The following is a 144,179-nucleotide window of genomic DNA, read 5'->3' on the forward strand; positions in this document are numbered from 1 at the left end:
ACTCAAAATTGCAATTATGCACATGATTTTGATTTAATATTCTTGCACTACTACGTTTGAAAAAATGTCTAATTGTGTTCTTTTTGTAACAATAAGAGTTTTTAAAAGATATAACCTATTGGATTAGATGGGAGTTTTGAGAAACCAATTACATCTAGATGTATCCTAGAGACCTAAATTCCAGTCCAGGCCTCCAGCTCACAAACCGTCCAAATCTCATCTATATGTCTCAGGAACAGTCTGAACCTGTCAACACCCCGTACCTCTTTACTTCTATGGAAAGAAATCTGGGCATGTGTCACAAACTGGAATAGTTTTCAAGAGGTACCCCTTTAGAACACTGAGACTCCACTGTCCCTGCACACGCTTTGTATAGTCAAGCAAACAAATACAAAGGTAACCTTAAAGTACAGGTCAGTGAAAATGACAAAGCATGTGAGAGAAATCAAGAAGATAAAAGTTTACTCCTCTTGGCTAGTTCCAGCTGGAGAAACTATGTTAGGCAATACTTGAAGACATTTTTAAGTTTACTTTTGCCTTCTTTTTTTAATGTTTTTCAGAAAGGCTGAAGCAGTGCGTAAAACAATGCATTGAACAAAAGAAGCTATTGAACAAAACATTTAAGAGCTTGCCAAATGCAGCTATTCAGTCTATTCTCAGAAATACATTGAGGCTGTATGCAGACATCACATCAGTTACTGGGTTTTGAATTGTTTTTTGTACATGAACTTTCTCCATTCCCTCCAAGGACTGTTAGGACTCAGGTTAGGGTTTAACCATAGCCTTCAGTTTCAGGGAAGGCATTTTTTGACAAGCAGAGTGGTGAAAGAGAGTGTTACACTATGTCTTTTCTAGAAAAATCTCCTCAGAGAGGAATAAATGCAGCTTAATGCTAGTGTGGATTATGATCTTAGATGTACAAATGGGCAGAGGTATGCTGGATGCAGAGAGTGCCTCTGACTGTGTCTGATTTTTTTGGCATATTCTTTTCCTTTATTGCAACAGTGAAAAGCCAGAATGACTACTGCTTCAGAGTCCACAGCGAGAAGCTGAAAGGAGAGGAAAGAGGGTTAAAGCAAGGAATTGGAACTGGTAGATCATGTGGTGACAGAGAAAATTCTGTGAGGAACGGTGAACAGATCAATCAAACCTCAGAAATTATGGATAGAACCTTTCAACAAAGAAAGGAAGACAGTGTCAGCTGCAACCTAGAAAAATAATGTCCTGACTGAAATAGAGACGAGAAGTAAGATGTGCCTGCAATGATGCAGTCAACAGGGGCAGACATTTTATAATGTTTTTTATAGTCTTACATAGTGATTTCAACAATTCTTTATTTAAAAAATAACGCCGTCTAGTGTTGAAGATTCAGCTTAAGTAGTATAGGCAGGTGATACAGTGAGTTGTCAAGGTTACTGAATTGTTGCTAGGAGGAGTTTGGTGTTAGAGCTGGGTTTTCCATCCTCTTAAGTCCTGGAGCTATTTCTGTGTTTCTCTTTCCAGCCATTTGCCTTCATGGTAGCCCTCCCCCTGGCACATGAAACAAAGGGCTATTCTTTTGTCCTGCAGGGAAGTCCTTGGTCTGTCAGCCTGTTGTCACAGGCAGCAGTCATAGAGCTGCAGATAAAAAAATACAGCCAGTACTCATTTGACCACTAGACAAAGATTACAGATTGTGAACTTATAATAGCAAAAATTGTATCTGCTAGGTTATACATTGGAGGAAAAGTTACTTTCAAATTACTCTTAATTAGGAGCACAATCACCTGCATGACAGATGCCTGCATGATCAACTGATAGAGGCTGAACATCTTTTCCATGGATCAAAAGTTATCAGGGGAAAAAAAACCACATGGGAGAGAAATTATTCATCCTTGTAATCTGCCTTCAGCAACTCAACTGGAGTGGTAAATGTTTACACTAGGATAACACTGACAAATTGAAACCTGGTTTTTTTTGAATTCTGATGTGTTCCCAGAGACTCTCTAAATTATACTCTTGTTAGTAGAATTCAGCTTTTACAAAGTTGGTTTTTTTTTTCGAAGAAGACTTGTTTTTTCCTCCTTTTTTTTTCTTAATTATTTTTCTTTCTTTCTTTCCACTTTCTCCCCCTTTGCCCCCCAAGTCTTCTTTGAACTTAAACATAAAATGAAATTGAGTAAAGGAACTCAGTGCAAAGCCTTTCTTGAATCTCTTTGCAGCTGTTACAACCCGTTACAAGTTTAAAGTGAAAAGTTCAAATCTATGGTGAAAGGCAGGGAAATAAATTCTTATGGTTACAGGTTACATCAAAATCTGGCACTCACTGATTCCCACCATCATCATCAATTTGCATTCCTTAATATCTGATCTCTGGTATTCACAAGGCTTTCATTACGCGCAAGTTTTGGAGAATGAACAAAGTCAACAGTTATTCTTCACACATATTCCTCAAAGTTTGTTGACACTAATTGAAAGGATGTGTATGCAAAGTACATCCCAAAAACAAACAAACAAGACAAACCTCCTATTTAAAGCTCTGTGAAATTTTGGAAAGGAGGCTAGCTGATCATGTGGGTAATTTGCCTGTAAGAATTATCTACCTGAATTAGTTTCTATGGGTCCTGCTCTGTCTGTACAGAGCCACCCACAACCTGCCATTGCACCAGTGGGTGCTCTCCATAGGCTGCAGAGGGGAATAATTTCAAGGGAATCAAGGAATGCCAAGCATAGCAGATTGTATTGGGTTTGTGTGGCCAGGTTTTGGGGGGGGGGCTACAGGACTAGCTTCTGTGATAAGCTGCCAGAAGCTTCCCTGATGTCCGATAGAGTCAATGCCAGCCAGCTCCAGGATGGACCCACCCCTGGCCAAGGCCAAGACAATCAGGAATGACTAACACCTCTGTTAACACTTATGATAACATATTTAAGAAGGAAAAACATTATTGGGCAGATGTAATTGCAGACAGAGAAGAGTAGAGTGAGAATATGTGAGAGGAACAACTCTGCAGACACCAAAGTCCTTGGAGAGGGAGGAGAAGGAGATACTTTAGGTGCCGGAGCTGAGATTACCCTGCACCCTGTAGTGAAAACCATAGTGAAGCAGCCCATGGAGGTCAATGGGAGGGCAGAGATACACCTGCAGCCTGTGGAGGAGACCCATGCCAGAGCAGGTGGATGCCCAAAGGAGGCTGTGGACTTGTGGGAAGCCCGTACTGGAGAAGGATCCTGTCAGGGACCTGTTGACCTGGGGACAGAGGACCCCATGCTGAAGTATGTTTCATGGTAGAACTTGTGACTCTGTGGGGGACCCACAACAGAGCAACTTGTTCATGAAGAACTGCACCCCAAGGAAAATTGACCCATGTTGGAGCAGTTCCTGGAGAACTGCTGACTGTGACATGGACTCACATTGCAGAAATTCATCAAGAACTGTCTCTGATGGGAGAGACCCTACACTATAGTTAGGGAAGGACTCTTCTCCCTGAACAGCAGCAGGAACAACACGTGATGAACTGACCATTTCCTGTCTCCCTTTGCTGCTGTAGGGGAGGAGGTAGAGCCTGGGAAGGAGGGAGGGATGGGAGCAAGGTGTTTTTAAGATTCATTTTAGTTCCCATTATCCTTCTCTGATTTTGATTAGTAGTAAATTCATTTAATTTCCCCAAATCAGATCTGTTTTGCCCGTTATGGTATTTGGTGAGTGATCTCTCCTGGTCCTTATCTCAACTCATGAACCTTTGTTATATTTTCTCTCTGTCCAGCTGAGAAGATGAGTGATAGAGTGGCTTTGTTGGGTACCTGGCATCCAGCCAGGGTCAACCCACTACACAGATATACTGAAGGGATGACAGATTTGGGATTTACTACTGGCTAACAGGAATTGCTTTTCTGAAGAGTGATTGCCTTTTCTACTTGTAGGTGTGCATGGCATCAAAGGATGCTTCAGTTGTTTCAGTTGTTAGAAGCAGTAAAACGATGTACATTGGAAGGGGTATATGGAGGTGTCCAACTCCACAAGAACAACTATGAAGTTAGTTCCAGCTTCAGAATTAGATCAAGTTGCTCACTATGCTGTCCACTTGAGTTTTGAATGGATGCAAGTGGGGGTGGAGCTTCCACAACTTTTGTGCAACTTTTTCCAATACTTGGCTACCTATCCTCATTTAAAAAATAATATATATCATAATATTTGACTGCAGTTTCTCTTTCTGGAACTCGTATCTGTTGGGTTTTGGTTTTTGCTGTACATATTTCCCATTAGGGGCCTCTGGTGGTCTAGTGGTTAGGGTGCAGGACTCTCACCGCTGCGACCTGGGTTCGATTCCCGGCCCCCCGGGCAGATGGAGCTCGTCAGCCCTGTGTGGCAATCCATCTAAGAGAAGGTCACTCTAAACAAACCTACGTTCTGAGACCCTCACTGCCACTGTCCAAGCTTGCTCGGCCCCGGCAGATGAACCTCAGGATTAAAGGGTGAGCTCAGTTCAGCGCACGCTGTGTCTCACCTAAAAAATCCACTGCACAGGCTCGAAGGGTCAATGACCTTTCCCAAATCTTCGCTCGCGAAGACTGGCCATTAAAAATTTCCCATTAGATATCTGTAGGCAGCAGGAAGATCCCACTGTAATCTTCTCCTCTTAAGACTGAACAAATCCATTTGTCTCAGCTTCTCACTATGGATGATAAGCTGCAGGTCTCTAAAGATATGAACCACTTTCCATTGTACTTCCTCTAGTTTGCTGATACCTTTCCTGTATAGGCTAGACCCGAACTGGACACAGTACTCCATATGGGGTCTCAAAAGTGCTACGTAGATGGGAACAACCACTTCACTCATTCTGCTGTCTGTGTTCTTGCTAATAAAGCCCATTATGCAATTGGCCTTTGCTGCACATCCATCCTTCTGTTCAACTAATTGTCCAACAGGACCCCAACGCTATTTTCTGCAGAATGGCTTCTCGTGCAGCTGACACCTGGGCTGTACTATTGCATAGGTTTATTTCATTAACCCTGGGGGCACTGCAAGTGACTGACTACTAGTTATACTTCAAACCATTGACCTTTGAGCCCAGGACATTCAGTGAATTTTCCACACAGTTTACAGTTTTGCACTGTCTTACAGCACTTCCCTGCTGTTGCTAGCTGAACAATTCATCGTTGCTAAGGAATGCGCACTTCTCTGTGGGAAAGCACATAATCACTTTGCTTTATTTGCTTTCATTACAGCACCCTACTTGGTCATGCTGTTTTTCTCTTGACATCTTCTGAGCTGTACTTGTCCTTGCCTGCCTACCTTTGACTACAGGAATTGAGACTTCATAAGAAAGAAGATGTGGCTATTTTTCTGTCTCATCTTTTGACATTATATAGATGAATAACCTTTTTTTCATAAAATTGAACATTACCATCTCTAGTTCGTCACTGTGCAGGACAAAGTTGGTGATCAGAGGTTCTGTTGCATACTGAGTTCAATGATATGGGTTGTTCTTTAAAGTGAAAAAGAGAAACAGGAATATTAGCCAGAGCTACTGCCCTAGACATAAGGTCAATTGTGGCTGAAGATATTTTAATGCAATGAGCAAGTCGGGTTTCTGATTGCAGCAATGTTTGTGCAATCCTGTAGCTCCAACCTTGGGCAGAAAGAGGTGGATCAAGGAAAAGGAGTGACACTTTTGACACATTTTGAACAGCCTTACTGTTGGGTGATACTTTATGAGTGTCACTCCAAATAAGTTAAATCATTTCTTCATTTAAATCCAGGAGAGTCCAGTGAATCTGTCTTGATATTGAAAGTGTATGAGGATTATTTTTACAAGTTAAAAAAATCTTTGCAGGATCAACTCCCAGTCTGCCAGGAATGCAATCAGCTATTTTTGATGCATGTTTCATTTATCTAAAATTCACCAAATGCATTTTTGATTCTCATTCAAGAATTTGTTCTAGGTCCTTGTTTATTTGCAGTTTCCATGGGGTTTTTATGCTGCTGGAGAGAAATCAAAACAGAATTTGCACATAGCATAGAACTATCCAAGGTTCCTATTATGAGATATTTTGGAAGAGAGTATTCCCAGGCTTAGAACGACTTGTTCATTTTATGAGATCTAGCCATGGCCTCAAGGTGGACGTATTAGGATGAACCATCCTCTTGAGTTCTGAAAAAAATTCCAAGTAAGGCATATGATACAGCCCAGAAATGATCCCAAGAGAGAAGAGTTCTCTGAGACATGAATTGCTTGGATGCGGTGTGCCCAAAGCCATGATATCAGACTTCATCATAGAGGCTTAAGAAATGCTTACATCTAGGCAGATGACATCTGTCATGACAGGGGGATGATGCAACTACCACATTGCATGAACCCATTTTCAAAGTGTAAGATTTAACTATACTCTCAGAGAAAAAGAAAAAGAAACCAGGCAGCAGTGAGATCTCAAAAATCTTCCTTGTTTGTTTATAACACTATTTGGTCCATCTGTCTTTGAATTCTTTCAAAGTGGGGAAATAGAAGAGGTTCCAGTTTCCTTCTTTCACTAGAATCTAGGCATTGTTCTTGAAGTCCCCGTAATGGAAAGGATTAAAATTCATTTTACAAATCTCATCTGCTCTGTCATGGAAACCCTGTAGTACTCTGGAACTATATCCTTGACAGACTAAAAAGCTGGTAAACTTCCTTGCTGTATGGACAGGACATCCTCCTGCCTCTAGCTTTCATCAGGATCTAGGTAACATGCAGATCCCTTTCTTGCCCATGCTGAAATTTACAGTCAGAAATGTTGAGGTAGGTTATAAAACTAATATTTGTGGCCTATAAGGAATAGTGACTTTCCCTGACAAGGCAGTTCCATTGTATTTGCCCTGTTCCAGTTAAATTCACAATGGGCACTTCCATAAACCTGAGTCAGGATGGATGGCATAGATGTGTTCTAAAGCAGGTCTGGCTCTGATTCCAGGCTAGAGTCTAGACATCACTAACTAGCGGGTTTTCATTCCAGGTACTGGCTGATGAGCCAGTGCTAAAAGGTTTAATACCATAATGCATTGCAAGAAAGTGCTGTGTCCCAAATCTGTATCTAAAGAAAGGTAGCAACCATCCCCAGAAACACTCTGTAGCACTGAGTTTGAAGAGTAGTGTGAGTAGGAAGCATTTGTGAAAAACACTAGCCAGCTAAATTTTAGCATAGGCACAAAAAAATGGAACCAATATAAACAGACAATATATACTCATAAAAACTCTCTTTTCCTAGAAGGAGGATGAATTTTCCTGAGATTGAGTGATGACACAGTTAAGAGCAATTGATTGCTACTGTTTCTCTTTTCTACTTGCTTAACTGTGTTGTGTATCGTAGTTCAAAGAATTCCATTAGGATTTCAGTAGTTTTATGAGCCTTCTTGGATTCTGCTATTAATTATAAAATGAAAGGGAGTTTGGAGGTGAGACACCCAACTACCAAAAGGCATAAGGAGAAGTTATGGTGTCAATTTTATACTCATGCTGGTACTATATGAAAAAAAAGAAACAAACAACCCCCCCCCACATGAACAAACAAACAAACCAACAAACCCAACAAACTAATAATGGTGAGAATGAGAGGAAATGTAACAAAACGGGGACATAAGTGTGAAGATGGAAACAGTCAAATCAGAAGCTTTCATGTGCTAATTATTCAGAAATCATTCAGTTGACCCCAAAAAAGCATACTTTGAACAAACAGAAGAAAAATCTGGTCTGCATTTGGTGGTGGCCATATTTTGAGTAGGAAGATGGACTAGGTAGCACTTTCCAGTCTGAATGATTCTGCAACTCTGTGACTTGTGTAATTTGTATATATTCAAACAAAAGATGATGTCCCAGTTACATGGGAAATCATTAACCTGAAAGATTCAGAAATATCATAAGCAGAAAATATTTCAGAGCAAAAAGGCAAATGACAGCAGGGTAGAATAAGAAATATGTGATTTCATAATTTTTTGCCTTTGGGAAAGAGCTGTATTTTACCAGCATCTACCTTCTGATATTACCAAAAAGCTCATTGCATTCCAGCAATGATGTAAGACCATGACTATCTGCTTAGTCAAATGGATAATGCAGCTCAAACATCAAGTTACACTGTTGAAAAGGGAGGCATAAAATCCATCATAATAAAAATGTAGAAGATAAAAAATGCACATTGCTTTAACATTGGCACTGTCAACAGATGGTATAAAATTACCACCTTATGTGTTCTTGATACATAAAACAACGCCAAAGGAACAGCTGCCTACTGGAATAGTTGTCAAGTGTCAAACACTGGATGAATATCTACAAATTTACTGAAGGATTACCTGAATGTCATTTGGAGTAGGAGATGTGTGTTGCTAAGAGGAAAGCTTGTCCTAGAAGCATTCAAAGAGTATCTCTTGTCAGCAGTGAAGAATACTATTAGAGAAAGGAACAGTGATCCTGTGACACTAGGAGAAAAGATGCTACAACTACAAATCATTTATACATTAGACCAGTCTTTATAATCAAAATGGATTCTGGCATCAGATTCTGCTTTAATCCCTTCAAGGGAAATGAGGGAGCCTTGTGCCATACAGTTTTGTCATTGGATTAGAAGGAAGAGATTAGAAAAAGTTGTAGCAAAGGAGGTTAACAAATGCTATTTTTCAACTCCAATATATGGAACTAAAGATGATTTTTATGAATTGAAAGAAGAAATAGAGAATGATGAAGACATTGGAACTGAGAAAAACCGTTGAAGATGACAAAGATAATGACAGTACAGGACAAAAGGAAGAGATGTGGCAAGTAAAAACTTACCAATAGTAATAAATATATTTATATTTATTATTTATAAATATATTTATATTTATATTTTAAATATATGTTATTTATATTTATAAATATAAATAAATAATAGGGCAATAGTAATAAAATATGAGAGAAGAAAATAGACTGACTTCCTGGCCAGTCATTAATGAAAAGTTGTTTTCATAGAATCATAGAATGAACTGGATTGGAAAAGACCTCTGAGATCATCAAGTCCAACCCTTGGTCCACTACCACCGTGGTTACTAGACCATGGCACTAAGCGCCACATCCAGTCTCATCTTCAAAAACTCCAGGGATGGAGAATCCACCCCTTCCCTGGGGAGCCTATTCCAATGCCTGATTACCCTCTCTGTAAAATTTTTTTCCTAATATTCAACCCAAACCTCCCCGACAGGGCTTAAGACCTTGCCCTCTTGTCTTACTGATAGCTGCCTGGGAGAAGAGACCAAGCCCCACCTGGCTACAACCTCCTGTCAGGGAGTTGTAGAGAGTGATGAGGTCTCCCCTGAGCTTCCTCTTCTCCAGGCTAAACAACCCCAGCTCCCTCAGCCTCTCCTCATAGAACTTGTGCTCAGGTCCCTTCACCAGCCTTGTTGTTCTTCTCTGAACCTGCTCCAGCACCTCAGTATCCTTCCTGAACTGAGGGGCCCAGAACTGGACACAGTACTCGAGATGTGGCCTCACCAGCGCTGAGTACAGGGGAAGAATCACTTCCCTGGACCTGTTGGCCACACTGTTCCTGATACAGGCCTGGATGCCATTGGCCTTCTTGGCCACCTGGGCACACTGCTGACTCATGTTCAGCTTCCTGTCAATCCAAACTCCCAGGTCCCTTTCTGTCTGGCTGCTGTCCAGCCACTCTGTGCCCAGCCTGTAGCGCTGCCTGGGGTTGTTGTGGCCAAAGTGGAGGGCCTGGCACTTGATCTTGTTGAACCTCATTCTGTTGGAATCAGACCATCTCTCCAGCTTGTCCAGGTCTCTCTGAAGAGCCCTCCTGCCTTCCAGCACATCAACATGCCCCCCCAACTTGGTGTCATCTGCAAATTTGCTAATGGTACACTCAATCCCCTCATCCAGATCATCAATAAAGATATTAATTAATTAAGGGTGACAGATATCCCTTTGTAAGCTTTTTGTATATCACGACTTTTTTTTCAGGAGTTGATAAAGCTAGCACAGTACATTTTATGTAGCATTACACCATATCAGTGTTTTGTGCCATTAGAAGGCAATGTGACAAATTCAATACTAGTATTTCTAGAACCAGCTTCATTATCTCATAACATGAGGGTTCCACATCATGAAAGGTGTATACTCTCCAACAGTTAACCTTTGATTTTTTTAAATGTCTTAGGAATAATTTACATAATTTACATAAGCTTGTCTAATAAAATTAATTTTTTTCTCCTAACTCCATGTTATTTAATGTTTGGCAGGTAACTTTGTTTCCATTTAAATTAATGTACAACCCAAACCAATGGAGTCCTGACCAAAGATTAGAGTTCTTTGATACTAACATAAAACAGATAAGTGCACTGTAAAATATAAACTGAGTCGTACTGTAGAAATAAGTTGTTCAAATAACTCTTCAATTTTTTAACTTCTTTTCTTTTTTTTTTTTTTTTGCAGTCTCTTGTATTCTTATCATATGATCAGACTCCAGTGTGCCTCAGTAATGACAGTTCAAAGTCTTCTGAGTCTGGAAAAAGATATTCATAGAATAATGTAATCATAAAATGGCTTGGGTTGGAAGAGACCTTAAAGATTGTCTAATTCCAATATCCCTGCTATGAACAGGAACATCTTCTGCTAGTCCAGGTTTCTCAGACCATCCAACCTTGTCTGGAACACTCCCACGGTCAGAGCATCCACAACTTCTTTAGGAAACCTCTTCCAGTGCCTCACCACCCTCATACTAAAGAATTTCTTCCTAATATCTGATCTAAACCTACTCTCTTTCAACTTAAGGCTATTCCCCCTTGTCCTATCAATATGTGCCCTTGTAAAAAAGTCCCTTCTAGTTTTCTTGTAAGCTCCCTTTAGGTACTGGAAGGCTGCTAGAAGGTATCCCTGAAGTCTTGTCTTCTCCAGGGTGAACAGCCCCAACTCTCCCAGCCTGGCTGTGTAGGAGAGGTGTTCCAATCTTCTGACCACCTTTGTCACCGTCCTCTGGACTCTTCCAATAGGTACACATCCTTCTTATATTGGGGGCCTCAGAGATTGATATAATCCAGGTGGGTTATCATGAGAGCAGAGTAGAGGAAGAGCATTGCTTCCCTAAAATTCAAATCACCTCTCCGAAAGCAAAATTTAATTTTTTACTTTACACTGTAATTATGATCTAATTGAATGACAGTCTTGATTTAACTGTTAGCTATTTGTAGCATATCAGGATTTGTATTATTTGTTCTAGAAATAGTTTTCTCAAGTCCCTTTCATGTGAATTTTTCCAGTGCTAGTTTTGAGACTTTGTATACCCTTCTTTCTCTCATCTTCTAAATTAAATGTTTATTTGAGATACTTTATTTAAACTGTTTTGACTTTCTCCTTATTCTCAGTTGTTTCAGTTAAAAAATTAATCATGTGGTCATAACTAGGATGTCTTCTCTGGCAGCACTGTTCTCATTTGTGCTCGAGTGTGGTGAGGGAGGGTAGATTAATTTAAAATGAAAAAGATAAACAAACAAATTGAATCTTTCCAGAACCATGGTGTCAAAATGAGTGAAAAACAGAAAGAGAGCTTAGGAGAAACCTTAGGCTGTACCTATTATGTCTATAGGAAATTTTGCTCTGACAAGGCGGAGAATAACATTCATTGGAATGAGAAAACCTTGTTTTTAGTAGAGGTGATGTGGGTATTTCATCTGCAGTTGCTATTCAAATAATATATATACTTCGCAAAAAAAGGAAAAGAGAGTTTTGTCAAAAGAGAAAATTGTTTTGATAATGAAGACTTGCTACTTCTGCTATAATGGTTATGGTTAGAGTTGAATGTGATCTAAACAGCCTGAGCAACTCTGGCTTCCTCACATTCATTTAATGTGGTTTTATTTGTGGTTATTTTTTTATTTTGTTGTTTGGGTTTTTGTTGTTTTTGCTGTTGTTTTGATTTTTTCATGCTGCATTAGAAACCATGGGAGAAGGAAAAAAAATTAGTTTAGAGAGCAGCTTTTGAATTGGATTAATTTGTCAGCCGTCATATTTTTCTCCTATGCTCATCTCCTCTTGTTCTAACAGCCAATCTTCTTTACCTGATTAAAAAGAGCATCCCTCCAGCTATATTTTCATTTTGTTTTGTATCCTTCCCTGTATTTATGCAAAACAGCTTTTGTTTTACTTTATTTAAATAAGAACCTGATTATTTTCTGAGAGATGTGGGACTGTGTTATTCTATATTGATTGACCTGTCTGTAAGACAAGAACCTAGTAATGCTAGCAGACACATTATCACTCCTTTGATTCAGATGGAGAAGGATATATTAAAACTATTAGCTCATATACTCAGAGGCATCCATGACAACACTGGCCAGCATTTACATAAGCTCAGTTCTATTTCTACTGTGTATTATTTCACAGACTCAAGTCAGGCATGGGATATGGTGACAGTTGGTATTTGGATATAGATACTGGTATTTGGAATAGATATTTGGACAGACACTTTTCCTCTGTAGGTGGCAAATGTTCTTCAAGGTAGCAAAACAGATGGATTAATTTTGAGATTTCTGAATTTTGTTTCATTCTTAACTTAAAATTATTGCAGTTATTTTACCTTAACTACCGTAAAGTTACTTCCTTGGCAGGTTGACTTAAATATTGTCTTCTAGAGCCACACTGGTTCTATGGATTGTTGGAATGTCAGAATGTCCAGTCTATTCCTTCTGGGTATTTTCTCCCTAATTTTAGCATTTTAAGTCCCCACAACTGAAAAGAAAAAAGTAAGGCATATGTATTGTTGGATCAACAATAGATATTAAGTTCTGCACCAAATATCAACAATCATGTACAAGACTGCTTGAGAGGGGCCATATGCATCCCTGATGATGTATGTGATATGACACAATATGATATGAATTCCTTCTTCAAATGATAGAGGACCCAACAAGGAGAGGTGTTATGCAAGACCTTGGTCTCACCAACAAAGAGAGGCTGATGAGGAATGTGCAGCCTTGGTTGCAGTGACCACGAAATGATGGAGTTCAAGAACCTTAGGGCAGGAAGGAGGGCACAAAGAAGGTCATTATCCTGGTTTCAGAAAAGAAGTCTTTGTCCTCTTCAGGGATCTACTTGGAATAGTACCATGTGATAAAGCCCTGGAGGGAAGGGGGGGGCCCAGAAAAGCTGGTTTCAAGGGTTCGAGGATCACCTCCTCAAAGTCCAGGAGCGATGCAAGACAAAGTTGGGCAAAAATACCAGGATGCCTGCATGGATGAACAAGGAGCTCCTTGACAAGCTCAAACACTAAAGGGAAGCCTACAGAGGGCAGAAGCAGGGAGGAGTAGAGAGAAATTGTCTGAGCAACCAGGGATCAGGATAGGAAAGCTAAAGCCCTGATAGAATTCAATTTGGGCAAGGGTGTCAAGGGCAAAAAGAAAAGCTTCTGTAAATATGTTGGTGATAAAAGAAAGACTGGGGAAAATGTGGGGGCTCTCCAGAAGAAAACAGGAGGCCTGGTTACCTGGGATATAGGTAAGTCTGAAGTACTCAATGAGTTTTTTGGCTCAGTCATCACCTGCAAGAGCTCCAGCCACACCATCTGAGTTGCAGAAGGCAAAGGCAGGGACTGGAAGAATTATGAACTACCCATTGTAGAAGAAGACCAAGTTTGAGACCATCTAAGGGACCTGAAGTTGCACAAGTCCATAGGACCTATTAAGATACATCTGTGGGTCCTAAGGAAACTGGCAGAGGATGTGACTAAGCCACTATACATCATATTTGAGAAGTCATGGCCATCCAGTCAAGTACCCACTGAATGAAAAATGGGAAACATAAGCCCAGTTTTTAAAAGGGGAAATAAGGAAGACTGAGGGAACTATCGACTGTTCTCACCTCTGTGCCTGGCAAGACTGTGAAGCAGATCCTCCTGGAAGGTGTACTAAGACACAAGGAAAATTAGGAGTGACAGCCAACATGGCTTCATTAAGAGCAAATCATGCCTGACAAATATGGTAGCCTTCCATGACAATGATGTAGCGTTGGTGGGTGAGGGAAGAGCAACTGATGTCACCTACCCAGACTTGTGCAAAGCATTTGACACTGTCCCACATGACATCCTTGTCTCTTAACTGTAGATTTGGCAGATGGACCACTTGGGGGCAAGGAATTGGCTGGATGGTCACACTGAAAGGGTTGTGGTCAATGGCTTGATGTTCAAGTGGAGAGAAGTGATGTTCCTTGGGGGTTGGTATTGGGACCAGAACTGTTTAACATATTTGTCTGCAACAAGGAGAACGTGCTAAACTACACCCTCGGCAAGTTTGCTGATGGCACCAAACTGTGTGGTGCAGTCACCACGCTGGAGGGAAGGGATGCCTTCCAACCTTGACAGGCTTAAGGGATGGGCCTGTGCAAACCTCACGAGGTTCAACAAGGCCAAGGGAAAGGTCCTGCACCTGGGGCGCCTGCACATCGAGACGATCCCAAGCACAAATACAATCTAGTGGAGAAGAGATTGAGAGCAACCCTGAGGAGAGGGACTTGGATGTGTTGGTGGATGAGAAGCTCAAAATGACCCAGCAACGTGTGCTTGAATCCCAGAAAGTCAACTGTATCTTGGGCTGGATCAAAAGAAATGTTGTCAGCAGATGGAGGGAGGTGATGCTTCTCCTCTACTCTGTTCTCATGATATCTCATCTGGAGTACTGAGTTCAGCTCTGGGGCCCCCAGCTTAAGAAGGATGTGGACCTTCTGGACCAAGTCCAGAGGAGGGCCATGAAGATGATCACAGAGCTGGAGCACCTCTCCTCTGAAGAGAGAGAGCTGGGGTTGTTCACCTTGGAGAAGACAACACTCCAACAAGACCTTCTAGAAAGGTACCTAAACAGAACTTACAGGAAAGCTGGAGAGAGACTTTTTACAGAGCATGTAGTGATAGGACAAAGGGAAATGTCTTTAAACTGGAATAGGGTAGGGTTAGGCTAGATAAAAGAGAGAAATTCTTTACTGTAAGGGTAATGAGGCACTGGAACAAGTTTCCCAGAGAAGTGCTGACTGTCCCATCCCTTAAAGTGTTCCAGACCAGGTTTGGAGCTCCTTAATGATCATCATTCCTTATGTTCAGGAGGACTAATTTCATCTGGAGTGTTACCTAAAAAAAAGGATATATGTTCTTGCCCTTTTCCCCAAGAACAACACAGATTTGAAGTGACCATGCTGAAGTGCTTTTCCACTGCTGAATGCTTTCCTTAAAGTTAGAGAGACAGATGGTAGTTTTCCCAGGACAAGAAAACCTTAATTTACTGTGATCTAATAAGGGAGTAGGTCGTGATTCAAACATTAGTGCATAAGCGTTATCCATAAGCTGCCCTTGTTTGCTTGTACTCCAAGAAGATTTCTGTATCAAGGAATGGTTCCAATGTAGAGATTGTGAGATAAGTCCTTCATGAAATCAACAATTTCATAAATGTAGAGATTGTGAGATAAGTCCTTTATGAAATCAACAATTTCATAAATGTAGAGATTGTGAGATAAGTCCTTTATGAAATCAACAATTTCATAAAGGACTAACTATACCTTCTAATCCAGTAATATTCCTTAACCTGCAGGGAATATTATGGATATTATTGCAATATAAATCTCAGTGTGCATGAATATTCAAAATCTGAATGTTGCTAAAACAATATATAATTTTATTTACTATATATATTTCTTTTCTTGAAGACTGATGGTCTAAGTCTGCTACAAATATTGGCCATACTCATAGAGAGAATATTGAAACTAGTGTTGTTCCAACTTTTCTACGAAATTTTCTAAAGTGTGTCACCTGAATGGTGCTTCAAATGTTTTTTCTCCTTGCTCTTTTTTATATTGTCTTAAAATTTTCAGCAGCTTAAGTTCAAGAGGGACAAATATTTTACTGCAATTTTCTGTTATTTAAACATGATTTATTAGGTGTTTGTATTATCACCTTCAAATAACATCTTTGACCCTACTACATGACTCAACATTTATCATTTGTCAGCAGAACTACAGCTGTGTACATCACTGCATTTTTTGTCCTTAATATTGAAACGTATTATTGTTCATATTTTACTACTAAAATGCAGTAATAAACAAAAAATATTGGCATACATACTATTTTTAATTTCAACAGATAAAATGCTAATTTCAAGATTGATGCATCCAAACTAAGAGAAGTTCTACTTCTTGCTGATTGGTTTATGATGACACACCGGTCACTGACACCAAATTAAATATAGAATAAATGAAATTCAATATAATTTCTAATTGTCTGAGGGACCTGGACAGACTGGAGAGTTGGGCTGATTCCAACGGGATGAGGTTCAACAAGATCAAGTGCCAGGTCCTCCACTTTGGCCACAACAACCCCAGGCAGCGCTACAGGTTGGGCACAGAGTGGCTGGAGAACAGCCAGACAGAAAGGGACCTGGGAGTTTGGATTGACAGGAAGCTGAACATGAGCCAGCAGTGTGCCCAGGTGGTCAAGAAGGCCAATGGCATTCTGGCTTGCATCAGGAACAGTGTGGTCAACAGGACCAGGGAAGTGATTCTTCCCCTGTACTCAGCGCTGGTGAGGCCACACTTTGAGTACTGTGTCCAGTTCTGGGTCCCTCAGTTCAGGAAGGATATTGAGGTGCTGGAGCAGGTCCAGGGAAGAACAACAAGGCTGGTGAAGGGACTTGAGCACAAGTTCTATGAGGAGAGGCTGAGGGAGCTGGGGTTGTTCAGCCTGGAGAAGAGAAGGCTCAGGGCAGACCCCATCACTCTCTACAACTCTCTGAAAGGAGGTTGTAGCCAGGTGGGGCTTGGTCTCTTCTCCCCGGTAGCTATCAATAAGACAAGAGGCCATCATCTTAAGCTCTGCCAGGGGAGGTTTAGGTTAGATATTAGGAAGAAATTCTTTACAGAGAGGGTAATCAGGCATTGGAATAGGCTCCCCAGGGAAGTGGCGGATTCTCCATCCCTGGAGTTTTTTAAGATGAGACTGGATGTGGCGCTTAGGGCCATGGTCTAGTAACCACGGTGGTAGTGGAGCAAGGACTGGACTTGATAATCTCAGAGGTTCCTTCTAACCTGGCTGATTCTATGATTCTATGATTCTATGAATTGATGTTGGTTTCCACCATCACTGTAAGTATTCATAGAAAACTCAGTATCTGGAAAAGGCTATTGTATGTTTTTATAAAAATATTTCAAGTGCATATGTTATCATTTTTACAGACAACAAACAAGACAAAGAGTGTGTACTAGAACTTTAAAATGACCATATTACTACTGTGAAACTTGCAAAGTTTGTTTTTTTAAATAAGAATAAATAAGTAAATAAATAAGAAAACAAGTAAATAAATGTGACACGTAAGCCTTTTAAGATGAGATTATATTTTTACATTTTAAAACAGTTTAATTTTCAAACTGTTTGTTCAGCATTCTTTTACAAAACAAGACTATGAAAACTTACTATGCGTAGCTATTCCTTTATCCTTGGGATAAATAGCTCTTCAGCTACATCTTTACATCTCTCAGCCACACATAAAACATTTTTTTTAGTCTATGTTTTATTTCAGCAAAATTATCCGAAAATTCAAACAACTTCATGCTACTTTATTCCTATTTACAAGATTGGATTCTAAACCATGAATCTGTAGGGAAAAAAGAACAGAATAAAGTTGTTCAGACTTCAAGTTCAGTAGTAATAACCACGAGTCATTCGGATTTGCAGCAGAAATAACAAATACTCAAATAACTTTGCCAACTTCCTCACACATCCTTATGTTGTGGTAAACCTGTTAATTCAGGATACCTTTTCAAACATTTCTGAAATACATCATAGTTCATATCATTTAATATTTCATTTTTTTTCCTGCAGTTTCAATAGCAGAAAGCCCTAAATCCTCAACTGAAATAAAAGCTTTATTTTTTTAAAGTGTTTCTTCCATGTTTCTGTAAATGACATAATTTTATGTCTCTAATCCATATTACATGGTACAGGTTCAAAACCTTCAGGACAGAACAAAATTATAAAGTACCAGTATTTTTAATAAATTGAATAAATTAAAGACAGAACTTTACATAATATGTAGGAAGGTATCAAAGTTTTGTATAAGAACTGAACAAAATCCATATCTTTCCTAAGAAAAAATACATGCATGAATTGATACTTTGTGCACTAAAGTGCAAAAATTACTTTTTTTAGGTGTCTGCTGTAAACAAGTAAGACTAAATATATGTGTGAATCACCATAATACTTCAAAATTTCATGTATAACAAAACCTTCAAAATTGTTTCCAAATACTAGTTAAAACTTTCCACTCCAGTCAGTTTCTCTTTCAGTACACACTTATATTAATGTCCCACACTGAACTTTGAATGTAAACATTACAATATTACAGCTTGGCTTAAAGTTATCAGAACTTTTTTAAGAAATTTTTTTATTTGAAAGTGTTTAGGATGCTTTCAGATGAAAAGACATTTAACTGCTATAATGAAATTAATTAGGATGATATCTTGTAATGTCTGTGCTTTTTTATCTCACTTGAGAAGTACAAGGACAGGTCTGAAAAAAATTCCAATCTACTGTATGTATCAAATACAATAAGTTTTCAAATAAATATGTGTTTTGTAAAACTTTTTCTTTTCCATCTGTCAGAATATATAAACCTGCCTACTTCTTAATTATACCAACTGAATGTCATACTGGGAGCTAGATATTAGACTGAAATATTTTAAAATATGTCACAGGCTTTGTTTATCTTAAGGCTCATTTCTATTGTTGATATTACTTCCTAAACCTTAAGTGTACTAGAAATCCATAAAATCTTCAATCTACTTAACATTCTGATTAAGTTTATTTACAAGAACATTGCAATTTCTAGAACTTTCACCTTGTTTATAAATCATGTAATGTAAACAAAAATTCATAATTTATATGTGAAAATAGTACAAAATTTTCTGGATATATAAATAATATTTGGTAACTTCCAGTCAACAAAGTGTTAGTTATAGTATGAGATACTGAAAGTTCTGCAATACTAATATGAAGAATTAGCTTCTGGAATAGGTAAAAAAATAATATTTGTAACATGATGACTTTGAATAAATATAAATTGTAAGACTACAAGGTCCCAAAAGCTCTTATATGTAGCTTCCACAGTGAACACATATCAATGAATTTAGCTGAGTTTCAGGGAGACTAATTTCTGGGGTAAATGTTGGTACCTGATTTTATTTTATTTATTTTGCCAGATAGCAACCAATAAATAAGGTACAATTTTCTGACCTGACATTTTCTAACAAAACTAACTTACAGAAAACAAGCAAAGAATCAAAAACAAACTAACAAAACCAACCTTTTTTTGAGTGTATCTCTTTTCTTTACAAAAAACGGAGCAACCTCAAATTTCACCTATTCCACATGTCTGTACATGTTTTAAGATACACAGGGTGGGATCTTTCTTGAGGTAAAAGACTTGAGTTTTGTTGCTACTAAGAGTAGTAGCCACACCCAAAAACAGAGGTATATTCTCTTTCACACTATTTTTAAGGGGAAAAAAGAAGAGAAAAACAGCTGAAATAGTCAATCCTATACTGCTGAAGAATTTCCTTGAGGAAAATCACTTTGCACATATAATGCACTAATAATTCTCCTTAATTTAATTTGCCAGCAATTCTACCCTTTCTCTAAATTTTTGGTAAAAAATTTTATTTAACTTTAAGGGACCAAGCAATCCATATGAAGGAAGTTTAACGACAAACAGTAAGTATCGTATGTCCCTGTATAACACATGCTTCAACTAGTACTGCCACACCATAACTAGAAACAACCATAGGCAGTTTGAATAGATCTTGATAAAAGTGATATAGTTACTATGAGAAAAAATGTTATGGAGGATGATCTGTTGTGATGGAGAAGATGCTCAGGGAAGGATATTCATCTGGAAACCCATCACGTCTGTTCCCGGCTGGCTGATGGGGAAAGTTTTCCTTTTCTCCCTCTCTCTTTCCCTTACTCCCTCTCCCCCTCTGCCTACAGCTCTATCTTTTGTTTTCAAAATTCCCACAATTACCACTAGAGAGGATATATGACATCAGTTATCAAACACTCTAATCTGTCTTTTGTGGACTACTCCTAACATAATTTGAGAAATATTTGTCCTTCATGCCAATAGAAGTATAAAATATCCTGAATTGGAAGGGACCCACAAGGATAACTGAGGCCAGCTTCTGGTTCTGCACAGAACAACCCCAAAAATCATACCATGTGCCTAAGACCATTGTCCAGAGCTTCTTGAACTCTGTCAGTCTTGGTGTCATGTCCACTTTCCTGGGGAGCCTGTTCCAGTACCTGATCACCCTCTGGGTGAAAAATCTTTTCCTAATATCCAACCTAAACCTCCCCTGACACAACTTCAGGCCATTCCCTCAGGTCCTGTCACTGGTCAACACAGAGAAGAGATCATTGCCTACCCCTTTTCTTCCCCTCATGAGGAAGGTGTAGACCTTGACGAGGTCCCGTGTCAGTCTCCTCTTCAGGCTGAACAGGTCAAGTGAGCTCAGACGCTCCTCATGGGACTTCCCCTCTAGGCTGTTCACCATCTTTGTTGCCCCCCTTTGAACACTCTCTAAGAGCTTAACGTATTTCTCTTATTGTGATGCCAAAACTGCACACAGTATTCAAGGTGAGGCTGCGCTAGTGCAGAGCAGAACGGGACAATCCTCTCCCTCAGCTGGCTGGTGACACTTTGCCTGATGCCCTCCAGGACACGGTTGGCCCTCCTGGCTGCCAGGGCACTCCTGACTCATACTCAACTTGCTGTTAACCACGACCTCCGGCTTTCTTTCCACAGGGCTGCTCCCCAGCATCTTGTTCTCCAGTCCATACATACATCCAGGGCTGCCTCATTTCAGGTGCAGAAGCCAGAACTTGTCCTTGCTAAACTTCACACAGATGATGATTGCCCGGCTCTCTAATTTGTCGAGGTCTCTCTGCAGGGCCTTCCTGCCTTCGAGAGAGTCAACAGCTCCTTCCAATTTAGTATTGTCAGCAAATTTAGTATTCCTTTAAGTCCTGCGTCCAAGTCATTTATAAAGATGTTGAAGAGAACTGGACCTAAAGTGGAGCCCTGCAGAACCCAACTAGAGACTGGTGGTCAGTCTGATGTTACCCCATTTACTACAACCCTTTACGCTTGACCTGTGAGCCAATTGCTTGCCCACCCCACCATGTGTTTATACATCTGTGCTGGATGTTTTGTCCAGAAGGATACTGCAAAATGCAGTATCAAAGTCTTCACTGAAATCCCAACAGATTACATCAACTGGCTTCCCTTGATCAAACAGGCGTGTTACTTTGTCGTTAAAAGAAATTAGGTTTATCAAGTAGGACTTTCCTCTCATGAAACTTTGCTAGTTGTGAACAACCTAAAGAAAGATAAATCCTGTTGTATCTTCAAAATATACCTTTACCTCAATGTGTGTGTGGATAAAAGGTACAGATATACAGAGAGATAGGGAGAGAACCCTGGTACATACAGTGAGTATTACAAATTAGTTTCTTTAGGTTATAATTTTAAATAGAAAACCCTAATTTTGTCTGTGTGAGGAATCAGATAATTCATGGGATTCTGGAAATTTTTCTATCAGTGAATCAACTGTGGGTTTTAATGACTTTTCATTAAAAGACTGCAGACCACAATTCTCAAAATATTTTAACTTTCAGATGAGAGATGTGACAAGATGTGTTAAGATGAATGTATATTTGCAGAGAAAGTAGCTTAGATGAAGATGGATCTCAGTATCCCATTTCTGTCAGACTGCAGAAATTGATTTGGAATGTTTCAGTCTTACAAAAGTTATTTTCTACCAATACGTCTACCTGTCATGTATGTATGGCCAGTCTTCGCGAGCGAAGATTTGGGAAAGGTCTTTACCCTTCGAGTCTGCGCAATGGATTTTTTAGGTGAGACCCAGTGCACATCTACCTATACACATTGATATTCAGACTCATTATATTAGTAGTGGTGTTAAAGCCAAGTTTCTTTTATGTCCACATCCTTGTGGCCACAGTGAATGCTAAAAAAGGACACTGAAATAATCTAGGGGAAATACTTACAGCATTTATCCTGTGTTCCTCCTCTGGCAGCCTAGTTGACTTCATAACTAAGAGTGCTGGAAGCTCTCACAAGTTAGAGGCAACACAGATACCCAGCATATAGCTCAAAAAGGTCTATAGCAGAAAATGCAACAATTTATCACTATGTGTGGTCAGATGTCTTCACTCCCCCACTGTTTCTTCAAAAACATCATAGCATAGGAACAAGACTGAGCCATTTCATTGACCTGGCTGTTCAGACTGATGGGACAACATTATGTTGTCTGACAGAAAGTATATCCCACATGTCAAATATCCAATAAACCAGTCAACTCTCAGAGCCCGAATCTATTTATTCCTACAGTAATGAGCTAAAGTTTACCTTAACTGGACCATTCCACATACATCTTCATATCACAATGTCTCTTCAGACGTGAAGATTGGTTCTTTACAGTCCTCAACAATACGCTTTGGACTTGCTATGACTTTCATGTTTTATCTATACAACAAACTAATCCAGCTGCACTCTAACTTGATTTATTTGGGTGCCACGGTTCATGCAGAGTGCACTTCCTAGGTGGGACTGAAAGAATAGGCTACACTCTTTTACAGTGCAGCCTATTTGAGAACCACTATTTCAGTTGAAGGAGTGGTAGGAAAAAAGGGGCAGCTCCCTGTATCACTCCAAGACATCTAAGAGTTGGAGAAACTGAGATAATAGTGTCATGCATAAATTCCCAGGCTTACAGTTATCATGAGTTGTCATAATATTTAAAAAAGTAAGCTAAAAAACAACCATGCTTCATTCCCCCAGGAAATTCAGAAGAGGTTTTGTTGGGATTTTTAACAATTCATATCTAAACTAGTTCTTTAAAAGGCCAGCTACCAAGGAGGCATGATATCAATCTAAAAGTGTTAATAGTTATTTCCTGTGACCAAATACAGTTTTTTGCATACCTCTGTCTTTTAAAAACTGAGAAATGAGAAGATTCCTGCACACAGTTCATGGAGATCAGCTGCACTTGACCATAAAGAAGGTAACTTCCCATCTCTGTGTGCAGTGGTTAAGTAGGTATAGATAAAAGCCAAAACAAAGAAAAAGGTTGGGAATTTACACATCATAATAGGAAAAACTGATGTACAGTAAGCTCAGTACAATCAAAACTCTCATGCAGCAGTTACTGATGTTAAGAAAGATTTATCATTCTTGAGTTTCACTTAGAAACAAAATATATAATATTAAATTAAAAAAGTGTCCTCGAGTCTAAAAAAAAATAAATTCATCAATTACTTTAAATGAGATGTCTGACACTAGCAACCACCAGAAATACAGTATTGCAAGTTATCACACTTGTCCTGTCTTACTGAAAATAAACAGGGAAACTCAAGTTAGAGATTTCAAAATTTCTTAGCACTTCATAATAAATATGAGAATTTGAAAATAGGAGTTCTAGTGGCTTGTTCCATGCAAAGGACAAAAGTGTGTTAGATAGAAAATAGTATTCACTGTCATAGATTATCCAGACCTCTAGCTGAGGGGAAAATAATGACTTTCTCTTTTTACAGAGCCATTCAATAAAAATAAATTACATAGAGAAGTCAATTCCTGGCTCTAAATACAATGTCTTGAAAGAAAAATTTGTCATGAATAGAGTATGTACATTAGTGTGATAATGGAAAAGAGGAAATGGCACAATTTTGTTTGAATAAAATTTAACAGTAATTTTGTAAATGTAGGACATTTATGCAAATTTTAAACAATGATTCTTTGCAGATTCACAGTACCATTTACAAAACAGTGAACAAGATAATTCTATGTTTCCCTAGTTATAGCATGTCAGTTGTGGTTAGAGTACAATTAATACACTCTTTCAAACTTGATGCATTTAATTTAATTTGCTTTAATTAAAAAAAAAAAACAAAACAAAAAACCCAAACAAAACCAAAACCAAACCCAAGACAAACCCAAAACGGCACAAACAAATAAAAAATGAACAATCCCCCCAAACCTAGGCTTCTTTCCAGGATGCTGTGACAGATCAGAACTATCATTAAACATACTATTAGTAACCTGGAAAAAAATCACAAGCAAGCAAGCAAGCAAGCAAGCAAGCAAACAAAACAGTTTAATTTGTGGGTTCTTTCCAGGGAAAATGAGCAAGAAAATACCATGTCAAGCACAAAAATTGTCTGAACATTGTAGTGTTATGCTTAATTTAATCTTTTGTCACAGCATTTGCACAAATATCAATTCAGCATTTGTTGTTTCACCAAGCTGATATATAAGTTTATTTCACTCTTTCCCTGTCAATACTTCTGGCTATATAGCTGCGATAAAGTGTTAAAAAATCTTACAGAAAGGTTCCTAAATAAATAGATTAGACTTTAAGAGATAATTTTATCTATACATACCTTCTCATCTTTTGTGAAATTTCCCTGTTTTGTTTGCTGTTATCATGATGCCTATGACCTGTATTTTGGATAGAGTCATATGACCATAGCATAATTCAACTGGGAAAGGATCTCATGAAGTCTCTAGTCCATCTTGCTGCAAGGGAAGTGCTGAAGTTAGACCTGGTTGTTCCAATCTACTCAGCTCTGCTCATGCTACATCCAGTCAGGTCTTAAAAATCACCATTGTTTTAGAATCTTTTGGGGCAACTTGTTTCACCACTTTGCTATCCTGTTGGTAATATTCTTTTCATCATACCCAACCTTTCCCAACATACGTCCATTGTCTCTCTCCTCTCACCACATACAGTTATGAAAAGCCTGGTTCCAGTTCCTTGCTGGCACTGGGAATCTGAAGTTCAGTTCCCTGCTACAGCCATCTCTCCTCCAGGCTGAACAATCTCTGTTTCCTCAACCTCTTCAGACAAGAAAAGGGATCCAGCCCACTGCAAACCCAGTGGTATCACCTAACAATCAGTGCCCATTGAGCCCAAACACTAACTAGCTGTTTTACTCCTCTCTAATTCTACATTCATCCAGAATATAATGTCTTCATTTGGATAATGTTTGAATGTGACTAAAAACTTGAGACCTGCCTGAAATATTAGGAAAATGTGTTTACAATTAGTTCAGACCTTCTTTTTTTTTCCCTAAATAAATATTCTATATTAATCATTCCATGGAAGCTTTTATAGTGCTGCTTTCAGAATTGAACCTGTATCATTGGGAAGGAACTAACAGGGTAAAATAAAATGCAAATTACACAGAATTCCAAAGTTTGTCTTATCCTAGAGAAGAAAGGGTATTTGTCTATATGCTATCAATCTTGGTTACATTTTAAAGAGTGACATCAAGCTGACATTCTCTTTTATGAAGTCAATTTAAGTTCCCCAACTACTAAATCCAAGATTATTCTCAAATTTAATGGACTATTAATTAAAAATATAGTAGAGGAAATACATATGGAGGAAATCAATTAAATTACCTAGTGTTCCAGTCAACAGTGAGGATACTGTAGTTCTAGCTATTCTCTGTCATGACTATATCAGAAGCCAAAATTTTAAACTTTTTATGATGTCAGAAATAATTTATCTCTTTTTAAAAGATCCACTTTTTAAAAAACTAAGAAAGAACAGGAAATCTCCCTTTTTTTTTTTTTTTAATTAATGTGTCTGTTCACCTTTGTGGTTTTTGTTCCTGAGATGGTTATTTATTTACATAAATATCAAATGTCAAAATATTTTTGTAAGAAATTGCATCTATTCTGAAACACTGAGTTATCACAACCAAAAAGATCTGATCCTGTATAAAGCCTGACTTTGCTCTTAAACTTTTAATGAGCTAGTTCTCTTAATATTTTATTTTGTACTGTACTAAACTATTGAAATTTGCGATATATAATTATTTCCTTTTTTCTGTAAAGTAAAAGCACTTTCCCTTAGTAATAATTACACAAAATGGATTTCTAATATGTGATGTTAATGGCAATTCACTTATGGAAAGCATTAAACATTGAAATAATGAAGTTAAGACAAACTGCAAGTATTTTTAAGTGCATTTTAATATTTGAAAACACTATAGGCAATACCTATTTTATTTCATTTTTATTTTCTTTTAGTGAAATTTGATATTAGAAAGAGAAGAAAAAGCTCAATAAAAACACTGTGAAATAAATGAAGCAAATATTTTTAACAGCATTAAACTAATCACTTTCTGGACCTTGTTTAATACTGGAATTATTAGAAAATATTTGAAGAATTTAAATGGTTGTTATTTTTAGCAATAGTATCAAATAAAAAAAATAAATAGAGGAATTTTACTTTAATTAATAACAATGGACACATAATAGCTACTTGTTGCACATGATTTTTTCAATCAAAGTCTTAAAATACAGTGCGATAGGAATACAGTGTAAATAAGTTGACAGCAGCATTCAAAAGGTTTGTTTTTCATCATACCCAAATATGAGTATCATTTATAAAGGCTATAAAAGACTACTGTACACAAAATCACTATTCACTACGGAATGACCAATTTTTAAAAATAAATAAACTATAAAGTTATGCACTGGAAATTGTATACACACAGTTGTTCCAGACACATCACAATAAATTTTATTATTATTTATTTATTAATGAAAAATGTTTGTCCCATCATAAACATGACCTCAAACTTCTATGTTGCCAAAATGAGTTAAAATCTGCTGAAGCCCTGAAGAGGAATATCAAATATTACTTAGATCAGAGAGATTGAAACATGTTTAAATTGAAGAAAGTCCACTCTTTGAGTTTTGGATTTATTAAAAAACAAACTCAATCAAGACTAGAAGACATTAGTTGGATAAATGAGAAGGTGACAGATTTTTACAAATATAAAAGGTAGTTTTTATTTGCAATTTTCCAATGTATCTTACACTTTTGCAAAAGAACCCAGCTTATTTTGTGTGCATTACACACAGAGAAATTTCTTCCTTTTCATAAAACAGTAATTTTTGTACAGGACAACGATGCTGTTTAAATGTACATAGCCCCGAACGAGAGACTGAACTCATAATTCAATCTTTGGAGTTTGAAAGCTTGTTTGCAAGATAGAATGCAATATGGAAATAGTTGAGGTTAACTTTTCCATCATGAAAAATCACTGAAACTTTAAAGATTTTTATTACTCTGGAAGTTATTCATTACTCTGCATTGAAATGCCACACCTCTAAGTTGGCAGTTCTTCCACTCCCTCTTCCGTAATGGAGGGGTACTTCTATATTAAGAAATTAGCTCACCAAAGCTAATGTTTGCATATTTAGGGATTTCCTTGAAAGGTGTCTCATCCTGACAATAATTACCTTGTTAAATCTGACAAATGCACAGACAAATACTCTGACTCCAGTTATATTACTGCCATTGAAGATGACTCACAGTTTTATGCAAGGAAACCATTAATCAGTAAATCCTGACAGGCCTTTTTTCTAAAATAAAAGGTAATGCTTTCTATCTCTGCTGCAATCATAGGATGAACAGCAACTAATGTTGATGTCTAGTTCTGAACAAAATGATTCTTCTTCCAGTAATCTGCCATCTGATGAATCACTTCTTACTTTCTGACTGTTGGATAGGCAGATCTCCTACAAGAAGGAAATGTTTCTCATACCAAGGTCAATAATATTGATATTTCAAACCTACTGAGCAGGTATATTGTCAGTTACTGTGAATCAGCTTCTGTTCTCAGTACACCTCTGTTCCCTCTTAAGGACTGTTCTTGTGACAGAAAGCAGTGGTATGGCTTTGCCATATTTAAAGTTGTGAATATCACAAAATTAGACTAATTTGCTGTCATTAGTTTTACCTATTATGGCACTATCAACCAAGAAAGCATTGCTAATTTCGTGATGCCAAGGCTTAAAGTCAATGCTAGCCTACATGGCCTCTGTATGTTTTTAATCCAAGGAGAGATCATATTTGATAAACAAAAAAATTGTGAAATTACCATTAATTAGTCAAAACTGATATATTGAACATTAATTCTAACTGCATGATTCAATTGGGTATCTACTGATTACAGTTGTCTAGAAAGTGTAATTTATATTAGAAGGAAAGAACTGAATAGAGCTACTTTAACTGAATATCATCTATACCTTCAAATCTCCTAAAACATACATAAATCAAACATAGCACCATTAAGTTAATGAGCAAGAGTCTGAACAATAACCAAAAGGAAGCAAGCAGAGATGTGAATCCAGATGATAACCAGAAATGTCAGCTAAATCCTTAGTTTTGCATAGAATATATAACTTGTGTGTCCTATCCCAGATTCACAGTATCTAACATCAAGTATATAACAGCATTTAAAATACAAATTACCTATTCACCCACTGTGTACTGACGTAAATTTCTGAAGGATAAAAGAAGGAAGCTGGGTTTTCTCTTTTGTATGTGTTTTGCTTCTCTGCTGTCACTTTCCTCTTCTTTCTTTTTAATTTGGGTTTAATAACGCTCCAACTCAGCTAATGAGAGTATTCTCTGACAAACTGCTGAGAACCGCTGAGAGGAGAACCAGCTAAAAACAATGTTTTACACAGCTTGATCCTTCTACAAGTTTGCTTGGTCTTTGCTAGGCTGATAGGAGAGAGACTGTGTGTATGTGTGTGTGTGTGTGCATGTGTGCATCTGTGGGTCTATGTAGTTCTCTAATAAAAAAGTTAAATGTCATCACCACCATGAAGTACTACAGTTTAGGCTTCGTACACCTTTTCTTTCCTTATCATCTTTTCTTGTTTTTTAATTTCTGGTCTGCAATTAACAATAGCGATGATGGCTCCAAGCTGTCTTGCCTGCCTTCTTTTTCTTTTTTTTCAAAAATAGTATTTTTAGGCATTTTAATATATTTTAAAATAAAAACAGGCAATATATCATACTTTATATCTAAAGATTATGTAGAGTATACAGTTGAAGGAAAAAAAGCTATACTGTTAATATTTAAGCCATATTTAACATTCAATGTTGTTACCTTATGCTTTCTTTCTTTTCTTTTTTATAGTTCTAGTAGCAGTTTTTGAAGTCATCATCATCTTGGCTAGGCTTCACGAACAAAGATTTGGGAAGGGCTCTACCCACGATTGTTACAAGTGCATTGGTGGCTAAGAAGGCCAATACAAGATAGGCACGTCTGCAAAAGGTACAGCAGAAAGGCTCCTTAAGTGGTATATTCTGCAAGGTATGAATCTTTCTGCGTTGTCTTTTCTCCTTGAGAGTGATCCTGCGTGCTTTCTCAAAAGCATCAGCAGCGTTATAGATGGTGTGTCTCCAGGCCTCCCAATTGGAGGCCAGAGTAGACCAGTTATGGTGGACAATATGGTCAAAGCTGAGATGTTGTTTCAGAGTGTCCTTGTATCTTCTCTTCGGGGCTCCTGTCTTGCAGCATCCAGTGGCAAGTTCACCATTAAGCAGGATCTTGGGGAGGCGGTGGTCCTTCATCCTTGAGATGTGCCCTGCCCAGCGCAGTTGTGTTCTGAGCAACATGGCCTCAGTTCTTGTGACTGCTGCTTGTTCTAGAACAGAGGTATTGGTCACATAATCTGACCAGTGGATGTTTAGGATTGTACGGAGGCAGTGTTGATGGAAGCGTTCTAGGAGACGCAGGTGGTGGTGGTAGATGATTCATGATTCAGATCCATATAAGAGAGTAGACAGCACTATGGCTCTGTAAACACTGATCTTTGTACTTGTCTTCAAATGTTTATTTCGCCAAACTCTTTTATGAAACTTTCCGAAGGCACTGTATGCCTTTGCTAACCTGTTGTCTATCTCTCCGTCAATCTTACCCTCCAAGGAGATGAGGTTACCCAGGAAATTAAACTGCTGGACTGATTTGAGCTCTGATTGGCCAATGGTGATATGGGGATGATGGAAGATTTCCTGAGGTGCCGGTTGATAGAAACCAGGTGAAGCAGTAGCACATAGCTATGTCAAAACCATGAATATATACAAAGGGAATTTTGTCCAGTAACATAACATGGCATAAGTACACGTTGAGGTTCTATGATGTTTTTCAGATACTCTATTAATCTGGGTACAAAGCTGTACTGAGACTATGAGTAGGATTCATCTCACGAATTAGACATCTTACTAGAGGTGTTTGCTTGAATATCAAGATGAATTTCTTTTTTCTTTTGGCATTTTTCCAGGTTTAACAAATGAAATGTCTCTGACAAAGAAATGGCACTTGACAAAAAAAGATCAGGTTTGTGGTTTTGGGTTTTTTTTTTGTGAGTTTTGTTTGTTTTTTTTTTTTTTAATGTAGATAATCAGGGTATGACAAATGAACTTTAGGCTTTTGTAGATAAAAAGCTGCTCTGAAGTTTCTTCCTCAACCCACCATCTGTAAAAAGAAGATAGTGCTGTTATTTACCTTGCATAAAAGTAGTTGCATTGTTATCTGGTGTTCTTAACTGCAAAAATACAGAATTATGTCTATAAGCAAACATGGTTTATTAAATTTATTTTATTAAAAAAAGCAAAGTCACATACACATAAGCTTAGTCTTGGTCAATAAATCTAGTCTGTTTTTTCTTCTGTATTATGCTTGTAAGGATCAACTTTTACAAAACTGCATATATTTTTAAAGCACTGTCAGTAAATTTGCAAAAGAAGTAGTCAATATACACAATGCTACTAAGTGTTGCTGTCACCAAAAATCGTTACATAATATCAGGACTTTATATTTCAAGATCTCTTCAGTAACTGATACTGAGGAAATGAAGGATTACTGGGCTTTTGTTTCGTTATCATTTGCTGTTGGAAAAATTTGATCTTAGTAATTTTTTTCTAGTAATAATACCACAGAATTGCTCTAGCACAATCTCACATTTTTGTATTTTAAAGCTAAATATTTTAACTGTTTGAATTAGTTTTTTCTTTTGATTTTGTTTGGTTCTTTTATTTCTTTCTTTCTTTTAATTTATCTTTGAATGAGGAGCTACTACTCCTTGAATTGCATGTCTTACATCAAGAAATTACTCTCTCTAGCAAGTTTTTTTCATCTACTAACTCAATGTGATGGCCTTGCTGTAGTGAGAGACTGCAGGGAAAATTACATTTAAACATCCCAATACGTTGTTTGTTATTTTCCAGCTTTTCTGAACTGTTAAATTACAAAACTATCCTATCCCTACCATAATATTAAAAATTTGAATGCCTTACACAATAGTAAAAATAAGAAAAAAAATCTATGCCCTAGAACCTTAAAAATGTTACCTTTTTTTTGTTTTGTGTTGTTTTCTTCCCTGAAAGATTCTATAAAGGCAGGACCATTGAAACTGCAAAGGGAAATAGAAAATAAGTCTGATGCCATGTTTTCTCTTCCTCTTTGTTTTCTTCATTTTTCACCATTTCAATATCAATTTGGATATGTAACAAGGCCCTGATGACAGGAAGTGTCTGAAATTATGCCCATCCTTTAAAAGCAGGTAGAATGACCAGGACTTGTAGGCCGATCAGTTTTAGCTCAGTTCCTGGATATATAAATAAACATGCACCTGGAATCTATTTTCAAGTTCATAAAGAGGATAATCAGAATATCAGTTCATTGTACCAAAGGTAAATCATCCTTAAATGTATGATTGCCATCATCAGTGCAATGACTGGCTATGTGAACAAGGGGATGGTGGTGTTTCTTGATATCAAAAATGTTTCTGACCCTTTATCCCACAGTATGAAAAATGAATATGTGGACGGAGATAAATTTTAAATTGCTTGGACATCTGGGCTGAAAACAGGTTGAAAAATGGCTGGACACCCAGCCATCAGTGATAGGCTTCACATTGTACACTATCTTCATCAGTGACCTGGATGATGACAAAGAGTATACCTTCAGCTGACTCAGAAATAGCATAATATCAGAGAGAATGGCTGACAAAATAAATGACAGACCTTGGCAGTTGTCAAGAGTGCGTTGTAAGCTTCTTGAGAAAACTCACTAGTTTCAGTAAGGAGAAACATGGCCTTGATACAGTTTAAAGAATTAGTGCCTGAATAGGACCCGGAGGCACAGTGGACAACAAGCTGAGTATAAGCCAACAGATCACTCGTTGCAAATGGGATGAACTGCTTACAGTGCAAGTACATTCTATGGTGCTTGAATAGGAATATGGTTAGCAGACAGGCGGAAGGCTCTTCTGCTCAGGAGGGCTGAAAGATGAGGCCTGGAAAACTGGAGAGTCCAGCAGAGAGATATCAAAATGATCAGACCCAAACCATAAGGTTCAGGATGAGAAACTGAGAGTACTAGACTTTTTTGTTCAGGGGAAGAGGAGGCTGAGAGATCTCTTAGCATCGGAGTCAATTGCTTGAAAGTTAGTTCCAAAGATGGTAGAACCAAGCTTTTTTTCAGTACCGCCAGGTTATATAACAGTGGAAAATGGTCACAAATCAGATATTGGGAAAAAATGATATTAGAAACATTTGGTTTTAGGAGGATAGTCCAAGACTCATAAGGAAAAATAAAAAAAAAATAATTTTGGAGTATCATTCTTTGACATAAACACCTATATTTTACGTATAGAAACTTAAGGGAATACATGGACTTTGACATTCTTAATCTTGATGGAAGAGCTTCCAAGTACCCTTTCTTTTCAGAAAGGAGGTCTGATTCTCCAGGCATGTCATTTGTGCCTGTGCAAAGTTGATACATTTCTATAATAGTAAAAGCATTCCTTTTACATTTAGTCTGGATAGACAGATATAAATGATACAATTGGTCAAGGCAGTTGTGGCTCAGGGCTTTAAAAAGAACTCAGTACTCAATGTACCATGCAAGACTCAGTCAACCATGGATAGAGCATGTAATATATCTCTGGTTTAGGTTAAATTCAAGGTCTGTATTTATAAACCAGCAGTTGTTTTCATTGTAACTACCTTCAAATTCCAAAATATTTAGTCAAAACTAACATGAAAAACTACAAAGGGCTAGGATTCTTACAGTCAAAGAGATATTGTAGTGAAGAAGAGGTGATATGTGGTGCCTGCATGTCCCATTTACTCTGCATTAAAAATTGCAGTATTTAGTGATCTTAATAGCAATAAAATCCTTGACTTAGGTATGGCTAATATTTCACTATGTGATTTTAAGTGGTAGCCTCTGTAATCTTCTGCATTTTAAGAAATATCTGCACAAATTGCTATGTTTCTATAGATCATGAGTTTATGTGTTCCTTTGCTAAAGACTCTCTGAGGCATGATTATACTAGCAGGTGGTATATTTGAACAAGGAACTTGAATGTCACATTTGAACACAAGATAAGGTCGAACTTAAATTATACTTTTTAGTACTTTTTTTCTCTATCTTTGTAGATTGTGTATATCATGGCTGGGATCACCAGAGCCCCTGTTACCACCCAGTAAAATGGGAGCATTTTTATTTTCTTTTTTTTTTTCTGGTTAAAAGAGCACACAATTCCCTTGTTGAGGAAAGGATTTTATCCAGAATTACTAATGAGAACATGTGAATTTCTTGCAAGCAAACCCGCAAGAGTCAACAGGAGCAGAAATCATCACTATTCAGGGCTGAAAAAAACTGCCAATCATCTGATTAATGGCATCTTACGTGCATGAAATATTTCTACTTGTAGCAAGATCTGGTCTCTGTAAGCAGCAAAAGCTGTGTCTAAACTGAGCTTGTCAATCACAGAGCCTGAGTCTCTCAACTGTCCAGCCAAACTATTTATTTAATTTTTGTAATCTGTAATACAATGCTACAAAACAGAAATGAGAGAGTATTATTATGTGCTTAGGTGTTAATTTTAAAAAGAGTTAGGGTGAGTGAGCCAAGAGGAATGAGATCCTGGGATTCTTTGAGAGTTCTTAGGAGTCCTCAGCCTCCTTTGACACCAGAATTTACTGGGAGATGTGATCCACAACGTTCTGCACAGTGCTATGATTGATACCTTCCTCTAACACTGATTTCACAGCTCAATGGCAGCCCAAAGCCCCCACCTTTCAGTGTGGGAAGATTTTCCTTGTTCAAATGATGTTACTTTAGGGAAACTCTTACACATATGAAAAGCTGTCATAAATCTTCCCTCTTTTACTGCTTCTCATAAGGATTCTTGTCTCACATAAAGCAGATTATGTGACAGCAGGAAAGCAGCTGTCACTTGCTCCCAGATGATGCTGAGCTCTCTACCACCTGATCTCCTGTTGAGCTTGGACCTATATCTTACCTTTTGCCACAACATTGCACACTGAAAATGCCCAGACATGTTGTGTTTGCCCATCTTACTCAACTTACTTCACTCTTACTTAGCTGATGAGCATTCAGGTCTGGGAGGAATGTGAAAAAATACGTCTTACAGAAACAAGTATTATAATTGAATTTATTATTTTGATTTAGCGTTTTCTCCCACCTGCATTATTTCATATTCATATAGTATATGACCAGATAATAAAAATGTCACATTGTACCAGGGTCCTATACAGTATAAGAATAATACAAATAGTAACCCCCACAGTGAACCTGCAGCTTAATTCAGTCTTTACTTTCTGGAGGGTCAAGTACAAAAGTAGCAGGGAAATGCTGTAAGAAAGGGTATTTTCTCACAAAGTAGAACTTCCACAGACTAATACTTAATAAACACAATATTCAATTTGAAAGACTGTGAGGTTTCACTAGTGTTGTTTAGGAATAAGACAAATAAGCTGTTTTATAATATTTACTTGAGTAATATTCCCCTAATAATACAAAGCACTTATTTTGGGCCAAGTTCTATAACGAACTTCAATTTTTTTTCGTGCTATTGTAATATAATTTGCATTTGCTAAACCAGACCAATATTTGTCCCATTCTAGGAAGTGACAGATAGAGGAAAATGTCATCCTTTCACATTTCTAGTACAGGCAACTATGGTGCATGATGAATGCTTACTTCCCTGTATCAATCAATCCTTGCAAACCAATTTGCTTACATTCTGAAGTGAGCTGCATTTACAAGGAGGGATCAATTCTTAAGAGGATTATGTCAAAACAAGATGTAGTCTAGTAACAAACAGCTTTGGAGGAGCAGCTCAGGATAACAAGTAACTGAGCAGTCTACTGTATCACTGGTTTTTGCGTACCACTCTCTTCCTCTCTCTTTTCTACTTAACAATTTGATAAAATTAATCATAGTAGCCTACACTTTACACAATTGTATATGAAGTTCTTTGCTGAAGAGATTTTTTTTCACAACACAAGAGTTTACAGATTCTAAGTACTTTTACTTTTTGGCAGTAAATATGTTTGCATTTACAATTATTCTGCAAATTTTTCAAACACATTAAACAACTAAACCAATGCAAGGAGGCCATATGATATTGTATAATAAGAAATTACACTATTCAAATAAAGTATAACTACTATATTCAGGACAGAGTAACAGATTATGTCCACTTATTAAGCCCACCCTCATTTCCATTGGGCAGTCAGTGGGAATTTTGCTACTGAGTGCCAAAGAAATTCGATCAGTCCTATAATGAATAAAGAACAAAGATATCTGAGAAAACATCATTACATATTTTCTGACATATTTTATGGTTTCGTTTCTTTTAAAAATAAACTTTAATACCAGCAAACATTATAAAAGAAAAAACTATGGCTTAGCCAGTGGTCTGTATGTAGAACCAAAAACTTGGATTCATAAAAGGTTTTACCATATGTAAATTTTGAAGATCTGGTTTTATGTGATCCACTCTGATACTCAGCATGCAGCACTCATGTCAGACATTTAAAAGGATATTTTATTTTTGGGAGGTATAAAATTGCCTGTAGAAAGCTCATTACATAACCATAACCTAAATTTTGTTCTGAAATTCACCTTTATATTTTATCTTAATTATAGTAATTATAAAATATAATGATTTCTCATGAAAGCCCTTTATTTTCTTATTGTTTAGCCTATTCTACTTCTATATTTAAGTTTCTTTTCTAGATCTACCAGTTAATGTTTTTTTCTGAATATTGATCTGAATTTCTGAATTGTTAGTCTCACATATTTTGATAATATTTCTGAAAACCCTTTCTTACCTTTCCGATTAGAATTTTTATCTTCATATACTTGATAATGCACTCCTCGATTGTTTATTTGTAAAGCTTAAGAAGACATCATCTAAGATAAAAATGAGACTAATAAATATAATTAAGCCAAGGAAAACTACTTTTCAAAATTTAGCCAAGATCTATGTTAAAGTAATATAGTAGTAGTTCAAAGCAATACTAAATTTTATAAACTAACAATATAAAAATATCTGGCCCTCTAATTTGCATTATAGAAATATCAGGATGCAATGATTAAAGGTTAGATTCAGCTGATGAACTGTAAAGATTTGCACCTAAGATAGACAACATAGAATCATTTGAAGAAACAGGCATCTTTAGAACACCCAAATACAAAGTAAAATGCCTCAAATTTCAGATAAGTGCTTAATTCTGTCCATTGTGCATATAATCTAATCATTTGCTAATACATAAACATTTGCATGATCAATATCTAAAATCAAAATGAAATTATTAGCACATAATTATCTGATTATATATATTACAGAAAACAAAGAACAAGATGGTTGCTTATGAATGCAAAAAAATCCTTCAAATTTTAGTTTATTTTTCTGTAGTGATTCTGATATTAATGTCTTAGCTTTTTAACTCTCTTACTAATCATGGAACATAATAATTCTCTATACATCTCTGCCCAATGGAATATTTTTTTGTGGGGGCTGACACCTTCTAGGACAGCCCTGGAGGGCAGTACACATGTTGTTGTCCAGCTGTTCTGGCTCCCTGGAGAACTGATAAGTAGAAGGATGACGGTAGATGATGATGCATGCTAAGACCTTCCTCTGCTGATGGGCTTGCTGCTTCAACTGTCCGCTTGGCAAGTCTTTTTAAATTACCATCAATTAACTGAAAACAAGTAGGGGTTGAGTTATTTAGAAACTAATAAAGGAAAACATAGTGTCACTCCTTTGAGAGCAATCAATTGATGTGTGCTCCCTTTTTCATAGCACCACCCTTTTTCATAGAAGCCTGTGCATGGTATAGCTAGTTTCTCTAAGGACCAGCTTAGAAATGTCATAAAACTTGGGATTTATTTCTAGTTAAATTAAGAAAAACGCAACTGAAAGTCATTTTTGTGTATCAGTGACTTATTTCATCATGTTTATAATTAAGATATCAACTCTTCAGAAAAAAAAAATCCCTCTAAAGGTTTCATCAGAGTAATATTCCATTCCAGAGAGAAATCAGCAATTAGACTCTCAGAAATAAGAAGAGAATTCATGTTAATTAGCATTAAACAAAAATTAGGCCTGACTTAAAGGAGAAATCCGTCAACTCTAGGGCAGAAGTGCACTATAATATCAGCAGAAATGGCAACTTCAGCAAGACGCTATCTCTGTCCTTAAGTATTATGGCCTACGTACCCATGTAAGGACACTTGCTATCACCACCAGAGATCACCAGACGTTTGTGCTGAATCTCAGTGATTTTTGCAAGACACCATGAAAATAAAGACAATGCCATCATTTGTCAGAATGCCCATGACTAAATTAAGTGTTTTTTCTATATGAGGGATGTTATGAGGACATTACGATACAGGAAAGTAGTTCATGAAGTTTCATCTAGTGAGCTGAATTGTGGACAATTCCAAAATTCAAGGCATAAAGTACAAGGTAACTTTCAGTACTTTGAAAGTAAAAGAAGCTACCCCAGTGAACTCAGATTGTACGCACTTGGGAAAGGAATCCAGAAAATTTAGCAGCATATTAGCATCCTGGCTTATTAAGCATTTTTCATTTTGCTAGTCCATGAATGATTGAGATTCAATGAATTCAGTCAGTGGCTGAATCATCAGTTTAGCCACCAAAAGCTGATGAAGATTTTGATCTTGATGAGAGAATTGATGTATTAATTCTTAGTTTCTCTGGAAACAGAAGATCTAAAAGTGACCTCCTTTAGCAGTGAGGTAGTTGGCTGTGCTGTCACTAAGCCAGTCACAGATATGACAATATATTTTATTGATGCAAAGGAGGAAAAATTAATGAGTCAAATACATCTGTGTTAAAAACCCTGTGCTGCCTTAATAGTTAGAGAATAAATGAGATGGTATATTTCCAGGACATAATTAATCCTGGCTAAACGTAGACGTTTAAAATATTTCAGATTAATTTTGCTTGATAAGTGTCCATTTCTCCCTTCTTAATCTGGAATAAAATTAGGAAGTCTAACTTGTGTACAACACTGGTGTCTAAGGATACGTAACTGATCTCTAACATGATGAATAATTTATTTAATAATTTTTAAATAAAAATCTTACAATTTCAAATTGTTTTGTTTCTATCCCCTTAAAATAACAATAGAGCACATTAATCACACTCGGTTTTTTTTGTTTACTTGACTTGGAACGTGATCATGTAGCATTTCAACAAAATAATTAATCCAGAACAGATTTAAAACTGGCATTCCTGCTAAACACTTACAGAAGGTTTGATTATTTTATTGTATTTAAACCTATTTTCTGCCTTAAACGCCTCAACAAAAATTTTAATTAAAAATTCATTAATAGTCTCAAAAAATATTCTTATAAATCCATACTTGATTTTATTGGACTAGAGTCTATTTACTGTAACAAATTTCATGCTATTCAACTCCCACAGTATAGTTACCTATATGTAGTTACACACGTTCCTGTATCCTGGACTTAGATTATATGAGGTTCCATTTTCATTTAGAGCTGGATGACATCAAAATATCTCCAGCACAAGAGCTCCAACATTTAACTTCAGTTTTGCCCTACATCATAAAAAGCTATGTCTTTTGTTTCCACATTCCCAACTGAGAAATTTGAGCATCGACAGATCTCAATGCATTTTAACATATTAATTTTAAATGGTCTTGTTTAGTACTAAAGGGTACTGGAAAACGTCTAGAGTTTCTTGCAGAAATTTGGTTAATATTCTTTGAATTAATATCACATATCCTTAGGCATTTGCATTCTAGATATTTCTAAGCTTAGTATATGGTCTCTTTAAAATCAGTGGTAAGAAATAAATACTTCAGCTGATAGCATTACATGCATTTTAAACTTCTACTTAAGATGATATGAATCATACCTTAGACTTTCCTGTTTATCTCCACTGACTGTAGAAGGAATATATGTAAATATATGTAAATGGGTGTGACAGAGATGTTTACACTGTTGACATTTGCATTCAGACAGGTAGACCAGAATCACTTTGTCTCTCTGGACTTGACGAGATTCTGTTTTGCACTTTTTCTCATGGTATGCCATACTTCTATGACCCTGAGAATGCACTCAGGTTACTCAGAGAAAAAGGAGATCAAGGAATCACAGGACATATAGTAAACATACCTTATCCCTGGAAATTTAGAAAGCTCCCTTCGTGATACTTTTTTCACTCCTTTCCAGGCAATTTCAAATGAAGGATGAAAAGGATCATCCCAATGACACAACTCTGATTAATCTCCCAGGAACCAGTTGGGTGAAGAGTTTTTCACAGTCCTGTGTAAAAAACTGCAAGGTTTTAATCCACAGCATTAAAAATACTATGGTAAAGCACTGTAATTGGGAGACAGCAGCTGTAAACTTTCCCGCTCCAGAAAGTTTGATCAGTCAGTTGTCACTCTCTGTTCTTTGCAAACAACTAGAATTTTTTCTCCTAAGGCTTATATACTCATAGAACTGATCTCAAATACCAAATAAATTAAAAAGTACTGTAAATGCAATACTAAAGATCACAGTTTTAATGTATTCATTTTTATGTAGATTCTCTGGAGATATGCTACACACAATTAAGGAATTATGCACAGAACCTTTTGCTTCCATCTTTTATATCCCCGGGCCTATTTTTCTGTACATGGTGAAATTTCTTTTAATATTTTTATTACACACAAGCATAACACACATTATATTGCAGAAACATTTTACTTTAAACTCAGATGAATGAATAACAAACATCTCCCTCACAGTGTTTCTACATCTCCCAGCAAATCAGGGGAGGATACAGTTCAAGCATGACTGCCAGTACATCTAATTCTTACCATGCAGATGAGCATTCTGATGCTATAATGTCTGTGTGATCATTTACAAATTATCTTCACAAGTTTAAAAGTTCCAAATACCAACTTTAAATCATTAGCTTAAAGCAGGCAAATCTACCAATAAATAAACACTTCTTCTTTGAAGTATATAATTTATCCGTACATAATGTCATGCTGGTTTTAGACATAAAACTATAATCTTCAATAGCACATTAGTAAGAAATTAAACCATCCCTCTCTCAAGAAGTCAAACTAAGGTCTGTGACACTGTAAAGACTTCAACTAGAAAATTCTAACATTATTTTTTCATGTGATTTTTTTTAAACAATAATTTGGTGTAATCTAATTGGTGTATTTTAAAAATCTGCTAAATGAGTTTCCATATTCTTGTTATCTGTAATTCTGATGCAGCAGAGTAACTGAGGATATCTAAGTTAGAAGAAACATAGCTTTCCATCTCCAAAACAGTTTGCAAAGTTCATTGCTCCAGGGAGAGAAGTGGGGACCCTCACTGCATGATGTTCTATTTGACAGGAGGTCAAGAGATTCTTTGAAGAAACTGTCTCAAAGCTGAGTTAACCTTCCAGATAAGCTGCAGAACAGTGGTTTGTAGATTTCACCAAAACTGAGGAATTTTGCAAAGCATTTTACTTTGAGAAAATTAAGTTGTTGTTTTTTTTTTTTTCCTAGTGTTATAAAACATCATAATGAAACTTCTAAACAATCCTGAGATGATTAGGTGGTATTTTAAGACACTCTGGGCATACCAGTAGTATGAAAACTTTCCCCTGGTCTAACTTATTTATTAGCACAGTTCCCATTCCCCATTAGGCATGTAGAAAACACCTCTAGCTAATTATGCTTCTCTTTTATACATGTATTTTGTAAATAACCAGTGAACACATAGATGCAACTAGGGACTCATGATTAGGTGAATAGATACCAAACAATTAATTGTTAAACTCCTGTAAATATACAGCACAGGTGAAGAGATGGAAGTAACACAGTAAACTCAGTTTATGAAAAGAATAATAAATTTTTTATCAGTATTTTGTAAATTGTCATCTGGATATGGATTTTTTTTTCTTTGGGTAACCCTGAATGTTGAAAACAAGGGTGCTATACCTGAGAACTTACATATGATGTTCACTGAAAGTATAACGTGGCCTCCTTTATTTCTTTTTTTCTGACTAAACCCAGACACTTTTATTAGTTCAATTTTATATTAGAATACACTGGAAGGGGCTCACTTAGTTTGTTGTTTGTTTTTGCTTTTATTTTCCCTGTAACGTTCTCCTGTTTAAGAAGACTTGTACCATAAGCATTTTTAGTCATGAGCATACTTAAGGTGTATTCGGTTATAACTGACTTTCACCTTGCGTTGGATCTCGTAACATTTTTACTCAAATCTCAGTGTAGAATATTAAAATCAAAGTGGTCTGGGAAAATTGTACACAGAGAGGAAATAGCTTCTTTTGTGTAGAAAACAAATAATATATTAACATTCACTATAATATGTTCCATTTTTTTATACATATACTTTGGCAAATATGTTTATTTTTTAAAAAATGCAATCTACCACCTTGAAAGAAAGTTTTAATGTAAATGCTGCATCAAGCAATTTTTTCATATACATATAGCAGTTATTTTAGAGGTTTGGTTTTTTTTCTCCGATGACAAGGACATTTATTTGATATCTTAGTGTTTCAGTGAACTCAAAGATACAGAACCTTTAAAAATAAATTTTGCAAAACCTGTCTTTGCATGCAATGTATTTTAAACTCATGCAATATTTAGAGTTTTTTTTGCTTTGGGTTTCTTTTTTTTTTTCTCTTTCTATCCAGGCATATATAACTTCATTATTTTCTAGAGCAATTTCTTCTTGAACGTAAACTTCTCATTTCCCCCTGTACAAAAAGACATTTCACAGTAGTTATATGAAATTATAATACAATTTTACAGGCCTTTGGAATAATTTGATTTGTTTGGGTTTTTTCCCTTTCTTGAGAGATTTGCATTTAACCCAACAGTTTATGACACATGAAAAAACAAAGCCTTGAAGACCTCCTGAGATGTGAAAAAACTGTTTGTAATTCTGTGGGTATATTGTTGAGTCATGTGCATCCATCAGTGCACCATTATGCTTGTAATTCCATAACACAACATATCATGTACTTTGGGTTCACTTGTTCGTTCGTGGAGCTAAGTGCTGCACCCTTTGTTTTTTTATCTATTATTTTGTATCCTTCCTTTTTCTTTCCCTTTCCATTTTTCTTTCCTCTTCTCTTATTTGAAATCTTGACCTATTTAGATTTTTTAATTCCTCCAGATACTACTATTAAATATTTTCCTATATCATAAAGTATCATGAACAGTTACAAAGTAATTTTCTTCAATTTTACCATTTCAAACACCCTTGAAAAGGCTTCAGTGTTCCCCATTTTTATGGCATTTAAGTTATGACTGAGGTGTTAGTACTCTCTCCATTCCCAAAGGAAGGCTCCAGGTTTTCCTTTTAACTCTGACACTCTATTTAAGTGACTACGCTGTTTGCTCTCTTTCTTTATGCTTTATGTTTTCTTCCTGCAGTATGAGAATAATGATGCAGATTTTATCTAGAAATTGCTCATTGCCCTTCAATGGTCACACAGTCACATACATGTGAGCATTATAAGTAGACTTCAAGCCTACACAGTTATTTCCTTGTTTTCTTTGCCAATCAATACTGCATATTAATGTAATTACCTTCATCCTGGCCTACCTTAATAACTGTTATTATTCAACAATGTTAGATGTCATGACCATTTACATCTTTCTTGAATTTAATAAATGAAAATCTGTTCTATCATGCTGTCTTGTGTTTGAGCGTTTAATGATTTTACTTTTTTATTTTTGCAAGCTTTTACCACTAATGTAGAGCTGTAACCATGGACAATTCTAGATTCCAAATGACTACAGATTTTATATTTACTATAAATGTCATGCTTTGTACATTAATATTTCCTAATGGGTGGATAACAGCTCCATCCATTCATGCTGAAATGTCAGAGAGAATTACATTATTCAGAATTTTGTTTCCTTTATTTTAGGGGGGGGAGAACAATCCCAGTTTTTATTTAATTAAAGAGAAGCTCTACCGCCACTGACAAGACTGGCAGTTTTGTTGTATCCTTTAGAAGTTATAATACCCAAATAAACATGACCATGGGGGTTTTGTTTTCATGATGTACGTTAAGGGAAAAAAAAGAGATCTCAAAAGAAGGAGGAGAGATAGAACAAGATATATGGCAATGGCCATTAGGGTAAATTGTCTGATAAGACAAGATACAAAACTACAGAGAACATACTTGTTTTTATTGCAAAAATTCTCCTTGTCTTCATATGATAGACAAAATAGATATCTTACTGGTGAAAATCCCCATATTAAAAAAAAAAATCCCATCTGTTCTGTAACTAGCATAGTAAATGCAGTGGTTGCACTATGCTACAAATACAAATTGGTTGAAAATGCATTTTTAATTTTAAAATTTTATAAAAAATGAAGTATATGAAGGAAAATTTCTTAGAGAACAACTACTTTACCTGTGACTGATTCAACACAGGGGATAAAAGATATGAAGGGTCTGAGCCTGTCTCAACTCTTTTGAGCTCCTGGGTCCAATTCTACTGGTGCTTCAGAACTTTGGTAGGGTTTTTATATCACTAGAGAAAGAGTATAGAAAGACTGTACCACCAACTTTCTTACTCTTGAGATATGTCTTTTCACACTGAAGAGATAAAACTATACTGCCTGGGAATGATATATATATGTCAGAAGAGAATTCACCGAAGACAGGAAATCCTCTGCCAGCAATTTTCAACTGGGTTATTGTTCATTTGTAGCAGCTGAGTGGCACAATGGGATCATAGCTGTATTTCAGATTCTGGCACAATAGTTCCCTGAGGTGTTTCCCTTACTGAAATAGCTGAACTACTATACATTTTATATATTTCATGATCCATTATAGCCCAAGAAAACAAAACAAAAATATACAGAATGATATTTTGTCTATAGACATTATTTATATTTCCTGTACATATAAATTGGTTTTACAAAATTCTCTGATACTTCTTTGCTGCATTTTTTATGCAAACTATGCTTTCTATAAATAGCTCTTTGAATTCATACCATCTAGCTATAAATGTTCAAGTTTTTGAAGTCACAGTCCTAATATATAGATAAGAGACATGCTCTGGCATTATACCAATTATATTTCTGGAAAGATTAGATTCCTACTACCTTCATCCTACCAGACTTAAGGACTAATAGATATTTATGCTAGTGATCAACAAGATTGTAATGCTGTTCTTTCTTATTTTGAATATAGATTTATAGTGCTGGTTTGTCACTTCAACACACCAGCATGTGTCATAGAAACTCTCTACAGTGCACATTTTTCTTGGATTATTAATATTGACTCTCACAAACTAACACAGAGGTAAAAAAAGGAAAACCAAACAATGTTCAAAACCAGAAAAATTATGTGAAAGAACCTTTCATTTTTATTTCTTCCTAAGGCTGATTGCTACAGTTCTGCAGTGTATATCTCAGAAAAGTACATCTAGCTGTTTACAGATTAGCAGGCTTAACCAAAAGCTTTCTGACATTTAATTAAAACCAAACCAAAACCAAACCAAAAATAACCAACCAATCAACCAAACCAAAAAACTCCACATTTTTTCCCATTCATTACAGTGGTATGATAATGATTAAAACATTGTAAGATTACCTGGATATAATATATTCCTATTTTTAAGACTATCTGAATGTATTCATATTCCTTGAGGTACACATAAAACAGCTGCAAAGATGTGAAAACTTGTTTTACAGCAACTTAAAGCATCTTATGAAATACTTTGGCTATTAAAAAGTGCAGCAATCATGATATTACTTTTACTTATTCCTATTCACAGATTTCTGTTTACATTTCTAACAGCTATCTTCCTTAAAGTAGAGATTTGGGTTTAGTTGTGATTTATAGCAGCATAAGGGAAAAAACTGCCAGAAGTGATTTTAATCCATTAAAAGAAGCTTTAAAAAATGATGAAATCACAAATTACAGATGCCTTCTGCCAAGTATAACTTTTTTCTTATAATTAAATCCTAACATACAGTTGTCCTTCTGTTATTTACTAACAAGTCTAACTTTTATTTGTTTACTTTGCAGAATGGTTTTGCTAATTACTATTTAAAGCTGTTAGGAGATATCAAATTAAGGCAATAAGTATCTTATGAGTAACATGCCATTCTAAAAAAGAAAACAAAAAGAGAGGAACTTTTTTAGAATGTAGTTCTAATCTGCTGTAAGTTGCCAACCTCCTTCTGAGTCTTGCTAAGCACCCTCAGCTGCACCTGAAGTCAAGGGGAGCTGTAAGTGCTCATGACCTTTTCAGCATCCTAGCCCTGAGCACCTGGTACTTTTATGCATCGTATTTGTCTAGGGCTTAAAGGAAGCATCTGGAAGCTGTTTAGAAGAAAGGCACTGGGAATTTAATCCGCTGAGGTACCTTTCTGTGTGTATCCTGCTTGCCACCAGCTGATTCTGTGATGCTTCTATTAAAGCCAAAGGGAAACTGATAACAAGTTCAGAGGCAAATGACTCCACTAGCAGGATTTTCCCATGAGGCAGGTAAGACAGTTAATGTCAGAGATATGAAAGAGGTCTCACCTTACTGCTCAAGAGCTACCCAAAGCAATTCACTGAGAACTACTCATGCTCATCCTTTCACCTTGAGAGATGACTGTTGGCAAGGTTCACTTCCAGTGTGGTGACAACCACTAGGAGAAGGCTTTCCTGTTATATGGTAAACATATACCCAGTGACTTATTGGGGAACAGAAGAAAAATTAGGAAAAGCCTAGAGGCTGTCTGCTAATAGTAAAACAATTAAGTAATGGTCTGCAGCTTACTTTCTCTCACTTTTCTGAGGACTATACCAGAAAATAACTATACCAGGAAATAATTATACCAGAGCATCCTATACTACTTTGTCAACAGAAGCTTATTTAAAACTATTCCTCTACAAGAAAAAAAAAATTATTTCCAAGCACACACTTACCTGTTAGTCTGAGGGAAATGCATTAACCCTACTGCCTTCAGGGAGACCTTAGATGAAACTAAACTAAGTAGCAAATTCTGCCACACAAAATTTCTGGAGCTGTCAGTTTGCTTACCAGTGTCACTTGGCTATAGCTCTTTAGTCAAAGTCACTATCCATTTTTTTAGAACTTTGTTCTAAGGTTTACTTGTATTTACTAACACAAGAATAGAAAACGAGTCCAATCATTAGAAGAGAGAATAAAAAAGAATGGACCAATCATGGAGAATTCTCATTTTGTATTTTCTGTTTTCAATCCTTAAAATTGCCTTAAAAAGCAATACCTTTTCTTATTAATGCTAATCAGAAAAGTACTTGTTTCAATAGAACATAGGGAGAAATTTTCCAGGCAGTTTTCTTAAGAGAAACCCATGTTTTCACTGTTTCTTTCATTGATGGAGGAGAAAAACCAGAAAGCTGTTATCTTACTAAAACAAGTGATTTCAATTAAAAAGGTCTGATGCATTTTTGAAGGACTAGAACCCAATAAAAATTCCTTTCCTGTGTCTCTGGCTTATGGACATGGTCTGGGAAAATGAGAAGTGAAATGATATTGCATCCGAGATACCTTACTGAGAAGAAATCTATTCTTTCATCTGGAAAAATTGCACTGTCACCGGAGAAATCAGTTCTCCATTTTTGTTTGTCATTAGACCCAATGAGAAAAAAAGCCCAGGTAAGAATTATGACATTCGTGACAATAAATTGTGCCTCACAAGAAAAAAATGAGCTACAGATTTTGTTCTCTATGACTTTTCTATAAACAGACAGTTTTATATGATGTTAGCCAGTATTTCCTTGTGATTACTGAGAAATAGTTCCTTCTTTAAATATTGGATAGATGCAGTTTTTATGTGATATTTGTAATTGTTATTAAAATTATAAATTTATTTTACTGCTCTATTCAATTCCCTTATACATCCACCAAGTTTCATAATTTTATCTAGATCTTGTAATATTCTCAGTTTCAGAAAACTGAAAGGTGTGGCGAAATTTAACTTTTTCTAATTTTCTTTTGAATAACTTAATTACTGCTTGACATAATGTAGTAGTTTTGAAATTTTGTGAATCTTCACTGAGCCTTCCTGTTCTCCACACAGATATTTTGATGAGCTTTTGCTATCCTTTTCACTCATATGCAATGTGTTTTGTTCTTTTGAATTTATTGTCAGATTGGAAAATTATACTCATTTAATTGGTGACATCAGTGGTATTAAGTCATGTTGCAGTCGTGTTAAGTCGGGAATTTTACTAATTCTTCTTATCATTATATTTATTTTATATCATGTTTAGGGAAGCAAGCAAACAACAAAGTATGTGAAAAGGTGAATTATCATGAGATCACAGAGGCTGTACCTCAAAGAGGTAAAAAGTCTGTGCTGACTCTGAAATTTACTAAACATATCACTAGAGCAGTTAATTAGGATGAGTTCCAAAACAGTAGAAGTATTTTCTCAAATAACAATAATGCAACAGTGGGTGTGTCTTAGAAAATGTTACACTGACAGAAACAAAACTGGTGTTGATTTCCATGGGAAAATAGATTAAAAATATGTAACAACTAATAAACTCATTATTGTACTTTTTAATTATTTTTTTTCCTTAGCTTCTAATGCCAGTGGTTAAAAGAGTTTTATCAAACATAATATCCTTGCTCTATGTTGGCACAGAGTTGGCCTTAAAGTATTTCACTGATTGAAATAGTCACAATAGAAAGTATTTGTTTATTATATTTAATTTCTTTCATAGTTCTTTTGCTTTAACATTATATTAAGTTTTTAATTAATTCTAAAGTTGATTAATTCAAGTCCCAGTACACAATAAGTGTTCCTTAAATTTTATAGCAGATTTTAATGGTTGGTGCTTTGTTCTGTAGGAACTTTTAGGTACCTGAACTTATATACTTGAAAGCACTGAGGGTTAATCATAATGGTATTCCTGTTCTTGTCTTTAAGTAGCTCTTGATTAATTTAGAATACTCTGCAACACTGGGGTATAATGACTGAAAATGACATCCAAAAAGCACAGCACCACACAAGCTCATAAGGCTTTCATAAATAGCATAAGCAACTACTGCAGACTTATTTAATTAATGGGCTGCATATGCCTGGAATGACTAGCCTTTCACATTTTCTTTCTGTTAATTTTCTAATATGACATAAGAGATGAAAATATATTACACATCTTATTACGACTGTTTTGCCTTTAGGGATAAAAAGAAATTGAATGCATTTCAATCAAATTTATCAAGTAGAAATGAAAGACACTTCTGCGTAGCAAGAAAACTTTATTCCAAAACTAAGCAAGCATTACAATTTCATGTATTTGCTGTGTTTCTTGTCTTTAAGAGCAACCACTAGTAGCAAAAAAATTGTCCTTCATTCATTTTAAGTCAGCAAAAGACAGAGTATTCTAGTAGCTTAATCTATAACTTGCTGAGCAGATAATCTAGTTTAATTATTTGCTGTGCTATGGATTCTGTTATCTGGTGTAAATTGACTAGACATTTAAGAGTAAATGCCTAACAATGCAGATTTTAGCTGTTGATAACTGCTTTGGGAATAAGATGCATGACAATTATCTAGTCTGTTCAGTGACACAGTTTCCTCAAGTTTTGGACATAAAAGGATGTTGCTCAGCTCAACCCCTTTCCCAGCCTTGCTGTGTGGGAATGCACTCTGCAAAGTCTGTGTAATCCCCCACAGGCAATAAAAGCCTGTTCTGCCTTCACTCAGAGACAACTAGAAGTGCTGCTAATTTTTGTATGCATAGTGTTTAGAGTCCACGACAAGGCAGGATTTGCTAGCATCAGCTAAGTACTGCAGCAATTACTCTTAAGTAGTTGCTGGAGAGATTGGTGCATATGGCTGTCTTATGTCTGCCCTCAAAAAGCATCCCATCAAATGTATGAGTCACAGTACCTCACAGTTTCACAGCCTAAAAGTTTTTTTTTTCTTTATCAATCTATACACATACTGGTGTGTGTATATATATAAGTCTGTGTCTATATGTGTGACAAAATTCCAAAGCCTAAAACCCACCTGCAAACTTTACTGAAAGTGCGCTGTTGACATAAATTCGAATCCCTTCTTTCTTAGGATTAAAGTTGTTCACTGAAACACAGTACTATTGTTGTAAGTTCATTCATTCAGCAGCAACTTATAATTATTACCTGGCACATTCTCAGGCAAAGTATTTCCAGAATTTCTATCTCTTTTGCTAGCAAAGGAATTATCTTCTAATCTGAAATTTATGTTCATTGCAGAGGAAAGTAGACTGGGAAAAGGATAACTATGTGACAGCGATTAGATTGGCAATTTCATTTGACATCAGTGTTATGTCATCTACACAGCTGTCTGTGATCACTGATATATAGAAAAAAGTACTTATGACTGTTCTGCAGTGCTTAATTGGTTTGTTTCACCAGCTGGTTTATATCAGTCCTATTATGCTTTGGAGTATCACACATTCTTTCAGCCTTTTTGTTTGCTATTACAAGCAGGCTACTGCATTTGTAAAATCCAGCAATTTAATAACTCAGTATGAATCAGACTATGACTCCATAGTATCTTTTCAAAAGCTGTTGTAACACTTTCACTATTTTCTCAGGGGAGGTGGATGCTTTGGATTGTAATAATAGGATCAGAAATGATGAGCAGCTCAGTTTAAACCTGTATAAGTAGGCATTTGAGATCAGAATGAGTTTAATTTGATTTTTTTAATAGGTGCTTATATGAGAATAAGATTAATCTTTCTCAGGAAATACTTATCTCCTAAGAAAGAGATGTTTAATCAGTTTGTAAATGAGTAAATTATTACACTTATGCATCAACTTCACCTGGTATGTCTCAATTGAAACTGAATTACAAATTTCTTGTACTCCTGTTCCCCAGATTGAACTTTATTAAACATTAGTATGGTACTAGAGGTGTAGCAACCTTTCAAAAACTGATTTGATGTGCATCACCATCTACCTAGATGTAATATTTTCTTCTAAAAACATCTCACTGAAGGGAATATTCTTGGTTAGAATAAGTAAATAAGAATCAAAAATTTTCCTCTTTTCTGTGTAATCATCAAGGCTTCCCTTGCCCTGACTGCTCAACTATTCTATCAGATACCAGATATATTGACTAATTCTTAATCTTGAGGCTTATGTTCATATTTAGTATTTGCTTAAGATTTTAAATATCTCAAAGGCTTTTCTGTTGTTTCTCCCCTCCCCTCTTTCCTAATAGGTGTAGTTTTTCTCCTACAACCCTGCAATAAACTTTTGGAAATTACTCAGGATAGATATATTTTGGTAATTACCTTAAAATTTTTTGTCTAATTTTATTTTCTCATGAAAAAACATAAAGTAGATACTGAAAAAGGATTTTAAATCAAGTAGCTTAATTACATATATCCATTCTATAAGTACCTTTGATAGACAAATTGCATCAGGACTTAGATTTAGAGTTGCTTTGTATTAGTATAGCTTTTGTGATGTTAGATGGTTTTGAATATTAGAAATATTATGTTTCTAAAAAGTAAGAATATTGATTTTTCAAAGCCAGAGTATCTAACGATAATTGGAATCAATAAAAATAAATTCACTTTAATGAATTTTTGATGAAATTAAATTCTTTGACATCTTTCATTGCTTTGGTATTACAATTCTGGATTCTTGTGATAGAAGTGAAGGTTGATCTATGATACATCTTATTGAGTTCAAAGTACTCTCCATGACTTATTTAACAAAATAAATACCAGTATAATTTTGTTAACATGAGGTTAATTCAAAAAATGATGGTCTAGGGGAGCAAAACCAATGACATTTATGCTTTCCTAAAAATTAGTTTTAGATATATACTTGATATTGTTTATTGGTTATCACTCTTAACCAATTCTGCTCAAAATTTTCATTTACACTTTCTCACAAACATTAATCTGACCTTTAAGTTTCTGAAGATACTTTATTTGCCTGTATGTATTTCCAATAACACATAAAAATACTTTTTTCCCAACAGTATAGAATCTAAGGTTTCTATTTGATAGAGATTTAGGCAAATTGAAATTAAACAGATTATGTGGGCTATTTTATTTTGCTCTTGATTAGTTGGTTGGTTTTTCTTCCTTTTTTTTTTCTTTTTATTTTAAAATCACTAAAGATTGGCTTCCTCATGAAGAGAAATATATCTGGAAATTATTTTCTAAAGGTACTTTCCATTACCTGGTAAGTTTAATAGCCAGATTTCCTTGTATTGTATGATAATAGGTCGTGTCTAATAACAGTTTTGATAGATATATGCCCAAGGAACCAAGTTAGTTAGAACTGATCTACCATCTTTAATGTCTTAACTTTTTGAAATATCCCAAGAAAATGATCTCATGCCCTTCAAAGGCTTAGTTTCCAGGAGGAGGCATGTGCTTTTTTATCAGATTGAAATGCTAGAATTTGAACTGTTTTATTTTTAAAACTGAATTGAATTAGCAGAATAATGTACTTGTGCAATATCTAACAAATTTCCTTAAGTTTAAAACCAAGACAAATATATACCTATGCAGAAAAAAAAATTATTATGTGATATATTCTGAAAATAACCTCTGTATGGTACATAGAGTGGACCTACAAGAAGGCTGCAGTGGGACTTTTTACAAGGATATGTAGTAATAGGACAAGGGAGAGCGTTTACAAACTGAAAGAGGGCAGATTTAGCTACAAGGAAGAAATTCTTCACTATGAGAAAGCTGAGGCACTGGAACTGGTTTCCCAGACAAGTTGTGGATGCCCCATCCCTGGAAGTATTCAAGGCCAGGTGGGATGGGGCTTTGAGCGATCTGCTCTACTGGGTGGCATCCCTGTCCATGGTAAGGATATTGGATCTAGATGATCTTTATAGCCCCTTTCAACCTTAACCCATTCTATAATTCTATAAATTAAAATAAGATAAATCAATATTTTTTACTCTTTAGTTTCATAGAACCACTCAAAGAAACTTATGTCACTGGTTAAAACAACTGAGGTGATGGGGGAGTGTGTGCAGAGGGACAAGTGGAAGGAATAGAAGATAAAACAAGAAAACCTCAGTAACCAGTTAGTGGAGATCTCTGAATTTATAGCAAGAGTCCTGAGCCTAATTTCCTCCACTGGTGAAGAATCTCAAAATACAGGCTTTAGTCAATGTCATTCTGAAGGACAGTACCTCATAACCATCCTAGAAATTAAGTTCCAAAATGTGATCAAACTGTATTTTCCTTGTCAACTCCAACTCATTCAAATGACTATTCACTTTTCAGGTCATATTGCTATTTACATAATTGGCTGAAGCTAATATATACTAGTCAGAAATATTTTGATACCCTGCATTTTCTTCCTTTATGACTCACACGGTTCATGCCTTGATATTTATCACAGATTCAGCTGCACACTCCAACTGTTGAGTTTGTGCCTATTTTACTGATTAAACTGAATATTTTAGTAACAGAATTTACATATACACTGATTGCCCCGTGCACTTGCATTTTTTTTTATGAGGGGGAAAAATGTAAGGAGTGTTACTTTCATGTCTTTCTGTAATGTATGCTCTGTCTCCCTGATTTGCATGTGGTTAAAGCTTGTTCAAATTATTTACAGACTTTCTCATTTTTAAGGACTCAGATACAGTGTATACCATTCAAAATTTCAGATCCTTCAGGAAAGTGCAGAAATTAAAATAGTTCTCTTAAATGTAAACAGTTAAATTCCTACTATGACGAGAGAAAAGTCGTGTTTGAAAACCTGTCCAAGCAAACACAACATGTACAGAGCCAGAAATCATATACTCTGTAATTTGGGAAGACTAAAGACAATACTGTGGATGTAATAGCAGTGTGGTTTTGGTAAAAGCAAGCATCACATTCCTCAGTTGTAAATCTATACTTTGATGTTCATTCCTGATTTCACAGTGAAAACTATGAAAGCGGGTCACTGTTTGGAATGTAAAACTATTTTTTATTTTTTTTGTAACTTTGAATTAATTTCTGTTTTCACTTACACTCTTTATGTTCTCCTGTGTGTCTGTGAACATGCACATGGTTTTGATCTTATTTATGCCATCATAGCAGAAATACTCAAATTAGGATTTTTTTCTTGCTTGGCTGTATTTATAACCGTATGGTAATGCAAATGAGCTATGAAAGATAGCCTTGCATCCTTGTCTGGATATACTCAGTGTGCTGAGTAGTCCTAGGGCACAAGGCAGAGTAACTTTTGGGGATGTAAGAGTTGGAATCCCTTAGAGTTGAGAATTCTCCCAAACTGCAACTTTTTTGCTGGGATATGACATGTTATCACTCCCACGGGAAGTCCCTGGTCCTGTTTCTTATTTCATAGAAGAGGCATAACCTCAGTGGACTCATAGATGAAATTGTCAAACCTAAAACAAACATGGCCCTAAGTGTAAGTGCTTACATGTTACATTTAGCCAAGATGGTAGTATTACCAGGCATTTTTTTAACATGACTTAAGTAATTTGGTAAAAGTGCGTTTGGTCTATAGTAAAACTATTCTCTATGTTTTATCTATCTTAGTTTAAAACAAAGAAACCAAATAGAAGACATGGGAGTAATCTTTCTCATTCAGTCCCAGTCTTTGGGGACAAGTTTTCCTGCCCGGAACAGAGCATTCAGTTCAATGTCAGCATTCTCTAGCTTGAAAACACTTGGAATATATGGACTGTATGCATGACTGCAGAACTGCTTTACAACTCCTCCTTCTATATGGATTCCAGGTATCGTGTGTAGACAAAAATGTTAACATTCAAGCACTGAGATGAAGTTGATTATTTTCTTAGCAGAAATGGAGAAATAAGCTTTCAAATCTTCTCTTTTGTATGAATGTGATCAGAAGACAATACATTAGGATCAATATATTAAAAATCAGGCAAACAGGGAATGCATCAGGACTACAGTATTAGTCTGATGCAGGAAGTTATGAACTAGAAATGCCAATAAGCAAGCTAATATTAGCAGTGATGTATTTAAAACCTCAGTAGCTACCCTTTGATGGAATATCAAAGTGCACAGTAAGCAAACTGAGAAGTATGACATGGATTGAAAACTATCTGAATGGTTTTGCAAGGGTCAACAGCAGCAACACAAAATCTATTTGGAGGCCAGTGCTAGTGGTTAACCCCAGAGTGAATCACTAATACTGAGTCCAGTCCTGTTTAACCTGTTTATTAGTGATCTGGATTAAGAGGTAGAAAGTTTGCAGACCAAACTGAGTGGAGTAGCTGATACACCAAGGGGTTATGCTTCCATCCACAGGGACCCCAGCAGGCTGGAGAAGTGGGCTGATAGGAATCTTACAAAGTTCAACAAGCAGAAGCTCAAAGTCCTGCACGTGGGGAGGGATAGTTTCATGCACTAAAACATGATGAAGGCCATCTAGCTGGAAGCTTGGCAGAAAATGACCTGAAAGTCCCAGTGGATAATGAACCAGCAACATGCCCCTGTTGCAAAAGAGGCCTAGTGGTATCCTCAGCTATATTAAGCAAAGTATTGCTGGCAGGTTGAGGGAGATGATCTTCCTCAGTACTTAGCGCTGCTGAGGCTACACATGGAGATCTGGGCTCCACTGAGGGATATGGACATACTGAAGAGAGCCCAGTAAAGGGCCATGAAGACGATAAAGGCAATGGAGCACCTTCTGCATGAGGAAAGGCTGAGAGAGCTGCTGTTTTCCAGCATGGAGAAAAGAAGGCACTATGAATGTAAATAAATACTTGAAGGGAGGGTGCAAAGAAGTTGGAGCCAGGTTCTTTCAGTAGTTCCCAGTGACAGAGCCAGAGGCAATGGGAACAAATGGAGATACAGGAGTATTTTTTTTTAATGGTTTATTCATTATGTATTTATTTAGTTAGTTTATTTATTTATTTTGTTTGTTTATTTTATTTTTACTGGAGGGTGACCAAGGCCTGCAATAGGTTTTCCAGGGTTGTAGTGGAGGCCCAATACTAGGAGATAGTGTCTAGATGTTTGGGTTTTTTTTCTATCCTGGACAACTTGCTCTTAGTGGCCCTGTTTGAGCAAGGGGGCTGGACCAGACGACCTGTAGCGATTCCTTGCTAACTTCAACCATTCTGGGATGCTGTCAAACTCACTCACTAATACAATCGTGTTCCAATTTTTACTATTGACATTATAAAAGGCTAAACTGACAGCAAGCTAGATTAACAAAAAGAAATCACATGTACTTTGGATAGACATTCATGATAACTCATTACTTTATAATCATTTAACTTCATATTTAGGTGAAAGGCACTAGCTAAATTACATTCTTATTGAAGTTTAATTTCTTAAGAAATAAAGATTATCTTTTTTTTACAAAGAGGAGGGATTAAACAGTAAAGGAGGAAGAAGAATTTAGCTTTGGTAGCCTTGTGAATTCATTATGACTATGGTATTTGTATGGGTTTTAAAACATTATACTTGTCATACTACAGGATGGTCCTCAAAAGACCCTAAAGGAAATCACTTGTACTGAAGTAATTTCTTAAGTGTTTGATCAGACTAACTTCTAAGTCATACAGCAGCACATCTCAAGACTGTACCCAACTTATCTTTTCATGCTGAAGGTCCTAATTGAGAGATTAAGTTTTCTATCAGTAGGAAAAATCACAGGAGGAGAAGGCAGTTTAGGGAAGACAAAATACACAGAGAAAAGACTTTTTTGGGAGTTCCCAATCCACCTGGAGTTTGAAGATATTGAAACACAAGCCTAGATTTGAAAGACTCAAAGATCTTGCAAAGTCCTGCTTTCGACAGATAGTGGCAGATGTTCAATCAACAGGGCTTTCGGTTGTTATTTGAACATGCTGTGCACATAGTGCTGTGACAAATCAGTGAGATATAGGCAGTGCAGAGGGTATTAAGAGGTTCTGCATTATTTTCATTAAGAGCTAAGTCGATCTCATTTTTCTATATCTGATTTTTAAATTATATTTTATTGTTATTTTTCACGGCTAAGGGGATAATTCCATGCCTCAAAAAAAGGACTGACATTATGCAAATGAACCTGTCTGTATTGGCACAAAAGAACTACAAAAATATTAACGGTGGATCGGAGTTGCTTTAACAGTACAATGAAAGATGAATAACTATATATCAAGTTTTAATGAATACCTGACTGAGGAAGCATATGAAAACAGCGTGAACAGAATTTAGAACAAAGAATTGTCTCAATAGGATATTAGTGATAAAAACTTGGCTGCTCAGAAATGAGACAGAGATGAAGCCTCATATTCAACAGAAGACAGTATTGCCAATGTGGACATCAAATCTTTTGTTTTTCAATTCCAACCCATCAAACTTAACATTCCAGTTGAGTAATAAAACCAGACTTGTTTTGAAAAGCTGTCCTATGTCTTATCATAAATCTGTTGCTTATATAGGTCCCAAAGTAGCAAAGTTTGTAATAAAAGTTTTAAGTACTTTTAGAATTGCTATTGCAACCATAATGAGAAACACTGATGTACAGAAGAAAGCTCACTCTGAACAATGGAGATGGGTTTATTTCCATTGTGCAGACATAGAGTTAAGTTTAATTAACTTGAGGCAGAGTTTTACCCCAAAAATATTGAATTGTCTGCTTAGCAGTGTGGAGATCATAGTCATTTTAGTCAGAACATTGGCTATTTCTATGCTTTCAGGAAAATTATTTAGTTGTGTTCTTGGTCCAACTAATGTGAAATTACCTATGCTCCAGATTTTAAATTACTCAAGCCCATGCAGTTAGGGCTGATATTTGCCAACTGGAAATAGGTGATGGATTATGCCAAGTTTTGGGCCAAGACCAGAATTTGTTTTGGAAAGTGTTAAATGGCACATGACCTTTTTACCTAAGTAATTATTCTAATATTTTAACCACATAAATGAACAGTGCCAGTGACAATCTCAATGTGAACATACCATATTACTTTAAACTAATTAATGCAGAGGTAGACCCTGCGTAAGTACATACATGAAGTATCAGAGATCTGGAAACATATATGAAATGGCAGAGGTCAGACACAATGAACAGTGTCAATCTACTCTGCTCTGGTGCAGCCTCACCTTGAGTACTGTGTGCAATTTCAGGCACCACGAAACAAAAAAGACTTTAAGCTATTAGCATCCAAAGGAGGACCACAAGGATGATGAGGGGTCTGGAGGGGAATCTGTACGAGGAGTGGGTGAAGTCACTTGGCTTGTTCAGCCTGGAGAAGAAGAGGCTGAGGGCAGACCTTATTGTGGTCTTCAACATCCTCCCAAGGAAGCGAAGAGCCAGGTATTGATCTCTTCACTCTTGTGACCAGTGACAGGACTTGAGGAAATGGCATGAAACTGAGTCAGGGGAGATTTAGGTTAGGTATCAGGAAATAGGGTGATTGGGCACTGGAACAGGCTCCCGTCTGAGTTCAGGAAGTATTTGGACAATACTCTCAGGCACATGGTGTGACTCTTGGGGATGGTCCTGTGCAGGGCTGAGTTAGACTCGATGATCCTTGGGGGTCCCTTCCAACTCAGCATATGCTGATTCTATGAATCATCTGAAAGGAAATTCATGTAATAGATTCACTCTAGATGACTTTCTCAGACTCAGTCTAGAATAAAAGACAGAGAGCTGAATAGCTGTTCAACTCATAATACAAGTTAATATTTTGGCTTTACCTACAAAGGAAAACCCTTCATAGAATATTTAATGCACCACCATGGATTTACACACTTAGACGTGGAGTTAAATAAGTTATAAGCTAGTGTGAAGTGGATCTGATCTTGCTACTTCCAGTAGAGACAGATTTGATAAGAGAGGATAGAATCTGCATCACTCCTGTGAAGATTATACTGTTCATCAAGCACAGTGATTCTGCTGTAGGCTTCAGCTTCCCTTTCCACCAGACACTGATGAGATTACTTAGATACTATTCCAAAGCCTGGATTGCATTTTTTTCTAGCAGAGAAGACATTAAATATCAATTTACAGTTATATTCTGTAATTATTATAAACAAACTGAAAATGCTCATCTGCACCGAGAATGTACTGTTCAACAGTAAGAGACTTGATCTTACAGATGGCATGCTATGGTTATGCTATAGATACTGAGACATCAGTTCTGAATGAAGGAGAGAGGGGAATCTGTGTGGTAAATATTATGCTTATAAAATTTCTGAATTAAAAAAAAAACACAATAATAACAAAGAGAAGAATTCTGCTTGAGAAATCACAGGGCTTTTGCTCTCCATATCTTTTGAACTTCTCCACAATACCCAAGATGTTATTTATGTTGTCTGTATCGTGTTTAATTTCATAGTAAACAGTGTGATGGACTTTACTTGAAAGTTTTCCTGAAGATCCATAAAAGTAAAACAAAAATCTGGTTTATCCTTCAGCAAGGACTTAAGCTAAAATGCATCATGAAAGACAGTGCTATTGTTTAATGTAATATCGTCTCAGCATCTTTCTTTCCTGCTACGTCCCTTGCACCTGTTTCTCCTGTGTATTCATAAATCTGCTGCTCCAGCAGAATACTGTTTATCCTTTAAAAATCTGTTGAGATTGCTGGTTTGGCAAGCTGAGAAAATAATAATAGAATAATATAATAGAATAATATAATAATAATAACCTGTACCTCAGGTTGATTTTTTATGTGAGAGTAGAGTAGGATAGAAATGCACAGATTCTTTTTTTTCCTCGTAATCCTCATTCATAGATAAGTTGCAGTTGAAACTGTCTTCATCCTCAGAACTACCCATTAGTGTCCCCTGAAGAATATCCAGTCCCCAAGGACTGAAGGACCCTTGGGTCCTAAAGGCCCTTTGTCCTGAAGTCCCCATAGAGGGAAACTCTGGAGGCATAAAGCTTCCTAAAGATGTGAAGAGAGGGCAGGATGATTCTGTAATCTGAGCAGTGCAGTGTAGTGCTTGATCAGCCTTTCACGCTGGGACAAGCTGGGAGCAAGTGCTTCAGGGTCTCAGATCTGCAAAAGCCAGATTTGTTAAAACCTCATTTGCTGAATCTGTCTTTTCTATCATAAGATTAATTGTTTCAACTAAACAGAGAGAAACAGTGCACCATGCATCATGAACCACGTTACAGCTTGTTTGAAAGTTAATATGTGCAGATTTTAAACTAAACAGAATAGTTATGCTGATAATTCATTTATATATTTCCAGTGTCAGTAAAATGAAGAAACAGAGACTATCTTTTTCACACTGAAAATCAGAGTGAAAGCATTTAATTCCTACTTTGCATCCCTGTGAGATATAGTACAAAGTATAGAATAGCACAAGTTTGTCCCAAGTCCATATATCCTCTTTGTCCCATGAGACTTTATCAGACTTTTTACTTTCATCTCTCTATCCTCTCTGCTATAATGAGCATGGTATATTGTTATCAAGTTATTTTGCTCCTGTGAACAAAAGCAGCATTCCCTTTCCCCCACCTCTTTTGTTGACTACAGAGCAGTTAAAGATCGCTAGTGAAACCTAGGTAGGGATTCAGTTTCAGATTAAGCTGTCTAAATGTCAGTGGCTGCATACTAGTCACATGGACCCTGAATCTTGGCCACATTGTAGTCAAAATACAATACAGCAGAGGAGCCTATGGAATAATTATGGTGACAAGCACAAGGTGTATGACTCAGCAACTTAAATATACTGCAGTGGGTTAAGGTGTCCAAGATATCTGTATGGTGCTGGCAGGCACAACACAAGATGCAGGGAGAACTTGCATACTTTTGGAGCGTCAGCTCGATGTCAGGCAGGATCAGAGAACAACTTCAACAGCACCAGATGACAGTGTTCACACAGCTGAACTGAGCCCCACTGAATACGATACCAATGAGAAAAACTGTTCTCACATAGGCATCATTGCGTGAGAACCCTACTTGTCAGTGTCTTGATCTAAGCCTTTGTAGGCTGTGTGATAAAACTTCATCTCCACAACCACAGAGGAGCATAGACAGACAATGGCAGATGGAGGAACCCAAATAATTGATTACTATATCAATCAACAATCAACTCTTAAAGTTCCATCTCCACAGGACCTGAAAAGCACAAGTGCACCATGACAGGCAGGAAGACAAATTAAGAGCTCAGAGGAAAGGACATCATCAAAGGAAGAAACAAAGGCAGGAAAAGGGATGAATTTAGCTGATTTAGGGAGAAACAACCATGGGAGAACAGAAGGTATAAAAAGTTCTAGCCACATGTAAATAACTATTGATCTGTGCACTTTTTTTGGCCATATTCTGTGACTGATTAGCACAGTCCATCCTATCTTCTTACTAAATTCCTAACTCTTTTCCTGTGTAAGGGACACACACACACTGTGTGTGCACAAATGTATGGGGATCTAAGTGCAAGCAACTGGAGTCAGACCATGCGTTGGAGACCTCACATGTCTGTGGTGCAAGCAACAAAAAGGAGTGTAGATCTGGGTGCCAGCAGCTGGGCTGGAACTCTTGGCTAATGGGACCTTATGCCTGGGTGACAGAGACTGGAGTGACCAAAGTGAAATCAAGTGCCAGGCACTAGAGTTGGACATGAAGTCAGGGGCCCATGCATCCATGGTGCCAGCACAAGGAGAGGGTGTGGGTGAGGGATTGTCTGTTTTCATTAGCAAAAAATAATCCAAACTGTCCTATAAGTAGATGTTGTGCTCTGGGAGCCAAGAGTGTCTAAAAGCAGGACCATGGGCTGTTTCCTTCAGGGGACCAGGGAAGTTCCAGAGGGTTCTGGATGCATGTGTGTACATAAACATGTATTCTTACCAGTGGACATCTATCCATCTCAGTGAGAAGGGAGTAGAATGACCCAGTTGGTGCTGTTTGTTCTTGTGAGTGCTCTGAGTGTCTGTCTGTGATCTGTGTGGCTGGCCATGTATATATCTATATTTATGGTGTATATGCATTCTCTGTGTGCCTGTGTCTACAGGGTCTACATCTTCAGCCTTGCTACTGGATGAATCTGGAGGCATGGAGATGCAGCAGTCTCACCTCTTCTGGTATGTCAAATCCCATAGCATGTGGGTTAGATTCTCATTATTTGTACTGTGAGGGTTTTTGTTTATTTTGTGGTGGGGTTTTTCGGGGTGCTTTTTGTTTGGGGTTTTTTACTGTTTGTTTTGTTTTGTTTTGTTTTCCCACTAGGCTTGTAGTCTGTCTCGCAGGCATATGCATTAGTAGGTTGTAGGCAGCTGGATGAATGTAGAGCAAGAGCACCACTATCTCTCCTCAAAAAAGTATAGGTAAGTATCCCCCACTCACAGGAAGAGGGATGTGCATCCACGTGCCCTGTGGACCGCGTGTGTGTACACGAAACTGTAGATATATGTGGGAAGTAGAATGCTTTGGTATTAGTTATAAAAAAGTGCTTAGAAATGTATAGGAGTATACTGACATTTCTTAAGTGCCCAGTACCTAGTTTATGGCTGACATTGATTTTGAATGTATGGTTTACTGTTCAACAGTTGAGTGTCATTAATAAATCAATAAACTATTTTAATGCCTGATTTGATTTAAACCATGTGCAACAAACGGTTTTCCCCTGTGACACATTCCAGCAAGCTCTTTATGGATCACCAAAACTCTTGACCAAGTCAGAACAGTGCCACAATTTGCCAGATACTACTAAGAGCAGGTCACATTGGCAAATTTTTCATGAAAGAACTTCAGGTTATCCCAAAGCAATATCAGCAGCTTGCAGAGGTTAAATTACTGCAATAGGAACACAGAGGTTTCTTTTGCAACTGTCTGAAAAGCAGTCTTCCATAAAACAACTCTACCACAAATATAGATGGCACCCTATGGCAGGTCTAAAAAGTCCACCTCAGTTTCTATCTGACTCTTAAATCAATAGTGAGAGACCTCATTGCAACCTTTCAATATTAAAGGGGCCTATAAGAAAGATGGAGACAGACTTCTTAACAGGGCCTGTTACCATAAGATAAAGGGTAATTGTTTTAATCTGAAATAGAGTAGATTTAGACTAGATATAAGGAAGAAATACTTTATGATGAGAGTGATGAAACACTGAAACAGGTTGCCCAGAGAAGTTGTGAATGCACTATCCCTGGAAACTTTCAAGGTCAGGTTGGACGAGGCTCTGAGCAAACCTGATTGAGTTGAGGATGTCCCTGCTTACTGCAAGGGAGTTAGACTAGATGGACCGTAAAAGTCCCTTCCAACCCAAACCATTCTCTAATTTTCTGATTCTATGATACAGTATTCCCTCTCTTCCCTCCCCTCCCCTCCCCCTCCTCTTTCCTCCCCTAACTTCCCCTAGTTTTCAGTGCTATGTTTATTATTTCAACAGAGCTATTAGTATAAATTCTTGCATAAGACTCTCTCCCTTTTGTCCAAAATACAAGTAGTGAAGTAGTTTAACAATCTGGCTTTAACTCAAATACAAAACAGGATTTGACTCCTACAAAGGCTAAGAACTACAAAGGATGAACTATTTGACTTTTGAGTGAAGGTATTTAGCAATATATTATAGTATGTTGAAAAGAAGAATCAGAAAGCTAAAAGGTCTACTTCAAAAAACAATTACTATTGTTTTAAAGTCAAAGGTAATACAATTTCTGTGTATTAAAGTGTTTTCTTTTTAGTGAACATATTCTTTTATTAAAGAATTTTAAAAATTAGAAGATGAAAACAAACTTTTTTTTAATTAAAGTGACAGAGTTTCACAAAAGAGTACACACCTCACAAAATGTATTCAAACAAAAGATGTTACATTTGAGAAAAATAATGGTAACTCTCTCCATCTCTTTCAACAACACTTGAACATTATGTTTCCTTTCAGAAATGTCCATCTATAATTTTGTAGGGGCTATGTCTCATAATATGATGTGCCTTCCAAATAAGAATGACCCTCTGCACAAAAAGCTCACATTATGTATTGATGCCACATTAGGAGGCCCTATTGACAAGCTGTTGGGAAAACTAATAAAATAGCTAATACAGTACACTTTCAGAAATATTGTCTTTGAGTACAAATGTTAAGGAATCTTCAGCTCAGTAAGGAAAGGAATTAGCCTTTTTTTTAATCCTTTTCTGTTGTTAAAATAAGAAATCCAAGGAAGTAATAGTCTTATTAAAGCAGATTAGAGGAGAAAAAATATTTATCCTGGAGTAAACTACAACAGAGTTCTTTGCATTCAAAGTTAAATTCAACAAATTTAACTAGTTAAAAGTTTTATAACTTAAACAAATATTTTAAACTGTCAACAACTTTAATAACATTACAGAATAGCAAAAAGTCCCATACTTGTGATGCACTAAGTAACTTCATTTCTCACTGATGGTAGAGGAGGTAATGACACTCAAAAAATTTACAAATTCCTCTTCTAATACAAAGGTAGCACCATGAACCCCTAAAAAAAGATTATTTTTATGCCCATAATCACAGAAGTTTCATACAAGTTCTACACAATTTTGTCTTACAGTTTGAATGAGTGTTTGTATATCTTAATTTTAATTTGCTCATTTGGATCTAATTCTAGTTAAAAACCTGCTTTCTTTAATTCTGGATTAAAGCTCAACTCTGCAATAATCATTCTAAGTCAGTCAATAACATTAATTCTTGGATCAGATTCATTGATACTCCACAGCAAATTTGTAATGGTTCAGTGCAAAGAAGTCATAAAGCTGATTCATTAAGTTCCTAAGGATTCCCTATAGAGCTACTGTAATGGTGTATGTTTTGGGTTTATGCCCAGAGAAGGTTCCTTCATAAAATGGGGTTAGTCAAAGATCTCTTGCTGCCAGAATAAGCCCAAAGGCTGTGAGTAAAAGCATAAATAGAAATAACCTTAAGGTAGGTGACATTATATTTATGGCTGGACTGAACTACGGCCAAATCTCACTTCTGAGAAAATGAGATAGACATCCAGTTACCCCTCAGGCTCAACAAAACAAGGTTAACAGATCTTGTCACGTAAAGAGATATGATCATTTCAGTATTCTTTTAAATTATGTGGGAACTTAACAGAACTGAAATGGGTAAAACATTCTTGCCACAATGAATCTAAGGCCTAATTTTTAAAATCTTAGTAAGACATCCAAAATGCTTATAACTCCTAAAAGTGTAATAGCTGCTGCTGGTATTTATCCTCAAAAATAAAACATGAGTAAATTCATTCATTCATGTCTTAACAATATTAATATTTTCTTTGAAATGTAAATATAAGTGTAAAAAATATCACTTCTTCTGGCTTCACTGATTTACATTTTCACTTAGTAGATTTCAAAGAGCTTTTTGCCTACTCCCATTTCCTTCTATGTCCATCAATATTTCCAGTAGAAGATTTGAGAATATTAGTCTGGTGGATTTTATTTTCTTTTATTCCAGCTCTTTAATTTTTGTAATGTTACTTTTTGTCTGAACTGCCCCAGTTCAAAGTTTATTGAACTTTGACCATATTTTTAACATTTTCTTTTCTAGTTTATGAATCATTCAGCTACTGTTCCTAACATTTTATATATATACAAATACACATTTACACACGAATATAAACACAGACATAAATATTATACTTATTTCTACAGATTTGAATTAAATTCTACTTTTCATACATATGAGATGGAAGACTGACTCTGTCTTCATTTCTGTGACATACCTAAGCTAAAACTTTAAATTCCATCTGTAATAATGGAGAAAGATAAACACTTCCACAAAATTACTGTTTAATTTAAGTTAAAATGTCAAGAAATAATAGTTAAGCAAAAAATCAGGTTTTTCAAGTTTTGATAAGTAGCCTCCCCTGCAAATTTATGCTTGTGATTAATTTCCCCAATTTACAAGAAATCTATTTATATGTGATAAGAATCTTCCCTTCTGAACTGGAACACTTTCTCTTGTTTCCTTAATAGAGCAGTTCATGGAAGCTCCTTCCTCTCAGCTGAGAGACTGTAAATTTCTTGTAACTGAATATTTTATTGTTTTGAAGTGTTATTTGCAATTGGTGACTGATGTTTCTTTTTATGTGTTTTTTAATTTGTTTTTTTTTTCTTCCAGATGTTAAACTGCGTTTTGATTCAGCTCTCACTGGCCTGTACTTTGAATGAAAAGTTCTAATTACTGTGAATTTTAAAAACCCTTCTAGTGTGTCAGTTTCAAAGCCATGAAGCACAGAAAAAGTGTTATCATCTTGTTTCTTGTTCTTGTTCTTTTCTTTTTCAAAAGGGAAATTGTTTAGAAGAGGGAAAACTAGACTATTCAAAGTAGCTTCAGATGGTGGTATAGTTGATATCAACATCCATGTGCAGGGAAGAGATATATTGCCAAGTCAGATGTTTTGTTCTAAGAATACTGATAAAATCTGCTGAAAATGTTGCAATATTATTGATAGTACTCTGGGGAACTGGAAAGTTCCACCAACTATGTAAACTGCTGTAGGCACACAGAGATCATGCTACTAGATCAAACCATTGAATCAACAGCCCAGCGGTAACAGATGGTAGGAAACCTGAAGCGGACTAAAGTCGAGTGACCAAACAGATAAATTTCAAAAATAAATTTATCCTTTAATACCAGATAGTTTATAGCTGTAGCTTGTCCTCATTAACACAGCTAGTCTTGTTATTTCACTTGTTTAGCAAGAGATGAAGGTTGTCTGCTTGAGACAGAAATGCCCTGCCCCAGAGCAGCAAGGGGCTCTGGGCTCAGCCTCTTGCAGGACTATGAATTGGTAATTTTCCAGAATTATGGCATGAGATGGAAAAAAAGGAAAGGATTTTCCTTTGGGATTAAATAATGATATATATTTTCCTCTGAAAAGGCACGTTGAATTATCCTGGATAAACTAGTATTCTGACAACTTAGTCTACCTGTTCTTTTACTGTTTAGAAATATGGAACAAGATCGGATCTGCAGTGGCATAATTTTTCACATTGCCGTGACTACTTTGTGCCGTATCTTGTTATTATCATGTGCTTCATTAAGTTACATTAGTCATCTGTTTCTGAACCAGCCTGTTGGGTTCTACTAAATAATTTCTCAATTTCTCCCTATAGAAATTCAATCAAAAATATGTTTTCATTCCCTTGGAAAGAAATCTGATGTTTAATCAGAAATAACTAATCTTGAATTCGGTAAGACTTTTTGATTATACAAAGGACAAACCTCTCCTTTGGTTCAAAAGTAAACTGGTCTCTGCCTGACAGTGATGAAGACAGTGCCTTTCCCTCTTTATTCTCACAGTAGTGAGATACCATTATTAACGGTGACATACTACTATTAACTGTTAGTTACAAGCGGTTTTACTCTGAAATAGATGGGAGTCAGAGGTCCCTTCTGCCTTTGGTAATGTTGTTTCATAATTATTCAACTGAGTATTTTGCAATTGCTGAGGAATACCTTCAGTGCCAGTAGCTCGGTGTGCAGCTGCAGTGTGAGCTGCAGGTTGAGCTTTGGGTGTTAGGAGCCTGAGACAAGAGGCCAGGAGCTGGCACCAACCCTCTGCAGAACAAAGGGACCTGTGGCACCAGCCAGGTGACTGAACACCCAAAGACACAGTAGGAGCCGAGGACTCAGCTAGAAGACAATGGATTTTCATGCACACAGACTGTGAGGGTATAAAAGCACAGAAAGTGCTTTTTGCCCTCCCCAGAGGCATCAGCTCAAGTTGTTTCTGTGTCACTGTGCCATGAATGAATTGCTTTACGGAACAAGACATCTGAGATTCTGTTATGGGAAACCTGGGGTGAAGCTGGTGAGGAAACCTGGTCTGGCTATGTGAGTGTGGGGTGTGTAGGGAGTCAAGTGGGGCACCTGTTGGCTAACTGGAGCCACCTGCTGCAAAGGGGCCTCGGTCTCAGCAGTAAAGGTCTCTGGTGGTGGGAGTGTGACTGCCAGAGTGGCTCCTGGATGGTCAAAGAAGTTTCCTTAACACCGCGTCATCTAAAATTACAGTGAGCTTTTATGACCCACATCATTTTGTGATCTACACGCTTTCTTTGTTGGGAAATTTGTCAAGGAGAAAAGGATCTCCAATCCTAGACAATTAATCCTCTGGTAAAGTCAGTCTGTTCCTATCCTGTATAGGTGTCCTCAGACTCTTCTCAACATTACTAAATATGTGAGCTGGTTTAGGATTATTCTTATTTTCTAATCATGCATAAATCTTAAGCCAATCTGCAGATCCTCTGCTCTCTGAGGTAAAGTGCTTCCTGCTAGTCCTTCTGGTGTTTTTCATTCACATGGTAGTGGATTCGTTACCATATTTCCCAGGGAACATTTATAGACTGATAGGCACCCTCTCAACAATTGCAATGATTTTTAGGGAAATTAAACTTTGAGTTGATCTTGCTTTATAGCACCATTTAAGCTTTCTTTGTTTTAATCAGTCTTCCAAGAAAGGAGGGAATTAAGTCAGGTCACTGTTTTTAATTCGCAAAATAGCACTTAGATACTCACCTCCTGTAGTTCAAAAAAAAGAAACAGGTATTTTGAAGACAGAGTCACTTTGACTAAAGGAACAATCCAAGTCTGCTGAATGTGCCCCACTGGTAATTTCAGCAACTGGAAGCCTAGGCTGTCTTACAAATGTGAAACTAGCTAACATTTGTCATGCTATGTTCCATTCTAGTTTAATTTGTTGTATTTCAGCATTATACATCACTGCAGATGATTTTGAGCTATAAAGTAATGTGCAATGATTTGAAATTATTTGGAAAGGGATTTTATTGTAAAAACTTGTTTCTTTCTGTCACACAATGTTACACAATATGAAAATGTGAAGTACATTAATGCTGAAAAACCAATATAGTATTTTCTGCAGCTCAGGCATACAGTTAGAGCAGAGCCTTAGGCCACCTTCAAGGAATATTTGCCTCAGGCATTTCTCATGTTATTGTCTGCTGTTTGACAATGAGCGGTTCAATGCCTGAATGTCATGAAAAATTGTAAGTATTGTAATTACTTAAATTCTTTATATCCTTTCTTCTGCATTTGAAAAGCATTACTGAATTTATTCAACTGAAAGGAAACGACTAGAGCAGATATTAACAAAACCAAAATATAAAGCCTAGTTTTTCACCTAAACTGTTTCTTGAACTAAACTCTCGACCAGTATTAGTGTTGAAAGCGTTAACAAATTGTCCGCTTTAAAAATCATAGGAAGATAAAATTAATGTTAAAACTGTTCCTTAACAGTGTTCAAACACACATGAAAATTCACTGACATCTTTTCATCCTAAGAAAATGTTAATTAGAAAACATATATTTATATATATAAAGCTACTATAAAACAAGTTAGATCTAAATTTATATGACCTGCACATTTTGAATTAGATTTGAAAGTTCATTGCTGCAAAATCAGTATTGCATATGATTTATGTGATATAGACTATTTTGATCTATTTTTTTAAAAAGGAAAAGTAAAGATTTTAAATTTGAAAAAGGCAGAATACCCTTTACATTTCCAGTCAACTTGAATGTAAATGGCTTGCTTTACTGGATGCTATGATATGGTAAAGCTCCCTACTTTTCTATAGCTTTTCTAAATTAGGTATAATTTCAAATACTGTGTACCATTTTGAATATAATTACAAAATTGTGGAATGAAGGTTTGAAAAAATATATTAAAGGACAAGAGGGTTGATTTGCATATTGTGCTGTCAAAGGAACTCAAAATCTAAACGGTTGTAAAGAAAACATTAATGTAAATGTATTTAACTAAAAGATTCATGTGTTAGGATAGTAAAAGAATATGTATTTTATCTAGGATTATTTAGCATCTAAGTTTTTAGGAAAATAAATTAAGAAAACAAAGAAGTTGTTTGTTTGTTTGTTTGTTTGTTTCTAAATTGAGAGATAGTGAAAACATTAGCTAAGACAGAAAAATACAAACCCACAGATTAGAAAGAATTGCTTATTACACTAGAGAGAAAAAGTCCTGAATGATATTGCATCTTTATTTGAAGCACTGGTATTCAATTTAAAGAGAAAATTTGGAGAAGATAAAGAGTAAAAGAAAATAAGAGATGATGGTTTGCTGGAAACTTGACTATGAATCTGCAGTCAGGCCTGCACCACATACCCAGTAATGTTCCTCATAAAACTAGCAATGAAAAATTTTTTAACATACACCATTATGTTACCATTGTGTTACCGGATAAAATTCTCAGATAAAAATACTGTCATGGATCCTATGACTGTTACAAAGAGAATAATAGTGATAAATCAAAAGGAACCAAGAAATAAATTGCAAAATGGTCATGAATTTGTGCAGAGACATAACTGAGGGTAGGCAGGAAGGAGACATGAGTAGCCCAACATTTATAATTAATAACCTTATAGTAAATAAGGTTACTGATTAATACTTTTTCCATGATTCCATGAAAGTCTAATGCCAATTTTTGCTCTGATATGATATAATTATCATATCAAACACCTTGATGGAGAAGAGGCTCAGTTATTACATGGACACTGAATAGATAGCGGAAGAAGAGAAACTTTCAGAAATGAAAGACACTTACTCAGTAAGTGATATATTTCTGGAAACAAAGATATTGAAAAAAGAGATGGTGAAGAAATCTTTTATGACTGGTTGATGTCTTTGGAGATGGCAGAGACTCTGAAAGAAAACTGCAGCATGTATTTGGAGGATCTCTATACAGATTGCTCAAAATTCCAAGAGCAGGAATTAGGGAACAAACATGCAATATTATTAGGAAGATGAAATGAATGAATGATTAGATTATTACCCTACAAATGACTAGGTATCTCTAGAAGACTTGTAGGTGCTTTTAAAAATCCAATACGTCGTACCTAATCAGTATTTCAAACATTAATCAGAGGGAGGACCTGTCACTGATTCGCTTTACGCAAAAAGGCTCATTACAGAGGATGATTGTAATATCAGAACTACCACTGAGATGTACCAGACTAAAATCTGAAGTGTCTTGTCTGCTAGAGCAAGAAATCAAAGCCTGTGATTTCATTAATCTATATCATTAACTTTTTGTTCTAACTGCAAGTGGTTTTGTACTAGAAATATAAACATAATGGGGGAATATTTTGTTAGAAGTAGATTTCATAAAAATGTACTCCCTCTCACACAATTTAAACATTTTAAATAACTTTAACATGTATTTTAAGATATTAAGTGTTTTCTATGAGGTCCACTTATTCTTTTGAAAACTTGGTAAAGGTGTATCTAGCCATTCTTGGCACAAGACCCACAGAAAACTCTGGTGGTTTTATTTTATATTTTATGTGTATTTTTTTCAGTGTCCTATACAATACAATATATAAGGATTCCTAGAAATACAGAGGATTCCACTCTGCTTGTCAAATGCCACAACAGTAAATGAACAAGTAATTTTCTTCTTATCTTCTTTCAGCCCAACTTCAACTCTCTTTCACAATTATGTCTCATCTAAATTAAAAGATAAGAGTTTAAATAAAAAGTTCTTTTCACTATAATCAGAATGCTCGTGTATAGGGTGTGACTGGCATGGGATGGAATTAACTTTCTCCACAGCAATGCTTATAGTGCTTTGTAGCCAGGATGGTATTGATATCACACGTCTGTTTCTGTTATTCCTGAGCAGTGCTCATATAGTAACAAGATTGCCTCTCCTACCACTCCTCACTCCGGCTCCAAAGTCACGTGGGCTGGTTGTGAGCAAGACCTTGGCAGGAGACTTATCCAGGATTGCTGATCCAAACTGATCAAAAGGTTATTCCATGTCATACGATGTTGTTTTCAGCAACAAAAGCTAAGAGAAAGGAGGAGGAGGGAGGTATTTGTTATTAAGGTGTTCATATTCAGAAGTAACTGCTACAAATGCTGAGGCCCTATTTCCCAGGAAGTGACTGGACATTACCTGCTCTTGGGAAGTAGAGAATAATTTTTTTTGTTTTCCTTTGCTTCCATGTGTGACTTTTGCTCTTCTTCATTAAACTGACTTTATTTTGATGCACAAGATTTTCATTTTATTTTCTTCCCCGTCCTGCTCAGGAGGAGACCCCTATAGTGACTTCTTGGGCACCTGGTAGCCATTCAAGGTCAGCCCATCACAGTCCTTGACCAAGGTGGAGCAGTTGAAAATTTGAGACAAGGACAATAATTGGGAGAGGTAACAGGCAAAACATTAATTGAACGCTCCCAGAGAGCAGAATAGTTGTGGGGACTTTTTTTTTCTTTGTGATGATAATGAACAGACAAGGGGTGAAATGTGTGTAACTTGTCCATCTTTGTTGTTGTGATGATGTTATTTTGACTTCGGTGTAGGAAATTATTTTTGCTAATCTTACATAATTTCCATGGCAAGGTTTTTGCTAGTGCAGACGTTATAAAAGGGGCTTTTGTGAGAAGACATCAGAAGCTGCCCCCATGTCAGATAACAAATTCCCTCTGGCTCCAAGATGGCCTTACTGCTGGCAAAAGATGAGCCCATCAATAATGTTGGTAATGCCTCTGTGATAACATATCTAGAAAGGGTAAAAAAACAGGAGAAAGCAGTGGGAAAATTTGAGAGAAATGGTCCTGCAGACACCAAAGTCAGGCAAGAAGAATAGAGAAGAGGTGTTACAGGAGCTGGAGCAGATATTGCCCTGCAGCCCACGGAGCAGACTATGGCAAGGCAGGGTGTTCAGCTGTCATCCATGGAGGTCCATGGTGGAGCAGATATCCACTGCCAGCCCATGGAAGACCACATGCTGGAGCAGGTGCATGTGCCCAAAGGACACTGTCACCCCATGGAAAAAACAGAGCAGGTGTCCTTACAGAACCTGGGAACCCTTTGGGGACCCAGTGTGTTCCTGAAGGACTCTACCACATTGAAAGAACCCATGCTAGAGCAGTTCATGAAGAACTACAGCCCATGGGAGGGACTCATGGCGCAGAAGTTTGTGGAAGACTGTCTCCCATGGGTTGGGATGTCACACTGGAGCAGGGAAAGAGTGTGAAGAGGAAGAAGGAGCAAAAAAATGTGTGATGAACTGACCATGATCCCCATTCCCAGTTCCCCCTACACTGCTCAGGGGAGAGGGAGGAGGTAAATGAGTCAGGTGTGAAGTTGATACCGGGAAGAAGTGGGAGGGAGGGAATTTGGCTTTAGTTTTGTTCTTATTTTTCACTATCTAAAATAAAATCGTGCTAATGCTTTCTTAACTATTTTACCCCATATTTGCTTTATTTTTACATATATATTCTTGGATGAGCTATCTTTAGACAAATGATGACTGTGCATATGCAAATACTGACAGCTCACGTTGCAAAGAAGAGTGAAGGTATAAGAATACATGAGAAACATACCTCACAGTTTGTGATTTCATATGCTGAACTGAATCTTCACCTGCTTTAAATCAGCTCATAAAAGGCTATGTTGCAAATCTTTGAACTTCTCTGACTTACTACTCACATACACCTGTCCTAATCACACCAATGGCTCATGACCAACTGAAAGGCCAAACTGCATGACAAGTAAATCTATTTTTCACACTTATTTTGACATGTTAACAATTATATTCTTATAACTATAATAGATAGCCAAGAATTTTTAAAAAAAAATGTTCTCAGCTTTTTACAGAAAAAAGTAACAAGAATACATATATATTACAATAATGCATTTGAGCAGTTTTTAAAGAGGTAGACTATACAATTACTGTACTGTAAGAGTAAAAATTATGTGAAGGAGTTAGAAACAACTCTCATGGACATAGGGGACATTATTCACACAGAAATATTTTCAAGGCTATAACTACTGTGCAGAAACAGAGTCTGAATATTCAATTTGAACTGCTATTCTATCAGTTCTGTCAAAAGACTAGGTATATTAGCCCGATGGCATACATTTTATGTAGCATCATTTCAAACGCTAAAACATTTGGAAGTGGATATGAAGTTCTTAAGCAATTGAGAACACACCAATTCTGGCAGATGTGGAGTTGTTCGCTGTTTATCATGGCACTGAGTGAATGCCACACAGAATTAACAGCATTTATAATTTATGTTATCTGCAATGCCATATTTCTTCATTGTAGCCTGTAATTTTGTTGCAGTGGCTAATGCTGTCTTTCTTTTTGTTCAGTAGTTGGGTAAGGCTCTATCAGTAAAAGAATATGGTAGCCTGGAAATGGAAAAAAACAGCAAACCTCCAAGTAAACAAATGAATAAAAAAAAGTCTCAAGATAAGGTACTGGCTTTATGTTGGCTTATTCCTTCATTGACTCAATTTTCAATGGACTCACAGCACTTCAGACTGGAGAAGCATTACAATTGCTGCAGCCAAGTATAATGCCACACCCATATCAGTAGAATGACATAGATTTACAAAGGTAAGGATTCACTTTTAATCATATTTCTGTTGCTACAAGCTTAAAACAGCCATAACTTAATACAGGCTCCTGAATTCCTTAGAAATACTTAAAGTCACCTCATCATGGACTGCTCCTATCTGCTTTTTGTCAATCTATGAGAACGAAGAATCTCTGACAACGTGTTTCATCACCATGAAAAATGAAATTTGCTATTTCCGTTTCCCAGTGTGAACCTAAGAGCTGTCAAACTGTATTCCTATCCTTGCTTCTTTTATCTATTTATTTGCACTGGGACAGACAAAAACAGTTACAGAGAGCATAGGAGGGAAAAGCTAGGAAAGAAGGAATCACAAATGGAGTTAATATTTGAAAAATTAATTATCTTTTCTTAAGAGATGGGCAAACTGAATTAAAAAACAAAGATATATCTTTCATCATTAAAATTTTACTTTTAGAATTAAAATCAGAATTCACATTTTCCTTCCTGTTCCTGACTATTTTCCTGTTCAGCTTCTGAACAGGAGTCATAAAATCATGGAATATTCTGACTTGAAAGGGACCCACCAGGTACATTAAGTCCAATTGCTGACCCTGCACAGGACACTCCAAGAATCACACTAAGTGTCTGTGTCTGAGAGCATTGTCCAGATGCTGCTGTGACCAATTCCCTGGGGAGCCTGTTCCAGTGTCCAAACACACTCTGGCTGTAAAACCTTTTCCTGATATCCAACCTAAACCTCCTCCAACTCAGCTTCATGCTATTTCCTTGAGACCTGTCACTTGTTATGAGGCTGCAGAGATCAGTATCTTCCCCTCTGCTTCCCTTCAAGAGGATGTTGAAGATCGCCATGAGGTCTCCCCTCAGTCTCCTCTTCTCCAGACTGAACAAACCAAGTGACCTCAGCTGCTCCTCATATAGCTTCCCCTCCAGACCCTTCACCATCCTCATGGCCCTCCTTTGAATGGTCTCTAATAGCTTAATGTCTTTTTTATATTGTGGTACCCAAAACTGCACACAGTACTTGAGGTGAGGCCACACCAGAGCAGAGCGGAGTGGGACAATCGCCTCCTTTGACTGGCTGACAATGCTGTGCTTAATGGACCCCATTCTCTAGGCTTTTGAAAGCAGAGAGGAAACTAAGGCAGGAAAAAATACAACTGATCTAAAAGACCTTTGCCTCTTCCCCTGCTTTCTCTACAGACTGATTCAGAAGTGGAGTAGAGCAAAGAGCAGTCATATTTCAATTTTTACCTGTGAAGAGAGATGTTACAGATTGTACATAAGGCAAGAGAAGTAGCAAAAAAGGGGATATCTAAAATAGAACTTAGATGAAAATACATCATAAATATACTTCAAAATGTCTTGCTTTCTCTGCTTCTACGAAAATAAATATCTCAGACTTACCGTGGAATCTTCCCCCTCCTGCCCTGCACTTCTGACATGTACAGGCTGCCATTAACAACAGAGTATTAAAAGAAAAGCTGTGAGAAGTGTTGGTGAAAAAAAAAAGGAGTTGTTGAGGGAGGCATAGGAAGCAATGACACTACAATGTGAAACAGGAGCTGGTTTCCAGGCTAAAAGAATTCACTGTCACCACTAGCTGATTCAGTCTCCATCTTCCTTCTGACTTTCAAGATGCAGCAACCTTAAGAAACTACAGGAATTTGTAAGGACTGTGTTTGTGAAGTCATAGTGTGAGGTGAAGACTGGTGGAGTTGGAACAGGGACTTGGAAAGGAAAGGAATGATACGGAGGGAATAAGTTCTAGGCATCAAAACAACATGCTCTGTCATTACTTAGAATATGGCATTGTATTCAGATGGGAAAGAAGCAAGGAAAACTACAGAGACAAAGCGTAACAGTTTCTAGACAGGCTATGACTAAGTTCCTGTCTTTATAGCAATAATTTTAAACCCTTACTAATATGTCATAATAATTTCTTTTTTTAAGATACTTTGATTTAAAAATTAAAAAGTATCTTTTCTCCCCCCCCCCCAAAAAAAAAGATACTTTAATAGGAAACTAAGAATGAATATGTTCCAAACATGTATACTTGAAAAAGAGTTATTGCAGGAATCATTGAAGGTACTGGTTGCTCAAGCTACTAGTTGCCCCATTATGTCCTCCACGGCTAAAATAAGTCTTCACTTGCAGTTGCAGGCCCATGAGTTTCAGAGTTAACAATGATCTTAGGAGAGAGGGGAGAGGAAGATGTGGGAATATGGACAGTCAAATCATAATTCTGCCCTATCATGAATCCTAGCAATGCTATTCTGTAATGAATAATAAATACCACACCTGAATCCAAACTGGATGCAGTTTTTTTTGCCTGTCAGGAAATAAAAAGATGCTGAGCCAAAACACAGTCTAGAGAAACAGAAAACCTTTTTCTAGGTGGACAAACTGTGTGTCCAGAATACCCAAATTAAAGATAATTTTTACATTTAAAATAAGTAGTCTGTGACTACAATGAAAGTCTAGGAAAGTTACAAAAGAATTTGAAAACAGTGAATTGTGCCAAATGTGTTTTAGGATAAATGAGTATTTTATAATTTCTTTAAGTGGAACATTTCAATGTCAGTATGTTCCCTTTTGAAATGGAACAGAACATTTTGATGGCTCAATTTAAAATTATTTTCTTCTGTGAAATGTACTTCACATTATACAAAAGAGCAGAATTAAACATAATTTATCATCTTTTACCTAAATGCATTCTTTTTTTATTAACAATAATTATTTTACATACACTGTGAAAATCCAATAAAATTTGGGGTTTTTTCATAATATACAAAGAAAAAAAATTGAACCCACAGAGTTTTATAAAAACGGGAAAGCTGTTTTCTGTTTGTTTCAAATTTATAAAAAATACTGTCATAATAACCCAGAGCAATTCTTTACAGCTCTTACACTACATTCAAGGAACACCACAGAGCCTAGTTAGTTCTTCAAGCCTTTGATCACAGAGTAAGTAACACCAGTTTCCAAGAGCTACCCAGAAAAATAAAAACACTAAAATAAAAACACATCCTCAGGGAGCAAGTGTGCTGGCACAAAATTTATCCTGGGGCAATCAACTGCATAAATGTAGCTAAACATGTGCCATCTGTGAAGGAGTTTGTCCAGTGGAATCAGCAGCATTTCTCTTACAAAACACACAATTGCTTCAGGATGTGATTGTAGGCAGGTAAATTCAGGATAAATGAAGCAGTTGCCAGCCTGTTATCTTGAAATGTCTGAAATGGTGACTACATTTTGTGTGGGAGGGTTTACTACAGAAGCCGTAACACAAAGCTTCTCGATGCTTATTCCAGTGTTCAAGTGACTTGTTTACTCCTGAACAGATGGTCGTGCAACCACAGTGCACATCAGCTGACACCTTTATTGCCCTAATAAGTAACAGGAAGAATCACCAACTGGTTTCTATCTTGTTAACACAGTGGGATGTGCAGGATATAGTAAATGCCACTAAGTGTCAAAGATATCAAACTAGATGGATCCACCAGGAGTGCAGCAAACTAATCTTTCTGGTTATGTTGTCAGAGCCCTGGACTCCTTTGCATCAGTACTGGATAAAAAAGGAGTGTGTTTATCTCCTTACAGGTATACTGATCTGCGGCATTTTTTATATTTACATCTCTTAAAAGTAGCCTTGATTTTTTTTTCCTGATTTTTCTTTGCCCATCTATAACGCTGCTGTCTCCTTTGAGAACACACGCAAGATCACTCTTGAGGAGAAAAGGCAATGCAGAAAGAACCGTGTTTTGCAGAATACACCATCTAAGGAGTCTTTCTGCTGTGCCTTTTGCAATCGGACATGTCTATCTCGTATTGGCCTCACAAGTCACCAACGTTCCTGTAACAAATGTGGATAGAACCTTCTCAAATCTTCGTTCGCGAAGCCCAGCCATAAATACTGATCTGCAGCATTTTTTATATTTACATCTCTTAAAAGTAGCCTTGATTTTTTTTTCCTGATTTTTCTTTGCTTTTATGGGGTTATATAGTATAAATGGCTGAACTGGGGACCACAAAAGTTGTGGGAAAGAGTACTCACTGCTTGAATGGGATCTGTTCTTCGAATTACACCAAAATCAAGGATGGTAAGGTTTGTGGCATAGGTATGCATGTAGCTCTTTTGGGAGCTGGCAGACCCTGGGGAGAGGGGTATGATAGTATTTTGTCACAGTGTGGGAGTCCACCATGGGGTCCCAGGGTGTAGCCAGATGGGGACATGGAGAAAGGTGCACCCTCAGAGCCATGAGCAGGCTGAGGGGTCTGCACCTGCTGCAGATACCCCAGTCCTCCCGGTTTGCAGAAGAAGGAAGCAAACCGGGAGCCCTTTACACTCTGCCATCAATGAGGATTTTCTGTATAAATGAGATAATTCAGGCTTCTATGTTATTAAAACATTTACTAGACTAGCAGTGGATTCATAACTCCATCTATAAGGTGTGTTCTTTGGATCCAGAACAAGATTTGGGACATCATGTTTGACTTTCGGGAATGCATCAAATGTTGCACTGCTTAGAAACAGCCTATAGCTGCTGGAATACCTGCGTGGGCATGTTTGGTCCCCATTTTCACTTATTTAACTTAAGAAAATAACTTCTATTGGTTTGCACTACCTGTTTCTGCAAAGGTAGCCCTTGTCCAGTAGCAATGGCTGAAGCATAGCAGCCTCCCAAAACTAATAAAATGTATTTGGCTTATTACATGACCTTGTCCTCTTAAATGTACAAAGGTAAAAGGTTTTAGGAGAAGAAAACGCAAGCAAATTTCTCCATTTAGTCTCTACAAAAGATGTGACCAGGGCTACATATACACTGTTTGCATTGTGATCGCCCTCTGTCTAAAGGTATCCAGCAATCTATGTGACCCTTTTCACATACTGCTTTTCTAGCATCTATCCTTGTAGAAATGAGGCAGCAAATATAAAACAATATGTAATTTCTGGCAATGTCTATGTCTGAAACTGTCTAAATATCTATTTGTATGATTATTTAATGTAATTGTTTTAAGTCCGTTCAAAGGTAATTGAGTCAGACTAATGCCATATGCTGTAGTTTTCCGCTCAGCTAAAAAGCAGGTACAGCACAGCCTGTGGTGATGTTTGCTTTCTACTGTCACCTTGCCAGTATCTCATCTCTGAAGGTGCATTATTGAAGATATCTTTTCTCTGACACTGTCAAAATACAGTTGCTGGTTTTTTTTCTTTTTACTGTTATTAAAGCAGCAATAAAAACATAAGGAAAACAAATTATGTCAACTGTGAAAGTAAGATTTCCCTCACAGGTGAAATCTGCCCCAGAGGAATTCCAAGCACTGAAACCATATTAAAATTACTGTGTGCATCAAGGGGGAATATTTAGTGTTTTTAAGAATAAAACTCTATTCCAGAAATAGAGATTTATAGGTATGTCCAATTTTACATGTTATATATCTTATAAATGAGGAACATCAGCATTGTCACCAGCAGTGACAAGGCAGTAGATAAAAAGTTCTCCTATAAAGATAAGTATTTATTGAACCCGTTAAAACATGAACTGCAAACAAAAGTACTGTTGTGATGTCTAACATTGTTCCAACCCATTATTAGGCGGCATGATGTTTGGTATAAATTCTCATTGGGCTGAACAAAGATACCAGACATGTCACAGAACTCTTCTGTTTTTATTGTGCAGTCGCCTTAATTCTGGCAATAAGCGTATTATTTAGGATCAAATGTGGTAGCTAAAAAGCCCTTGATTTTTACAGTACACTTCAATAAGCTCTCAACTCCAACAACAAACTTCTCAAAGGTGCTGATGGCTCACAAGCCACAACAACACACTTCCAGAGCTCCGCAGTCCCATAACCAACTTCAGTACAGAATACAAGGTAGAATGTGATAGCCATGTTTGCCCAGGCAAAGCAAGGGAGGAGAGAAATAAAGGTGGAAAAAAGAGAAGAACAAAGAAGATCACCAGTCCTTAGATCCCACGTTGGTCTTGTTGCCGGGATGATCCAGAGCTGGGGCAGTAGGTTCCTTCCAATTCAACATATTCAGTGATTCTGTGATAGCGAGACAATGCAAGGAAAGAGAGGAAAAAGAATAAGGGAGCCCAATCTGCTTCCTTCTACAGTTAATCTGGTGCACACCTCTTAGGTAAACTAGATTTTTCACACTGTGTTGTTCACAAATGCACAGCTAGCCCTTTGAGCCCTCCTCCGAGCCCTCCTCCAGGAAGGAAGTCAGGGTGGTGGGAGGGAAGGAGATGGACACAGGACTGAGCATGAGTCTCAAGATGGAGCAGGAAGCTGGCTTAGAGCTGCCCCACCTCCATGGGACCCTCTCCTCTAATCATACCTTTCTTGTCACAACGATCAGAATGTGTTAGACAAAACATACTCATGCCTAGTCCTCCACAAACATGCTTCACTTTATGCACCAGATTAGGGATGCTGATCTCATGCTGACATTTTCCTGAACTTAGATGGCACTGTTTGAGGGAGGTGACCCTAGGAAGCTTCTTGCTCAAAAGGCAAAGCATTCTAAAATTTAATAACAGCAGTGATATTTTCCTTCTAATTAATATTGCTGAAATAAATCAGAAATGATATTGGCAGATTTCAGTTCCAATATGTAGTACTATATCCTCATGATTGCTCCTTAAAAAGCAAAATTGTGTACTTCTATTCATCTATTTGTTTTTACTGAAGCACATCCCACATTTACAAGTTGCTTTTATTCCTTCTACTGTTAGTATAGACACACTTCTGGGGCTTGCTGACATCAATACTTGATTTTCCATAAAACCACACAGGGTCTTTAATTTTGCAATATTACTCAAATGAGAGAATTTCTTCCAGAAGCCCCATTAAACCTATATGCATTGATATCCTTCTGCATGTCTTTCTATATAGGCTTCCCTTCAGGATGTGCTTTGTTTTCTTTTCATCAATACAATTTATTGGAAGGATGTCAATTTTAGACAAAGACGATACACTGATGTATGTATATAAAGTATATTTTTGTAATTATTCCCATCTGAGCAACTTGCCCACTGTTATGAAATATGCTGTCTTTGCAGAACACTTGCACGGGACTGGCAGATTGGACACAGTTTCTATAGGAGACATGTGTCTTTATGGAGGGTGAATTTTAGGGCATCTCAGATGAGCCTGGAAGCTCTGTTTAGATGACTGCATAAGGTCCCTAGGTGGTTCGTAAACAACATTGCTGTCTAGGACTCACTGATCATGTTATTTGGAATTCCATTTCAGAAATTATTTTCTAAACACCAATAAGTCACTACAAGTCAACAGAAATATATCCAAGTGTCAAGTAATATTCAAGCCTCTAAAGATCTTCACAAGATTGGAAGATACTGTGTGGGCACTACGGGTTGTCTGAACAAGAGAGAGAACAAGCATAATAAAGACCAGTCTCTTCTTTCTACCAGCTGGCAGTTTGATAAATCTCTCATTTGGAGCTGGTGTTAGAAGTCAGGTGAAGCATTTGAGGGGGGAAAAGTAATATATAAATAAAAATAAATCATATAAATAAAAATAAAACTCTCAGCATCTGACAAAAGATGCATGCAGTGCAACACTTTCCAGTCACAACTTTCAGTTGTAGATTCTGTTAGTAGAGAAATGCCTAAAGACTTTTAGCCCTTCACCTTGCCACAGAAAAAAAAAAAATGACTTAATTCATGATAGAAAACACTGGCATCTGAAATGATAACTTTCTCTCAAGAAAGTATTATTTTTAATGCAAAAGAAAGGCATAAAGCAGCTGTAGGGTTGTTTAGCATTCCAAACTGACTTGCCCACTTCAAAATGTCTGTTCTAAGTGAATATTTAGTAGCGCAGCTGGCATTGTTACTGATTGAAGAACTCCACTTATCACATTGAGCATCTCACTTTCCTGGAATAATATCTTTCAGCTTCCTCCTCAATTTATCCCCCATCCAAGCTCAAATCTCTTCTTTGTTTTTTTTCCCCTTTTTTTTCTTCTTTTTGCTTTTCCCTTTTGTTTTCTTTCCCTCCCTTGCCCCCCCCCATTGTCTTCCCCCCTCTAATTTTCTTCTCCCTCTACCTTAACTTCTCCCTCTCTGACTTCTCCCTCTTCCCTTTCCTCTTCCTTTCATTTGATTTTTAACAGCTCTGAATATTTACTTTCCAAATAACAAAAAAAAAAAAACATGGAAAATAGACTTAATTAAATTATAACAATTAATGTATAGAAAAGTTTTTTAATAAGAGAAGCCATGTGCAATGTTTTAGGGACTCAAATGTAATTATTTCTCTGCAAACAGAACCTCATTGTTACAGCAAAATCTGAAGCAGTAGCTACTACAGACAGAGACTTCACCAAAATATGATAGTTTTTATGCATTTGAAAGTAAGGTATTTTGCTTAGCCTTGAGGTAATAATGGTGATGGAAACAGGTAGATAGGTTATATAAATCTAGAAGAGGCAGCAAAGTCTGGATTCTTAGAATATTAAATAACTTTCTCCAAAAGGTTACTTTCCAGTAGGCATAAGGGAAAAATATTTGTCAAATCTGTGTCAGAATGGGGCTTTTTCATGCTTAATTAGTAGTGCATCATACCCTACTTGTTCTACTGTGTTTACATTCTTAACTGTTTCAGAATGCTGCTCTCCCTTTAGCACAAATCATATTGGAAATATTATTTGTATTTACATTGAGTCGTAAAAATAAGCAGCTAAATAAAACCATCAGAGAGAACCCTTTCAGCAGATACATGTTCTGTATAGGTAAAATATGCATGCAGTACAGCAACCTGCCATTTAATCTTTTAATTTCAGATAGAAGTTATCTCAATTCAGAGTTTTTATAGATGACTATTTTCCGTTAACTTCAGTGTGAAAATAATAAAAGTACCAAAATGCAGCATGTTGCTAAGCTCTAAATGTTGCTTAAGTTTCACAGACAACTTAAAGAAAAAGATTTTGTTAAGTATTTGGCAACTCAACCAAAATACATCCTTTTTTGCATGATAATATACTCCTTGAGTACAGTGAATTTTACTTCAATATTATTATTTCGTAAATTGTAATAATATACTAGACAGGTGAATATAGAAAATGTTACAGTTTTAATATTAAATTTATCAAAAAATCATTTACAAAATTTATTTAAGATATTGTAATTAAATGTTTGTCATGGTTTGAGAGCCCCAAAAATCCAATTCCCTAGTCCAAGCCCCCTCCCACATCTCAACCCAGTGTGAGATTTTTCCAGACACCAAACGAGACTCAAAATGGGGGACAGGGAATATATTACAATGACTATACAAATAGATGCTACAATACATTATATACAATCTTAGCTATCTCTATCATGACATAAAAGTATTTACAATGGATCAAATCTCTTCTCCCCTCCAAATAAAAGTCCAGGAGGGAAGAAGGAAAGATCCCTTTCCACTTTCAGAGCAGCAATGTCTCTAGGGCAGCAGGTCTATCTGTTTCGCTCTTCTCATGCAGCAACTGTAGCTGGATCTCTACCAGTACACACGAGGGGGTATCCAAGCCCCCTCAGCCACTCATCTCTAAGCAAGGGTCTTCTTTTGTGGGCTACGTTCACCCGGACAAGGTCGTCTCACCACGGTCATATCACGAAGCTCAGAGGTCTTCGTGACAGTCCGAAGGACAATCTTCAGGGGATTCAAGTCCCTTTGCAGAGCTCTGTGCTCTGTCTCAAGCAGTGGGGGGGCCAAGGTCACCCTCCGCATTCTTCTCGGAGCTTTTTAGCTCCTCTCTGTAGTGCATGTTGCATCTTAGGACTTCCATCCAGTAGGAGTCCATCCTTTCCACTTAGGAAAAGGTCACAAAAGGAGTTTGGGGTTTTTGGTTCAGTTCTTACCCAAACTTTCTCTGTAGAACTCAGTTCTCTCTTTGCTGCTGGCTCTCTTTCTCTTTCTCTCTCTCCTTCCAGGAGTTCTCTCTGTGTTGCTGCCTGCCTGTTGTTGCTGCTTGGTCTTATCTCTTCTGGCTCTCTGCCACCGCTCTGGCCAGTGTTGTTCTGCCACTGCTTCTGCTGCTCACTCACAGTGGAGAAAAACTCCCAGCTTTCTAGCTACAGATACTTGGTCTAGTTTAACACTGTTCTAAGTCTCTATAGCCCCCCTGCCAGGGGCTGGGGGGGCCCAGAGGCCCCAAGGGGCTCCGAGCCCCTTCCTTGTGGCCTCAGAACATGTCCACCTCTCTCAAACAACAACCTTCTCTTCCGTTCTGCTTGTGATATGTTTATATTTTGCAGAAATGCTCATTGGGTAAAACCTCAAAACTTCAAGGGTCACCACCCCCTGGGGTTTTACCATTTTATAACTGCAGGGGGAAAACTTTTTCCCCCTACCACAATGTTAAACAGGCAAACATTACTACTACGAATGAGAAGTAGTAAAAGCATTCTCTTCCCAAGAGAAAAAAGCAAAAATACGTCTAAACCTTCACCTATACTTCAGATGTGACTGCTAAAAAACCCAGATTTTTCACAAGGGACTTGAGGTACTTGCTGTGCCCAGCTTCTGTATGGAATTTTGTTCTGTATAATAGCATGGTTACAGGTACAATAGGCCTTTGATTTTAGAAGTGTTCCAAGGAGCTACCTTTCAAATACTCTTAATTATTATTAAAACCTTCTCAACCTTAATGTAGAAAAGATATATTTATTGACAATCTACCCATCCTCTCAGAAAATCATTTTCTTTTGTAAAGTGGAATCATGGGATGTAAAAAACTAAAATCAATTGCTATTTTGATATGAATTATTTTAAGTAGATCCTTCTTTTCCAAACCCTGCTGGCTGCTCTTTTAGTTTCTACAGGAACAATTTCATTTTAGTAGTAGATGTTTATTTAGTGCAAACACTGAACTTGAAGGGTGGTTAGAGTCTACCGATTAATCATAAACGAAATACAAAGAAAAATCAATGTGTGCAGCCTTTATGGATACCTTTTCTGTTTATTTACTCTGTTGGGTGCTTAGTTTTGAAGGTGAGGAGGTGTGTCTTTTCTGGATCCATTTTATGAATCATCTTCATAGGAGAATTAATTTTAGCACTGTGGTGTGGAAAATAGGACTTCCTTTCAGACAAGAGAGGAATATTGATTAGAGCTTTTCTCTAAACTACACAGCTATGTGCTTTTGATTACAGAATTCTAATCTAAAATCCATTAGTTACGTGAGTAGATCTGTGCTTTAATTGGTATAACAATACCGAATGCTGCACTTTCTCAGAGGCAGAAGATTCTGTTGACAAAAGTGTATTTTGCTTCAGGGTGAGACTGGAACACAAACAATTTAAACTGCTTATTTTCTTGTATTGCTGTTTTCTTTTCTTCTGTTTTGTTTTTCATTTTGACCAGGTTTATCTGTGCACTTTCTGTAGTGACATTGAAAAAACAACAGTGTAACCAAAGAATTATTTTTTTTGTACATATGTAACAAGAATTTCTATTGCACTTTGCAAAGTTATATAGGAGTTTGAAACTAGAAAGCAGAATAATAAAATACAGGAATCAAAGTTTTCAGTAGCTAATGAACTCAAAAATCAGAACTCTTCTCCATAATTTCAACACCAGGGCAGTACTCCTGCCACCCATAGCCCCCTTGGAGAGAAAATATCACTGCTTGTTCTCTTGGGTGCTCAGCACCCACAGGCTGTGACCTACCCTGGGAATGGTAGTTGTCTCATATGGACAGCCCAGATGTGATCCTGGCTCAGGATGCTCAGCAAAGACAATCCTGAGGATGTTCAGCAAACAGAAATGGCTGTGGTGCAGGGACGTGCTGGGGTGGGAGGGTGGCTCCAAAGGACACTGTGACATTGAAGAGGCCTAGGAGAACCACTGTGCCTAGGAGAACCACTACTTTGTCCGTGAGCTCAGGCAGCGCAGCAACAGGGAAGTGCTGAGAGCTTCTGGAGCAGGTTTTAGTGTGTATGGTAGATGACAAAGCTTCCTTGGGGACACAAATTCAGGCTAACTTGAAGTATGCTGCAGCACACCTGCCCACAGCAGCAGTGTGCACCATGGGGAGGGAGGGAATATAACTCTCAACCCACCAGTGAACACCAGTGACACTGAAATACCTGCTGCTCCAGCAACTGGAAATCTTGACTGTTTAATCCCTTGTGGGGTCAAAAATGAAGTCTTAGCAGCATTTCTTTCTCTCAGAACATTTCCTTCCCTCCAGAGCAAGAAAAGCAGGAGTAAGACAGCCAGGAGGAGCTGTATATGTAGACGGAATGGTATAAATTCAGTCCACATTCTTCTTGGGGCCAGGGTGTAATTCTGACTGGCTCATCCATCTTGTTTTGTTTGTTTTGTTTTCTTCTCCAGCTTCTCTGTGATGACAGTTCAATTCCACCAGGAAGATCAAGGGACACACAGTGTCATTGCAGCAACATGACTCACAGAAGCCCAACTATATTTTGGCTTGCTGCCTGTCCTCACCTGGTGTTTGAGAAATCTCTCAGCCACATATCTCCCTGGCATATCTCTGTCCTGCTACACACCATTAGTCCCAGCTCTGAGCAAGTAGAGAACCCAAGGAGGATGGCTGGGACACAAGAGCCCTCCAGCCCTGTGTCACCTATGGGCAGCAGGGTCTGGAGATACGCAAGTGAAAATTCATGCTCCTGCATGTTGGCATGGATGAGGAGGACCCTGTGAGACCTGGGCTGAGGGCAGGCCAGCAGGTAGAGTAGCAGCGTTAGGGTAGTGTGCAGGCTTTGACGACAGGGTCCTTGTGGAGGGCTCTGCAGTGTGGGGTTTGAAAGGAGGAAAAAAAAGGCCAAGAAAGAGATATCCTTTCCTGGAAAATTCCCAGAGATGCTGTTGATACTCCATCCCTGGAAGTGTTCAGGGGCAGGTTGGATGGGCTTTGAGCAACTTAGTCTGGTTGAAATGTCCCTGCCCATGGCAGAGGAGTTGGAACTGTATGATCTTTGAGGTCCCTTTCAACTCAAACCACAATTCTACGATTCTAAGTGGGAATAAACTAATGTGTACTGAAATTCTACCTCCTGTGGATAGATTGCTGTAGGTATTTATGATAACTTAAATAGATCTACATAAATTTATATCTGAGGTCAGGTACTAGTAAAGTATAGCAATAAGCAACCTGGTTACATTCAGATCCTGTGACTGGTGGTTCCCCACTGACTAGAATATTCTAAAATTGTGAGCTACAGACCTTCAATATATAGCAAAATTCACTATTATGCTGTGACTTACTTTTCCAGACTAATTTCTTTCATGGTAGAATTTATCTTTAGGAAAAAAAAACAAACCATGAGCAAATGGAAGTTTTCTGATGAAATGAGAGGTTAAAAATAATTTGTCCTATGTCACAGTGAAAACTGGGGGAAACTATAAAACTCAAGAGATTTTATAATTTTAAATATGAATGTATGTTTTAAAGATACAGTTGCTATGTATCTGTAGAAGAAAGCAATAAGTCAGGGTTTTACTCATTTAAAAGACATGTAAAAATTTTTAAAAGGAAAAAAATATAAGTTTGTTGAAAATTCTCTACTAATTGCAGGACAAAAATCAGTTTCTACTAATTACTGGAATCTGATAAGACTTTTTTTAGGCCTAGTTCTGCAATAGGCTACTGTAAGAGAGCGCCAACTAAGATAAATGGACTGTAATTGGAAAAGATAGATAGGCACCTCCAGAAAGCAATTACAACATGCTATAACTGACCTCTAAATTTGATCAGATGACTCATTCTTATAGGTGATCACTTTGATCATAAATAAAAGCATGGATGAATAACTTAGGTTTAGGGATTTAGGTACCTAACTATGAGACATTTCAATTCAGAAAAAATAACCATGTCTTTAGACTGATATGATATGTGAAGTTTAAACTGTGAGAAAAGAAAAATGTGTATAATCTTAAATCAGTCAGCTAGTAAAATGCTTTTGTTTATATGGTACTTGAAGTAGGTTGATTTTTAAGAAACTTTTACCGGTTTACTTTCTACTCAAAATTTAAAGTATGTCATCTAATTCTCCTACTGAGGAAAAAAATTCTTATTCTGAGCAAAAAATAATTATAGATTTCACACATACACAGAAATTCAGACATTAAGATATATATCTTGATTTCCAATCCTGCTTGGTTCTATAGAGCTCAATAGCCAGTGGAGGAATGATTTTTCTTTGAACAAAAAAATTCCAAACTTTAGATCTTTCTTGTACAGATGAGCACTATAAACAATCAGTAGAGACTATTCTCTGATCAAAATACTAAACTGGCACAGAGATACCATAATTCTTGCATTTCTCTCCCCGTACTCTTAAACCTTAGAGATAATGGAAAAATATTGAAGAAAAGTTATTTTAAAATATCATATTTTCAGATAACAGATTGATCTCTTCAGCTGCATGAGCAGAATAACATTAATAAGATCTTTTAGTTTTAAGTTAGATTAGGAATCTGCAACCTCTGTGATTCTGATCAGATACATAGATTTGGAAACCATAATACCTACATATCATTCATCTTTGTCTCCCAGCCTTTACCTTCCTGTAATTGTGAATAAAATAGAATTAATCAGAAAACTCAGAAAGAAAATTCATACTGGGCCAATATTAGTATGCTGTGTTTTATTCCGTTTATTGAAATACTGTCATCTTCTTTATAATATTCTTCTGACATTTGTGAATCAGTGCTTACCACTAATACAAGTAAAACTACTAAAATATAATGTCTTTGATTTCAAAGCATTCATATGTAAAACTTCTCATTGTCCAGATGTTAATCAGTTTTTAACCTTATTGGCATTTTACTCTATTCCAAATCAAGATTATCCATTCCATTTTAACATTTACTTTGTTTCCTTAGCATTCTGTTGACTCGAGTGCTTGTTGCTGGGTGAGCGGCGTGTTGTTTGATTTCGTTTGGTTTTATTTGCTTCCATTTCATACTTTTTACTTTGTTGATTTTATTTTAGGTGAAGAAAAAATAATAGACGGATAATGTTTTTCAATAATGTCTGTAGCCTCTTGCTAGAACACTACTAAAGCTATTATTGAAACAATTCTGATTTCATTGTTTTTTAACATATGTTTTTCCGTAATTTTTTTTTATGTTGCTGAGAATATTGGCATGATTGTTTCTTTCTGGTTATTTCTCAGACATTATTTTTTTTTTCTTTTAAATTAATTGGCTGCTAAAAGTTATTATTAACCTTTCTATTGTTAAGATTCAATTCCGGATGCACAACCAAGTTCTCTCATTAAAGCAACCAACTGGACAGGAATCAGTGTCCTGATTTTGGCTGTGATAGAGTTAATTTTCTTATTAGTAACTGTTATAGTGTTCTGTTTTAGATTTAGGATGAGAATAATGTTGGTAACACACTGATGTTTCAGTTGTTGCTGAGCAGTGGTCAAGGACTCATCAGCTTTTCATAGTGCCCTGACAGTGAGGAATATGGGAAGCATGAGGAGTTGGGAGGACAGCTGACCCAAACTGGCCAAAGGGATATGCCATACCCTGTGCTTAGCATATCAACTGTGAAAAAATTAGCTGGGCATTGGTCTGTTGGTGCTGATCTATTGCATTGTGCATCACTTGTTCTGTATGTTCTAATTTTAATACTATTGTTATTAGTAGCAATACTAGTGTTATTACTGTTATTAGTATTATTTTTTTCCCTTCTTTTTTATGTCCTATTAAACTGCTTTTATGTCAACGCATGTTTTTTACCTTTTTTTTTGTCATTCTTTTCCCTATCCCACTGTGAGTGAGGGATGAGGGAGCGCCTGTGTGCTTTGCTGCCTGCTTTGTTAAACCACAACAATCAGAGGAGGGTTGAGCAATGGGGAAAGGTGGTTAGGAAATAAGATGAGTTGAAGCCTCACAGCTCTACCGTCTGGCATTTCAGGTATTCTCTCAGGTGCATGACAGAATTGAATTTGTGTGTCTGTACTTCTTCTTTGCACTGTATTTGAAGGAAACCTTGCAGGACTATGAGGAGGAATTCTCATAAAAGCAATATTAATATATAGAGTTTCAGATGAACAGACCTAATTTCAGAGGTTATATTCTTTTCTCCTGAACAATTTATTAGACAATATTAATGTCCTGATGACCGAACAGTGTTCTTTTTTGCTGGTTCCTTCTGTAGCATTATGGCACTAGAAGTATTAACTTCTTCATTCCAGATGCAGCCACAGAACCAAAAGGAAAAAAGACAAACAAACAAAACAAACAAAAAAAAAAAAATGCAACAAAAAACCAAAACCAAACACATAAAAGCTCTCAAGTGTTAGATCTATCAGAAGAGCTATCTAGGATCACAACTTCTTCAGGTGACCCTATTAGGTCTACGTATAGAGCAAGAGTTAAGTGACTTACTGTGGGCCTTTATCTCATTTCTAGCACTGGACACCTCACCTTCTGACCCTTTTCTTTTGAAACTGAATGCATCATCTCTGCTCTAGCTGTAATTGATCCTCTCAGTGGGTAATTAGTTTTCCAAGCACTCACAAATACACTGGGATTACATCGAGGAGATACATTGGGAAACTCCTGCTTGAAAAACTTAATTTCCTTTATGAAAACGTTACCCACTTAATTGATCAAGGGAAGCTAGTTGATCCAATTTGTTTGGGATTTCAGTAAAGCTTTTGATTCTGTCTCTCACAGTATCATTCTGGACAAAATGTCCAGCATACAACTGGATAAACACATTATGTTATGGATGAGCAATTGGCTCCTAGGTCAGGCACAAAGAACTATATAGTAAATGAAGTTACATCAGGCTGGTGACCAGTCACTACTGGGGTCCTGCAGAGCTCCATTTTAGGACTAGTTCTCTTCAATGTCTTTAAATTACTTGAATGCAGTACTTGAAGGCATACTAAGTAAGTTTGCTGATGACACTAAATTGAAAGGAGCTGTAGACTCCTTCAAAGGCAGAGAGGCCCTGATCTTGAGGCTCTGATCTTGAGCCTCTCTGAGAGGCTCTGATCTTGAAAAATCAGAGGGCTGGGCAATCACCAACAGTATGAAGTTTAACAAGGGCAAGTGCTGGATTCTGCACCTGTGAAGGAGCAACCCTGGATGTATGTACACGCTGGAGAACAAGAGACTTAAGAGCAGCCCTGCGGAAAGAGATTTGGGGGTCCCAGTTGATGGAAAGTTTAATATGAATTAATAGTATGGCCTGGCAGCAAAAAGACCAAATATGTCCTTACAAGGGGAAGAAGAGGCACAGGCACTGAACTATTCTCTCTGGTGACCAGGGATAGGACCTGAGGGAATGTCATGAAGCTGTGTAAGGAGAAGTTTAGGCTGGATACTAGGAAAAGGTTCTTCACCCAAAGGGTGGTTGGGCACTGGAACAGGCCCCCTGGGGAAGTGGCCACAGCACCAAGCCTGAAAGAGTTCAAGAAGCATTTGGACAATGCTCTAAGGTTCATGGTGTTATTCTTGGGGCTGCAGGTGGTGGACTGCACGGGCAGGAGTTGGACTCTATCATCCCTGTGGGTGTCTTTCAACTCAGGATATTCTATGATTCTATGATACATCTATGATACATCCCTGGGATATCTCAGGGATTTAAAAGGTCTTTTCCACTTAAAGAATTCTATGATTCTATGATAATGGTTACTAGAACTCTGGCCTCATCCATGTCAATGTGCTCATATTGATATAGGAGAGAACTTGTTACTCCAGAGAGAAATGTATTTTAAGTTAAGTAAGTGTTGATATACTGGGTCTCAGTTGGTTCACAAGCCCTATAAATACTTTAGCAGAGTACTTTTGGATGTTTAGTGCAGATGCTGACAGAAAAAATTCTATTTTTCATATTAATAAACATCTCCCAACAAGGGAGTTGTCCTACATCCTGGAAAATAAAATCAGAAAGTAATGTGTTACCCAATAGCTGTCAGCAGTTTATGTACATCATTTTCTAGTGCATTTTGAGTCATAAACTAAGAAAGTACCTATCCAGAATTTCTATGTGGGAAATCAGGAACTCTCTATGATATTTCTATATTAGGTTTATACCAGAAAGAATCTTTTTGCATCCAAGAGCAACAGAATGTATAAATATTCTAATTAGAGATCTAAGTTTAGGATAGCTATCTTGACAGTACAGACGCGTGACTGAGTCATTTTAAACTCTAAGTGTTCATTGCTGTTAAATCTATACACTCATTCCTACTTTTATAACCAATCAAGTTGACATTTCATGTTTGAGACATGCAGATTTCAAGTCTATCTGCTGACTCCTTTGAAAGTGTAATATTTGTTTGTGTGATGGAATATTTCAGTGGGATAAAAGATGTTTGTGCTGTATGCCACGTTATCAGAACTTAAATGAATGATCACTTAACATAGTAGGAATACAGAGTTAAAATGCAAAGGTTTTTTTTTTTAATATCCGCATATAGTATTGAAATAAATAATAAAATAAAAAGCTTGAAATAGAGCTTTTTAGATAAGAAAGCACTTCAGATATAATAAAACTGGAGACTTTCATTGACACCATAACAGTTTTGCTTCATTCCCACTGAGCTAACATACAATATCATAATAGAATAGAATAATAACTAGTTAAAGAGTTTGATAGACCTTGTGTGTCAGACAGTTTTGAATCTTAAAGTTTCTACGTAATCTATACTTCCAGGACATTGCTATTTTTGCTCCTTTATGTTTTAACTGAGAGAACAGAGGAGATCCTGACTATTAGAGTTGTTTCATCTCAAAATTGCAGTACTAGGCATTTTTCAAGTCCAAAGTGATCTTGTTAAAAGTTTTATGTCTTGTATGTGAAAAGAAAAATCTTAGCATGTCTGACTTACCAAAAAAATATGATGAAAAATTTTATTGATTCCTGCATAATATAAAACACATTGATGTTTTTATTATAGATTTTATTCTGAAACTTTTAATTGAAAGGATTACTCCCTTAACTTGGTAACAGTTCACTGAGATGACTATCCACTAAAATGCAGATACAATATTAAAGTGTTGATTTTGTTGCTATTACATTTCAATTTCAAGTGGATGATTCTGAGTTTAAGGCTATAAATTGCATGTTCTTTCACAAGAGAATATGCATGTGCAGTAGGCATAGAAAAATATAAATATTGTGAAACAAAATGCTTTTCTTGTGAAGGTGTTACAGTTTCAATGAATAATATATGTGTTGGTAAATAAAAGGTAAATTATTCTATATTAGAAAACTAAAAAACAAAACCCCTCCAAAACCTGTGCTTTGAGTTTTGATAAATTGTAACTTTTGATTATGTTATATTGTATTTTTTATATTATATTGAATGTAGATTCTTTCCTTCATTCACCTATTGTTAAAACCAGAAAGATAATGTGACTAGTGTGTTTTTTTTCAAACATCCTGTGTATGCATCAAATAGAAAGTTTCAAATAAACTACAAGGAAATTCCACATATTTAACCTGATTTATATCTAGGTGCCTCAGGAACAAAATTGTATTTGGCACTAGAAGAAACAAAAGTTGTTGACATGGTAAAATATGTCTGAACAGCTGTATGATCAGCCTGCAGCAATGTAATATTGTGATGCCAGCTTTATCCAAAACAGTGGTCTCATTAGTCTACACCTTTAGTTTCATGTAAGGCTGCTGCGTGTCCCTGTACACATAACTGAAGATGAGCATAAAGTTTTCTGGTAGAGTCAATGTTAACATATACTTGAAACCTTAAGGAAAAACCCACAAACATAGTTTTTCTATTTTTTTGTAGAAGCATATTAGAAAACATAAAAATATCCCCAACTGAACTCTTCAGTGAGGAAGAGGAAATCACCAATATCATGTTAGTCCCAGAAAAGAAACCCTGTCGTTAAAATCACACTTCTGGTTAAGAACTGACAATACTGGCAGCTGGGTATGACCCCTCAATCTTAGAACTTATAGTAGTAATGTAAAGGAGAGCATAACAACAAAGGGAAATTCCAAAAGGAAGGGGAATTTACTAGGAAGTATGTGCAGAACAGATCTAATTGTATTATTAGTATTTTCCAAAATAGTATTACTTTATTTTTTCACTTTTTTTCTTTAGCAAAATAAAATCTGAATTAATAGTAATTTTTTAATTTGACTGATATGATTTTAATAACTTGTAACCTGTTAGCTTATCTTTTTTGCTTATTTTTTATCCATTAGAAATTTTCAGTGTAGCAAATACCCATCATGTATTACATGGTCTGGGACATGTTCTACCTACCTGGCTTATCATACCCTGTGTTACATAGGTAAATTAAATCAACCAAGATACATAATCACTGATCTCATAAATGATATGAACACAGGAATATATACATGATACTAGTACTATAGTACTATATTCTATGCATTCTGCACTCAAAATGTTACAAAAATCCCATTCCACAATATCCCCGACCTTTTACAGCAAGCAGTTCTGCAAACACAATCTTTCCAAGTGACACATTCTATATACTGTCTGTTTTCAATTATACTCCTCTTATACCTCTTAAATTCAAAGGAAAGTTCCTCCCCACAACATTCTCTTTTATGCACAACTCAATCCTTAGACTTCTATAGTCTAAAAATGAACACCAAAGTATCAGAATAGTTAAGCAAATTAATTCCTACAATGGATTTAGTCATCCTGTATTATCTATAGCAATCATCTTTGTCTCATCTTTCCCTTTTGCTAATGCCACCTAAGAACACTCTCATGCCACCCATTTCCACAAACAGCTGTTGTAGCTTGTGAAATATCCTGACAGAAAATATGCCAGATGGCAATCATAGCAGGTAGCAGAACTGCCAAACAATGTATAAAAAGAAATAATGTTGAACTTTTGTTTTACAGAGGGTTCTGTTAAATATGGAAATTAAATAGCAAAAGGATAACACAAAATGGTAATATCATTCTAGATAAGAGTTGACTCTAGGACAAATTCTGAACAGTATATGTGCTAAACTGCACACCTCCACATGTACACACATACACCCACATCCCCACGCATTGACACTTATGAAAGTTACTGACATGTACTCATATACCATCTAAGTTGTACTCCCTTTTTTTTTTGTATATGCAAATGTAGGTAATATAAAAAGGTACACTTTTAAAAATTTTGAGGAGTCTTTTAAGCATGTTTTAAATCATCTGTGATTGTTTCTTCCTTTCTAAGTCTCTGTCTTATGGATATACGGTCTTTTAAGATGTCAGTCTCCTGACTTTTATTAATGAATTTTCATTTGAATTTTAATGAATTTTCAAAAAGGAGCATACTAACTTAGTCTCAGAGGTTACTAGTGGTTATAGTCGTTCTGACTTCTAGAGCAGGGTATCTGGACTTTAACAGAGAGACTCAGTACTGATTTTATCAAGCTATATAGTGATGAAAATAAAGAAGACCTCATAGACCTATTGTTGGTGATGCTGATGCTAACTCATAAAAGCAATTTCTTTGAAAACTAACAAATTGCTAGACCATAGACATAACTTTTCTGTACCAAGGGCTTTGGATCACTTAGCTATATGGTGTGATTTTCATTAATGACAAGTACGGTTATCCCCTGTGGATAAATGAAGATGGAAAATGCAGAATACAAAACAGATTTGTCATAGTTTGAAAATGTGAAAGCAATAATCTTAGATAAATTTGAAAAATATTGGTCTGGGCTGATTCTCTTTAACTAGCACCTGCATGCAGCTTTATAAGGGAAACCTCTTCTGCTTTCACTGCTTCACATGATTTCAGAGCAAACACATGCACAAAGATTGTTTTGCTTGTGGGACTTGTCTTCTTTCTTGTTTGGAGATTATCCTGTTATGCGTGCATAGGTAGAAGAGGTCATGGATAGAGGAAGCCTTGTATTTGCTGGTAGATACATGGGTGTTTAAGTTGATTCCTAAACAGCCCACGAACCAGTCTTCTATAGATGGTTCCTGCTGCAGCAGTAGATGAATCAATTAAAACAGTTGTGTTGTCCAAACTAGTATGACATTAGACACATACTTCTGCTGCACATGGCCCATGAAAATTCACTAGCAAATCAAAAGATCCTTGGGTAGTCAAGGATCCACCCGAAACAGGTAGACATAGGGAAGAAATAGGGACCCTTGGAGACAGGATGGGAGACCAGGCAGCATACACAACTCTGAAAATCCCACAGTGATTCTGCAACAGCTATTCCCATAGTGACAGTCCAGAATTTGTGATCTTATCATTTTATTAGATGTTGTTCTTCTAGACAGTGCATAACCTTTGGCCTTGAACCTCTGAACCATGTTTGGCATGATGCCGAAGGATTCTCTTCCTGTTTTTTCTAGGCCACACAAGTTCCTTATATTATTGCTTGAGTTTTTCTTTTGTGATGAAAGAAACTTTTTTTTTTTGTTTGCTTAAAGTAGTCTTTTCCCAGATTTCCAGTTTGTAACTCTGTCTTGAACAGTTACTGATGATCACAGACTTATTTATAGCTCTGAAACCACTGTTTTCAGCTTGCATCCAGGGGGTTCCATGTGTGAAGCCTGTTACAAACAGTAAGTCCAGAGTGGTGTACTCAAGGCCTGATCAAACCACGAGGGTTTGATCTGCTTCTATCCCAGGGATCCAGTAGGGGTTGTGGTACCCTGAATTCTCCTTTTTGCTATTCTTGATAGTAGTAGTCACTTTTGCTTTCTTTCAGTTTTCGGGAACCCCTCCAATCACCATGACTATTTGAAGACAGCTGAGGCTGGTCACACACTGACACTGGCCAGCTCACCCAGCACCTGTGTGCCTCTCACCAGGTACTGCACATACTGCCCACTGAAAGGTTTCAGTGGTCTGTGGCCTCATCTCACCTTATGCACCTTTGTTTTTCAGAGCAAAATAATTTTTCTTTCCTTACTGATTCAGCAATGATTCAGTGTCCTGTCCATCCCTTTTCTGATCTCTCACATCAAAACTCACACCAAAAAACCCCTCTGTAATTAACTGAGAGTTTTCATTTCCTGCTTTGCAATTCTGCCTTTGTTTCTGAAGCTTTCTCTTTAAATTCATCTTTGGAAGTCATTGAGCTCGTAAACACTGTTCTATTTTTTGTAGATACCTTTATATATAATAATATTTTTTACATAGTTGTATGGCTACTCCTTCCTCAGGAGTAAACTTAATGATGAAACAAATAGAACGTCCTAGGACCTGCCTTACTCAGAGAAACCCCTAGAACCTGACAGGTAGGTAGACTGCAATGGATGGAGTAAATGTAGGCTTTCTATATCCTTCAGAGAGATGGCAGATCAACTTTTTATAACCTCCCCATTATGTGACTTTATTGCTGGGCATGGGTTAGTTTTTGCTGTTCTTCAATGATTGATAGCAAGGAAGAATCTTTAGCACAGAAAGTCTTACACGTGACTTTAGTTTTCAATGAGAGAATTTAGGTGAAGTTAAAGCTAATATAGGTGAATATGACACCGAGATGAAAAAAAAGAAAGAAAAAAGGAAAGGTAAAAGTTAAGAAACAAGAAAATATTCACCCTTCGCTGTTTTGGAAAGGCCCTTCAAAATAAATGTGGGGAATTCTTGAGCAGATGCTCTTCCTCTGGGCAATTTTAAGAGCTAATATGAAACATATAAGATATGGAGATAGAAATTAAAAATCCACATGAAGCTTAGAGATCACTATGGCGTTTTCTTAGTTGTTCAAGATATTCTAATAGCCTTTTTAAAACCCAAATAAATCAGAATTAAATACTAGAGTATTATTATGCTTTAATGTAAATTAGCAACATTCTCTTAACCATAATTCATCTTTACAGAGATTATTATCCTGAAATTGTTATATAAATTTCACATATAATCATTGTTGTCTGGACACAGTTTAACCAACATTCTTTCATTCCTATCAAATTTACTTGTACTCTAGAGGGTTTTAAAACATATCAGTGACTGCTATTTTTGACATTTTTTTTTCTGGTCCTTCCAACCATCTCCATGTGTTTTCTCTAATTATTCTTCCATTAATTTAACTGCAAAAAGAACTCTTTACTTCTTAGTTTGATGAAGATCCTAAGTACACTATATCTTACTATCTAAAAATAAAAATATTTTTGTTTATCTCCGAGATGGAAGAAGAAGCTTTCAATTAAAAAATACCAATCATCAATGAATAAATAATCTGAACATTTACTTTGTTTATCATTGGTGTTTTTCAGAGATACTTAAATGCCACTGAAGTGTATGAAAGGACTTTCTATGAAAATAGTCACCCACAAATAGCTAAATAGGTTATTCTGTATTGCTGTACAAATAAAGCTCCCTTTTCTTGCCCAACTGTTTGAGTACTGAAAGACTATGAACATAAAATGCTATCAAAATTATTGCAATTTTTTCAATAACCCAAAAAGCAATCTCTCATTTTTGGTTTCATTCCACTTCTGGACTTTGCAAACTGGAACTCAGAAGATTTGTGGCACATTTATACTGACAGGGGAAACAGAGCAAGGAACTGAGGTTGACCATCATACTATTGCTAGTTAAGAATTATTATGTTCCCTTCCTCTATTTTGGACAAACACAAATAGGTTTGTCCAAGATGGGATATAGGAACTGTTAGAGTGTTCATAATTTATAAATACTGAAGTGGTTGGGCTGCAAGAGAAAACAAAGCAAAAAAATACCAGAGACAGTCTTCTCTCAGCCTCACAAAGGTTTTAAAAGCTTGTGTGTCTCCCCCTCTTTTGTTTAACATCATAAACACAGACTCAATGTCTTCTTCTCTCTTCTCATTTCCGATGTATCCACAGTTAAAATGAAAATTCTGCTGAACTCAGCCAAAATTTTCACTTTAAAAGTTAAAGGAAGGAAAAAATAAAAAAGAGCAGCTTTCCCCTTCAAAAAAAAACCCCCAACACCAAACCAACCAACCAAACAAACAAACAAACAAACAAACCCTCAAATCAACACTATACTGCAAAGAAACTTCAAAAACTACTAAATCAAGATCTTTTAAAAATAACTTTTTTTTTCATTTCTGTAAGATATATATTTGAAGTTAGTGTTTTAATATTGTAGCGAGAGACCATTCAGTCCAATCTACTGCTCGAGTCAGGACCAACAAAGTAAGATCAGTCTTCATTCAGCCAAATTAAGAATAACTCCAAAGGTGGAGATTGCAGTCTGGTCCAGTCTTGGGTTTTTGGCTGAGCTCCTAAAAGAAGACTGACTGTTTGTTTATAATCATGCACCAGGTAGCTGAAGATAGCCATTAGAACCCTCTTGATCTTCTCTAAGAAGATCAGTAATGTCTATGGGATTTGTGCTGTGCAGAAATTACTTCCAATTTAACTAAAACAGGCACAGGCTTTTAAATAAATGTTCAAGAATATTGGTTGAAATACATAAGGAAAATTCTGAAAAGTGTTCACACAAGCCCCAAGACCTCTTTTACTCTCCTGACAGCTCTCTATGCAATTTAAATGTAATTCGAATAGTTTACACTGTCAGTATGATGGAAATAAGTCCCACTGTAAATGATAATATTTCATATTTTCATCTTAAATAGCGTACCTTAGGTGATTGAAGAAGCTAGTGGGCATTCTAAAATGAGGTCAATATTCCTTAGATTGTTGGAAGGCCATGCAGAATTATGAAGAACTATACCTTATTAGCGAACATTTCTATTCTTTACGATGGCTAGCACTGTTCTAGCAAAAAAGTAGTAACTCCAGTTACTCCAATTTGAAGTGAACAAAACCACAGAAATATTTCTTGCTGGTTTAATGCATATTTTTGTAGTCTTTCCATCTTCCCAATATGTCATTTACTATTGTACTTGAAAAGACTGATTTTCTGCTTGAGAAATCCTACAGGTACAGATACTTAGAATGCTTGTAGCACTAGCAATGACAATGCTAGGAGATTTTTTTAAAATAAATCCTATTATGGAAGACTATACGTTCATATACTGGATTTCTGAAAGTTCAAAAGTAGAGGTTTGCTTGCTTTTTTGCACATAAGAGACAAATTTTCATACTGAGTTTAAGTATTTGGTTACATATCACTCCAATTTATTATGTTTAAATGAGCATGACAGGGGAAAAAAAAGACCAAGAATCTATGAGCACAATTGTAATTCAAGTTTCCCCTTCTGTCAGTAACCTTGATTACTTGTTAGAGACTCCACAGTGACCACCACATATTTCCTGTGAATATAACTCATGAGGACTGATTGACACTGACTGCTACAAAATTAGCATTTCCATGGAAGCCAACATCAATTACCATCAATGATGGGATGCTCATCTAGGAGATTCTGAACAACATTGCAATATAAACTAAATCACTTAGGTTTACAGCAAATGCAAAAGAAACATTAGGAAATAGAGGGGAGGAAAGGAAAATAAATTAATGGCACTGTCACTACAGGCTGCATGTTTTCTGCTACAAACCAAAAAGTATCATCAGGAAGTAACAAAACATGACACTTTTGTTCTTCTTATTTTCACTAATATCTATTTTAAATGTAAGTCTTTATGTTGTAAAAAATGTCTTCCAGAAATATTTATGCAAGGACAATGTGTTCGGGTTCTTTTCTTGTTATCATAGTCTCTTAAATTTTGAATTTCTGATAGGTCTGAGAGATTCATGAATCTAGAATATACTCAATACCTTCATCTTCTTTGAAACATGTCTTTGTGATAAGAATATTGTTAAGAATTTTATTTTGGTTTTTATCTGTTTCTCTAACTTACTACTATAGTAACCTGCTCTTGTTCTATATGTTTACAGTCAAGACTTGGATTCAACATCTGAGATTAGGTAAAGACCTGAGCTACCATTTGCTACCCTTGCAAACAAAACTGGGGATCCAGGTTGAATAGGTGCTGTGGGAAACTCTACTAAATTTCTGTTCCGACATGACCTTAGGATACCAAAAGGTGGACACAGTTCATTTTTTGAGACACTCTAAACAGGGAAGTTCAAACCCATAAGCATTGCTAGGTAAAACAGTTTCATGTTCACATGAAAGTACTGGGGAAGGAGAAAGCAGACAAAAAATTTAATTTCTTTTCAGTTATATGTTCAAAATATTTTTCTTCCTTTTTTGCAATTTTAGTTTTGAAAAATAGCTAAATGTACAGTACCTTTTTAAATGAAACATGCTTACAGTAGCCAAAGTAAATAAGAAAGGATTATACTAGTTACAGTTAGGCATAACTAAATTGGTTAGAGCGGAAAATAAGTTTGGACTGAACTACTGACAATTTTAACAGAAAGGTCAGAATTTTCCTGGGCTTGAGAAAACTCGTGTCTGCAACCTCACTGACTACAGATCATTCACATTTTCATTTGAACTCCAGTCAAGACAATGGTTTTGTGACCTATCACTTAATATGTTGGGGTAATATTAGCTACCATGGTTATTAGGATGGCATGCTTTTCAGTCGGCCAGAAATAAACCCAGTTTATCACTTTAGTTCCCTAAATGTTGAGTTACCTGAGTTATTTTCAATCTGTCAGATATAAAAGTAAGACCTTGTTTGGTTAATACTGAAATATGAGTCTTTATTTGTTCTATTTTCCAGCCTTACAGGAAACCCATAAATTATGGGCTCTCTCTTCTGCTCAGTATCTGTAGCTTATTAGACTGGTATTCAAGGCATAAATGTCTATAAAACTGTGCACAGTATGTTTCCCTCAACTATGACTGCAAGTTGAAATATGCCAGAATGTTACTGATGTTGATAGTTTATATCATCTAGGTTAATGTCAAGTAGTTTAGTGAAGCTACATCCTTATTTTGTGTTGCATCTCAGAGTGCATAGGATCTGAAGAAAATACATTCCTCTCAACAGATTCTATAAACCCAAGAAGGTTCATAAGCATGCACATGTACGTATACATATAGTTACTGAGGAGAATAAGAAGGGGAGGTAGTCTACCTGACAATATCTAGAACTAAATAAAAAAGTGCCAGGGGCCTGTGCCTATCCCTAAGACATCAGTTTATACTCACAGAGTTTAGGCTTAGTCTCATTACATCGGAAATTTTTATTGTTAAATATTGTTATCTTGGAAAAATTCACTTGGAAAAGTGTACAAATCAGAACTAGGGAATGAACTAAAAATTTAGTTGTACTTAGCTCATTTAAATAGCACCTTTTCCAGGTTTCTTATGTGGATTCATTCTTATGTGAATCCAGTGACAGTTTCTATAAAGGGCATGAAGAATTTGCACTGCCAAGACTTTTTTATCCTCCCAGCTTCCTTGAAGAACAGAACAGAGATATTTTGGTAAACAGATACTGACTAAATTTCCAATTTTCCCAAGCATGGTCATGGTTCTTAATACAATTTTAGTTCAAAATCTAATAGATTCCCAAACAATCAAAACTCTTTATTGTGTTCTCATTTCATATTGCCCTCCATGATTTATCTTTATTGAAATAGTAGTACAATAAAGAAACAGAAGGGTATTAAGTGTGGGAAAGTTGTGTCACCACACACTTCTTATTCAAAGCTTCTTACTGCTGAAAGATTGGCTTTCTGTAAATTAATATTGCTTTAGAATTGATTGCAGGATTACATAGGTTACATTTGATATCTCTGGAAGGCTAGTTTGTGCCCCAGGCATTTCTATATGTGCCTGCAATCCTGACAGTATGAGTTATGTGGGTAAATATTTACATACATTCTGTAAAAATGTGCTGAGAGACAAATCAAAAGGCAGAGTTTTCTCTGCTGGAAGTGAAGGACAACCTGCTTCAGAGAAGCAGTTGCCCTGATCAGGCACAGCATGCTTATTGTTGAAGGAATTTCTCTCTCTGTCCATCCTGTGAACACTTTCTTGCAGAGACTGAGATCCTTTCTTAACATCTTATTGTCTCTGCATTTTTACTGTTTATGAAATGTTATGTGTATGTTTCGAGTAATTCTTTGCTTTCTTATTTTTTATTACTGTATATCAAGACCAAATTCCTGTACAGTCTCCTGGTTTTACCCCTGAAGCTTCAATTTTCTTCAATATACTTGTGTCTTCAGGAATCCCTGCTACAGTGTATTCCTTTTTTCTTGCAATATGTGGGATTAAAGTTTTGGGATTAAGGACCTAGGGGCTTTTTCCCTTTTTTTTTTTTTCTTTTTCTGATTTTAAAATATTTCTGCTTCCAGAACTCAATAAACTCTTAAAATTTGATTTTCAAGTTTCCCTTTCCATCTTCCACTCATATCCTGTAAAAAAATAATGTAGTTGGAACTGATGTCTTCGTGAATGTGATTGGTCTATGAGATGTTGCTTCCAACCTTAATTTTTTTTTTGCATTAACAATTTTTTTTCCTTATATATTAATATTCTTAGCCATATTTCAGTTAAATAATATAATATTGGACTCCTTGATTTGGATCTATAAACACTTACACTCTATAAAAACAAAGAATGCTAATTTACTTAAAGGTGTCTTTATATCTTTATTAAAGATAAATTTAAAGCCTTTAGGATTTTCTGCTGTTTAAAGTTTTATTTTCTATAGGATTACATCTGGTTGATGGAAGTAACAGTGAAGATTCAATATAGCTGGATATCTTCAGGTCAGATGATTTACAATGATAGTATTAAAAATGTAAAAGGAAGTGGAATTCCCAGTATGTGTGTTAGATGAGACAAAAAAACTAGCTTGCTGACAAATACCGACTTAGTCATAATGAGATGTCCTGCTCTCATGGGGTGTCTGAGAAATAATTTGCTTGCTCAGTTATATCTGATTTGCCTTGGAAAAGCTTTGCTTAGAAAATTTAAAAGTTATTCAAAGTTTGTAGAATTATTAAAAATATACAAAGTAACAAATTAAGATCTTTCAGATTAATTGTTCGGAACAAACTAAATTATTTGGATTAGTTTCTGGTTTAGATCAGAAAAATATGAGTGATTTACTAGAGAATCAGAAATTTTTACTCCCCCTGGAAGACTGCACACAGACACACACTGCTTTGACTTGACTTACTCCTAATGAGATGAAAGTCACATCTGCTCTTGAAGCTTTGTCACTGCTTTAGAGAATAAAGAAATTCCTCATAATCAGCATACTCTCAGAGGTCCATGCTAACACAGTCATATGCCTTCTAAATCAAAACTTTGGTCTTATCCAAGCAAAAGAGATCTGGTCTATCTATACTAATACAATATTTAATATTACTGTGCTTGGTATCAAATATCTGAATGAAATATAATGCATATTATATTAATAAAGTCAAATTGAATAAGGTGATATTCTCTGTCTGGATTTCCATGACCATATCATAACAAAAAAATAAAGTTAAAGAAACAACAAAGAACCTGTTTCAAGCATTAAGGCGAGTTAAGACAGACTACCTTACAGCTCTGTTGCCTAAATCTAGTCCTATGTATAGCAAATTTTCTCTGGACATGACAACTTAGATGTTCCAAAATGGAATCAAGAGACAAAACAACAGTTTAAGACAATTAAGTCCACTGTTTAGAAGTGGTTTTTGGATACAAATCAAGATCTGGGAATTGATACGTTGCTGGATTGGATAGTAAAAGTAAGTTGGATCTTAACACAAATGAGGTTAGCTAGGCAAAGTATGGTTATTTACTTTTAACAACAACCTATGGCCACTGGACGCTATTTCTAGAGAGAGGATTTAGTTGTTTAAGGCTGATTGGAAAAGCTGTGCAGGAACACAGTAGGATAATATAACCCATAACATAGCTGTCCAGATGGCTGAACTTTTGTTTCTGTACTATAAACTGTGAAACTCAAGTTCAGTAGTAGACATAGATATCAATATATTAGAACTCACAAGAAAGCATAAGTCTTCAGGCATTTTAATTTCATTTTTAATCTCATATATATTTCCAGCTTGACATATGACATGTGATGTGGGGCTAACGTTTTTGGCATATCGGTCCAGTGAAAGGCTAAGAGACAACTGGGCAACACGTGTGCAAAGTGGTCTTGACTCAAATTCCTATCAACAACAAATCAGATAACCTGAGTGGGTTGTGACAAAAAGAAGTTATAATATTATTCCATGTGAGCTGTAGATACATTTTCCAACTCACAGTAGGCAATCATTGAAAACTACTGTGTTCACTATCATAAAAACCATTTATGCATAGTTATAACTCCTATGCAAAATTGACCAAATAATGAAATGAAAGCTGTTCTGAGTAACTCTTTGCTTTATTCTAAAAAAAGCAGTTAATTGCTTCCGGATATATTAGACTTTATTGGTATTGTACAGATGTGTATAATCACTGCCTTTCCCTGCTTGAATAGCAGCCATCTGTTTGTCGTTGAATGATTGAAGCATTTAATAAATACACTTCTGTTTGTATCTGAGAAGTAGTCACTCTTTCCGTGCCAATATAAGCAGGATGGCATGACACATAATGAGATTCATCTATTAATACCACTAATGTATGTAAGTATTATAACTGGCTGTTCTGATTTTGACTGGGATAGTTAGTTTTTTCATTGTAGCTTGTACAGGACTACGGTTTGGATTTGTGCTGAAAGCAGTGTTGATGGTACACTAATGTTTTAGCTATTGCTAAGCAGTGCTTACACAGCGTCAAGGCCTTTTCTGCTTCTTCCCATGCTGTCCCACCAGCAAGTAGGCTGGGGCCACACAAGAAGTTAGGAGCGGGACAGAGCTGGGACTGATGAATCCTACCAACCAAAGGGGTATTCCACACCATATGACATTTTATTCAGGAATAAAAGTAAGGAGAAAAAGAAGAAAGCCACATGAGGAGTTGTGGCCTTCATCCTCCCAAGTGGCTGATATACGTGATGAAGCCCTGCTTTCCTGGAGATGACTGCACTCCTGCCTGCTGAGAGCAGTAGTGAATTAGTTCCTTTTTCTGCTTTTCTGGTATGTGCAGCTTTCTCTTTCTCTTTTAAACCATCTCAATCTCAACCCACATGTTTTTGCACTTTTACCCTTATAGATCTTTTTCCCCATCCTTCTGTAAGGGAGTGAGGGAATGGCTGTGCGTGGTTTACCTGTCTACGAAGCTAGACTGTGACAACACTGACTTAGACCAATACAACAATTTTTGAAAGAGCTCCTATTATGTCGTAAAGTCAACTGTGCTAAATAAATATCAACCAACAGCAGCATTTATAGAAATCACAGTTAGGATCCTTTCTCTTTTCATCAGTATATTTTCCTAATTTCCTGCCTTGAGAATTGTTGCATTATCCCTGTGTTCTTACAATTTAGCTAAAGAGAAAAAAGAAAGGAGAAAAAAGAGAAAAAAGGAGAAAGAATAGAAAGGAAAAAAAAAGAGAGAGAGAGGAAAAAAGGAAACTTCTAAGTAATTTCACTATTAAATGAACAGGAGCCTCAGAAGCCAGAAACTATGTTGACCAGATACAAAAGCGTTGGTATTCAAACAGTGTGCAATAACTATATTGTTGTTACTGAGATATTTTCTTTTACTACTGAATACCACTTCAAAAATATAAGTGAACTATAACCACAAAGAATACATGATTTTAAATAAATTAAATATCATTTAATCTTTGGGTATTTTTTACTCCGAAAGCTCAGCATATCAGAAAGATTTCTTTATGCTGCCCTAAATTTCCAAGTACAGACACTGACAAGCATAAATCAAGTAAGTTACCAGACAACTACTTTTAAATTTTTGAGAGTCAATAAGGGAACAATGGAAGATTTCATCTAGATTAAGTTTGAAACGTAGTTGCAATAAACATCTCTATTTTTTTTCACTTTATCCACAGTTACAGACAAAACCAGAAATTTCATTTATCATTTTTGAAGTAATTGCATATGTTGAAGATAATCAGGATGTACTTTTTAAAGTCTGATGGACAGTGAACCATTTTATGGTTGGTGCTTTCATATAGTTGCACTTGATTTCACACTTATCCAGTGTTATTAAGAAGTACTGAATCAGACTCTTCTGAACATCATGTTGTGCTTTAAAATGTGAAAATCACGAAAATGGTAATTTTTCTTGATATGAAGAAGTTCCAGTCTTTGAGGCCAGTCATTTTCAAAATTGAATTTTGTCTCTCTGTCAAAGAGACCATCTCAAAAAAAAAAAAAGGTAACAACTAATGCCAAATGAGATAGAGCTGTACAGATGCCTATAGATATCTGCAATGGTTATCAATGGAAGCCTTTTGAGAGCATTCAAATCTTGACCTCCTCCAGAGGCTTAGTTTTGGCGCCTCAAGGACGAAGTAGAGCCAGTGCAGCCAAGGGTGGATGTCACCCTGCCAGTGGTGGTGGTAAGGCAGTGCTGCAGGATGGCCACAGCTGGGATCCACCCCCAGCCCTTGAGTGCTGACTTCAGTTGAGGATCTCCCTGGCCCTGCCTGAGCTGCAGTGCAGCCCTGCCCTGCCTGGCCTTACTGAGCCAGACTCCATGAGTGGGGCTAACTAACCTCTTGGACTGGCCTGCGCAACCCTGTCCTCCTAGCCCTCCATGTACATCCCAGGGCTGTATCTGACCCTGTTCCCACCACTGGGTCTGATCATGGCCCCATATCTCCCTATCAGATCCAGAAAGCTGCCATTCCTGAATATCTGCAAATTGAAAATTTACATGCATCGGTCTTCCATGTGTCCAAAACAATGTTCACAAATATCCACAGTTTTTCTAAGACTGAAGAGTGTAGTAGTTCAGAGATGCCTAAACCGTTCAGATTAAATGAGAGGTCCTGTTTTTAACTTTTTCTCACATTTGATCACAAAGATTTATCATTTTAACCAGAAGCTTTACAAAGGTGATAAAAATTATATACTGTTTAACCTTGTTCCATGAACACTAGTACTAGACACATCTTACTTAACTTGAGGTGCTTCACTAACAGACACTTCATCAAAGTTTTCAATATAAAGGAGGAGGATAGATTCTTTCAGGGAAAAAATCAACTATTCTGAAGATGTTAATTCCTATCCTGAGGTGGCTATGTTGCTACATGAACTGTCTGTTCTGAATAAGACAATGTCTTAAATTAGACATCTTAGTGCCTAGAGATATATCTAGGCCTTTCCTTCAAGGACAAGATAAGTGTTATGAGACTTTGCAAGTGATTATGAGTTAAAAGAATTGAAAATGCAAATTCTTCTTGAAATATAGCTGCGTTATCAATCTTTCTGTTTCCTAAAGAAAATAATCTTTTATTTGAAAGAACACATAGCTCCAATGTTATGCATACTGAGAATGTATTAAGCTCTTATAGCCAAACTATATCTGAGCAACTGTGACGTTTTAGAAGTGAGGTTACTAATTATTAACATATCTAATAATAATAGTGAGATTCCCAGAAAAAAATAAAACAATAAAACCCCCACAACTGCAATGATGATCCAGACAAAATCTGAATACAGAAATACTTCATTTAAGGAAGAATAATCTTAAAATTAAAAAGGATCAAGTAATTAATTCTTCAGAAATTCAGGGTTTTGTTGGGACCTAAGGAATATGCGAGCATATCAGTTAATATAAATGCTAGATATAACGTAAAAGAGTTTGTTTTTAAAACACCTACTCTTTGTAATTTTAAAACAAAGGGTCCTTAAAAAATTCTTGCAATATCATTTTCATCATTTAGGATGTTTATGCTTCTTAAAAATATACACCTAACTGAAAGTTAAGAATCCGATATTGTTGATTATGCAATAACTGCAACCATTTTTTTCTGGGTTTGCTTTTTTTGTCTTTAAGTTACTGATAATGTTCTCAATCCAATTCCATCTCAATGAACTTTAGGCTTGGGATTAGAGAATTTCATTTACTAGCTAGGCATTCTGAGGAGTAGAAATTTTCCCCAAGTTTCTCAAATGTCAGAAAAGCTTTATGTAAAATCTAGTTATTAATAAAATACATAAGCCATGACATGATTATGCATATTGGCTGCTCTACTATCACCTGCTGGCTGTTAGTCTTGTTTTTAAACTATGAGTTTATTGGGGCTCTTATTTTTGATTTTATGTTTTGCTGTCTGGTTTGGCTATTTTTTTGTTTTTCTGGTTTTGAGTTTGTGGTTTGTTTCTTTGGTTTTTTGTGGGTTGTTTTTTTTTGTTTGTTTTTTGTTGTTGTTGTTTTTTGTGAGGTGTATCTCTGTTTGCGTAGGGGGTTGATTTTTTGTTTGTTTGTTTTGATTTTTTTTTCTCTTGAAAACAGATTGATCACCAAAGGCTGGTCATAACCTTTAGCTGTTTCTTTTTAATTTAGACTTACAAAATTGAACAGTTAAGGGATGTGAAGGACAGAAGAAAGTTAACAGTAGAGACAGCTGGATATTAGTAGGGAGCGAATGTGAGGGTTATCTTAACTGGGGAGAGGCAGAGTAGTTTTGAGAATTACTTTATTTGGTATTGATTTATTCTGATAAGTATACAAAGTTTTGACCCTTTGCCTAACAATCCAGGAGCCTGAAAGGAATGAAGAATTATATCTTTTATTATCAGTCATCAAGTATGTGATTAATGTGTGCTATGGGGGGAGTCTATACAACTCCTTTAAGTAATAAGATACAGGTAACAACAGCTGATTAGATATAAATGGGTGTGCAAAGACACACAAAGAGGGAAGAAAAAGGAGACAGCTTTCTCATGTTAATAGGATGTTTGGGTTCTTGTTTCTCTTAGAAGCCCTACTTTTTCTAAGGCTCTCAGTGGTGACTTCCAGCAGGGTTCTCATTAATATAAATTCCTGTGTGCTTCCAGGGTTTTAAATTACACTTGTTAATGCCCATGCTGCTCTGCATGTGAATTCTGTGAGATCAAACCCAAGGAGTAAAAACAAAGATAGATGTAAATACTAGAATGTGTGGAGGCCATTAATTAATTGTGTGGACATTTTACTTCAAATGCTCCTTATCACATGGATTTTTATGTTTTTGTCTGTCTCTTTTATCTTCTGAACTAACAGGCTGCTATTTATGATACTTGCAAAAAGGGAAAAAATCTAAAAGAAATTAACTCTTTATATATTTTTTGAAAATAAGCATCCAGACCAAGAACTAAAATATCAGTACCAGTCTCACTGAGAGAAAGGATTTTAGATTCCACATTGCAGGGCAACACAGACACACAAAATCACAACTACAAAAAAAAAGTCAGTTTTATCTTTTTCTATTATAAAATTGACAGTAGTTAAACAGATTCAAAATCATTCAAAATCCTCCCTTAATTCCACTGTTTTCAGGGTAAATGTTAATACCAGTGTATGATTTAGGTATATAGTGTGAACATATGTATATAAAGTTAACAGAAAAATAAACTAATCCTATAGATCTTTCAGTCAGGATCTACTATGTTGGTCTTTGGCAAGAATTACTAATTTTTATGGGTTTTATTCATTTTCTGGTTATCACTCTGAGTTGGAGTTATGTTCAGCAGCAAGATTTCATTTCCTTTTAACAGAAAACATACAGAGCAGCCATGTATTACATGCCCCAGGGGAGGTATTGGGTGCACTCCTGCCTAGCCTAAGCCCAGTAAAAGATACACAGGCTTCTTCCCTTACCACTTGGGCTTCTTCCCTCACCGCACAGGACTTCCCTTACCACCATGGACTTTGCTCAATACACAGGCTTCTTCCCCCACCACCTTGGGCATCCCTTCAACCATCACTTCGACCAGACTGGGAATGTCACCACCAGGAAGACCACAACAAAAGGATCAATGGGATGATGTCAGAATCCACAGAGTGGTGATACCTTCTTTACTTAATCTGTGTCTCTGTCAGTCTTTCTCTCCCCCCACTCTCTTTTTCCTCTTTCTTCCTGTCTGTCTCTACCTCACATTTACTGTTAAATAAAAATCCATACATGAAAACTTTAAATATTCAGTAAAATCTGAGTTATATTTCTTCTTGTTCAAAGTGCAGACTGTATCCATACTAACACCAACCCCAGGCTCTCTACCCACCCAAGCAAGTACACACTGTAACAGGTGCACACTGTTCCTACTCTGCAGCCTGTGAGGATTGTGTAGTGGGTTGACACCGGCTGGATTGCAGGTACTCACTTCATCCACTCTCTTACTCCCCTCTGCAGCTGGACAGAGGAGAGGGAAAAAAAAAAACAGCAAAGGATTCATGAGCTAAGAGCTGGGAGAGGTCACTTACTGATCACCATCACAGGCAAAACAGACTCAAAGTGGAGATAGTACTTAAATTTATTACTAACAGGATCAGAGCAAAAGGGTGAGAAGTAAAATAATCTTAAAAACACCTTCTCCCCACCCCTCCTTCCTTCCATGTTCTCCCTCCTCCCCCTCAGCCACGCAAGGGGACAGGGAATGGGGCTTATGGTCAGTTCTTGTTTCTGCCGCTGCTCAGAGAGAGGAGTCCTTCCCCTGCTCTTATGGGGTCCTTCCCACAGGAGACAGTCCTTGATGGACCTCTCCAACTTTTCACAAACTGCTGTCCTGTGGGTCACTCTTCTATGGGGTGCAGTCCTTCATGAATGAGCTGTGCTGGCGTGAGTCCCCCACAGGGGCCACAAGTCCTACCCAATGCTCCAGCACTGGGTCCTCTCTCCATGGGCTGGCTGCAGGACCCTGCTCCATCTTGGGCCTCCCACAGGGTCACAGCCTCTTTTATGCATCCACCTGCTTCAGCACAGGCTTCTCCATGGGCTGCAGGTGGGTCTCTGCACCCTGATCGTCCTCCATGGGCTGCGGGGGCACAGCTGCTCCACCGTGGTCTGCACCACAGGCTGCAGGGGCCTCAGCTCTGGCCCCTGGAGCACATCCTGCCCCTCCTTCTGCACTGATCTTGGTGTCTACATTGTTGCTCACATGTTCTCACTCCGTTCTTCCATGGCTGGACTTCTCTCTGCGCACTACCTTTCTGTTCCTAAATATGTTACCACAGAGGTGTTAACTATCATTCCTAACTGGCTTGGCATTGGCCAGCGGCAGGAAGCCCATCCTGGAGTCGGCTGTCAATATCTCCATCAGACAGAGGAAGCTTCTAACAGCTTCTAACAGAAGCCACTCCTGTAGTCCCCCCGCCACCAAAACCCAGCCACAGAAACTCATTACAGACTGGTATCTCCACCAGCTGAGAGATGTTTCAAAATCACTGTGTCCCTCCTCCTGAGGCTGTGTTGTGGTCAGCCAGGAGTGCAAGAAGCAAAAACCAGAAAAGGCGGAGTCTGATTCTCTCAGTTTGAGCAGTCAGGTGGGAGAGAGTGACATCTGTGATAAGACATAAGAATCCCATTCATACAATTAGTTTTGTTTCATTTTATTCCATTTTTCATATAATACTACTACACAATTTTATGATAAGGACCATGTCTGGAATTTTTCTTAGTTCCTTTCCAGTGGATGACGTCTTTTTTTTTTTTTTTTTTTTTTAAGAAAAATACAACTTTTCTCTATTGAGCAATAATCTTCAGATAATTGCTATAGATAAATGGAATCTAACTTTCTAAAGGTGCTTAACTTTTAATGCAAATGACTGACTGACATGGTCAGTGGAGAGGCAGTGCCCAAAATGAGTATGCTTAATTTCTCTTTTGAAGTGCTTATATCTCTACAAAGAAATAGAGCTTCAGTTAACTGCAGTTGTGCTAATTTCATGTTGACATATTCACTTGACTGAAGAAGAAAATTTTTATTTTTCCCTGAGGCAATTAAAAATTGCTTACTTATAAGTGTCAAATAGGCAGTAAGTCAAGTGCACAATACTCTGCTTTCTTAAATTTTTCCTATAAATAAATGGGGTTTGTGTTTTGTTGGGTTGTTTGTTTGTTTTTTATTAGACTTGTTAAAAGAATAGGAAAATATATATTTAATTTTCACTCAGATGTTCTGTTTTCTGCTATGGGTCCAAATGTTGAAAAACTTCAGCAATTCCCTTAAGCAGTGACAATCACAAAATCATAGAATGGTTGAGGTTGGATGGGACCTCCGGAGGTCATTTGCTCCAGCCACCTTGCTCAAGCAGACTACCCAGATTCATGTCCAGACAACTTTAGAGTATCTCTAAGGAGGGAGAATCTACAACCTCTCTGGGCAACTTGTGCCAAGGCAAGCACAGTCATCTTCTTCAGTAAAACAATGTTTCCTGATGTTCAAAGAGAACATCCAATGTTCAGTTTGTGCTCATTCCCTCCTCTTTTGTTATCGAGCACCACTGAAAAGCACCTGGCACTATCTTGTTTCATAGAATCATAGAATAATTTGAGTTGAAAGAGACCTTTAAAGGTCATCTACTTCATCTCAGGAGGTTCACTTTAAGAGCCCCACTTCTTAAGGTTGTCTAGGTCCCTCTTGACAGTATAGTGTCTCTCAGATGTGTCAACCACATCAGCTAGCTTGGTGTCATCTGCAAACTTGCTAAGAATATACTCAATCCCACTGCCTATCTCTTTGAAGATATTAAAGAGTATTAGTCGCAATATGGACCTCTGAGGAACACCACTTGTCACTGATCTTATGGGTATTGAGACACTGACCACTGCTCTCTGGATGTGACCATTCAAGCAATTCCTCGTCCACTGAACAGTTCACCCTTCAAATCCATCTGTCTCCAATTCAGAGACAAGGACGTTGTGGAGGACCACGTCAAGGGCCTTAGAGACCCAGACAGATGACATCCATTGCTCTTCCCTTATCAAGTGATGAAGTTACATCATCATAGAAGGCCACTTTGATGGTCAGGCAGGGCTTGCCCTCGATGAAGCCATGCTGGCTGCCTCAAATCACCTCTCTGTCCACCATGTGCCTTAGCATAGCTTCTAGGAGAATCTCTGCTATGATCTTCCCAGGCACCGAGGTGAGGCTGACAGGTCGATAGTTACCAGGGTCCTCCTTTCTACCCTTTTTAAAAATGGATGCAATGTTTCCCATTTTCCAGTCACCAGGGACTTCATCTGACTGCCATGACTTTTGAAATATCATGTACAGTGGCTTGACAACTACATCTGCCAATTCCCTCAGGACTCTGGGATGCATCTCATCAGGTCCCGTAGACTTATGCATGTTCGGGTTCACCATATTGTCATGAACCTGATCTTTTCTTACCATGGGAGGCACTTTGCTCCCCCAGTCCCTCTCTTACAGTACACTTGCTCAAGAGGTGTGGGAAGTGAGGCTGCCAGTGAAGACTGAGAGAAAAAAAATTGTGGAGTACTTTAGTTTTCTCCCTATTTCTTTGTATCACTTCATCAGTATTGCTCATTGAGGAGTGTACACTTTCTTTGACCTTTCTTTTCTGGCTGACATTGTTATAGAAGCCCTTCCTCTTATTCTTTGCATCTCTTGATAAGTTCAGCTTCAGTTGCTCCTTGGCCATCCTGATCCCACCCCTACACAACCAGACAGCATCCCTATACTCTTCCCAGGAGTATACTCTTCACCTGACTGTGAGACACTGGATTATCATATTAATTATTGGCTTGGACCAACTCAAGTGTGCATGTGGGGAGTGAAGGGACAGGTTGAATTTCACAAAGGTGAGGTAATGCCCTATCCCATATTCCAGCCCCTTGGAGTCTCTTTGGGCACCCCTAGGGCAGGTGTCAGTCAAAAGCAATCTTGGGAGCAGTTCCCCAAATTGCATCTCCTTTTCTTCCTAAACCAGCCTCTGATGGGCTAAGATAGGGGGAGCACTGCTCCTCACCCCGCCCCAAACTCCAGAGTAGCCAATGGGACAGAAGTCCCGCCTGAGGGCAGGGGGATGTGGCCACAGGGGCCTTAAGCAAATGAAGTAGCCACGTGTGCTCTCCACGCTGTTTGAACCCTGCCATGTGGGCATGTGGAAGCTGGACTTGCACGGGACTCCAGGTGGTAGTTATAATTCTCTATTTTTTTTCTCTCTCTCTTTACTTCTTCTCCTAATGTCCTTTCTTAATATTTTGGGTAGCTTGAGATTGAATGGGTTGGATTATGCTGAATTTTATGAGGTAGCATGTGCTAAGTCAGTGCTCTGTTGAATGCTTTACTTTGATTGAATGTTAAACCTTTGCCAAGGTCCTTTATTTTCTAAAGTTACCGGTAAAAGTACCTCCTGAGAAAATGTGTGCAGTGTCTTCTCCTTTGGAGTCTGTCTTAAGATTTTAAAAGAACTGAAGACTCTTCTAATAAATCTGGGTGGGCGAATTATTGAAGCACCTTATATTTTTAAAGTAAAACCCCTTCGGTGAGCTTGTAACTCAGGTGCTGGAGTCTTTCACTGTCCCTGCTTCCACTGCTTGTGCATTTCTTTCTTGCCTGTTAATTTGACCAGATAGTTTTGGCTCAGCCGTACCAGACTCTTGCCTTCCTTTCCTAATTTCTTACACCTGAGAATTGACAGTTCTTCTACTCTTTTTTAAGGTATCTTTAAAGATCTGTCTGTTCTGCTCCCTTGTTCCTAAGGGCGATTACCAAGGGAATCCTGTTGACTAACTCCTTAAACAGATGGAATTTTGTTTTCCTAATATTCAAGGTCATGACTTTAGTCTTTGCCTGATCCATAACCTTCAGGAATGCAAACTCCTTGAGTGCATGACCACCAGAGCTAAGGCTGCCTGTGATCTTGATTTGCACTGTATCTAGAGCAAGGTGGCTTTGTCAAACAGCTCCCCTTGATCAGGTGGCCTTGTAGAAGACACCAATTACAAGATTCCCTGCATTGTCTCCATCTCTGTTTCTTACTCATAATCTATCAAACTGCTGATCATAAGTCTTCAGAGACAGCTCTTACACTCTATCCATTTCTTGATGTCTTTAACAGTGGTTTAATATTTAAATGAGGATTTATTCTGAGGTTTGAAGTAAAGTGAGGAGTTAAGGTAAATAAACGAAGAAAACGCAAAAACCACAGCAGAAGTTCTAAATATACATCCTAGCACAGAGTTGCACTTCCTCGAGGAGAGATTTTTGAGAGGACTAAGGAATTTTCATTTGAAAATTAAGAATAGTATTTTTTCAAGAAGCTTTTAAAAAGGAAACACTGCTTTTAAAATAACATACTCTTTTTCAATATGATTTTCTGCCTCCTTTTAAGTATGATTATCACAACATTATATATTTACATGTATATTTATTTTTTTTTTTTTTAAATCACTGCATATGCTACTCAATCTCCAAAACTGGATTTAGCTTTGACTTGAAACTCAGATTTCACAGAACTGATATTTTTAAGGTTTCTACAGTCTAAGTTTTTTACATATTTAAACAGACTTCCTAATGTTGCACTGGAAGTAGCACTATGTAGTAGCGCTATAGTAGATTGCTATGTATTTTAAAAAATTGAGATAGCTCAGTTTTCATGATACTTTAGTAGAACATTTTCTTGCTTATATCTTCTAAATCATGCATACACATTTTATTAAACATCTCTTGTGATAGAGAGATAATTATTCACCATGCAGGGTATATGTAGCTTTTTCTCAAGTTTTAGTCATTCAACATGGTTTCCTGAGAAATCAACTTCTATCCGCCAGCACCTTCACAAGAGAAAAAAAATTACCTGAGTTAGGAAAAACTTATTTTCCAAAAGCAAAATATAAATTCTTGTATTTTATATGTGAATTAAATATTCAGAAATTGAAACTATCTCATTATAACTTAAGCATCATTGTCATTATCACTAAAAATTACTTACCTAAATTTATAAGGTAATTACTTATTGTACAAAGGCAATGGTTGATAGCCAACGAATATCCTGAGTTTCTTTTGATCAGAGTGATGACTGTGTGACTGAATGTCCTCGTTCTTTGTTGTAATTTGAAAAAAAGTCAGCTCTAATTTTGGAAGATGAGATAGAAAGATCCAAACAGTGCTATAACCCTGAAGTGGAAGTATAACTTCTCTAATTCTGTTTTATGCAGTAGACCTTTGGGGTAATTAGCTGGATAAAGTCTTAATTCTCACTTTTCTTTCATCTTACATAAAGTGATTTGTCCCAAATTTGCAGATAGTATTGTTTGTTAAAGTGTCCTGGTTTTGACCGGGAATAGCATTAATTTTCTTTATAGAAGCTTGTACAGTGCTGTGTTTTGCATTTAGGATGAGAATAATGTTGGTAACACAGTGACATTTGAGTTGCTGCTAAGCAGTGCTTACTCTAAGTCAAGGACTTTTTAGTGTCTTATGCTCTGCCAGTGAGCAGGTACACAAGAGTCGGGAGGCAGCATGGTCAGGAGAGCCAACCTGAACTGGCCAAAGGGATATTCCATACCATAAAACACTATGCTCAGTATAAAAACTGGGGGAGTTGGCTGAGAGGGGCCGTTCACTGCTCAAGGATGGGCATCAGTCAGTGAGTGGTAAGCAACTGTATTGTGCATCACTTGTTGTTCTTGCGTTTTGTTTCTCTCTCTCTTTTTCCTTTTCATTAGTATGATTGTCATTGTTGTTATTATTATATATTTGACTTTATTTCAATTATTAATCTGTTCTAATCTCAACCCACAGGTTCTACCTATGTCAGTTCTCTTCCCCATCCCACGTGGGAGGGCAGAGTAAGCAAGAGGCTGCATAGTTCTTAGTTGCTGTCTGGGGCTAAACCAGAACAAGTGGTTATATAATGGTGAAGTATAGGCAGTCTGACTGTACAAACTTTTTGCATCTTTTCAGTACTCCTAATACAGTTCAGCTGTTTCTTCCCAGTAATCGGTTGAAAAAGTATTACTATTTTCAGTTGTGTAGTAGTAAATTAACACACAAATTTTTATATTTAAGACGTAAGTAATCATTAAGAAAAATAAAAATAATCCTATCTGTTTAATTGCTCTCCTAAGTAAAGAAGATAATTTCTGTGGTAAGGCATGGAGACCTTATACAGGTGTGCACAAAGACAGTAGATGAACTACGAAGATAAAACCACTTCTGCTGTTAGTCAAATAATCTCGTAAAGTTATTTCAACAGTTTAGTTTTGTTAATGCAGCCATCTTATGAATTGGTTTTCAGTTTTTTGATTCCCATTTATGTCCAGTTGCAAAACTTCTAGAAGCACTGTAGAATATTTTTAGTAGGTGCTCTATTTACATAATGTCCTACATCTGACTGTTCCCCCATGAATAAGTCAAATGGCAGCTGCTGGTCTCTATGTTAATTCAGGAAAAATAATTTGTTTCTACCTATTTTAAAACCATGTACAAATGTATCTGATATTGTTACCTTATATTGTTATTATACTCATGATCCATGTAGGGATCTGAGGCTAACAAAAACCAAAAAATATCCTAAAGACAGACAGTTGGATCATCTTGCCGGTAGACTGAAAATACTATGCTATATTCAAAATGTGGAATTTGTGATACTGAAGATATATGATCTAAAAAAAAGACACATTTGAAAACTTATAAAACTTATTTCCTTACATATACCAACATTGAGCATATTCAATTAGTATGTAAAAATAAATTTTGAATTTATCTTTTGCATTTTATTGATGATAAAGTAATTCAGTTTAAAGATGTGAAAAGTACGAGTAGAAGTGAGTAATGCTGACAGACTGTAGGATTCTTGAAACTAAGCCTTGTACAGTCTCAGGCACATTGTTTTCTGGTAGTGTTCCTTAGAATTAACTTGCTTTGGAAGTATGCCTTGCATTGTCTTGGAAGAAAATACCTGAATTTGCCCAAATAGCTAAGGAACAAGTTAACAGCTGAGCGAGTGTCCAGTTTAAAAGACCACTGTCCCTCTTTGTCAGCATGGATGCACCTAGAAGCTTTATTTTTTGTATTCTATTTATTTATCTACTTGAAATTTATATATATTTATATATATATGTGTGTATATATATATAAGCATAAAAACATATACATAATATGTAAAAAAAGCTATTTTTTAAGTGGAAAACATACTTTTTTCTTTTTGAAATTCAGTTGAGAACAATCATTTGACAAGTGAATGAAATAAGGCACAACCCCTCCAAGTAGAGCTTCAGTCTTCGCTTTTTGAACAAAGTAAAGACAATAAGAATGTTCCCTTACAGGCTGGATCCTCACTGTGCCAACAAGTAAAATAGAGCAATGACTTTGAGGTGACATGGAAGTGATAATTAGCAAGAGCTGACTGTCCATACTTAGCTATCTAGAATAATTTTAGGTGCTGTATGTCTTGCCTCCACTAGGTACTAATGAAAAAAAAAAAAAATCTGGATTTGTAATAGCCCTCTGTTGGAACTGCTGGATAACATGTCTATCTCAGCCTGAGTTGCCTCAAGCAACAAACAACAAATATATTTAAAAATTTAAATCCTGCATGAACTACCCTCTGGGATAGGATTCAGATCTTACATCTCAACTTTCGTATTTAAATGTTAGGAAGAAGATATCCAAATGTTAAAGACATTTCCCTCTCTGACCATCCAGGAGTCACCTGCTCTGGGAGACACTCGCACCACCTGCTGTGGGACTGAGGCCCCTTCGCAGCTACACCCCCTATGCTTACATAGTAAGACCAGGTTTCGTCACCGGCTCAACTCCCAATTTCCCATGGCAGAGTCTCAGACATCTTGATCTTTAAATAATTTAATCTTGGTGCAATACCTAAATAAAAAAAATAACGCCTCAAGCTGGTTCCTCAGAGGAGTGACCACAAGCAAAGGAAACCCCGGGCTTTTATACCCCCACAGACTCAGCACATGAAAGTCAGGGCTCAAAGGCTCCTGCCATGTCCCTCGGTGTCCAGTCACCTGGCTGCTCCACAGGTCTCTGTGCCATTTTCTGTGCAAAGGGTGGGCAGGTCATGGTCTCTTGCCTTGGGCTTCTGCCCCCCAGAGCTCAATCTGCAGTTGGCAAGACACCTGCACACTGAACTACCTGCACTAAATGTATTCCTCCACAAAAATGTGCACTAATTTAGTAGAAATCCAGAGGTGGATTTACTTACACAAAACCAAACAATCCTAAAATGCCCTAAGTCATTTAATATATCTGCCCAAGATGAGAGAAAATGGCATATAACTTACAGGACATCTGTGTCATTCATGGATCTGGAGGCGAGAAGAATATCTCACAGGCTCTAAAATGACACTAGATGCCTACATTTGGGCAAGTGGATGAAGACTTAGTCAGTGATTATATCTATTGACAGTTGTGGAATTTCAGACACCCACCACACATGCAAGAAACTAAATTTAGGTAAATTAATTTGGAGCTTGGTCTCATCTCTAGGGAAACTGTAACCAATATCTGCTGTGATATTGTCACTCAGGACTTTAGTGCTTGTTTTATCCTTGTAAAGTCACTCTAGCTAGCACTCTGGAGGAATTAGAGAAAACTGTATTTTACTAAATACAGCATTCAAGAAGCATTTGGATGATACTCTCAGGCACATTATGTGACTCTTTGGGATGGTCCTGTGCAGGATCCTTGTGGACCCCTTCCACCTCAGCATATTTTGTGATTCTGTAAATATGCAGAAGATACATAAACCATTTAAAGCTTCTCCGCTTTTGTCTCCTAGCTGTGAAACACTGCAAAGGGATTGTTTCAGTCCACCAGATGTCTTAAGCAGGGATAGAATCACAGAATCATTAAGTTGGAAAAAACTTCGAATATGATCGAGTCCAACCTTTGATGGAACACCACCATACCAACTAAACAGTAGCACTAGGTGCCATGTTCAGTAGTTTCTTGAACACTTCCTGGGATGGTGACTCCAGCATTGACCTGGGCAGCTCATTCCAATGCTTAACCACCCTTTCAGTGAGAAAGTTCTTCTTGATGTCCAACCAGAACCTCCCCTGATGCAGCTGTTGTCCCGTTGCTAGCTTCCTGGGAGAGAGGGCCCACCCCCACCTTGCTACAACCTCCTTTCAGGGAATTGTAGAGAGCAATAAGGTCTCCCGTGAGCCTCCTCTTTTGCAGGTTAACCAAACCAGGTTCCCTCAGCAGCTGCTCATAAGTCTTGTGCTCGAGACCCTTCCCTAGCATTGTTGCCCTTCTCTGGAAATATTCCTGCACCTCAATGCTTTTCCTGCAGTGAGTAGCCCAGAACAGAACGCAGGATCTGAAGTGCGACCTCACCAGTGCTGAGTACAGGGGGACAATCACTGTCCTGCTGGTGACAGTATTTCTGATACAAGCCAGGATGCCACCGGCCTTCTGGGCCACCTGGTCACACTGCTGGTTGATGCTCAGCCAGGTGTAAACCAGGACCCCCAGGTCCTTTTCCGCTGGGCAGCTTTTCAGACACTTTTCCCTGAGCCTGTAACTTTGCCTGGGGTGGTTGTGACCAAAGTGCAGGACTCAGCACTTTACCTAATTGAACCTCATACTGCTGGCCTTGTCCCACTGATGCAGCCAGTCCAGATCCATCTGCATAGCTTTCCTACCCTTCAGCACATCAACACTCCCACCCAGCTTGGTGTCATCTCTGAACTTACTGAGGATGTAATCGATCCCCTCATCCAGATCATCAAAAAAGATATTAAACAGAACTGGCCCCATTACTGAGCCCTAGGGAATCCCACTAGTGATCGGCTGTCAACTGGGTGTAGCATCATTCAACAGCACTCTCTGATCCAGTTATTAACCCAGTGAGGAGGGCACCTGTCCGAACAATGGGCTGCCAGCTTCTCTTAAGAATGTGTGAAACTTTACTAGGTCTTGATTGTGGGTTGGTTATACTCTGTGAATCCAACACTGATGTCCCCCTACCTGAAGTATCCAAAAAAGGACAGCTATAGTGGCTATTGTGAGCTCTTCCTAACCAGTCATCAGGTTTATTTTTTTCAGAGGAGCATGAATAAGAAACCAGACCTTTGCCCAAGGTGAAGTCAGGACACAGATGAGCACCCAAGGAAGAGGAGGTCACATCCTTTACCTTGCAGTATAGACATAACCAGCATGAAGCAGATTTGGCATTTAAATAGATAATGCTTACATTTTTGGTGGTTTTCCCATCCTTCTACCTAATTTAACAAAAAAGATTGTAAAACTATGGGGCTTCTACTGTTTAAAAAATATATAATATTAAGTTTTTGAATTCAGGATTTAGAAACTTTTCACCTGGCAATTATGTAGCTGTGATGGGTGAAAGGAGAGCAAGCAAAGAAGATAGAGTGAAATACAGAGATTAAAAGAGATGATTAAGACATTTTTTATTTCAAGCTTGATTCAATAGCCCTGGGGAATCTCATGCTTCTTTAATGAGTGCTGCTGCTTAGCCATCTTACTCCTGCCTAATGAGAAACATAGGTCCAGAGAGATCAGTTCAAAGTTAAGTGCATCAAAGACAGGTTGCATTTAAAGCCTTTTTCCCCTCAGTTTCCCTAGTCTCTGTCCATGTTCTTTTTCTCTTCTGTCATCTAGTATTCCTGAGCATGAACCGTGGGAAAGGCTTGAAATGAACAATCACATTATGCAAGGAACTATTTCGTGGCCAACTTTCTCAAACAAATGTGGTTCCCTGCTCTTAATGTCTCTGTCCACATTTAACATCTCTCATTCATTAGTTTTTGCTTCCTGCTCTACTGCATGTTTGTTTCCCTGCAGTAACAGCTGGCAACTTTTATTTCTGGTAGCCAAGAAGCACCAGAATCTATGTGGTATAGGTCTTCCAAACCTATAAGATGATTCCCCATCCCCTTCTGGCTCTATTTTGTACATAGCAGAACTGTGCTTTTGTGTAATCTGCAGTCAGGACATACTCCAGATACTTTATATGGACATGTGATTGGTCATTCATTTACAGACTTTCTCTCAGCTCTCTAATTAATATGAGTTGTATACCTATCTGAAAGTCCACAGACACATGCACAAAAGCATATAAATATATGAAGAATTGCAACTCTGAAAATACTTTCAGAGAAGAAAAGCTTACCTTTACAGTCATCATCATCATCCTGCAGACAAATAAACCCAAGATAGAAATCCAAGAAATATCTGACTAGAAAGGATGCATGAACTCTTCCCTAACAGTAATTTGGATAGTTAATTTGACAACAACAGATTTTAATCCATATGGTTTTGTATGTTGTTTTTAAGTCAACTACTGTTTTTTTCCCAGAAGCTAAGGGGATTCAAGTGCTAGAGTTACATACAAAATTCTGATTCATCTGAAGGCATTAATTAACCTTAGGCTATCCAGACATATATTGGCCAACAGGTGTATTGGTAATTTCATTAGTTGGGAGTTTGTCTACTTGAGGGAGAACAGCTGTACCTTTCTTTAACAATTCCTGTAAGTGATGTTTTCAGTATACAGTAATTCTGGCAATGACGTTTTTTAGCTGAAAATGCTGATCTTCTAGCTTCTATTAAAATCATTCTCAGAAGTGCTGCCTTAAAAAGGTACAACTTCTGGGAATAGCCACTTAATTGCAAGACTTAAAAGAATAGCATAAAAAGAACTTGAAATGCAGAAAAGGTTAGCTCTCAGGAAGTTTTTAATTGCCTAAAATGTTACCTGTCTAGTCTTAATATGTATGATATCATGAGTAATCAAAGTATGATTATGTTTATATTGATTTGAAATATTTTTTATTTTCATTACTTGTTAATGTACAGTAAACTTTTTTAATCTATTGTCTAAAATGTCATCTTAAAACATTTTTACTATGTGTGCTCTTTCTGTATTAAGATAATTTCATGCATTAAGAAAAAGTGGTGTATTGCAGTCTGTCTTTTGTTTACACAGATCTTGCAGTGACAACATACTACTGTGACACTCATGTTTAATGACGTTTCTAAAATATGTCAGACTCTTCAGAATATCTCTACCTGTTTGCCATTCACACTAGTTCAGCTGAAATCTCTCCCAATGAGATTTTTGATGTAGATCTATTTTCTGTGATGCAAGAGGTCTTGCCCACAGTCAGGGAAAAACTCCAGAAAGCAAAGGCAGCTATCACTGCTATGAAGACCTAATAATCTGCAAATCTTTAGCCTGTGCCAAAAGCTCATGCTGTAGAAAAGTTAATCAAATCCAGAGAAATCCACCAGTATATAATACAGAACTTGTCACTATGCTGCACTCTTGTAATCATACTGTATGACATTGTACTCATACTGGAGCTAGCTGGATTGTGCCTTCTACGTTTCACATGAAAGCCAAATATCAATTCTATTCTCAGGAAACCTTTCTACTTAATTCACTCCCCCTCTTTCTTCTTTTTAAATTTTTCTTCTACTTTTTTTTATTACTCCCCAGAATGTAGAGATTTGAACCTGAGGATTTGTATTGGGTTTGTGTGGCAAGGTTTTGATAGTGTTGGGGGCTATAGCAGTGGCTGTCATAAGAAGCTGCTAGAAGCTTCCCCCATGTCCAACAGAGCCAATGCCAGATGGCTGCAGGACGGATCCACCACATGCAAGGGCCAAGCCAGTCAGTGACCGTGGTAACATCTTTGTGATAACACATTTAAGAAGGAGGGGAAAAAAGTGTTATGACATAAAATTAATTGTGGCCAGAAAAGAGAGAAGTGAGAGTATGTGAGAGAAATAGCCCTGCAGACCCCAAGATCAGTGAAGGAGGGGAAGGACATGCTCCAGACACCAAAGCTGAAATTCCCCCGCAGCCCATGGTGAAGACCATGGTGAAGCAGGCTTCCCCTCTGCAGCCCATGAAGGTCCACAGTGGAGCAGAGATCCACCTGCAGCCTGTGGAGGACCCCACGCTGAAAAAGGTGGATGACTGGAAGATGTCTGTGAACCTGTGGGAAGCCCATGCTGGAACAGGCTCCTGGCAGGACCTGCAGACCCATGGAGAGAGGTGCCCACACTGGACAGCTTTGCTGGCAGGACTTGTGACCCATGAGGGACCCTGAAGGACTGCACCCTATGGAAATGGACCCACGTTGGAGCAGTTCATCAAGAACTACAGCCCATGGGAACAGTTCATACTGGAGAAGTTCATGGAGGACTATCTCCTGTGGGAGACACTGAAGCACTCCTCTCCCTGAGAAGGAAGCAGTGTTGGAAACAACATGAGTGGACTGCCCATAACCCCTATTCCCTGTCTTCCTGCACCATTGCAGGGGGAAGGAGGTAGAGAATCTAGAATCAAGTTAAGACTGGAAGGGAGGGAGGGGTGAGGAGGAGGTGGTCCTTATTTCAATCACTAGCCTTTCCTTATATTTTCTCTCACCTGTCCAGTCGAGGAGGGAGTAATAGAGTGGCTTTGGTGGACACCTGGCCTTCAGCTGGGGTCAAACCAGCACAGCAAGAAAGTGGATGAAATCTCTCTAAAACCTGAGGGAGCCTCTGGATCACAGTTCCTCATTTGTATGGGAGATTTTAACCACCTGCCAGATACTGGAAAGGAAAATGTGGTGAAATACAGACTTCCAAGATCTTTGGACAGTTTGTGACATAACTTTTTCATTCAGACACTGGATGGGACAGCAAGAGTGACATACAGCTGAACCTCCTCTTCACTTACAAGTCAAAACTGATTTGTGATGTAATAATCAGTGGAAGCCTTAGATGTTGTGACTTGTGAAACAGTGGAGGGATTGGGCTTGTTTAGCCCAAGAGAGAGCTGCAGGAGGGTGTAACAACAGCCCACAGTGCCTCTGGGGAGGTCATAAAAGGGACAGTGAGGCACACAGACAGACAGACAGACAGACAGACAGTGATGTGTGTCACAAGTGGGAGTGGATGGCTTAGACAAAGTTATTAAAAAAGCCCTGCTGTTGAGTCATGAGGTGCAGAAGGGATCTCCTTGCTTTCTAAACTCCTAAAGGTGTGTCTGGATCCAGTTTTAGCCTAAGATTTTGTCAACGGTTTAAATTTAAGGAATTATAGAGTTGTGATTGAACCACTTTTGTCCTGCAGGTTTTAATGATGACAAATCACATATAATGTATACAAAATGAATTATTTATTATTACAAATGATCAGACAAAACAACTTAATCCAAATTATTTACTACACAATATAAACACTAAAATTTCTAGTAGTATAGTATAATATAGGATAGTGCACTACCTTAAAGCAATTATTGAAGCAGTTATATTAAAGCTAGCAAAAACAAATAATTATTAATTAGCGATGAATGTAACTCACCCATACCAATGCTCATGGGGAGATCTCTTTTCTTGACACCCAAAGGAGTGTCCTTGGGGAGCATCCCTAGACCAAGGGAGGAATCTCCACACACTCTCCCCAAGAAGGGTTGTGTTAGAAGAACCTTACTGTATGAGAGTGGACTGGCCTTTTATAGTATAAAATGATTGACTATTAGTCAAACATTTCCAGGCCAGCTAGAATCTTATCTGTCAAATCCTACTTCAAAAAGCAGGATATATGTTTGAAGTTTGGTGAACCAGGATGATTTTATCATAATTCAACACCAAAACAGTACCCTAGTGCCACCAGTAGCTCACCACCGGTAGCTTGCATTGTAGATTGAAGAAAATTGTTTGTTTCTCAGTATCTTATTTAAAAATTACTTTTATAATTTTTCTTTATGCAGCTTTTATAATATGTAACATATAAAAGTATTTCTTTTCCTTGAAAGATGAATGTTTACTTCTAGAAAGTTAACTTGTTGAGTTCTATTACAAAGTGTAATTCCAGTCATCAGTATAAATAATATTAAATATAATTAAATAAGATTTTTGTAAATTTACTGAAATCTCATAGATTTTGCAGTGGAATTCATTTTGCCATGTTTAGATGTTGACATTACACCGCTAGTGAAAAGATGAGAAGATTACTGCATGATTTCCTTCGCTCACCAGAATTTCAAAGGAGCTTTAGACATCTAAACTAAGGTAAAATGAACCACACTTTTACTGTTTGGCAAGCAAGCAGTCTGCCTGAAACTGTAGTCTTAAACCATCATTCAGCATGTTCTGTTATTGAACTTATATCTATTCCTAACATGCTCATACAATATTTACATGTATAAATTAATACTGTAATTTAATGTAGACAATATGTAACCTATACTGAAATACACATTGACATTTAATGCATCATTATTTATAAAGAATATTAAATTTGTTTATTAACCTCATAAATTAACTCTTACTGGAAATCTAACTCAAAATAAGATATAAACCAGCAGTGTCTCTATGCTGACCAAATCTGATAGAATATTCAATGAATCAGGATATTTTAGAGGAAAAAATAATCACTTCTACTACTTTTTCTGTCACAATTATTGCACCAATTCAAATCTAGTATACCTTCCAGTTGAAGTCTAGTATGTCTTTTACATTAAAAGGCATCAAGTTGAGTGCACAATTTTATACCTTTGGTACCTTTTAAAATTTAGTTTTTAGGTAAAGGTTAATTTTTATTTTATATATATTGTATACCTATGTATATTTATACACAGACACACTTATATTGTATATATAAATACAAGCAGAAAATGGAATGCAATAAAATGCTGATATATCCCATTATGGCTTTTGTACACAATCAGTTGGTCGCCAGTATGCACACCTGGATCTAGGAATGCTAAAGCAGTCCTATGCCTGCAGATATAAGTCTTATTCAGCTATCTTACAGGAATTCATTATTTTTCAGTTAGAAAACTTGTATTGCACATAGACAAAATCTGTGTCACTAGCTCAAGCTAGACAAATGTTTATGGTATTTACTTGATTCTAATTTTCAGATAGAACTGAATGAATTGATTTGGAAGTTAATTAACTAACCAGGTAGCTATGCCTGACTGTATTTAGTTAGTTTGGAGGTCCGTTACTTCCAGGAAACTCTTTAAGTTGATACCAAAAGGTTATGCAAAGTATCTATTCAAAGTAGTCTCTGAAGACAAATGATAACACTTTTCTGCTTAACTGTGCAAAACTTAACATTTTTCCAGGGGCTGCTGAAGCATATTAATATCCAAGCCTCAATAAGCTGCCATCTCACACTCTTCCATATGGCAAATTGTGTTTCAGCAGTTGCTTGCAGAGTATGTGCCAAACCAAAAAATTAATATCTACAGATTTTATGTGTGTGAAAATGGGAAAGCATGGTGCACAGTCATAGCTACTAGTAGGTTCACAGCATTTATTTTGTTCACTCCATCATGTACTATGAGAAAGTAGAGACCTGAAGGAGTTTGAGCTGATCTGTAGGACCGCCTGCTGCTGCAGAATCTACAGTGTGCAATCAGAAGGATACGGTAGGTTATATGAGGTCATTATGTGTAGACTATTATCATAAATATGGGGGCACATGCCTACCACAATAAGATTTGTCATTAGATTAGAGAAAGACTAAATATACAACATATTTCGTATTTAGACAGAGTGAATAGTACTTTACAAATATTACATTTAAATCTATTCTAGATTAAAAACAGGTGACATTCAAATTTGCCTATTTGTTTTCTTTCTACAGAAAAAAAAAAATTAAAAAAATCCCTCTTTCATTTTCTCCCAGTAGATTAAGGGATGGTTGCCAATATTGGTGTATATTCTGACAGACATGCAAGCTTGACTGACATCTTGCAGTCCCATGTGCCTGGGTATTTCCAAATGCGTATAAAGGTTTTTGCAGACAGTTCTAGCACATCTCTTCTGTGATTACAGTACAAAAAGGTGTGCTTCAAGATCCACCTAAGTTGAGCCAGTAACAAATAAGGTGAACAACATTGTTCGGTGCTGAAATTTATACATTTATTTATCTACCTGACACCCTGTATTGATTAAAGTCTCCTAAATGGTGTTTTAGAATATTCAACATTTCACTGAATCAGTATTCCAAGTATCTAGCATGATGACTGGAAAGTTAATTCTGGTTACGTATTGGGGAATCAGTATGAATTGGTACATCCTAAGTCCTCTTCCTTTATGGAGCTTAGGAATCTTACATTGATGGATGTCTTGTTGTCTGTCTTGACTAACAAATAATCCATGCTACATATTTAAACAGTTTTAAGACTGTCCTTTCTAGGCAAGTACATTCAATAATGGGCTGTAAGATTACTCTCATCTGTGTTCTCCACATCTTTTTTATCACCTAATTCAACTTTCATTCTTTTTTGAAAGCTGAAGTATTTTTTGGAAGTATTTATGGAGTGCTTCACCTCTGATGTCGAAGTATTTGTAGAAAATATTCTAAAACAGAACTTAGTAACTAAATTTATGTTGCTTAGAAGCTGTGTAACTATAATACTCATAAAAATTCTTAATAAAAGCAAGAAGCACTCTCCAGACATTTTTTCAAAGAAAGTGGCAATTGTCACTTCATAGTGCATGCAACTGAATTGGTTATTCATTTACAGGGTATACCCAGTGGGTTGAAATCCATGAGCTTCTGGGTGGATTATTGCCCAGTTTCTGGACGTGCACTCTATTTAGTCAGTATAGAAGTATTGAATTCTTCTGCCTATCAGGGTGAAACATTTATGAACATGCATGAAAAAAGAAAATTTGTTTTCTGAGAAATTTCACAATGAAAACCTGAGTCTTCCATGGAAGTCAGTCTCCCACAGTAACAGCTGTGAATTTTTTCAGGATCATAGACTTGATCTCAGGTATTTAAATTGGTTAATCTTTCATATCTGCTAAGATCTTAATGTAGGAACCTAAGCTTTCTGTCATCCCACTGATATTTTGTCCTCTTTTTCAACACACGGATGACATTATTCTGCGCAAATGCTCCTTGTCCAGCACAATCAGGACTTTTTTGGTCGCTGCTTTGTGTTCGTGATTTTTTTGTTTGGCTTGTTGTTTTTTTGGCCTTTTTTTTTTAATTCTTCTTATTATCCTATTCTGGCTTTAGGTATTTTTAATTATATCCAGAAACATGGTAGAGATATATAAACACTGATAAGAAGCTGAAGCCTGATTAAACCTAATTGGACTTTTAATATCCCTGCTGTTATAAGCCTGTGTACTGCTAAGCAAACTACAGGGATGAAAGACATAGTTGCATGGTCAGCTTTGAATTGTTATGAGGTTTATGCCAATCTAAGAGTGATAAGTTAAGCCTTAGTAAACACACTTATTTGATAAGATAATTACCTCAGCTGGTAATATACTGAACATTTAATAAAGTTTTGTTTTCAGAAAAGATCTCAGTATGTGTAGGATCTTACAGCTTCCTCTGCTCTCAGTTCTGTGATGGTTGATCTTGGCTGGATCCCAGGTGCCCACAAAAGCAGCTCTATCACTCCCCTCTTCACCTGAAAAGAAGAGAGAAAATATAATCAAAGGTCGGTGTGTTGAGATAAGAACAGGAAGAGATAACTCAACAATTAATGACACAGGCAAAATAGACTCAAGTTGGGGAAATTAACTAAATTTATCACCAATCATATCACAGTGGAGTAAGGAGAAATAAACCCATGTCTTAAAGCACCTTCCCCTCACCCATGCCCTTCTTCCTGGGCTTAATTTTACTCCCTAATTCTTTACCTTCTCTTCCTCAGTGACACAGAGGGATGGGGAATGGAGGCTGTGGTCAGTTCATCACACACTTTCTCTGATGTTCCTTCCTCCTCAGGAGGAGGACTCATCACACTCTTCCCTCGTTTCACTGTGGGATACGTCCCCCAGGAGGCAATCCTTCAGTACCTTATCCAGTGCGAGTCTTTCCCATGAGCTACAGTTCTTCACTCAATACCCCATCGTGGGTACCCCGTGGGGTCACAAGCTCTGTTAGCAAACCTGATCCAGTGTGGATTCTCTCTCCACAGGGCCACAGGTCCTGCCAGGAGCCTGCTCCAATGTAGGATTCCCACAGAATCACAGCCTCCTTCCAGTGCATCTGCAGGTCCTTCACAGGATGTCTGCCCCAACGTGGACTTCCATGGGCTGCAGAGGGACAGCCCACCTTACCATGGTCTTCACCATGGGCTGCAGGTGAATTTCTGCTCTGGTGCCTGGAGCATCTCCCATCCCTCCTTCACTGACCTCGGTAACTGCAGGGCTGTTTCTCTCACATATTCTCACTTCTCTCTCACAGCTGCAATTGCTGTTCTGCAGTTCCTTTTCCCCTGAAATCTGTTATCCCAGAGATGCTACTGCTGTCATTGATGGGCTCACCCTTGGCCAGTCGTGCATTGGTTCTGTTGGACCTAAGGGAAGCTTCTTACAGTTTCTCACAGAAGCCACTACTCCACTCCCCCTGCTACCAAAACCTTGTCATGCATACCCAATAGAACCTCACACTAGCTCCACAGTTTTTTAAGCAAAGAAGACAGTTTAAAATCCTCCAATTTCTTATTCACAAGACAGTAGGAAAGGATATCTCTAAATTCTCAATAATTACTCAGACCTTTTAATCCTGTGCTATTTTTATAGAACTCTGTCTCTGACCAGAGTATCTTTGCATGAAATAGTCTTATGAATCATCTTGTTTTCCTTGTGTAACCTTAAAATCAAATTATTGTAGTAGAACTTTTCAAGTGTGGTGCATAACAATCAAAATTACAGCTTCTGAGCTCACTTTTTCACTGGTCTTTATTTAATAGTGTAGATATACTCAGTGAATCTAACCTAGTCTCAGTCTCTAGGAGAGACTCTCAGTCTTTCATTATTTAAGTGTGGGCTCCACTTTAAAAGCAGCTTGGAACAATTTTCCTGCTCTTCCAACAAACAGCACTATTACCTATTTTTGGTTACCACTCAACAATTTTGTTTGGAATCTACCTCTACTTTCGAATGCAATTTTATACTTGGCATTGTATACCTTCCTATTCTCATGCCAGCACTGTTCATTTGCTTACATTCACAGAGTTCACAGAATATTCTGAGTTGGAAGGGACCCACAAGGATCATCAAGTCCAACTCTTAAGTGAATGGCCTATACAGGGATCGAACCCATAAACTTGGCTTTGTTTGCGCCATGCTCTGACCAGCTGAGCTAATCTCTTTTTTCTTCCCTGGTGTTAAATCTGCAACTATATTTATAGACAGCAGCCATTTTTTCTCTCCACTGTTGTTTTTCCAGTTTTAACAATACAAATGTTTTTGTGGTCATGACTGCTTTCTACAGTGGAGGATGATGATGATGATGTAGAAATTACTGAAGGTTGACTGAATTTTCTCCAGAACCAGAAGATAACAAAATCACAGAATAGTAGAGGTTGGAAGGGACCACTGAAGGTTATCTGCTCCACTCTCCTGCTCACACAGATCCATCTAGAGCAGCTTTCCCAGGACGATCTCAAGATGGATTTTTAATATCTCCAAGGGGGGGAGACTTCAAAAACACTCTGGGCAACCTGTACCGGGCCTCTGTCTCCCTCAGAGAAAAAAAAATGTTTTCTGATGTTCAGACAGAACCTCTTATGTTTGTGGCCATTGCTTCTGGTCCTGTCTCTGGGCACCACTGAAAAGATACTACCACAAAGACATATCTTTGTATGGGGATACTAATTTCCTCATAAAAATAATCACATCCACGAGCACAGTGCCAGTTTGAGAAAGCAAACCTCTTTTCAGAGTTAATACAATGTCTTCAAGAAGGCTTTTTTGCATAAATCAGACATTTTTATACCACTGTATTCTATATGGTATAGACATTCTTTTACTCTTATGTCATATCTTAGGCTCTTTTTTCTCCATATCATCTTAATAGATCTCTCTAATGTATTCATAAGTTTCAAACTATAATAGTACATATCTAACTGAAATGTCTTCTGAAATGGCATGTTATATTACGTCCTCTTTTTGCATTACCTATTATTATTGTTTCAGTAGTCTCACTGTTTACCCAGTAAAGAAAATGCAATCATCGCTTGCTCATGAAAAATTGGAATCCTGATGAGTTCCTCTTAGCAGGCTCCCTGACAAGGAACCATTTACAGAATTCTGTTATATCAGAATTGTGTAGCACCATATATGTTACTGCACATAACAGTGTATTTTGCAGTGTGTCCATCAAATCCCTTATGTATTGCAGACCATTTTTTGGGCTTTCCCAAAATTTTGGATATAAATCAAATGCTACTGTCCAAAGTTAAGGGCATAAAAACTCTATATGAATGAACTGAGGCTATGGATTTAAAACTTTTGAAATGGTATTAATTCACCTATATAATTTTCTAAAGCCTTATTTACATGTCTTTTGAGGGAGGACATTACTCATTTCTTTTCAGACTGGCTTACTGGCTTTTGCCTTTTTTTATTTTATTTTATTCTTTCTTACTTTAAATACAGGACAGAGTATGAACTTTACAACTCAGATTTCTGTAGGAGTATGAACAGATAAATATAGCTCTGTTTTGGCATTAGGAATTAGAACCTCCTCTTAATTTTGTTTATTTCATTTTTTTGTTTGTTTGTTTTTCTATTCTGTTCTTATTTGTATTTTAGGAAGTGTAAGAACTTTTGAAGCCTAAGTGACATAAGAGCACAAGTTCGTGTATATCTGTTGTTTCTGTATCATATTTGGAAGAAAAATACCTTGGAAATTTTATGTGGAAGATCTTTCAAAGAGGATTTATTGTCTGAGATCTGGTATAACACTTCAGAATTTAGGAAATTCCCTAACAATTTATTTATATCTAATCTCTGTACAGTGAAGTCCCAGTTTCCCTCTAATTTGGGTGCATACTGTTGCTTCTTGATTTGCACTTGCTTGAATTATTATTTGCATTCTTTGCAGACTCCTTCAGTGTACTGAAATGCCAAAAACATAGTATGATAAGGGAAAAGCTGGTGCAAAAAAGTGAAAGAAATAGTCAGTAAAGAGAGGACCATGGTGACTGAACAACAAAGGATTAGGCAAATGCAGAATATCAATATTGGTATCATTCAGAGGTTTAATCCCCATTTCTCTTTTCCGGTTGTACTTTACTTAATTGTTCCCCTAGCTCCAGAACCCAGTAAATATAACTTTGCCATTAGTAAGTGCCAGCCACAGATTTAGTATTAAGTTTGAAAGATCTCAGACCTGAAACTTGTCAGGTTTTGTCTGAGCTTTTCTCAACCTGTCTGTAGTTTTGTTTTTACTTGATTTAGCTGAAACAACATTTTTTCTAACAAGCAGGTCATCACAATAAATTTTTTATAACCATAATTTTTATACAGATAGTGGTAGCAAGTAGTTATTCTGTGTAAAACACAGAATTTATGACTTCAATATATATTGATGTAGCACAGAGAAATAAACACTTGGCATGATAGCAGGGGCCCTGAAAGAGGTCATAGCATGCATGGATGATGAGATGGGAGACACAGGTTGTTACTGGTTCATAGCAAGGCTATGAATAACTCACCAATCAGCAGTGAAAGAAATAGGAGTTGGACAAGAACAGTTATAGGGATAACAAGAGAAATGAATGACAAGCTTTTGACATATGTAAAATCCATCTGGTAAACTAAATTTGGATGCAGACAAGCAAAGAAATATCAAGGTGTAAAAGTGTGTTGGACAAGTAGCTCAAACTGAATCCTAGAGTGAGGAGGAAGAAAAAATTTTATCATATACATCTCACTTTTTCCTGCAAAGGACACTTTTGCTGGAATTTCTCTCTTCCTGTGTGTTGATGAGCAGTACTGTAAACTCTTGGTACTTAGAGAGGGTACCTACCATAAGGGCGAGCATAACACCAGAGGAAAAGTAACAGTATCTTATATGTGTGTAGCATTTTTAACTGAATTATTGTTATCGAGACTCTTTGTACAGTAGTATATTTTCTTTTTTTTTCTTATTTGTATATTATAATAATACTTCTCTAACTAAACTGTAGAGATTTTCATTACACTGAAAATAAATTGTTGTCTTACCTTCTCAATATTTTTTATTCTTGCCTGTAACAAGATTTTAAGTGTGACATTTCCTACATATCCACACAAAGTGCTGTTTTAGATGTCCTGCAGTGTTCAACCTAGCTACCAGCTGCTTATCTGTAGGAGCAAAAGGCCATCATGTGCATCAAATTTATCAGCTCTACTTGATTGCTTTTGATCTCTTGGAGCAGCCAAGATGGCAATAAATGCCTCCGTATGGACAATTAAATTAAGACTTCTGTCTTTGGACTGTATTTTGGGAAATAAATATATTTAGTCTGGGAAAATACTCTCTTTTCCTTGAAATTACAGCAGTTTCAATCTTTTTGACGTTCCTTAAATAATCTTCTTTTACAAATGAGCAACCTTACTGGGCTAACAATGGCAGTATTCTCTGTTTTCTTCTATAAAAAATGGAAATTAGGGGGAAAAAAAAGCTTTTGACACCTTAGAAAACCAAAGGACAAAGACAGACACCCTAGAGAACATTTCCCTACTATCCTATTCTGTTCCGAGATTAATTTGCAAGATATATGGAAGAAATTGCCCTCAGTGGAGGCAGCCTAGACAGACTTAATTTTCTATATTTTCTAACATAGCTTTTTCAACTAGGTATAGCAAATTTTAACTATTTAATTAAAACTATGAATTTAAAGGACTAGTGTTTGCATAGACACATATATAAAAAAATCTAAATCCAAATCCCCCAAATGTAGATAATATAGGAGATGGCCGACTAAATAAGCATGTACTTAGGAAATCAACAGGCAACATGTCAGATGCCAATGATTAAAAACCAACTTAACAAACAAAACCTCAAAGCTGCTTAAAACACTATTTTTAGGAAAAACTTAGAAAGAAAAATGAAGTGACGTGTATGCAAATAAGATGAGGTAAATTCTAGGGGATAGGGATGTATTTTCTCAATTTTCAGAAAAGATAATTGTGTAGATCCCAGAGATAAAGGTAGCAAAATCAAAAAAGCTTAGTGCAATTAGGTGGAAGGATCAATTAATCTCCATCCCTGTATTCTGAAAGAACAAAAACATGACTTTTGGTTTCTAGTAAGCAATATTTTTAACAAATCTATAAAGTCAAGTTAACCACTCAAGCATATATTGAGTATATCTGAAATAAAATAGAAAGACCCAAGGCTAAACTTACATATCTGACATCAATGTTACAGGAGGCCTTAAATCAATTTTTTATATTTGAATATAAATGAGCAGTGGGCTAAAATACACTGTGAGTTAAACAAAGATAGATTTTGCTAGATTGTTTGACAATTATCTTCAGAAGATAGGAATTTTGCTCACTAATAAAATTAATTTGATGTCACACATGAACATGTTAAATAAAAAAATGCTATTTATGCTGAAGACGACTGGCATTAGCAATTTCAGTTATAGAGGATTTACAAATTGAATATGAGGAGCATGCTTAAAGGTAAATGCTCTTAGAAAAATTTGAATGTGAGATTACTGTGCAAAGAAATTATTTTTGTTGAGAATCAGTGGGTTTTTTAAAATAGTCTTAAGTTTCATATTTTATTTGCTATAATGAACATTTATTTGCTAGTGATTGAAGTTTAAGAAGAAATAATGTCCTGGTTTTGGCCAGGACAGGGTTTTGCTGGTAGCCTGCTCCAGCTTGGGTTCCCCACAGGGTCACAGGTCCTATCAGAAAAAGGTGCTACAGCGTGAGCTCCTCTCTCCATGGGTCAGCAGGTCCCTGCCAGGACCCTGCTCCACCATGGGCCTCCCACGGGATCACAGCCTCCTCTCAGGCATTCACCCACTCTGGCATGGGTCTCCTCCGTGGTCTGTATTCATCCATCAGGTAGATCTCTGCATTCCCATTGACCTCCATGGGCTACAGGGGCACAGTTGCTCCGCCATGGTCTGCACCACGAGCTGCAGAGGAACCTCATCTCTGGTGCCTGGAGCACCTCCTGCCCCTCCTACTTCACTGACCTTGGTGTCTCTAGAGTTGTTCCTCTCATGTATTCTCACTCTGCACTTCTTTGGCCACAATTACATCTGCGCAATAACTTTTTTTTTCCCCTCTTAAATATGTTATCACAGAGGAATTACCACCATTTCTGATGAGTCCAGCCTAGGCCAGTGGCAGGTCTGTCCTTGAGCCAGGTGACATTGGCTCTACTGGACGTGGAGGAAGCTTCTAGGAGCCTCTCACAGAAGCCACCCCTGTAGCCTCCCCCCTAGTTTTCTAGGGCTAATGTGGAAATCACACTGATAAGTTAAGCAGAGGGTCTTTGATTGCCAGGTAGGCATCAGCCATGAGTTTGGTCTCTGTTGCTCCCTGGAATGGATCATACAAGCTTATTTGTTTGGTTTTCTGTTTTTAATTTACTTGTTCAGGGTATCCTTTCGAAATTAGATTAGAAGCTGTGTACAGAAGATGACTGAATGTTAAAGAGATATCCCTCTGCTGAAGTCCTCTGAAACATTAACATTAGTGCTCCTAGACTATATACAGTAGATGTAAATAGGGCTTAATAGATCATTGTTCTCAAAAGGTACAGGTCTGATGAATATTAAGTTAGGGTTTAGTTGGTTCAAACCTTCCTTTCCACCTCTCTAGCTGAGATCCCAAACATCAGGTCCAAAATAATCTAGATAGAAATATTTGAAGACTCATCTTTCTGATTACATAGCACTTCGGTGTAAAAGATGAAGCTTTGGAGGCATTTTGGGGCTATGAAGGAAGAAGCTGTTTCACAATGTCTAGGACACAGAGAAGGAATTGTGAGTTTAGGTCCAATCTTCACTAGCTATTTCTGTTTTACCCTGTAATTGTTTAAAGTAAAACAGAGAACTTATATATCTGGTATAACAGGACTAAAAGTAATTAGCTGCTCCAGAATCTCACACATCTGTTTGGGAAGCCTCATACTAATTTTTGGACTGAATATGTTATTAGACATCCTTTTCCTTCCAATGAAAAAGCTTGTTTTATTTCCTGATTTTACACCTTGATGTGGAAAGCACATGTCTGTTTAAACTTCATTCTTCTAAGCTAAATAAGTTGAGATATCCTAGAGCACTCTTACATGAAGAGCTGACCTTCCCCAGGTCAATCAGGTAGCCCTTCTTTGTACTCACTCTGCTATGAATTCATTTTTTGTGGACTAAGGTGACCAAAATTATGCAGGATTTCTTTTTTCCATCTTTTAATTCTTAACCTAACTCTAACTCTTTTTATCTTCAGTATATAAAGCTTTGAGTGTGTATTTAAGCAGCACTTACTGCAAGCCCTTCATGTAAATCTAATCAATTCATACTATCATAAAATAAAAAGCATCTGAAACCATTTATATAATATCAATCGTGTCATTTCACCTCCCCAGTTCTCTTGCTCCCTTCTGTTCTGATTTTCTGAATTCTTAGATGGAATTTTTTTTTCATTTTTTTTTCACAGAATGGTTGTAGTTGGAAGGGATCTTTGAAGATCCCTGCTAAAGTTTAACACACTGCTGAAAGTTTACCTAGAACAGGTTGCACAGGGTTGCATCTAAGCGGGCTTTGAACATCTCCACAGAAGGAGAATCCACCACCTCTCTGGGCAGCCTGCTCCAGTGCTTAGTCCATCTCAAAGTAAAGAAGTTTTTTCTCATATTCAGATGGAACTTACCATATTTCATATTTTCACACTGAAAAGAGTCTAGCCCCATCTTCTTGATATGTATTCATTTAATTTATTTGATTTTATGTAAGAGGACTTAATTTATATCTTCTCCTTTTGAATGCTTTTTGTTCAATATATTTTTTCTATTTTTGTGAAGTCTGAATTGTTTCCATTTGAAGTGCAAAGGCTTGTTGCTATTATGTCTGTATTAAATAAATTCTTTTTGTTAGAATTATATCTACCCTTTGAGTGAATCTTATGATGGACTGAAAAACTGTTCTTTAATACAATGCTCTTCTGCTAATAGAGCAAAGACGAAGTTCAGATGTTCATCCCACTTGGTCTTTATTATTTCTATTATCTTTTTATTTTAAAAATGTAAGATTTTTTTTGCCTTTTTTTTAGCAATTATAACTTAAGAAGGCTTTTTATAGGGTTTGACTGTTCCACTACAGATAATTTCATATAAATAATACTTAAATTATTCCAGTTAGTTCTAGAATGCTAATATGTCAATTATAGTCAGAAAAATGTTTTCATTGTTGATACAGTGTCTACTAAATTGCATAAACTATGAAATACCTACCTACACACCTAAGAAAAAAATAACATTATAGAAAAAAACCCAAAACCTATCTACGTAAAGCCATCATGGTAAAACCAATCTTATTATAATTTAAAAAATAAAAATGTTACATTGTGAAAGTTAGCATTCAAAAATTAGGACAACAAACATTTTTACTTACCAGTCAATCTTTTTTCTTTTTGTTTACTTAACAGATTGTATTTAAATTATTAAATACTCTTTCTGCAGCTTTATAGAAGTGGGAAGAAAGTTGAAAACTATTAGAATAAGACATCAGTGATTAATCTTTGTAATATGTGGGAAATGTGTAGTAGATGACAAAAGAAATGGATTTTTCTGCTATAACTTGGGCAGGTAAAATTTGGGCTAGGAAGAGACTCCTTGATAGTCAAGAGAAAACAAACACCTCCAGAAGATGATTCATCTCATCTGCAACAAATTTGATGATATTCTTTTGGAGGTGAATATCTCGATTTAAAATAAATCTCCAATGATTTGCTTTAACTTCACTGTCTTGTTTAATTAGATAGATCTCATCCCAGGGAAGGCTACAATATAAAAGGAGTAATATTTCAGATTAAACTAATACAATATGAATGATTCATTCAGATTATTGTAAATCACTTGAATTCACACTCAAGGCTATGCAGATGAGGTCAGAATTGATCAACTGATCAAAGGGATATCCCATACTGTATGACATCATGCTCTGTGATTAAAGCTGGGGGAAGGAGGAAGAGGGTCATTTGGAGTGATGGTGCTTGTCTTTCCAGATAACTGTTATGTGTGAAGGAGCCCTGCTTCCATGGAGCTGGCCATACACCTGCCTGCCCATGGGAAGTGATGAATGAATTCTTTGTTTCGCTTCTCTTCTGTGCAGTTTTTGCTTTACCAATTGACTGCCTTTATCGCAACCCAGGAGTTTTCTCACTTTTACCCTTTTAATTCTCTTCCCTATCCCATCAGGGGCACATGACCAAATGTCCCTGTGCGGCTTAACTACCTACTGGGTTTAAAGCACTTTGGTTAAATCAGATAAGTCACAGACTAGTAATCCTTATGCATTGTGTTCCATACAGCAATACTTTCTTCAGAAAGTGACAAATATTTGTAGTCTATTTTTTGAACATTTGAAGAGACCCATTCTGCTTGGAAGATTAGAGAATAATAAAAGGATAGAAGTAAGAGTTGTGTCTAGAAGAGGATGGAGGACAGAAACCTTTACTAGAAGATCAAAACAAGACTTTAAACTGGATTTGAGTGATTAATAGAAATTAAAACATCAAACCACATTATTATTATCATAAAAAATGTGAAGTATTGTTCAGCCTTGAGAAGAAGGCTGGGGGCATTTTTTGGACAGCTGTTTATGTTAATAAACTGACTGGAAAAAAAAGACATTTCACCTTTTGTGGTTTCTGTGACTGAGAAAAGTGAAACCATCAGAAGTTTATATATTATATATATATTATGTATTATTAGGGTTCTTTCAGTGATCTCTGCAAGATTAACTGCAAGGTTTGTGCTTCATTTAGGAAAGAATTAGGGTGGGGCAGGGTGGAATAATACTGATTCTTCACTAATCACTAATCTATATGTAAGTGTATTCAAAACAGTGGATAAAAAGCCCTTTGCAGCTGACAGAGCCTGAAACAATTCTTTTACCATCAACCATAAGTATTCTAGATTTAGAAAAGAGAACATAAAAGACTTGCTCTCTGAAGGAAGAGGTGGTTCCTAACACTTATCCAAAAATGAATAGGCTTGATAGAGGAGCCATTTCTTATGTTAATTAGCATATTGCTCATTCTATGCAAGTCTGACTCTATTCCTCTGAGACAGAAGAACTGAATGCAAAATCATTTTTCTCTTCTCACGACTTTTGTCACCCTCTTATGAATTCCCACTAGAGTCCCTCGAAGTAGCCTCTTGACATTTCTTTTAAGTGAATCTTGATCTTGGGATCACTGTGTAACATTTAATGTGATTAGAGCATCTCTTCAGACAAAGATATGCTTCCATATTGCAGTTGGGGGTTTTTTTGATGTATTGTTTTCTCTTCCATCTTCTCCAGAGATTTAGTGTGGGTTTATTTGGTTTTTTTCTTTCTTCACAAAGATTTATGACTGTTTATGATTGGCCTGGGACTCTTAAACCAAAACAGTAATCCAGGAGAATGTGGGAGATTACCAATTCCTTCAGAACATCTCATTAAATCAATGAAACAACAATTGAATTTTAAGACTAGATTGTTGCTATAAACATTACTAATGCATCACTTACCTATTCAAGCCTAGGTTTTTAAAAACTGTAGTGTCATCAAAGGTCATGCTCTGTGAAGTGGAGCTTTCTACTTGATTTGGGTCACTCAAGATGACAGAGGAAGAAATTAATGCAAAATTGTGTCTTAAATTTTGTCCTCTTTATTTGGCTAGGTCAGCATGCCAACCACATAGACCATACTGATATTCAAACATAGAAAAAGACACCATAACTTTAATCTCATTTTTATGTTCATGTTGCTGCAACTCTGTGCTTCTCTCAGATTCCCAGTACCAAATACTTTGTTTGGTGGTCTGCAAGGTAGTCATCTCATTTTGTGGGACACTATGCTGGGATCCTCTGAATGGCAATTAAGGGTGAAATACTTCAAATAGTGAGGAACTGAGGTCCTCATTGATGTATGTAGAGAATACACCAACTTCATTGCTACAGGTTTTTGTTCTTTTCTCAGTAACTGACCCACAGGGCTAGAAGACCAACTGAGTTTGATAATAAACCCTACTGTAGAGATTGTCCTTCAAAGCTCCTCCATCCTGTCCATGTAACTCAGAATTTTCTTCCCCTCTGTTTCCAGAACCTGATTCTGGCTCACAAACTAAATTTTGCATCTGAAAAACGTAATATCCTCCCACCTAACTTGTTTCCCAGATGTAACTGAAAATCAAGCAAGCAAGTAAGCCAGTCCTTTCTAGTGAAACCCACTCCTGTCACATATTCACACTCCAAGGAGAAATGCTGCAACCTTGTACTTGCATCCCTACCATGGGGTTGATCCTGTTTCAGCAATCCTTCAGAGCTCTTGCTAGTAAGAGTCCATTATATGATAGCTTGCATTTTGGTATTTCCTTATGTCATTTTAAAGCAGATAGGTAACTCTGAAACAATTGATTTACCATCAGGAATTAAGATGCCTTTTCTTTTCCTGTTGTTGAAACATAAGATGGGTCTTCACAAAAAGAAAGAAAACTAGAAGAGATTATTTTTGTCTTCTTATTAAGAAGATTATTTTTGTCTTCAACTACCTGAAAGGAGGTTTGAGCCAGGTAGGGGTTGGTCACTTTTCCCAGGCAACTCTCAGCAAGACAAGAGGGCATGGTCTCAAGTTGTGCCAGGGGAGGTTTAGGTTAGATATTAGAAAGAATTTCTTTCCAGAGAGGATGATCAGACATTGGAATGGGCTGCCCAGGGAAGTAGTGGATTCTCCGTCCCTGGAGATTTTTAAAAAGAGTCTGGATGTGGCACTCAGTGCCATGGTCTAGTAACCGCAGCGGTAGGGGATCAAGGGTTGGACTTGATGATCTCGAAGGTCCCTTCCAACCCAGCTGATTCTATGATTCTATGATTCTTGTGAACCAAAATGTTAGATAGTCACAGGAACAAACAATCCTCTGTGTTTTATTTGGATGTTGTTAGGTATAAGGAGACCTGGATATATTAGTTTGGGTGTTTTTATAGTTTGCTGTTTCAGATTCCTTCTCAAGTTGTTATTAGTGCCCTCTGTATGTAAAGTCACAGTGATGCCCTTACCTGAAGCTTATAGCAGTCATTTATTTCGCAATAGGAAGAAATTTCTTGTCCTGTCCAGAAGCTATTAGCATAAAAGTTCATGTCTTGGACTCCTGTAGGGATGAAGCTGATTAATCTTTTTGCCATCACTTGTTCAAGTTAACATGTGGCATATATTGTTCATATATTTTAAAGGTTTCACTACTTGATATTCCTTGATATTTCTTCTTTCTTTGACTGACATCTCATTGTTTCAGAAGAAATGACCATCATAATTACTCTTGGTGCTTGCTAAAACAAAGAAATGAATACTAACAGTTAGACATCTTGCTGAAGAGAAAATTGCTGCCAAAGGCAGTTACCTTCTATATCAACCTGAACAAAGAAATGGTGAATCTCAATACTTGGAAAGCAAACAACTGAAATGAAAGCCTCTATCTGCTTTACACTGCAGAGAAGAGGAAAAAAAAAAGGAAAAGTAACCCTTAGGCAAAGGAAGGCTTGAAAGGAAATATGACAGAAGAAAAGAAAATTATTGATACATACAGGTTTATGTGTGCCTATGAAAGGTAGCGTATATGTAACTAAAACACCATTTGTGAGATCAGATGATAGGGGAGACAAAGAAAGATATTGTAATCTACCCATGAAAGTTAAACCTACCAAATAATAAAAGCAATTATGTTTGTTAATATGCATGCAAGTAAGTGTTTGCTGGATTAGATCAGTCATGAATATTCATATGATAATCAGATGCTTTAAACTTCTAAATATTTAACTTACTAACTTGATCTAGTTTCAAATTTTCATTTTCCATAAGATGTTTGATGTTCATTATTTGGTTTATGTTATAATGCAGAAATTTCAGTGATCTATCATGCAGTTCAAATAATATTGTATAGAGGCCAAGTAATCAGTTTATGAATGGCTTATGAGAAAACCACAGAAGAATTGCTCTTTATATAAAGTTTGAATGCCAATGAACAAAAGACATCACAAGCTTTAGGACCAGCTTGTGCATAAGAGCATTAAATAATTTAAAGGTGTTAGATTCACTAATACTACTTGACCAGTTTTAAGTCCAAGGAGTCTGACTTTCTTTATGCAGGAAAAGAACCTATTTCACATATTTTCAGATCACAATATTAATTAGTGCTTGCCATTTTTATTTGGAGGATTGTCCCTTTTTTTCCCCTGGAGAATCCTGAATGGAAGAACAAGGCCTCTTCCTCAGTAGAAACATACCCCAGTGTCCTGCAAGGATAGGTTCTGGTTTGATCTAAATGGGGAATATGGTGAATTTTATGACCTTAGTAAGTGATTCATGATGATGTGTACTTCGCAGAACACTGCCATTGGAGATACATCTATACCTATAAAGGCCAAGTAAAACACAACTCAGAATATAAGTAATATTAAAGATATTTAAATGCATATGAAGGAAGTAAAGTCATAGACTTTAGGTTAGCTTGTTCAGAAAAAAAAGCTAAATTCAGAAAGAAAGTGTTTAATGGGAAAAGCCACATGTGAGAGGTGCCCTTCCTCATCTGTTTGTACAGTGGTAGCCTTACTTGAAGAGCAGTGATATCTCTCTCCAGAGAGACAGAAGCCTCTATATATCAGCCTACTGATGATGCCTGAGCAACAGATAACATTTATGTCACTGCATCAGGGCAGAGTACAGTGGCCATCCTATAGCTGAGCAAGCTTTCATTGCATAGTTTTAGTTTGGACCTTTTGTGCAAATATCCAATTACTCCTTGTCTATACCCTGCATAGTCCTCAGAAGTAGTTTTCAAGGAGCACCTGAGATCTCACTATGGAGTCTTTCTGCACAGGTCTCATACACTGACTCTAAGACAATTTTGTATCAGTGAGTGCTAAGGAGTGAAAGAGAAGATGGTGTCTGCAAATAATTCAAAGAAAGCAGAACCATTTCTGAGAAGCTGTTCCACCTTCTGAACATGCTACAAACTTTGATGCAGACTAGTTTAAAAATGCATTTTGAAATCACATAACATGGTCAAGTTCCAAAAATAGAGGAAGGTGTAAACAGAA

The 144,179-nt window shown here is 37.0% G+C and overlaps 2 long non-coding RNA genes across 8 annotated transcripts; both read right to left on the bottom strand.

The window, feature by feature from the left end:
• Window positions 1-30,279: 30,279 nt before the first annotated feature.
• Window positions 30,280-75,150, bottom strand: LOC108499940. 6 transcript variants are annotated; one of them, XR_001875704.1, is made up of 10 exons: window positions 75,047-75,150; window positions 74,904-74,948; window positions 70,818-70,953; window positions 45,794-45,919; window positions 43,668-43,787; window positions 39,397-39,546; window positions 36,750-36,929; window positions 36,054-36,135; window positions 35,434-35,497; window positions 30,280-30,378 (listed from the first exon to the last, which is right to left on the bottom strand). It is a non-coding gene; the product is annotated as an uncharacterized LOC108499940 (long non-coding RNA). The 6 variants fall into 6 exon arrangements; XR_001875702.1 differs by lacking the exon at window positions 30,280-30,378 and adding an exon at window positions 31,254-31,315 and having other exon boundaries at window positions 45,855-45,919; XR_001875701.1 differs by lacking the exon at window positions 30,280-30,378 and adding an exon at window positions 31,254-31,315.
• A 46,358-nt stretch (window positions 75,151-121,508) lies between these two features.
• On the bottom strand, window positions 121,509-124,998 carry LOC108499941. Of its 2 annotated transcripts, none has more exons than XR_001875708.1 (3): window positions 124,811-124,852; window positions 124,540-124,706; window positions 121,509-121,633 (listed from the first exon to the last, which is right to left on the bottom strand). It is a non-coding gene; the product is annotated as an uncharacterized LOC108499941 (long non-coding RNA). The 2 variants fall into 2 exon arrangements; XR_001875707.1 differs by having other exon boundaries at window positions 121,519-121,633; window positions 124,834-124,998.
• Between the last annotated feature and the right edge of the window lie 19,181 nt (window positions 124,999-144,179).

This window comes from Lepidothrix coronata, unplaced genomic scaffold (genome assembly GCF_001604755.1).
Source record: "Lepidothrix coronata isolate B3197 unplaced genomic scaffold, Lepidothrix_coronata-1.0 Scaffold81, whole genome shotgun sequence".
Classification (NCBI taxonomy): domain Eukaryota; kingdom Metazoa; phylum Chordata; class Aves; order Passeriformes; family Pipridae; genus Lepidothrix; species Lepidothrix coronata.